The sequence below is a fragment of the Phaethon aethereus genome, assembly GCF_964289735.1.
Source record: "Phaethon aethereus genome assembly, chromosome: 2".
Lineage (NCBI taxonomy): Eukaryota > Metazoa > Chordata > Aves > Phaethontiformes > Phaethontidae > Phaethon > Phaethon aethereus.
This window is the reverse complement of record NC_138582.1, coordinates 89,582,974-89,727,152: the sequence shown is the minus strand read 5'-3', so window position 1 is coordinate 89,727,152 and position 144,179 is coordinate 89,582,974. Positions and strand designations below refer to the sequence as shown.

The 144,179-nt window shown below is 36.5% G+C and overlaps 1 protein-coding gene across 1 annotated transcript; it reads left to right on the top strand.

The window, feature by feature from the left end:
* Positions 1 to 45,215: 45,215 nt before the first annotated feature.
* LOC309417111 (cadherin-9) lies at positions 45,216 to 111,977 on the top strand (the record flags this gene model as incomplete). Its single annotated transcript, XM_082014547.1, has 11 exons — positions 45,216 to 45,443; positions 70,063 to 70,357; positions 89,882 to 90,001; positions 91,388 to 91,555; positions 95,397 to 95,584; positions 96,912 to 97,165; positions 98,464 to 98,600; positions 100,022 to 100,143; positions 108,168 to 108,285; positions 108,378 to 108,629; positions 111,490 to 111,977. 11 exons carry the CDS (start codon positions 45,216 to 45,218, stop codon positions 111,975 to 111,977), a joined length of 2,370 nt encoding a protein of 789 aa, XP_081870673.1.
* Between the last annotated feature and the right edge of the window lie 32,202 nt (positions 111,978 to 144,179).

Below are 144,179 nucleotides of genomic sequence, written 5' to 3'. Positions count from 1 at the left end.
CAGTTGTCCTGATGTATCCACAAAGTAAGAGAAAACATCCATCAGTTTATTCAGAAAAAGAATTGTAAGATGTGAAATCCAATCACTTTATAATGAATCATGTGTATATATTTTGTTTTGAAGCAGTTTTTTATATGCATAGCTTATTTCAGAAAGCAAAAGCATGGAAACAAAGTTAAATAAAATAAACATAGATGTCTGGCTCTCTCCCATAAAGAGGCACCAAATTTCCCATCATCACAAATATCATGTACCTAGACCAGTCATTGATGTTTCAATTGGGCTTATTATGGTTTATCAGGCTTTATGTTCCTAACATTAGCAATATTATAGATGAGTTGCTCCAGTTTTGGTAAAAAGAAGGGGTGGTTTGAACAAGGATTCAGTACAGGAATGTGATTACAGACAGAAAGGAGAGGACTGCAACACTGGTATTTCGAGGAATCTGGAACTGTTCTGCACATTGCAGTCATATTACGCACCAAGGTGTTTGAGAAAGTTTCCAACTTTTCTGTCAGGGAATGCACTTGTATCACCTTATAATCCACGGCAATGCTACAAGGTGCTAATGTGCTTAAGCAATAAAGCATTAACCAGTGAGTATTCAATAAAAAATTGGGTGTTATGTTGCCTCTTTAAAGTATCAAGTTTTCACTAACTCGTAAATAAATTAATGGTTCTTGAAGTGCATGGACTGCTTGCTTTGCCCAGTGTGACAGATGGCCGCTTCTGTTTCCTCTCTGCTCATTTGCTGTATTTGCCTTGTAATCGTGTTGAATTATTTGGTTTCCTTCTTTTTTTTATACGGGTTTGCTATCCTTGAAGGGTGTTCTCACCATGACCGTCCTGAAAGCCAAATCATGCAATGTACTTCACAACATGATATCTTCAAACACCTCCCCAAATGCTGTTTGAAACATGCCACCTGATTTGCTGAGGTACTAAAAGACTGAAAAAACACAGAAAAACAAACAAGCAATGCCCACTATACACACATTACAAAACTTCTGGATTTTCTCACCAAAAGATCTGAAAGTATGAGGTACTTGCCCACCACATGGAAAACTGCTCAGGTTATCTTCACTAGCCTGCATTATTTCCTCTTTGGAAGCTCATGCTGTGTTAAAAGTCTGCTTTGTGTGTAAGAAGGCAATAATTCATAAGATATTTGTATGTGGGAATACTGTTTTATTATTATCTTGAACAAGTAATTAGATAGAAAGCAATGACAACAACACACTGACAACATTAGTGCATATAAAATGGAGCATGAGCTAATCTTTCAGTGGCAAAGAAAAACCTTTTATTGTATTGCCTTATCCAGTAGGCTTAAATAATATCATTATCATGATGTGAAGTTTATGTTCAATTTTAAACATATTCTCTACTTAAAATATCATATTCATTTAGTATGAATATACTTACTCTTTCATCATGCTACTTTGAAAAATATTCTATAATATTCTGCCATATATCAGTTTCAAAGAGTTGGAAGAATATCTTAATTTACAGCCTGAAGCTATACAAACTTGATCATATTAGTACAGCTGTCAGGAAACAATTTTTCTGTCCTTTGAGAATTTTTGACATATCAAAAATTTTCCCATCTAAAATGATGCTAGAAAAGTCAAAATCCCTAAAATAAAATAGTGAGAGCTGGTTAATCCTTCAGTCCATACCCAGTTTAGTTTCACATAACTGTTTTGCACAGGCAACAACAATAACAAAAACCCACTTGTTGCTTTAAAATAGATTGTGTTACTTTGGTAATTTTCTTTTAAACTATTCATTGGCTTTTAATTAAGATATTTTTTGTTTAAAAAATAGTTAAAAATATTAGAGTGAGCACTATAAGTCAGCTCTATTTACTAGGTCCCCAAATCTACACAGAGAACAGCCATGGCAAACTGATTTCTCCTCAGTAAGAAGATGAAAAGCCTCCATCTCTGAATGTGCTTAAAGGCAATTTTTGAACTTAAGAAACATCACACACAAACTAAAGATACAAGGCTTCCCCAGAAAAAAAAGAAAAAAATCTCATAAGATTAGTAAATACTTGTCTGATTATTAACAATCTGCTTTGAGCCTACACATATTTGAAGCCCAACTCATATTTATGTCATTGGGTTTTTAATTCTAGAAAATACCTTCATTCTGACAAAGGTGAGGGAAGCAATGTTTTATATTCAATACATGACTAACAAACACTAATCATGGTAATAATAATAAATACTAAACAAACAGTTCCTTCAGTGTGTTTTAGACAAACAAAACCATGTTACTTTTTTAAAAGTGTGGACATCTGTTGATACTTATTTGCATGTTTACCCCATGTTTATTATTTACATTTTGTACATTAAAAATCTAATTGTTTATTAAAAATGAATTAATGAAAGCAAACCTTATGGCAACAGAGGAACACATCAGAATGAAATAGAAACTGTCAGAATAAAGCAAATTTGCCCTGAAGCCCTATTAATCTGAAGCTTTATGATTGCCTGCTGCTTGTGTTAAGATGTCAACAACTGAAGTGTTGTAGGTTTGGGATATTTTAAATCTCTAAACGCAACAACCGTCAGTCAGAGGAGAAATTATATTTGAGTAAATGAGTGTGGGTCTCCTTTGGGGTAAAGGGAAATGTGTCAGAATTATCACAGCGAGGCTGGCATAGCATCTGGGCTGAATTAATCTGTCACGGGGGTCTCTAATGTCTCTGGAACAGTAGTGCACACAGACCGCATGCTTCTTCTGACACATCAAGTGATTTCCCAGGAGATCTCACTTTGGTCTATAGTACCACAAACAGTTTTAGGCAGCTTGACACAGACTGAGTTTCAGAAGTGGCCTAATTTTCCTAGGATTTACATTCCCCTCAAAGCAAACAACAGTGTTTGTCCTTGGGGAAAGTTGCACATAGACTGATATTTTTTTTTCCTTTTTTCATTAGGATTATGAATGGCACTGTGGTCAAAACCAGTGATAATACATAATTTAAAGCTAATCAGTGACATGTAGAATATCATAAAATTCTTTTCTCAGTCTCACTACACCCCTAAATTGAAAGGGGGGCAAATTCAGTGTAATATTTTAAGAAGCTTGGTGGAAGATATATAAACTGAAATACAAGAAGACAAATAATTTAGAATTTATGAAAAAACTCCCGGAGGGCAGTTTTGAAAGAATGCAACTTACACTCAAGGAAATCCAGCAGCCACTGGGAAGGTAGTCCCCATATCGATTCTAACTACAGGTCTGAGGGATAAAAGATCGTTGCATCTTCCCTGACGTGAAGGACCCTTTGGTTGCACTAGTTTTGTAGCTTAGCCGGAGAGAATTAATTTTACAATATAAGTTCTTCAGAGTCATACTGTGGAGGAAATTCTTTTAATTCAGAGCCCCCTTTTTAACAGCCCTCCAACTGTTAGTTTTTGTGTGCTATAAAACATCCAGTTTCAAGCTAAAGGGCAGCAAAGAGGTGCTTAGGGCTCAGATACTTGGGAGGAGCATGAAAGTCCTATCGATATTTCTCCGATGAAGGAGGAAAAGAGCAGAGCAGTTACAGGAAAGCAAGTGTTGAGACAGGATCACAACAGGGCTCTGGTTTCACAGAATCACAGAATCATTAAGATGGGAAAAGACCTCTAAGATCATCAAGTACAACCGTCAACACAACACCACCATGCCCACTAAACCAGGTCCTGAAGTGCCATGGCTACAAGTTTTTTGAACACCACAAGTGATGTTTGACTCCACCACCTCCCTAGACAGCCTGTTCCAATGCTTGCCCACTTTCAAAGTACAGACATTTTTCCTAGTATCCAATCTAAACCTCCCCTGGCACAACTTGAGGCCATTTCCTCTTGTCCTATCGCTAGTTACTTGGGAGAAGAGACCAACAGCCACCTCACCACCTCACCCTTTCAGGTAGTTGTAGAGAGCGATAAGGTCTCCTCTCAGCCCCCTCTTCTCCAGACTAAACAACCCCAGTTCCCTCAGCTGCTCCTCATAAGGCACATTCTCCAGACCCCTCACCAGCTTCATTGCCCTTCTCTGGACACGCTCCAGCAACTCAATGTCCTTCTTGTAGTGAGGGGCCCAAAACTGAACACAGTATTTGACGTGCGGCCTCACCAGGGCTGAGTACAGGGGCAAAATCACTTCCCTACTCCTGCTGGCCACACTATTTCTGATACAGGCCAGGATCCTGTTGGCCTTCTTGGCCACCTGGGCACACTGCCAGCTCATATTCAGCCGGCTGCCAACCAGCACCCCCAGGTCCCTTTCCGTCAGGCAACTCTCCAGCCACTCCTCCCCAAGCCTGTAGCGTTGCCTGGGGTTGTTGTGACCCAAGTGCAGGACCTGGCACTTGGCCTTATTAAACCTCATACAGTTGGCCTCTGCCCATCGATCCAGCCTGTCCAGATCCCTCTGCAGAGCCTTCCTACCCTCCAGCAGATCAATGTTCCTACCCAACTTGGTGTCATCTGCAAACTTACTGAGGGAGCACTCAATCCCCTCATCCAGGTCATTGATAAAGATATTGAACAAGATCGGCCCCAGAACCGAGCCCTGGGGAGCACAGCTTGTGACCAGCTGCCAACTGGAGTTAGCTCTGTTCACCATGACTCTCTGGGCTTGACTGTCCAGCCAGTTTTTTACCCAGCAAAGAGCACACCTGTCTAACCCATGAGCTGCCAGTTTCTCCAGGAGAATGCTGTGGGAGATGCTGTCAAAGGCTTTACTAAAGTCCAGGTAGACAACATCCACAGCCTTTCCCTCATCCACTAGGCGGGTCACCTGGTCATAGAAGGAGATCGGGTTGGTCAAGCAGAACCTGTCTTTCCTGAACCCGTGCTGGCTGGGCCTGATCCTTTGGTTGTCCTGCACATGCCCTGTGAGCGCCCTCAAGACAAACTGCTCCATAATCTTCCCCAGTACCGATGTCAGGCTGACAGGCCTGTAGTTCCCCGGATTCTCCTTCTGGCCTTTCTTGTAGATGGGTGTCACATTGGCAAACCTCCAGTAGTGTGGGACCTCCCCTGTTTAACCAGACCTGCTGATAAATGATGGAGAGTGTCTTGGCAAGGTCCTCTGCCAGCTCCTTCTACTCTTGAGTGGATGCCATAAAGTCCCATAGACTTGTGGGTGTCCAGGTGGCATAGCAGGTCCTAACTCCTTCCTCCTGGATTATGGGGGCTTCATTCTGCTCTCCATCCCCATTTTCCAGCTCAGGGAGCTGAATACCCTGAGGATACCTAGACTGGCTATTAAAGACTGAGGCAAAGAAGGCATTAAGTACCTCAGCCTTCTCCTGATCCTTAGTGACAATGTTCCCCCCCTTACATCCAATAAAGGATGGAGATTCTCCTTGGCTCTCTTTTTGTTGTGAATATATTAGTAAAAACATTTTTTGTTATCCCTTACAACTGTGGCCAGACTGAGCTCTAGCTGGGCTTTTGTCTTTCTAATTGTGTCTCTGCTTGACCTAATGAGATCCCTGTACTCTTCTTGGGTGCCTTCCTCCTCTTCCAAAGGTGATAAACTCTCTCTTTTTCCCTGAGTCCCAACAAAAGCTTCCTGTTCAGCCAAGCCAGCCGTCTTCCCTGCCAGCTTGTCTTATGACACATAGGGACTGCCTACCCCTGAACCTTCAAGACTTCCTTCCTGAAGACTGTCCAGTCTTCCTGGACCCCTTTTCCCTTCAGGACTGTCTCCCAAGGGACTCTCAACCACTGACCTGAACAGACCGAAGTCTGCTCTCTGGAAGTCCATGGTAGTGGTTTCGCTGACCCCCCTCCTTACTTCACCAAGAATTGAGAATTCTATCATTTCATGGTCATGAAACCCAGGATGGCCTTTGACCACCACATGTCCCACCAGTCCTTCTTTCGTGCGAGACAAAATAGTGGTTGCTCCTTTTTTTTTTTTCAGCCTTCACAGCAGGGCCCATATCAATGCCTGAAGAGAACAACTGTGACTGGCAATATGATAAGATCATGTCAGCGGCTGAATCTGAATATTTTATACCAAAGGAATTGTTAATAGTACACTGTGGCTAAAGTTGAATGCACTGAGATTAAAACATAGACATTTATTTTATTTTGCTGAATTGTTATACTCAAACTATTACTCACTCATTTTTCTAAACAACTGGATAAGCTTGCAAAATTACATTTGCAACAGAAAAGTCAGCAAACACTATGCTAAAATAGTAAAATGACACCACTATAGTAAAGACATTTATCCTTTGTCATCTATGTGATCAGCTATGAGGGCCTCTAACCTGTAGATTTCCTTATTACCAGTGGCCTCAGCTCTCTGTTTGACTTGGCTTGAGAGAATAGAAGAGAACCCACTGTATTGACAAAAAACACATGAAGTAGCTAAACTTATCCTTAAGGCAATACAATAATTTTTATGCATATGATGAAGATGGTTTCTTGGTAGCAACTGGACAACATTGTCATTGAAGCTTTATAACAAAAAACCTTATTGAAAATTTCTTACTCAAAAGTCTTAATATTTTAATTGACCACAATATATTTCCATAATGAAAATTACAGACTCAGTAGTCAGAAAAAGCTAAGGCTACTGGAAAACTATGTTCTCTTACTTAGAGGATATACAAATTATTTGCTAACAAAATGTGGAAAAATTGAGGAAAAAATGTTACTGGCAGCTTAATTATTATAACACATCATTTTGGGTTTGTATGGCTTATTAATATTGCTTAATCCCATACTTTAACCCAGGCTTTCAAGAAAGGTGCTTTGCTTTGTTTTGTTTTGGTTTTTTTTTTTAATTTTCCCTACTGCAACAGCTGATGCAGCTATAATTTTAACTTTTCTTCTTTATTTTTTCCAAAAAAGAGTTTTAAAAGTGATGTACACAACAGCTAAGCTCAGAAATGCTGCCACTTAGTTTGTCTGGCTCATTTTTTCCAAATGATTTCTTTGGACGTGTTTTGTTTTAATTCCAGTATCTGGTTTTATGAGTTTTGATCTTAGGGGGTGGGCGTGCTCCTAAGCACACTTTTAATTCAATAATAAATAATTATTTCTAAGAGAGAAGAGCTCCAAAAGAAAATAAATGGGAAGCTAGAAGGATTGGAATATATTCATGTGGGTTCTATGATTTGTAACTGGCCAAAATGTGCAAGCAGATAGAGCTGTGTTATCACTATTTAGCTTCCTGGACAACATGTGTCATAGTCATTTGGCCACTGAATGCAATGGTTAGAGCTGAGAAATGCTGAGTGTCTTCTGATAAGGTGGAAGACAGCTCAACTTTGTCAAAGATATGCTACATTTTCGCAGATGGTAGTATGGTGATCTATGATCATTTGAGGAAAACCCCTTCATGTAGGTGCAGGTGGTCCATTGGATCGTACTGGAAAAAGACCACACACAACTCTCTCCCACAAACAACAACAAGAACAGCAACAAAACTCCAGAAAAATCCAAAAGTTACTGTGGCAAAAACTGTTGCTGCTTGACTGGCAGGCAGTGCACTGCTGAAGTGCTGACTGATGCATCAGAAAGCAGAAGATGCATATTCCATTCCTACTAACCAGGCCAATGTGGCCAGAATTAAGCTTTGAACAGGTTCCTGTAAAGTGGTCTGAAATCTGCATTATGGTCTAGGGGAGACACAACACTCAAGGGGGAATGTGGAGAGCTGAGTCCTCCCATCCCTTCCCTAAGCTTCTATATGACTGAGGTGTCATTTCAGCATAGTTTCGTATGTGTTGTTCCTTCACATCCCTTCCACTCACATTAAGAGGTCTTCGGTTATTTAAACTGTACATTAGGATCATAGAATCATTTAGGTTGGAAAAGACCTTTAAGATCATCTGAGTCCAACTGTACACTCAATACTGCGAAGTCCACCACTAAACCATGTCTCTAAATACCACATCTTTTACATACCTCCAGGATTTGTCATTTAACCTCTTCCCTGGGCAGCTTGTTCCAATGTTTGACAACCCTTTCAGTGAAGAAATTTTTCCTAATCTAAACCTACATTCAATAATGTAAAATCACTGTCTTACAGAATGCTTCCAAAGCATCTAGCATAATATGTTCCTGAGTTCTATAAAAGCCCTTTATTCACCACAAAAATAGAAATAGATAATAATAATAATAAAGACTGACAGTCACAACATAGTGTTGGAGACTGTTGTGGTTTAACCCAACAGGTAGCTAAAAAACCCACACAGCTGTTCACTCACACCTCCCCCACCCCCAGTGGGATGGGGGAGATAATCGGAAAAAAAAGGTAGAACTCGTGAGTTGAGATACAGTCTAATAGGACAGAAAAGGAACTGAATAATAATTGTAATAATAATGATAAAAGAATATACAAAACAAGTGATGCACAACACAATCCCTCACTACCCGCTGACCCAGTTAGTTTCCGAGCAGCAGCCCCTCCCCAGCCAACTCCCCAGTTTTATATGCTGTGCATGATGTCATATGGTACGGAATATCCCTTTGGTCAGTTGGCATCAGCTGTCCAGGCTCTGTCCCCTCCCAGCTCCCCGTGCACCCTCAGCTTCCTCACTGGCAGGCCAGCATGAGAAGCTGGACAGTCCTTGACTGCTTAGCAAAACATCAGTGTGTTATCAACATTATTTTCATCCCAAATCCAAAACACAGCATTATACCAGCCATCAAGAAGAAAATTAACTCTATCCCAGCTGAAACCAGGACAGGGACTCACTCAAACACAAGTGTATAAAGCTGGTTACATCTAAACCACTGTGTTTTCCATCTGCTGAAATAACCGGACTACTTTGCTGTTTGGGGGGACTCAGTAACAAAGTACTCCACTACTCCACCTGGCCTTCATCCTAAGAGGATACCTATTCACTCCAGGATAATTTTTTGAAACCTGAGTTGTTCTGTACCTCTTAGGATAATGCATTTTTGAGTACTGTATATTGTTTTTCACTAACATGCAAATATCATTTGTTTTTGAATAAATTCTGATTCTGAATACATTTTGGATGCTGTACTAGACAACAAAATAACCAGATGATCAGACCTCACATTTGGATGCATTTATCTAATATATTTTCCTCTCATCTATCACCTTTTTTTTTTAGAGTGAAGAATCAGTCTTATTGTGATATATGGTCCCTCCTGATATTTTTTTCCCATCTCCATACCTAATTTAAGGTGCTTAGAAAACAGCAGAAAACAGTCACTGACTTCAGGTCATGTAAAAACAATAAGTAAATAAAAATTATAACTTTTTTATGCCAAGCTCTACAAGTTCAAATATCACTATGTGCACACTTACAGAATATGGCCATGGGTTTTCCATTAAACTCCTGGTAATACCCAGGAATTCAATATAATCTAGACAGTATTGTTTCTGACATTTATAAAGAATGGTTGATCTTACACAGAGCGTCCCATAAGGGACTCTTCTTTTAAATTATCCTGCTGTGGTTAAAGTAACATTTACCAAACATGCTTGTTGTTTAGAGGAAACTACATGGGACTTGAAACCACATAATTTTTCTAGTTAAGATAAACTCACATTAAAACAATCACAGCTTTATGAAAATAAAGGCCAGAAAACTAAACACTGTGTAGACCATGGTCCCATAAAACAGGGCATAGGGTTTCACATAATAAAAGAAGAGGCATATAAACATGAGAACACAATATTAGTTCTCTCTCCCTCTCCTCCTGTTAGAGAGAGCAATGCTATTAGAGTTGACTGAAACAGAATTTGTTAAGTAGTTTAAGGTGTTGGGTTTTTCAAAATCAAAATTAAAGGGAGAATTGTTAATAATTAAAAAAAATCAAGAGGATAAAATATTCTGAAAAAACCCAGACTCTTCAGAATATCAAAATGACCTATTTTTTTCAAAAGACATGAGGCAAGTGGTTTCCCCATGTACTTTAAACTATCCTCCCATTGGGGAAACCTGCACAAGGCACCAGGAAGAGTTGCCTGCAGACAATACTGCCTGTGACTCAAGCCACATATCCCAGCTCAAAGTAGGGACACTGGCTTCCCTCAGCACAACAGCTCCAGCCTGGGGCTTGTAGGCCTCATTATCTCCAAGACTATTTCTGAGTCCACAAATCTGAATCAACTACCAAAGCCCAGGAACTATCTGATTGCCCTAAGAACTACCCAAAGACCAAACCAGGTTCCATTAACTTCCTCACTGGGCTTTGGTGAAACCTTGAACAATTAAAAATGTTTCCTGGAAATCTGCTGGTATTGCCAAACTTGTTTAGTTGTTCTTTACTTGTTTTTCAACTCTCAAATATTTTTTAATTAGAAAAATCTCAATCATCTGTGTACTTCCTATGCACACATGACTAGTAGAATCTATCTATGCATCCATTAAATCTAATTGGTTTGACCAAGTCAAACTGGTCAATAGCAGTGCTTATCCTCTCAGTATTGCTGTATTTGTATGACCTATATGGATACCTTTCTGTAATTGATCAGCTTGGCGAAGCCAAACTCTGACAAAACAGCGAGAGGCCATCATATTTTTGAACAAATATTAACATGCTAAAATCTTCTTTCTTGTCCTCTTTTTCAGTTGCACATCCATTCCTTCCTCCCAGTCATGATGACTAGAAATATACTTGAATAAGTTAGGAGAAAAGATGAATCTTGAATAACTGGCATCAGGAATAATAGACATTTCAGAACTCCAGGAGCTGGAACTTGAGGACGGGATTCTTCTCATCTATCATCAGCAGTTGAAAGTTAGGCAAACAGTTGAGCTTCTCAGCAGGGTTCCTCCCATAGTCAGCTGAGAGAAAGAAAAAAAAAAATCCAGATAAGGTTGCTTAGCAACTCGAATTTTCTTCAAATATCTTAGACTGCTGTCTTAAAATGGGATGAATCTTCCTCTGGAGATCTCTTCCTCCTTCCAATAATTATAGATGAAATAGCTTAAAGTGGCTGCTTAACTTCTGGACCAGTAAAATAGGTGAAATTAATTCCATCTCAAGATCCAATTACAGCACAATTACAGATTTTGGTTGTGCTCCAAGGACTGTAGTGGAAGAGAACTAGAGTATTACCACACAGAAGGTGAAGAAGTTCATCTAAATAACCTGATGTAAATAGAATAGAGATTTGGCAAACTGATGGAGGACAGCAACAGCATGTTCTGTGAAGATTATGCATTTACACATTGTTTTACATCCATAAGCAACGAGAAACTTGGGAGAGCTCTAGGAACATTCTACACAGGCAGACTAAGATCCCTGTTAATAGGCATATTTATGCATGTATATTTATCCCAATGTAGAAAGAATGAAAATTAATTTATTCAGTTTTGAGATCGTTTTCTACCTTTGTCATATCAATAAGCAAAATAACATCTGACAGAGCTTTGCTTCTTTTTAAAGAAAGCTGTTTCTTCTGCTATTTTCTTTACTCTAAATCAGCTGTTTTTTCAATGTTAGAGGAAAACAACTCTCCTCCCGTGTTTTTTTTCCAGTAACTCTTCACAACTGTCATATGTCACACACTGTAAGCAAAGAATTTAGGCATCAAGCTTATAAAACAATGACAGTTGAAGGGTTAGCAGTTCATTTTGATAAATTTTTGAACACACTTACAAAGCTGAAATGTACTTTAGCTGTGGAATTAAGGAAGAAAATTTCATGTGAAACTAAAGTACTTTCCAGCTGTTCCTTAGCAAGTCAGAAATATCACAGTATTTATTTTTATTTTCAGAAAATAAAATTATTTTAAAAAATAACTAATTTTACTGACATTCTAAAATTTCATTCTACTTAATTATTTTTTATTTTTTCAATATTATAATTTTATAGGTCAAATTTGCAACTTAATTTTAATAATATAAGATATACCTCTGCAAATAAGTACCGAGTCCAAATACCTTAGAGGTGTGCACCTGCACTGCTTAGGGTTCATTGTTTCTGTAATGAGCAGGTGACATTCACACTGTAGACCACTCTGCTTGTGTCTCTTCTGAACCACAAGGACTGCCATAGTTGCCCTGAAACAATTAGATAGTTAATTAGTTTGTGAGGGTACACGTGAATGAGGGTGGGAACAGTTTCAAATCAATGTGTCTAATCTAAGGTGAGAATTTTGCTGTGACCCATGAGAGTGATGTTTCTATAATACAAAACTGAGGGTGGGTTATGTCTGGGAGTGGCACAGTTCTGAAAGGAATTACATGCTTTGATTATATACCTATTTTGTCTGGAAGGTACTTGAATACCATTGTAGATCTAGTCTTCTGTTCTGTAGAGTAGTGTACATGGAAGTCTACCCTGTGCTGGAATGTATGCTCTGTTGGGATGGTCAGGAGTCTTGCATATTTTTATTACTATTTAAGAAGCCCTATTTTCTTAAAGTTTGGTGGTAAAGATGATGCTATTTTGAGTAGAAAGTAGATTCAGGATATCCAAATCAAATTATTGCCTTAACTTTATTTCCTGTACCAAAAGAGTATTTAACTTGATTATTTCACTCTGCAGCTGAAGCTAATTTTTTCACAAGTACATTTTATAAAAGTGTATTGCTATTGTAATTAATTGGATAATTATAGGGAGGTCAAGAAATTTTCCATTCAATGTAATTTTTCAAATTAATGAAAAATAAGAAATCCTATCCCCTAGTAAAACAGTTTCAAAATATTTTTCAGCCTGCAAAAAAAAACCAACAAACCTCCAGAAAATCTATTTGGATTAGGTCAATCAAAACAAAGCATTTAAATAATTTTGAAAGGTTTTATTTCATGCAGGAATCATGTGATCACAATTTTCTTCCCAAAGAATTGGTAAAGGAAATAAACAACAAGCAACTGATATTTCCCAATAGTTTCAGTAAATCAGTATTTACAGGAAAAAAATCTGTGTTAAAGATTGTGCCCAGGTCTAATTGTCCATGTAAAAATTGTTTATATAAAACTGAAAAATGAAGTGCTAAATAAATCAGTTTATAAAAGAGTTATGACTTGAAACTCAGCCTGGCACTCACACTTCCATGTACATGACTTTATCTTCACTTTGTCTTTGTGTATTAGTATCTTCTATCAAATATTTCTTGTTTCTACTTAAGTATACTGCACTTTTTGTGTATGCAATAAATCATGTTTTAATGATCACTTTGGCAAATTGATTGAAAATTAGAACATTTTAATTTTTATACATAGTTACGTTGGTTATTATGTACTTTCAAAATCTTCACCAGCTTTGAACAGATTAAATGCTAAAAAAACATTAAAGCCTTGCTGCTGTAAAATCTGGCCTGATGTTTTAAAACTTCAGTTCAGCAAAACCTAACCCAGATTTACCTTATTTTAGTATTTCAAAACAGTGTATCTGCAGACCAAGGAAAGAAAGCAAGATAGAAGTGATCAATACCACTGATTTATGGATAACAAAAAAAAATGATTAAAAATTCATAAATTTTAAACTGCTAGGGATTTCTAAAAATGTTTTTTTACCTATATAACCCATGAAATCAAGTTAATTTAATATTACTTTTGAATCTTGACTTATTGAGATAAACAAACATTCCCATAGAAACAAATGGAGAAGGTATGCGTGTATGCAAATATGCATATGCATATGCAAATAACTCCAATCTTTTTGTGCCAACTATCTTAAAAAAATCACTGAGTTTTTACCAGGCTGGGAAAAATTCAAATTTAGGAACTTAATTTACTTTAAAATGCTGTAAACAGAGTATGCTGATTAAGCTATGAAACTGAATATTACATATATTCTTAACTAAAGCTTTTGCTACTGTATTTCTCAAAATAGAAACACAAATAAGTCTGGAGGCATATTAGCCTAACCTAATGGTCTGTTTGGCACAGGGTTGCCTTATATATGTGTTTTAACTTTGTTTTTTTTTTTTTAACCAGCTCAAAGTTTAGCAATGTCTAATTGTTCTTACCATGTTTTGGTTTTGTTACATGCTCTTCCCCCTTCCCACGTACATGTCTTCCCTCCTCTCATGTCTTTTTTGGGAACTTGGAGCCACACACAGAAATGTAATTCTCCTTCAGACAAGACAGAATGGCTGTTCCTTGCATAATTGTACCAAAGAAAGAAGTTCAAAAGCGGGAAAGGAGCAGACGATTTCTTATTCTCTCTCTTATGCCCTGTCCTATGTATATTAAAGGGGGAAAGCCAAAACCTAGTGCTTGTGAGGTTTGATTTAGTAATGTTCTGACAATCTTTCAAAGTCATACACTTCTTCATATTCTTTAACAAATGAATCACTTAAAGTCTTTCAGAGAAAGAGAGAAGAAAGCTTGGAGAAAAGCTGGAAAAGAAGCTGATTGATAGCATTCTTTTGAAATGATTGACTAAGTGAAAATACAGATGTGTTTAGAACTAGTTTTTCAACTAGAGGTAATTATTTGATCCAGTTTCTTTATGTTTCAGAATCTTCAAGACTCCAGTGAAAACGAACAGAGCTGAAGTTGCAAAACTGTTAGCTTTGTTCTTGTGAATCTCGGGGAGCTTTTCTTATTTATGTGCTTCTTGATTGTTCTATTATGTTCAGCTCTGTTCTTTTCTGGCATCACATAGAGTTTCTTATTTGAGAAAGATTAAATACATATTTAACATTTCTGGCAATGGAAAAAACTCATATAAGTGGCATATTGAAGGGAAGTTGTTACTACCAAACCCCAGACCAATTTTTCCTTACAGACCCTAGGACATCTGTGGGAATAAATTTGTGAGAATTCAGGCGTGCCTTGGTTTATCAGAAGCATGGAGAGAGGTTGCATGAAATATCCAAGTCCCACTGGCAGGTTTCTAGACATCATCTGCTGACTGGATATAGGTGGAAGAACCTGGGGATAAAAATAGATGATTCATCTTCTGAAGTTTTATTTGCATTTAGTTTTGCCTAAACAAGTTAAGTGTAAACATGTCAGGAAAGGAAAAAATGATGGCAAACAGTGATTGAACTCAGAGTGATTCCACATGGCAACCAGCCCAACGCCGTGCACTGCTGAGTGATCTTAGCCTCTGTGAAACAAGGAAATGTTCAGAATTTCAACGAAGATTGGGTATGTAATCACTGCTTCCAATGGACGCTAGCAGAAAAATCTTCAGGAAGGTAAAGAAAGGAAGATGAATAGGGGTCAAATCAGAAGAGACCTGATTCAAAAAAAGACTTCATAAAATACAAAACTGAAATATAGCCTGCTGTGCATAGAAACAATCCTGCCTTATGCTTTTGGTGCACTGTCTGCTTTTCCATATCTTTCCACATCTTTCCACTGCCCACTCTTTTTCAGAAGGAGAATTTTGTTTTCCTCCCCTATGTGGAGTAACCTTCTGTGTGTTAGAGCACAGCCTCAAATTTCCACCCATCCCTCCCTATTTGCTGTCACACCTACGCTTTTTCCTTTATGGCCTACTTTTGATGTGTATATTCAAAACTTTTTACCCCCATCATGCAACACTGTTTGCATTAGAAGTGCCTTTTAGTTTTGTATGTATAGCACGTAGTTTCAATTTTTTACCCGTGTAGTAGTTACTGTGCCATATTTACAACATCATGAAAAATATATGTGAGAGAGCAGGCATTATGCTGTCTAGTACAAATAACGTTGCTTGTTATACTACAAACTTGTAGATGGCATCAACAGAAATGGAGTCGTTCCCATTTATCTGAATGTCCTCGCCCTGGTATTGAACAGATCTATGCCTACCTTTAAAGTAGAGGCCAGTCCCCCAGCTGCCACTGAATAATGCTTTCTAAAGCTCAAAGAAGTATTTGTACATCCCTCCAGTTTCAGGGATTCCTCTGTACCTGGATGGTCTCCTAATATTGATTAGAGTAGCCACAATGTTCCCGAAGAGCAGCCAAAAGCGTGAAAAAAAAGCCAGTACAGTGAAAAAAAGTAGGGCCATTATTCATGCCTTTTTATCATCCAGACACCTTCCTATTAAGAAAATATCTTCTGGACCCCAGAGATTTAAGGCTGCACCGGCACTATAGGGCATCAGAGATATACACTTGTCTGTAGCTTTTCCTTTTAGTCTCCCATGTAATTACTGAGACAAAAATTATGCTAAATATTTTTTCCAGCAGTTCCACTGTTAAAGTGGACCAACTGTAGGCTGAAAATACTAAATAAAACTTCGATTTACACATTTAAGCTGAGGTATAGTAATTGATTCCTTTCTGGGTCTGGATTTTGCTTTTTGATTTTGAAAATATTAGACCAAATTCTTTACTCCATTACACATATGCAAATACTGCTTTAATGGATGTGTAGCATTCTCAGAGAAGACTTACTTCATTCAGGCCCAATTTAACTGCTACTGAAATCAATGGAAAGGCTCTGGCTGAAGTCTATACAAATTGCATCAATCCCTTAATCATTTCAAATGGGATCTCATGGTGAAATGGTTCTCATTAGAAACAGTGTACTGTGAATATGAGCATGCTGAGCTCATCAATATTAGTACTAAAAGCAATAATAAGAGCATAAAGAAAAAGGAATAATTTATTTAGGATTCTCAGTTGGCTAGTTGATGTAAACATTCCTTTTGTTACAGTAAAGTTTCTCCGCCAGAATAAAGAGATTCTTCCTTTCACCCCAATTACTGAACCCATAGCTCTAAAGATACTTCATAATTAGAAACTAGCCTCGTGATCCATCTTTCTAAGAGGAAATTTTGGTACTAAACTAATTATGCTACAAGCTCAGAGAACTACAATTTGCAGCATTTCATGTTGTTCTATTGATGGCCACAACCGACATCTGATGAAAGCTGTCTTCAGGATTTGCTGGTACAGAAAGTGATTGCAGCATACCAATTCCTAGAAGTTGCATTGCAAATATTTACCTTAGGTCAGTGGCTAAAATAATTATTAGTACCCAGAAACTTACAAAAATGCACAAGTAGCAGATCCAAAACCAGAACTTAAAATACTCCAGTTCTCCCATTTTAATAGGTAATATCTCATGCTTCAGTTGAAGATGTTAGTTCAAGCAAACCGTAGTGTTCTGTAATATTGAACATCTGGTGACATAGTAAGGAACAGTGATTACTTGTACCCAAGCAGGCTGCACCAGGACACAGGAAATTAATTACTGTTGCTGGCAAAACAATATATTTCTGTGAATGACCTGAACATTATTAGCCACAATTCCCAAAACGTCCTTTGCAACTTTGTATTATGTCCACTTTCAGGTACAGTGACAAGCCCATCATTATCAATAGTTGTAAGTGGCACTAGTGCTGTAAACCTATTGAGTACCTGGGGAAATCTCCCACACCTTGCTTTCTTTCATCTTAAAATCATTTGCCACTTCAGTGTTACAGGATAATTCTGCATTCTTCAATGAGTCGGTGCACACAAATGGCACTGCATTGCTAGTGTAAATAATTAGGGCAAATTATTTCTCCTCATAATTCATAGGTTATGGGCATGCCTTTACCCTTATTATTAAAACTGAAAACAGATCAAGCTGAGCTGGTAGCATGAGTCTCTGTATCTAAGCCTCAGCTAATAAGAGGGTCCTTAACAAAGCCCTCCTCTCTGAACCCTCCCACCGCATTCACTTGCAAATCACTGTATGGCTGAGCCGTCGTCCTGTCCCCCGTCCCGCCCCAGCCCCAAACCTTCTCGTCTTGAGCACTGCGGCTCTATCAGCAGCAACATGTCTCTCTGCGAGGGACATTTCTTATTAATCAGAGGCACGGAATGGAAAGCAATCAGATAGAGAGTCCCTTTGGCTTCAGCTCCCTGCCTGCCTGACTTAAAAGTGACGCTGGGAGCGAGGGAGCCCCAGTGAGACGCAAGTGCGCGCCGCGCGGGAGAGAACCGGCGGAAGGGAGGCAGCAGGTGGAGAAGCTGCACTGGACGGACAGAGCTAGGCTCCCACTGCCAGACACGGTGAGTAGATTAACTTTCTTTAGCATTGAAATTGCTGACCACAAAAGAGCAGATGCGTTCTTAAAAAGTGTCTAAAACGTTAAAGACGCCTTACAGGTATTTTTTTGGGGGGGGGAGAGTGGGGGGCAGGGTCAGCAGAGCACTTTGGGGAGATTTATACAGTTCAGAAAGAAAATAATTACACTAAATTGCTGAAATCTAAACTTCTGTTGCTGTATATATGACAACTTCTTGTGTATATTAGAAAGCTAGCAATGTGTATGCTATTTGGCAATACTATTAGACATTATTCAGCTTTTACTGCAATATTAGCAGCAACAATATAGCAATATACAATATTATACTACATATACTATATGTATGTATTATATATATGTACTATATGTATTATATTACGTATACTATATGTATATATACGATATACAATACTATATTACAATATAGTAACAATATAGCCTAACTTTTGTGCAGGATGCTTTTTCACCTGTCCAGATAGAAGCTACTTTCCTTTTCTCTGACATTTTTTTTTATCAAAAACATCTAATCAAAACAAAACCAGTTCAGAAGGATGAAAAAGGAGGAGGTGTCTACTACTAAACTAATAAGAATGAAGTACCGATGCTTTGTGTTTTTTTTCTTTACCGGGAGTAGCAAAATTAGTCTTATTTTTGTATGTGTTACAGGGAGAAGTGTCAGCTTAAGGTTCAGAAAGATTGAGAGTTAAGAGAGATGTCCCTTTGGTTATTCACAGCAGTAAGTCAGAGTCAACAGGCTTAAAGTGTGAGGCTGCTTTCCAGAAGTGATACTAAACAACCTTATGAGCCTAACATGTACAATCAGAGACTAGCACAGAAAGCAAGGAAGAAAGCATAAAAGGTCAAACTGACCACTTGATTTTGAAGTAACCAGCAGAAATCTATTGCCCACTGAATGACATCCTGTTTTTTCTTTTCACATGCAAGAAACATGCAGTCACATCCATTCAATTTCACTGTATGAGCTTCAAACAAAGAATGATGCATATAAAGAAATTGATGTCCCTTACAGTTGTATAGCAATGCGCATACAGTAGCCACTTGCCTTCTCACAGATTTAAGTAGTAGGTCAGAAAACAGAATGATATTTTCTTAGGATAATTTCCATTTTCAGTAGACAAATTGACAGCAAACATATCAGTCTTGTTCTGATTAAAGTCAGTTACAAAAACTCATATTTTACTTAAATCACAGCAGGATTACGCTCATAGCTGACTACTACACTAGTTTCTCATGATAAGGAAAAATATGGTTAAAAAGGCAAGTGCAATGCTCGCAATAGTTTCACTAATAGGATTAAAAGCTTTGATTGGTAAACAACATTGGTGGTAATGATGGGATTTGCTAATGACAGCTCTTGAAAATTATTGTTTCCAAGTCATTTTCCACATCTAAAATGGTAAGTTCTATTCCAAAAAGTAAGAATGGACTAATTAAATATTTAGAATCCTTGTATTATATTTTTTCTATGATTATTAAGAACTACATAGCAGGATTATGTTAGTTTTTAAAAAGGCGTACTGTTACATATATGTCAGTCTGACAGGTAAAACACATTGTCTTGTCATTTGTCCTTCACTATGTAATAATATAAATTGTTTACAAGCTAGTGTCATTTTCTATTAACAAAAATATAAAACTTTTACAAGGTCATGTTCTACAATCAAATGCCCATGAAAGAGATAGGTTGGTTGTTTGTTTTTAAAGTTATATAAACAAGAATGATTTTAAATGGGGAAATGTAACTGTATCAGTACTACATAACTAAATTGCACCTAAAATAGTTGTCCAGTCTTTTTAAACTTTATGGAGTAATTTCAACAATCAATGTCTTTCATATGTTTACTTGGTGAACAAGGTAGAGTATTTAATTTCAGAGGCTGTCTTGCAGCTGTTATTGTGAAAAATTATGTTGCATAAGTAACCAGTACAGCTCACCCAAACACAAAAAGCAGTTTGGAGATGCAGTTTGGAGAGAAAACGTGGAGAGAAATAACTCTACTATATGGTACTACTCCATGGTAAAAGCTCTTCAGGCTTTCAGCATTTTCACACTTGTGTGAGAAGTGACCACTCCGAAAAGGCTGTCCTCCCTGCCGGACAGCAGCCCATTCCCAGGGATCTGTGCTCTCCCCTCACCTGGCGGCTGCTCCACAAGGATGCTGATCTTGCTGATGGCAGTGGCAGTTGTGTGGCGTCGGCAGAGACGCCCTCTCATCCTTGGATCAGCCAATGAGGATGATTTCTTTCCCCGACTTACCTGCTAAACAAAATGTAATAACCTGAACCCACTAGTCTGAATGTTACCACCCACAATGCTGCAGAAAGAGCTGTACAACTTAATTCTGACATTCGGTTATGCCTGGCATCAGGACATGGTTTCTGAAGCTGCACAACACGGGTTGCAGGGAATCTACTGGCAGAAGCATTGAGAAGTAGAGCTAGAAAGCAACAGGACCGAAAAGTTCCTCTGAGGACAAGTTTGTTCGGGAGATGAGACACGGTAGACTGATTTCTCCTGTCCAAAGCCTGACGATACATGAAGGAACAATTATTACTTCAGCATTTTCAATTATTGCACATGATAATAAATGAACACACATACAGAGAATCTTGCACTTATTTTCAGAGATAAAACGAAACATAGAACTGTTCACCTTTTCTTCCTCCTCCCCCTTCTTTTCCCAATTTTGCAAACCGTTCTGGAGATACAGCAAGACCTTACTGAAAATCAGAACTCAGTAATGATCACTGTTTAAAAGTTCTCCCACTTCCTGCCCAAATCTTGTGCATATAAGAAAATTGAGCTATATAGACCTGAATATAAGACAATATAGATATATAATTTTACATGTTTTTTTTCATGCAGTCACTGCATGAAACTGCAGAAGGCAACTGAAGCAAAAGCCTAGACAAAAATGCATCTCCCACTCATATCTGAATGCCTTCTGAATTTCTAAGGCTTGCAGCAGGTGTTACATGCAAATGCTATCTGCAGAAGCACCAATATTTGAACATGAATAGGGATGTCTGAGTGAAAGCTAACTGCATTCTGCATGTGAGTGAGAGAGTTTATGAAAAGTCATTCGTAGGAATAAAGCCAAGATTTTTCTAAAAGGGGGTGGGAGGAGAAGGAAAATAAAGCAAAGGGAAATGAACAAAAAGAATCTTTGTAAAAGCAGTCAAGCGTCATTTTAATAACGTTCTCCTTTTGCCTTTTAAACAATAGGAAATTGCTGAATGGCAAAAGGCGAGTTACTGTCCTGACTTTCAGCGACTGATCACAATTAAAAAAAACCTGGTGGCATCGAGGCCTACTTGCTGAGCAGGACTGAACAGGAGACACGTATCTTGATCAGATCATATTATGCATTTGCAGTGCAAAATCCTAGCGAAACTGGGCTTTGATTACTTCAAGGAAAATGTTGTTACTAACTTCAGGGAAAAAGGAAAATACTGGATGTATAATGCAGCTTACAAGAAGTTTCTAAAATGATTATGATTTAGAAAGAAATAATTATTTTAATGTGCAGTATGTAATGTTATTATAGAAAAGATAAGAAGCAAAGTATGTTGTTTATAATCTTCATTCCACAATCTCTGAAAGGTTATAAAAGGAGATGAGTGGCATTGTCTTCATCCCATACACAGAGATTATTGCACAGAGAGTTGAATTGACTTGGTCTCAGGTACAGGGTAGCTCAGTGTCAGAGCCAGGGGTAGAACGGGGCCTCAGTTTTCCCAGTCCTCCAATTTCTCCTTATGAATGCACCAATATTCATAAAAATAAACATGCCTTGAATACTTAAATAACACCAGAAACAGCCGCAAATGTTTCTCTGGAAATGTATTTCTGCAACTGCAAAATGGAATGCTTCAAGTGATGGCCACTGTATTTCCTTGCCAGTTAAATGCAAATTTCTATATTAAAATTTCACACCTTTTAATAGTAAGAGTAATAGCAACATCAAGACAACATCACATTAGATTCAGTATTCCCTGTCTCATACAAACCTAACTTTCATATTAGAATCTCCTGATACGAAAATGCAAATGTCAGAGAGGTTTATGTAAGTACAAATTTTCTAGGTGTTAAATGGTGTTCAGGTTACTTCATCCTCACAAACCCTATTCAAGGGAAATAACCACCAGCTTCATGGTAATTCTGCCTGGAAGAATATTACAGTGTTGTCTGTGCATGTCATTGCTTAAAGACTCCAATTTCCAAAAAATACTGAAAGCATTTTCCCACTGTATATGCATAATTTGAGAAAGCTCCTAAATTGCTTGACCAAATTCAAAACATGCTCTTTATAAACGATACCCAAGAAAAAATTCTGTGAAATAGAGAAAACTGGATAATGTTTTTGTTTGGGGATGGAAACAGCAGCCTTTCCAGCATTTTAGACAAACTACACAACAACTGTTAAATGATTGTCTCAATTTTCATACTTTTAATAGTTCATTCAAAGGCAATTAATACTTTATACATGCCTATCTAGCAATATATACAGACATTATTAAATTTAGTCATTACTTTCAGAAAATTATGATCAATTGCATCGATAATCAGTTGTGCGGAATTTGACATTTATATTTTGGCACCTCTTAAAAAAGAATTCAATAAAACATCAAGTTGTATAAGATCGTTCAATAATGGAAATTTAAAAAGTATAATGATCTAACATCCTCAGTTGAAGATCTTACCAAAATAATTGTTCTTTATTTCCTCTGTATTCCATCATTCAATATTTTGCTCTTGAGAAGATGACAGAGTTTGAGTGAAAAAGGTGTGAGTTGGGGGTAAGGGTGAAGTTAATTGCATTACTTCTGTTTTGAAAGAAAAAGTAGGTATAGTACAAATTAAAAATAACATTTTAAAATTAAGCAGTTATAGGTTATATATGATTAGAAGGTACCAGTAAACTACTCATACCTGAATTTAACAAATCAAAATAGCCACAGTTCACGAATTCTTCATATATATATACACACACACACATTCATACCGATGTATGTATGTATACAGACATAAACCCAAGTAAATTATAAGAATAATGATAGAATATTTTTATAAGGAATATATTGAAATGGGTTTGCTTAAGTTTGAAATGCTACTTTCTGGCTCAATTTATTTGCCTGCTTATTTTGTTGTTTATCACAATACTTTTCATTCATGATTTGCATTATTCTTTATCATAATACTTTATACTAATGAATAAAAATATCAAATTTTCTAGTGGGAAACTATTGTAAACAAGTTCTTTCTTCTGATTTTTAAAGGATAGGTGCTGGTTCTGGGAAATCTCATGGAAATGATTCTGCCTGTGTAATAACAAAGAAAAAAAATGAGGAAACCAATTATTTCAAAAGGAAATTCTTGCAGTTGTTTAAATCATTTGTCAGGAGAGTTGTTTGCGCTTGTGCTACATTCTGGAACCCTTATTTAGAATGAGTAACATTTGGCAATAAGACTAGTCCCACTGAAGCCATTGAAATTGCTTTTGTGCATTTCTCTTACCCAGAGTAAAAATGAGTGCTGAGTCTGTGTTTTTATAATGATTATATCTGATTAAAATATAACTTTTCCTCAGTGTAAAAAAAAACCCCTATGTTACGGAAAATATTTTTCTGTTTCCTACGAGATTTGCAATAATCCTTACACTTGCTTCCCGAATGTAAAAGGAAATTTTACCTCTAATGAGAATTCAGACTTGTTGAAAAATGAAAAAGTATTTAAAACTTAATGTGGACTCTTCATTCCTTGCTGTTATCTGCATCCCATGGATTACTAGCAGTTGAGCCAGATCTTGCTCCTAATGGTTTTAAATTTGTGTGATACATGCCTTTTGTCCTAGTCAAGACTCATTTTTAGATTGCATTTATATCTTTTCTAGGGGTAAGATACTAAGTAAAAACCCTTGTGTTCTAAAGAAAATTAATTAGTCTCTTAATTTTCCTTCATGGAGATAGAACTTCTTTATCTATGATACTGAGGATATTGTTCTTCGTAGTGTTGTAGTAGTAGTAGCAGTATAAAGGCTGAGAACTCACATATCACTTCAAGTAAGGGTTTTGTAATGGTTTAATAGCATTTGTCACATTTTAATTAAACCCAAGCCTCTTGTGCTGATTGCTCTTCCAGTCATAGTCCTACTGAAAAATACTCACTACTCATGATGGCAAATGATCCCTACAGCAAACAACAAGACTTTCAAAACCGAAAAGTATGTCATGTGTTTAATGTACTTCTAACTACTTTTTAAGGCAATGAAAGAGAATAAACTCTCCAAAAAGTTGGTGCAACTGCTCTCAACTACAAGTGGCCAAAAAACCTACTGGTTGAGAATATTTCCCTGAAGCTTTCATTTAGGAAACTGGGAAAATAGGGAAGTCAAAAAGGGGAATAAATTAGGAAGTGGCTAGATTGCACCATAGATTGATGTTTTTGTCAAAAAAAGAAACAAAAAATAAAATAAAAGATGCTCATTCGTACTGTCTGTCATAGATCTGAAAAAGTTGAAACTAATAAGTAATGGTTTAGGAACGTACCTAGTGTTGCACATTCAGAAACATAAATGTTACCACTGCTAGAAGGAAAGATTTACTACTCCTGACATAGGTACTCACTCTAATAATTCATTTGACACTTGAATTTACACTCATCCAATTCACAGTTACATTTTAGAGCAAATTTGTCCAACATCCCCCTACAATATAGATTCACAAAGGATAAACTTCTCAAATATACAAAGGTCCTCTGTGTTTTTTTCTGTCCTGAACATGTTCAGATTCTAATTCATAATGCTTTCCCAAAACTAAAAGCCTGCAGGTAGAACAGACATATTTTTTAACTACTTTAAGGAGTATGTTTACTAAGCTTTTTTTTTTTTCTTCATTAAATAGTGAACTGCACTGCTATACACAGACACAGGACCATAGTTACTTTTGATTACTCAAGAGATATACCCAGTAATGGCAAGTAATATATAAATGATTATTTCAAAGAAAACATACATCCAAATATTTCCTAACAATTGCATATGAGACTGGACAGTTCTTGTGTAGTTTGTGTACAGATCTGTGTGTATAACACACTAGGAGTATCATATATTCACAGCTTGAGTGTTGAACATAACTAAAATGGTTCTTAAGGATTAAACTGCACAAGAATAAAGTTCCTGGTCTCAGGACATAAAGAGCATCTCAACTTCTATTCAGAAAGAATTTCACTACTTTTTAACTAACAGAAAATTGTATAAACTCAGGATAACTGTTTAAATGATATTTTTCTGAAAGAGTAGGTAGTTTGAAACAGTAGCTATATGCTATGTATGTCACTTGGGACTTTAATAAGACCTACACATGGGCTTCCCAAACAATACAAAGCCAGGGCAGAAACACATTGAGTAACCCAATGTAATTGATAAAGGACATGCCTAGACCCACTACAAGAAACCCTGTCAACCTGGTAGAAATAATCCCTAGTTCTCTGGAGAAGGATGGGAGGCAGGCAGGCAGGCACGCTTCCTCTCCAAAGCTTCAAGGGTGGATTCACAAAGCTGAAGCAGCATAAAGATTTGTGTAAACCAGCATAAGATTCTGGGTTACTTGATTTGAGCTGTTTTAAAATGCAATACGGTGGGCAGCTACAATAGAAATGGGGCCAAAATGAATATTGTAGTTTGTCTACATCATTTCTGTGCAAATCAGAATCATTAATTTTTACAGACTCAAATCTGAAAAAAACATGCTTTTAAGGAACATAAATAGGGGGACATTGCTGTAGAATGAAAAGTAAATGAGTCACATTAATTTTATGCTTCCTTCACCTCAAGTTGATTAGCACTAATTAAATTTCATGCTATTCAAACCTGTGAGTTTAGTAGGCAAGAAAAGAAATCCTGAAATTTTATTGCTTGTGGTGAAAACTCACACACATGTACATGTGCTTACATGTATTTATATCAATATCTGTATCTGTATTGATATTGATATTTTAGAGATAGAAATGAGATAGAGGTGGAGATATGGAGATCTAGAGAAATCTATGTAAATATATCTCTATCTCTATCTAGATCTATATTGATATCTATATAGATATATGTTTGTTTTTTTATGTGCACAGCATAAATGTCACGAAAGTCATGCATGTACTTGCATTGTAAGGTCTACAGTGGTACATGGTCTAGCTAAATCAAGTTAAGTAAGATCCTTATGTGCTCTGAGTTGAGGAGAACTCTGCAGGCCATTTCAGGTTTCTATTCTTTAACAGCAGGCCCAGACCAGTAAATATCAGAGGAAAGCACAGCAAAACAGCTGCTCTGCCTACACCATCAATCCAGGATCATAGTATTATAGAATGGTTTGAGTCAGAAGGAACTTTTAAAGATCCTCTAGTTCAACCCATCTGCCATGGGCAGGGACACCTTTCATTAGATCAGGTTGCTCAAAGCCCCGTGACCTTGAACACTTCCAATGATGGAGCATCCATAATTTCTCTGGGCAACCTGTTCCTATGTCTCACCACCTTCACTATAAAATATTTTTTCCTTATGTCCAATCTAAACCTCCCCTCTTTCAGCTTAAAATTGTTGGCTCATTCCCAGTTTTTTATCCACCATTATCCCCAAGTCCTTCTCTACAGGGTTGCTCTCAATCCCTTCATCCCCCAACCTGGATTGATACTAGGGGTTGCCTCAACCCAGGTGCAGGACCTTGCACTTGGCATTGTTGAACTTCATGAGGTTCACATGGGCCCAATCCTCAAGCCTGTCATGGTCCCTCTGGATGGCATCCCTTCCCTCAAGTGTATCAACTGCACCGCCCAGCTTGGTATCATGTGTGAACTTGCCAAGGATGCACTCAATCCCACTGCCTATGTCATTAATGAAGACATTAAATAATACTAGTCCCAGCATGGACCCTTGAGCAACACCACTCGTTAGCGTTTTCCACATGGACATTGAGCCGTTGACTGTAACTCTTTGGATACAGCCATCCAGCCAATTCTTTATCCAACTAACAGTCCAACCATCAAACCCACATGTCTCCAATTTAGTAGCAAGAATGTTGTGGGGGGACCATATGAAAGGCCTTACAGAAATCCAGGTAGATAATACTTTGGTTTCATTATTACCTCTGTGACTTTGATTAGCTGCAAGATAATTTTGTCTGGGAGGAGCAAAGGGAGACTGAAACCAGAGCCGTTATGACCAGAGTCATTCCATTGTAGAAGGCCACTAGATTAGTCATGCAGGATTTGCCCTTATTGAAGACGTCGGCTGTCCCTAATCACCCATCTGTATTCCATACATTTTGACATATCTTCCAGGGGGATATGTTCCATGATCATACCAGCCACAGAGGTGAAGCTAACTGGCTGGTATCTCCCAGGGCCCACCAACCGCTCAGCCTCAGTTTATTCTGTCAAGATTTTCAGGAAACAATTTCAGCTTCATTCAATAACTTTGTATTGAGGCAAGAATTCCCTGAAAGAGGAACTGATGACTAAATCACCTTAATACAATTATATGCCATGACTGATTACTTTCAGTGAAGCATCTGTATTTACTCCAATACCCATACACTTTCTACCTAATAACATGTATTGACAAAATTCTACCTTCAGAAAATTTAAACTACTCTTTCAAAATAGGGTTTTCAGCTTGTCTCACTGTTTATCACCTCAAGGGGTGAAGGTTCAGGAAACCTGGAATCTTGTGGCTACAATGCAGTTTTTTTAATATCTTCAGCTTTACTGTATAGTCATCTAAATGATCAGACCCCAGCCAGACAAAGCAATACCTCTGATAACTTTCGTTTAGATGTCCCTTTACAATGCAAATATAAAGTTGACTTCTTTTTCCTACTTCACTTAATTGCTCCTGAAGTTTAGCTTATCCTGATAATTGACAGGTCAAGTGATATGAGCATGCTCCTTTTAAGCATAAATTTCCATCCCAGTGGCCCCTATCAGGTATCTGAAGGACAGAAAAGACAAGGAAGATATAGACATGTTCTGTCTCCTTTCCAGGTAATCTGTAGTTGTTAATTATAAGACGCACTGAATGAAGTATGAGGTATTCAGGACTGCCACAGAACATCCAAAGTTTCTTATCCTATTTATAAAGAAGAGAATTGTAGATGTTAATATTTAAATAAAAAGGTGATAAAAAGTGATAGCACAAAACTACTACCTCCATTTACAGGCAACTGTTTTCTCAGGTGCCGAACAACACCACCTGTCCCATTCAAAAGTTGAAGAACTGTTATTTTCCCTGAAATATAATGCTGTTCATCTTTGGAGGCAGCATGTGTTGTAATTTATTTTTTTCCTCAAGAAATTGAATGTTATCATAGGGTATGTTTAACTGTTGTGTCTGACAATTGATATATCTTAATACTTTCCCAGCCATATTCACTAATGCTAGGAATAGATGTTAAAACTTGCAGTTTATCTCACTGAGGAGTTAATAAGAAGTGTTTTTCAGTGTTCATTCAATTTATTTAGTTTATTGTCCACAGTTCTAGGACATTACATGTGAAAGAAGTTTAAACATGATCAGTGTAAAAAACCTCAATATTTAAATACAAGAATATACATATGCTTTACTTGTGTATATATACGTATTTATGGGCATAAATAAGTGTAATTAAAAAGTTGGAGTTGACTTACTAGTTAGAGTCAGGTGCATTATCATTTCATAGAGTGCATCTGCTAGTGAGCAGGAATACCTCAAAATCCCAGCAGAATCTTAATTTACATGATGTCAATTACCAAAATCATTATCTACCAGAATGACAGCAGTATTATAACATTTCCAAAATTTATCTCTTCTCAGATTCTGTACCCCTCGCTAGGGCCTGACCTCACTGCTGTGAGGCTTGCTGTGTCCTTGCTGTGGTTTGAGCTGGAGGACTACTGAGTTTTGTGGGGCCAGAGAGACTTGCCAGTTTGAAGAGAGGACTCTGTGAACGGGACAGAGGTTTCTGAATGGTCCTTATTCTGAGAGAAAGGAGGAAAAAGAGGATGATGTGTCAATGAAAAAGTCCTTTCCCTCTGCTCTGGAGACCAAACCGGTTTAGCAAGTAAAGGAAAGACCCTTCCCCTCACTCCAAGTCTCACTGACCTCTTGTCCAAAAGAATTAGTATTGCCATCATGTTTGTCTTAACAATTTACTGATATTCAAACAATGAAAGATTCAGAAGTTATTAACAATCACTAATGTAATCACTTTAATCGATCATTAAGAGGCCTCCAGGAAAGGTCAGGGGCTCGGCTAAAGCATAGGACTTACCCTGGCCTAAGTACATGCACCCACATCACTGGACATCCATAGCTTGTCAGCCTATTAGGGCAGTCATTAGTGTCATTGACCTGCAAGCCATATAGAGTATATGTTTATGTCCACTGATTGTGACTGCCTGGCAAAAATTGTAATAATTAACTAATAGAAATATTGATAATATTTCTGCATCCCCCCAACATGGAAAATATTGCCTATTACTTAAATGAAAGTCAATTTATCACTTGTAAATTAAAGCCACTGAACCCAGGTCTCATAGAACAACACAACACTACCTAGATCACTAGGGACACACTGATTTAAGTGAGTGTTTTTTACCCTGTGAGTCTGCAAACTTTTAAGGAGCCTATTTCTGAGACCCACACAAAAATATATATGCCAATTACAAGCAGGTTTAAATTTGTTGTATAGAATCCCACTTTCCCGATAGAAAATATTTATAGTGTCTGTAAACCACAGTAATAAAAAAGGAAACCACTTAGAACAATATTTGTCTGCTGCATTTTCAACCTGATTGTGAGAAAATTACATAAACAATATTAGTGCATCATATGTAATGTCTTTGTAACAGTATGTTTCTACCTCACTACCACTGAACTGAAAAAAGATCAGTGTTGTATTAGAGACCAAGTAAATTGGTATTCATGTGGTGCCCCTCAGAAATTACCAACTACCAGTCAGTAATTACAACAAAGTGTTTCAAAGTGTTCTATGAAAGCAGTTAAGTATAAGCTCCAGGTAAACAACAGAAGTGCATGTAGTCCTGATGGAAAGCTCAGCATGGTCTAGCTGAATATTCCCATGGTCATTGGTAACATTTACACTCAATCTTTATAAAGGGAGGAAGTACTATCATGGTCATTAGTAAGCAGACCAGAGAACCTGAGAGCTGCAAAGGGACAGAAAGGGCAGAATTCACTGAACAGCTGAACGCTAGCTTGCTCAGGAACACCTGAAGTGCCTGAGCCCCACCAGAGCTCACATACTGGGCAACAGCAACCAAACTGGGGGTGAAATGGTCAACTATTGTCATCAGGACTAATGTTAAATGATAAGTATTTTTTCTTTCCAGCCTCTTCACAAACTTCCTCCTGCACAAGGGTTGGAATTTATGCAGAATCCACATTAGTTTGTATAATGTGGTTGTGAATATAATGTGAGTAGACAGATAATATTACATTACAAAGCCAGTTTACATATAATATCTGAAAAAAAAATTATTTGGATAATTATTTTTTGAAAATGTACATAAATCATCAGTATTCAAACAAATAAGTGGAATAACTCCATGTTCCTTGCAAGGTAAATGTCAGAGGAAACAGAATTGCAAAATGCCAACAAATACTGATTTCTGATACATCAGAGGATAAAGTTAGAGGAAAATCCAGATAGTGGAAATTAGAGCTTGTTGAGCTATCAAAATGAGATTGAAATATAATTTCAGTCTAGCTTAAAATGAGATAATAGAACACTGTGAATTTATTGCTTGTAAAAGTAATACATTCACTTATTAGATAAAATAAATAATTGTACTTGAGTATTGCATAATTAGAACAACACATAAACACACGGTACAGATTTTAAAATTATACATAGCATTAAGAAATCTTTGGTTCAAAAAATCAAAATCAAATGTATGCATTAGTAACACATGTTGAAGAAGATATTGGTTTAGAAGGCATTAAAATTTATATATCATTAAAAAAATTTCAATAAAAGACAGAGACACTGATCAATGGCAGACAAAAAGCAGAAAAGCTACAGAAATGCAACAAAAACTGAACTGTAAGACACTGAAGTTAGCAGAATCTTTTTACTGACTTACACGACAGAAGAAAGTTCTAAAATTTCCTGCAAAGATTAGAACAGCAAAAAATATGAGCAATATTATGCACACCTGAGCAGAGCAAACACAATGAATGTTGGAAAGAGGAAAAGAAACACATTCTACAAAGATTAATTGCTTATTGAAATAATGTCCTGTGTAAATGGCAGAAGAAAGAAGAATGGAAATAAAGAGTGCCTTACCACACTTAGGTTTTGAATGCATGCCAAAATAGATGATACTGAGATAAACACATCAGAAAAATCTGGAATACATTGGCTTTCAGAAAGAAAAAGCAAAATTATAATTGTATGTGTTTACTCAACATTCATTTAACTAAAAAAAAAGAAAAAAGATGTAACGGTTTTAATGGTTTAGATTATATAGTGTATGTAGGCTTGGATGTTTAATTTTACTTATGAATAAGAAAGAAAAATACCAGAAGCAATTAAAAAAAATCACATACCATACAAGGTGTGATATATATTTTCACATAGATTTCATACATGATTTCATATATATTAGAGTATATGTGTCCAGAACCTGTACCACAGAACCTGTATTTGGACTTGCATCTCTAGGGGTTTAACTTGGCCTGTCTTTTCTCATTTACTAACCATCAACATTAATTTCTGCCGATTACATCACTACCCAATAATGGTTATAACCAAACGAGCAAGAAAGCTTTTTTGTAAAGCAACAGGCAAATTAAACCTATACTTCACTTTAAAAATATTAGAAAGGGATTAAACAACTATCAATGCTTCTCTGATACCAAAAATACCAAAAGTCCCTCCTCACATGGGCTTACTGGGATGTGCTGGACCCCCCATGTGATACACAGAACTGTCAGGAAAAGGCAAAGAGAATTCTCTAAAGAAATTAAGAAAGTAAAGCAAGTGTTATTAATCACTCTGCACTTTTCCATTCTACTCTTTCAGATACATCCTAGTCCACTGACCTTTCAGATATGAAGATAATCCAGCCCATGCTTTCCAAAACATGGGTAACGCCTTTTTGAGTATTGTGTTTCTCCAAGCAAGGGTTTCATAGAACTGGATGTCTCATCAGTTATTAAGAGTGATATTTTATGCCGATCTCACTTTTTACAGAGACAAAAAATCAAAGTATGTTTAGCAAATACCTCAAGCACTCTTCTTTGATAGTTATATATACAGTCCATTCATAAGGTGGGAAATGAGTACAGAGAGATTAAACTTTTTTCTCAAAATTGGTAAAGTGTGTGGTGGAATCAAGAGCTAGAGAAATTAATCCAAATTCTTTTATGACAGGATGTTTTCATCTGGTTTGAACATATTTGACTTTAGTACAACCATTTCACTCAGCTCTGATAAGATTATTAGCATGTATTATCTAGTTCTGAACTACATTGTTTATTCATATAAAACCAAAAAACCTCAGAGCAAACATCATCTCTAAGTACAATTAAGAAAAATGAGTAAAAGAACATATTCAGTTTCACTGTCTCATATAGTGGAAAGATATAGTATAATGTTATGGCTCCCTCTTTTGGATAGCACATATCTAGTATTCAATAATAAGAAAACTCATCATGTCCTTAACACCAAAAGTAACAGAAGTTTTTCCCCCAGATCCTGCTTAACAGTGATAAATACAGACAATAAAAGCAAGCTTTTTATAAGCTTCTTGCAAAATGCAATTATATGGCAGACCTCTACTTTCTATAAAAATAGACATGCATTTCCCAGCTAGAATATTTTTGAAACCCGTTAAACATTAGTCTATCAAGTACCTATGAAAACGGGAACATAAAATTCTCTCATGGATTGCTCCTTATTTCAGCAGTATTGTTAATACAAAATGAAGGCAAACAATAAACATAAGATTGATGGAAAGCACTTAAGCTAATTTGCTCTCTGGACAATGACCAGAAAGGAACAAATTTTGTTCCTACACTATTATTACTTCATTAGGAACTGTGAGTGAAAAAGAAAATAAATGGCCATTTGGGTTGCTCTTTTAAAATCTTCAGTATAACTGTGACCTAGTTGAAAGTCCACAGATACATGCTTTGGCTACAGAAATTTTTGAACTTAGCCTTGAAAAACTAAAAGGCATATATTTTTAGAAGACAAAAAATTCCTGTAAAATAAAAGTTGTTTTATTAAATGGGAAAGGTGAGGAAAGAGTAAAACTGTGAAAAAGTATCAATCAACACAAAATAGTGAATCCTGACAGAGCTTGAACTCATACACTTTAAGATTTTTTCCTAATGTAAGACTACTATGTTGGCTTTATAGATATATTTAATTCTGAATTTGCATTTTGCTTTCCCAAGTATTGGAGGTATAGCACCATTCTGTGACATTAAAATCTAGGGATAATTCCACATTACACAACAGGTTCCATTTTCTCCACATCTCCATGTATGCTGCCGTGAGACAACTAGAAATAAAGTTTTTGGCAAAAAATGTTCATGAAAAATTCAGTAGCACTATTCAATGACTTCAGCTGTGTCAGCTAGAAGAGAGTCTTTATTTCACTCAAAAATCCTTCCTATTGCTTTCTCATTACCTTTATATAAAATATTGATGTTAGACAGGTATATATAAATTAATTTTGCTACAGGCTTTGTTTAGCACTTTCTATTACTAAAAACAGCCATTCTTCAACATTCATTAAGATGTTGGGTTATACAATTAAAAAAACAGTTAGATTCATATCAACTAACTTTAAATTGTTATATCATCATGCCCATCAATAATATAATTGCAGCATATTTTCCCTTCACAGCATTCAGAATTGCAGTAGCACAATTGCGTTTGACTATGCTGGATCATTATTATATACTCTATTTATTAGTAATTGTTAATATAAAATGTTTATTTTAAAATCAACACCGTAGTAGTGAGATTTAAATGAAGGTACATTCTTTTCCATGAAGAACTGCCTGTGGATAGTGCATATAATGACAGTCCTTCAAAGTCAGGAAAAAAAGGGCAATTCAGCATGCTTTATTGACAGTAGTAATGAAACTGTTTCACTACCCACAGCCATACTACTAAAAAGTGACATCAAAATTTGGCTGTAACAAAGATTGAAGAATTTAATCACAAATTGACTGTGAGTGATTGAAGATTTTATCACAAAGGTAAAAAGAGGGAGGAAATCATTTCTAGGAAGTATAACTTTGTTTCATGTAAAGTATCTATTCCTACATAAACCAAGAAAAGATCAAAAAAAAGTGACTGACACATCCCTATGTACAGATTAACTATGCTCTTTCCTTTCTCTTGTTATGCGATTGAGTTGATTTGTTGTCTATGAAGACAGATATTTTATTACTTGTCTTATCAGTGTTGAGCCCAAACACAGCTATGGTCCCCCATATACTCTGTTCCCGCATCTTTTAGGAATGTAAGAAGGAAGGGAGATAGTCATGGGCATTTGAGTTTATGCGAGAAAGTTTTAAAGCCTGATTATGCCCTGCCATTTCAGGCAAGGCTAGACAAAAAAAAAATACTAGAGCAGAAAACATAAAGCAAATGCTTTGTTGGATCAACTTTTTTCCAGGCATAGTTCTGCTCTTTTTTAACTCTGAAACTGGAACCTTATACATGGTTTCATGCGGTTATATCTTCTGCTTCTTACTGAGTTTTAATGAAAAGGGCAGGAAAATATAGGGGGTAATTCTGGAATCCTATCTGAAAGGTCCTATGTGTGTTTTGAATTAATCCAAATAAACCACATGCAAATCTGCATACCCTGGGAATTCATACTGAGATATAGACTATTAAACTTTCAAGTCTGGTTCAGATTTTACTAAAGGAAACATATCACATCATTTGAAAGCTAACTGGTATCTTAAGAGAAATTAACTAGTTATTTCTGTCTCTGCTTGCTATAAACAAAGGAACCAAATAGTAAAACAGTTGGTATCAGCAATAACAACTGCAGTCTCATCAGAGCATGATTAACTTATTAAATGCATATGCAGATGACGTATTCCCCCATTTTTAGACTCCATTCCAGATGGGTCTGAAAGCCTTCTGAAGTTGCCTATCATGGTAGCAAAAATAAACTACATATAAAGTTGCACTGATGGTAGAAATTTGAGGAGGACAAGTTCAGTAAATACTATAGAAAATCTTGAAACCTCAAGAGGGGAAAAAGAAAATATTTTTTAGAAGATTTCTTTCCCCAGAGGACTTTAAAACTTGAAGTAATCAAATTATCAATATGAAAATGAACATGGAAGCTAAACTCTGAGCTACTGATCAGGGTTCTTGGTGGGCTTCTCTGCAGGACTGTCAAGCACCAGAGGGAGTTTAACTGACCACGTTTAGGCTACTAGCTCTTGGGAAAGAGCATAAACCCTTAGGAATCAAATTGTAGAAAGGGGCTTCACTAGAACAGCACATACAACCAGCATCCAGTGCCATGTATCTGTGTGATACCCTTTCTGTCATTTCATCAGAGAGTGGGGAAACATTTTGATTTTAACAAAGTGCTATAATTAAAAACTGAAAACTTTTTGGGGAAGTTCCATGAAAAACTTTACCATCAGTGCTATGTTTGTGGCTACCCAGTGTTCTGTGGTTCATTTGTCACAGTTTTCAGGAGAAAACAGAAAGGGTTATAAACCCGTAGGGATTAAATGGCAGATTTTTTTTGTTGGGTTTTTTTTTTTAGTTTTTTTAACCAGGGACTTTTCAGAAGATCTAATTTCAGTACAGTGGGATTTCAAGTTGTTAGTAAATGGCAGCGACTTCATGCATACCAGCATGAATCTTAAAAATCTAAGTGATGAAACTTCTGAGATATTAATTATCTTCTTTAACTTTTCACTTCAACTCCCTTGATACTTGAGGGTTTCAAGGTATCAGATGTGATATCAACTTTTAAAAAACAGTTTCAGTTCTGCCAGGGACAAGTTGCAGGGACAAAGTCTGAGGTTCAAACCAGACTGCCCACTGAAACTGTTAGCAACTCATAAAGAATACAGTTGTTGGACACAGCGAAGTCCTGCCTCACAGACCTATTTGAGCCTCTGAAAGTGTTATCAAGCATATGGATAGCTTTGACTTCTTTGATATGATCTAATTGTGCTTCTAGAAGGCTTTTGACAGGGTCACTCACCAGTGGCTCTTAAGCAACCGTGAGCTAGAAGTGAAGGTCCCTGCATATATCAGTAATTGATTAAATGACAGGAACCCGTAGGAAGAAGTAAATAACAAGTTTTCACATTGAAATAAGGTCTGTTGTAGTGTTCCACAGGGATCTGTACTAAGGCCAACACTGTTCAATATACTCATAAATAAACTGAAAACAGGTTTGAATATCAAGGTGAAAAACTTTGCAAGTGACATTCAGCATAACAAAGCCAAGGAGTCTTCGCAAATCTTGCAAAAGAATCTTATGACTATGATTATATTAATATACTTCATCTGGCAAGGAAACTGGCTTTAACTGTCTGTACCATTTCACTGTTATTACAGTCCCTAACATCAGTTTAGCATATACCAATTGGCACTCTTACAGAAAAGTCCTGTCAGTGCATGAGGACCAAGCCCGGGCTGATTTCTCACAGATAATATGGACACAGTAACCTTGTTTTGGAAGGAGGCAGGGGAGAGAAGAAGACAACTTAGCCATATGGATTTGAGCTTTGCCATGCCAACCAGTCTCTACCTTACAATGATTTAATAACTGTAGTAGTTTGCTATATATACATTTGTAATCCATGCAATATAGTGAGTGGACACCAAATTGATGGATGGTGAAATTGTTATGAAATTATGTAAAGCCACAGACAGTAAACTCCAGATTTTACTTTTAAAATAATGAAGTCTGACTATTGTCATTGGGGAATAACACTATAATGTAACAATAGATTATAACAGGAAAACATTAACCTATAGCTCTGCAGCAGTCAAAAAAGGCAAACAATGCCATGTATCATGATGAAATTAAGTAGAGAATGTGATTAAGATGTTGTCTATATATGCATGAAGCTCCTGCAGCTTGAATACTGCAACAAATCATGACTACCAACCTCAAAAGATACACCAAAAAAAACGAAGAGATTCAGAGGAGGGCTACAGGTACAATCAAAAGTATGGCACAGTTTCCAGACAAGGAATGATTAAGCAGACAGTCCCAGAACTTTTCATCTTGGAAAAGAGATAACTGAAGGAAAAGTTGGTTTAAGTCTATACGTTCATCATTGCAGAGAGAGTGAAGAGGGAATGACTCTTTACTGTGCCTTTCAATGGCAATACTAGTTGCCTAATGAAGCTGGCAGTTACAATGTTCAAAAACAAACAGATAGAGATGGTTCTTTTCACAAGATTGTTAAACTGTGAGTCTCCTTGCAGAATCTTGTGGCTCCTAGAAGCTTACATGGTTTCAAAGCAAAAGTGGAGAAAGCCATGGCAAAGAGAATCTATTGGGGATTGCTAAATACTTACTATTTGGAGACTGAGAAAACATACATGAGAAAAATCATTATGTGTTTCTCCATGCTTATACGCTATCATGGATGTCTGCTTGTTGAAGACATACTCATCTTGGACTATCAAACTAGTAACAGAAGAAGCAATACTTCATTACATTTATTTCCAATTTGTTCATGTTTTACATTTGTCTTTCATTAATGAAGTAAAACGAGATGCAAGTGAAAGGTTTCTTTGGTTGTTTGGGGGGTGCGGGGTTTTTTTGTTTTTTAAGGAAGATATTCAGACCTAGAAATAAGAAAAAGGAAAGTCATTGTACTTTATATTTCTGAGATCTCTATTATTCCTGTAAGTGGTAGAATTACCACTTGTAGGTATTTTAGGGTGTTTATTATTGAAATAAAGGCTGAAGTCTCATCTGCATCAGATTTCTTTCAGATTAACTGGGATAACATACAGCAAAAAATTACGTTAAACCTATGCACTATTTCTGTGCAAAAATTCCTGCGCTTACAAGAGCCCTGCTCAACTCTGAGGATGAGACTTTTGATTTTGTGATCACATTGGAGACAGCACAAGGGCATAAAGAGTGTTGAGCTCTGATGAATGACAGCTTTCAGCAGCTGCTCAGTTCCTTCAGGAAGGAAACAGCAGCAACGGGCTGCAATTACCAGTATGAATCTGCTAACTACCTTTAATTGGTCAGCAACTGAGTTTTTCCAGTCCAGAGAAGTGAATGTGTATTCCCTTGCAGGCGGTAATTAAGTCTGATTTTCACAATCCTTCTCTATAGGAACAAGATTTCCAATGTCTCAGATGTACATGACCCAAAAAAAGGACGATGGGACAGATTAATGGTTTTTAAAAATCTGGGAAATACTAGTGTGAAGATATATTTATTCTGAGAAATTCTACCTTGTAACAACCTCTTGGGCCACTTGCAAGCTGTAGCCTCAGAAAGTTTAGCAAGCTCTCATGCTGGTATGTGCTATGCTCAGGAGATACGCAGAAGTAGGAAGCACCTGACATGGAATCTCGGACTGCTTTGTCAGGACCTAGCTCTGTGACCAGAGTGGGCTGCTGCGTAATGAAGCAACAAGAGGCATTTGGAGAAAGCATGTAGTCCCAGTGCCACAGGTGAATCTCATCTGCTTTATGCAGGAAAACTGATGAGAATCAATGCATCTGGAAAATAGGGGCCTACACCTCCAGATACTGCTTTGTTTTGTATCAGGCACAGAGAAAGTTATGCTGTTTATAAAAAAAAACCACAAAAAAACCAAAACCAAAACAAACAAACAAAAACTAAAAAAAAGAAACAAAAAATGCCTTAAGTAGTGCAGGTTCTCAATATCAAAGTACAGCCAACCAGTGTATGAGTGACAGAACTTGAGACAATCTTAAAGCAGAAACAAAGAGAAAAATTTTGTTTTGATGACAGCATTTATTTTCCCTCCTGTTTCTGAAGGTTATTCTTTAAAAAATGTGAATGTGATTGAATCTGTTGCATTTGTAAGTAAGGTGTGGTATAAAAACTTATAGTGCAGCTTCATTATATGATGAGTGAAATGTGTTCCCTATGGAGAAAAATCCATACTAAAGATCAAAGGAATATCTTCAAAAGGCCTTGCATTAAGGGTTTACAAGTGCTGTATTTCCTAGTTCCCCTCATGCTGATGAAAAGCAGATCCTGTGAAAAGATTCATTATTGGAGAAAAAGGATCTTCTTTTTTTTTTTAATGTGAAAATACACATTTGACTTTTGTCATCTCATGACCTGCTGCCTCAGGAGTAGATATTTTAAAGGTCTCTTTTTGGACTTCACTGAATACCATTGCTAACAAGTGAGAGACCCTTGTACAGGATGGGTTGGAAGCGCTGCAGGCTCCATTCGCTAGCTGACAGAAGGATGGTTGGGGGAGAATGAGTCCAGCAACAGTTTCATCTGCACCTCAGAAGAGACTTGCTCCAGAGAAGGGCAGATGGTATTTTCACTGCCTAGGGACAGTTGCTTTAAATCACAGCTGTGTCTCTGCGCAAGTCTTTGCCAGTGGGGATTGTCCAAACATGAATCAACACATTATCTTGCCACATCTACCCCCCTGGGGGACTGGTATTACTCGGTGTGAGTGCTATAGAGAGAGTGACTCAAGCCATGTTGAGCTGAATTTGGACCAGTGTCTCCAATGTACGTGCCTAAGAGGCTGGCAAAACTCTAAAATAAATGCTAAATCTCTCTTGTCACAGCAAGATAAATGTTTCTTATAATGCACCCACAAAGCAAAGATTAGTTTGCCTAAAAGACATTAATTCAATGGACATTCCAATACAAATTGCTGTTAGTTCACATTCCCTAAAACTTTATTTATATTTGTGTGACTCCTTGACTCATGTAGCTAAAGGAACCTGCACTGGTGTCCCAGACATAAAGAACTGCCTTCAGCTGTTTCCTGACAAAATTTTCTGCTGGGCTTATCTCCACTGTATATGCTGCTGAACAGATCAGCCACCCAATGGGCAAAAAGCGGTTCTGAAAATCTGTTCCGAAAATCTGTTCTGAAAGGTTTGCAGCAGGAGCTGCTGAGAGAGGAAATGTTTCTTTTTTAGTGTTGTCCATGTTTCTGTGCCTGGATGGGATCTGAGTACCTGTACTCAAAGAATGGGTGTTCATCACTCAAAAATCTGTCCTTTAAGTTTTGGGGATTCCTCAAAAGCTACTTCAGCTCTCATACAAATAAATGAAAACACCTTTCTTGATTCTCCCAGCTTCAGCATGGGAGGTCAGTCAAGGTGCACATTGGCTGTTTTCTTCTCATCCTTTCAATGTTACTCCAACCCCATCTTTACCCATGAAGAGGGGAGAGGGAAGGAAAAAATTAGGAAGATGGAAACAAAAGGAGCTTGCTTTTTGAAAGTCAGCCATCAATGATACATCCACAGCTTATATTCATGTTTGTAGGATGACTGCACTCAGAGAATATTTGAGCGTTGCAGTCAGAGGGAAGCACGTGTCTGCATACCTGGGCTGTCCTTAATTATTTAGGGGAGTAATAAAAGTGAAACTACAGTGGCACAGGCCTAGCCTCTACCTAAGTCTTGGTATTATTGGTGGTAGTGTGCCCTTTATAGCACAGCCTTTTGTTGCTACAGCTTCACTGCTTTTAGTATTCAGGCTAGGTAGATTAAAGCTACATTCAGTTTTTTTTTTTTTCAAAAGAAACACTGTGAGACCACTTCCACGCATGCAGGCTACACAGGATTTATACTTACTATGTTTTGTTAAAATACATATTTTAGTTTTACAGATTGTTTGGATCATCCTGAACATCAGTTGCATCCCTCCTATTTAAAGATCGGTAAGTGCAATATTAAGCACTGCTGCTGCAGTTAACTCTGCTATTTTTAGCTCTACACGAGCACTACAGACTTTTTCTTTTAGAATAGAATTTTACTTCACTATTAACGAATGAAGGAAACTGATGTGAGATACATTATCAAGTTGCCTAAGGTGAACCTTTCTTCATGTCATGCTTGTGAGTGACTGTGCTGCACTAATTAAAAACATTACCATGGCAATTGCTATAGAAACATTTAACTTAGCATCATTGCTAACAAATCTCTGCAACTGATCCCAGCAGGGCTTATTTCACACTACACCTGAAGAATCTAAATAGAATATTTTATATTCAAAAGGACTTTGAAAGATATATTTTTCCAGTTGCTAATGTGTTCTGGAGAATAATGTCTTTCATATAGACATAATCCATTTACCTGGAACTGTTGTAGGATTCTGATATCAGAGTCCTTACTGCAAGGAGAGACTGTAATGGTTCTAGGGTACCACCACAGATTCCTCAAACCTTAAAAATAAATAACATTCACTCAGATCCTCTGATTTGTGAAGTGGGGAAAGAATGCAGGTTCTTCACAATTTGGGGCACTAAAATGTTCAATACATGCATACCTCATCTTAAAAGAAGTTTCTAGTGCAACTAGGAAGAAAGTAATTTTCCATTGTTTGAGAAGCACAATGAGTTGGCCATTGTACTGAGCAAATGGTGGAAGCAGAAATGAGGCACGATGGATTGCATATGTAATTTCGATCAGTTACTTAGAACAAAACCCATTAAAATTACTCTCTCTGGTTTCAGACTTAAGAACTTTGCTCCCCTTAGAAGAAATCAGATTAGATATTTACCATAATGTTCAGTAGATCCAGACTGATCCAGACTAATAACTCTCTCTTTACACCTAATATCTTCAACTACTGTAAAAATCAAAAGCGGGAAATAATGGCCTATATCTTTTTTTTTTTTCAGTCATTCCAAAAACTGAGTCTTACTCTTCTGACATGAAGGATACTACTTTTCCTCTCAGCAGTAGTAAAGTCCTTCTGTTAATTAGCAAGGAAATCAGTAGAGGGCAGCACTACACAGAAAACCACACATTTTAAACACTCTCAGATTAAGTTCTGCCCTGGCTGGGACAAAATATGGGAACCTAGATTCCTCTGAGAAAAAAAACTTTGTTAAGAAATTGGTGTTTGCACAGAAATAATTTCTTATAGCATGCTCAGAGCATCTGTGCACAGTGCATTGTGGTCCCTTGAACTGCTGCTTTTACTTTTCCAGACTACACCAGAATTCTTTATTTCAGTATTAAAATACACCTTCTGAGTCTACCAAATGCAACTCCTGATCCAGTCGAACAGCTGACTACGAGGCAAGATGCATAAGCCAATGACAACCTTGAAGTATTTCTTTGAGTAGAAAGAGTAGTATAAACATTTTATGCATTTGAATGAGTATGGCAACTAGTGTTTGTACAGAAAAGAATGAGTGCAATTTTCCTGAAATTAAAAATGTGCAGTTTTGAAAAAGCAAAAGTGAAGCATTTGAGATTTGAAATTTTATTTCCATTTGAAATTATTGCAAAACTGAATATGCAATCAACCTCTCCAAATGGACAAATGAAAATACATTGATGTCCCCTATCTTTCCCCCTGTTTAAAAAAAGAGTAAAAATAAACCAGATTAAATCACTTGAGTGTTAGATTAGTCTAACTTTTGAAATAATGACAGTTTGAAGAAAAAAATTAAACTGTTTGACTTTTTTGATAACTTATTTTTCACAGCAGTCTTCCAAGGCTTAGAGGTTTTGTAAAATATATTTTTTAGGATTTTTAGTAGTTTCATAGATTCACTGTGTGTTAAAATTTTTCCAAATACATGTCTAGTTTTCAGGGCTTTTTGTTTGGTTTGTGGCTCGTTTTGTTTTAATGCAGAAGAGCTGACATGTTCCAAGAAATTATAGAAATAAATCATTCATGACCTTAAATATATAAAAACATAAAATTTATTGGAAAATTTAAGTAGCAACACATCATTGATACACAAAGCAAAAGCAATCAAATCCAAAATTTGACCAATATGAATATTTGAACATGTTATCATTCAGAATGTATATAATTCTTGAACTACAGTCCAACAAAAAGTGCGTAATGCTGCTGTGAAAGAGCACTGCTTGAGTACACATCAAGAAAGAGTATCTCAAGAAGAGATAAGAGACTTCAGAGCCATTCATCAAACTTGATAATCTGCCTTTTGAGTATTTTCAAAAGTAGTTCCTGTTGTTGTTTACTTTAATTTTACAATACTTTAACCAAGATTTAATTACAAAGTCTGAAGAGGCCTTGCAATCTGCCTCAGAAGGTGCAGTGAGCTGGATTTCAAGATCTAGATGATCATGTCTTATGCTCTACATTGATAAATAAGTGTATTCAGTGGTAACAACTACTTCAGTCTATATTATACAGGTAATTAAAATCATCAAATTTAGACACGGATAAAAAATTGGCTGAGGTTTTTCTTTTTCTTTTGATCTGTGTCCAGTAAGTTTCAATCACAAGGCAAGATCATCATGTACATAATGTGTTTTCCAGTTAATTTCAAAATTTACTGGTGTTAAATTAGCCAAAAGAGAGATCCCTTTTGCCCCTCTGCATGCGACAGGAACTTACTGAGTATTTCAAGAGAAAAAAAAAGATCTGAGTATAACTACAGAATTCAAAGGAAATACATCCACTAATGTATGCCAAGATCTATGTACAGTCATGATTTTATGCAAATAGAGTTAATTTACTTTGTGCTTTGACTCTTCAATTAAAATAAAGAAGTAAAAGAAAGTAAGAGTTTTCCTGCATTATATTCATGGTATTCTGCATAAATTTGACACCTATTAAATTGTTTTCTTTTTGGTTTTGAACATGACGTTAGAAAGTGATAAATATTCCAAGCCTTCACTTCTTGCTCTGCTAAAACTCTGTTTGAAGTTACTAAAACGCTAAGGCTTTGATCCTTCTTCAGGATTGCTAGTTAAGATCCTGAGACCATATAGAATATCATCATTTTAAGGAAAACTTCACACGAGGGCACAATTCTGGGGCATCTTACTGCCACACATTTCTATCTTTTTGTACAGAAAAAGACTCGCTTCACCTCCCCTAAAAAAAAAAAGTGAAAGTAGCTGCTGGTAATGTTGGGTTGTGGGAGAAAGGCGGATAGGTATGTATTTTTTATTAAATTTCAAAATTTCAGTATTCTAAAATTTCTGGGTGTTGTAGCTTCATGCTACTGTCACTGTTCATGGACTGGGATTCCCAAAGCAAATGACACTTTTGCTGCTGAATTATTTTCCTACGCTTTCTGTAACATACAATGACAGCTCAGCTAAAGGTATACTGAAGCAAAAGCAGATTTGACAGGAAACCCAGGTTATGGAAAAGACTGGGACATCAGACACCTCTAGTTGTATTGCCGAATAAAGAGTATGTGTTTAAAAAAAAAAAATCCTTGGTTTTGATTAAATGTTGGTTACAAACTTCCACACAAAACACCAGTGACAGTTTCAGAAAAATAATTATAACAATGTTTCTATATAATGAGAATTCCTATTCATTCAGGAGGGGAAATAAAATACATTCCAAATGCAGAATTCTGTGCAAAATGTAGAATTTTGTTAACTTCAGCAGGATTCCTATGAACCGAAACTTAGCTAACAAATACTTCTTCTCTCTTGAATAAGGAATCTGTTGAAGGCATCAATAACGCTTTAAATTTCATCTTACATTATGAGTTCCTTTGTGTAGAAACAGAAGTGGATCCTCCAGACAAATTGGGGCTAGCAAAGGGGAAAAAGGAGTTGTATTAATCATGAAGTGAAAAAAAATTCAGATTTGCAGGCAATTCTGAACAGATAGTAAGAGATGACAGCATCAGGCTGAGCTGGGAGAGATGAGGTTGGAAGGTTTCTTTGTATCTGGGCTGGTTCATTGTGTCAGGATGCTGCTGGTAGCTAAAGTTTTCAGAAGAAGAAATATTTCACTCAGATTGTGTTTTAAATTAATGGCTATGTACACTGTGAGAGAATGAAATAGAAAAAAATAAAGGAGACATTAAAGAACTTGACTTAGAATTCTCTGGGTAATTTTTATGGTTATATATCATTTCCATGGGTTATTGTCATGATCACTAGACTGTTTGGTATTTCTGTTTCTCTAAGGCCATGGCCTTCGGGAAAAAAAATTATTGCAACTTACTCAAATAATTTTCTCCATCCCCTAGGTCCTACTTACCAGAGGAATATAAGATTTGAAAAATTTGTTCTGGTGAATTATTAGAGGAGTAGAGGCTAACAGCATCTCTGTAAAAGATGAGGACTTACTCCTTCATGACAGTTTTGCTTTGGAGCTGTATGTTTCATGTGATTCATATGATGTCGTCCCAAGAAAGGACTAACAAGCACTCACGCAGTGAAAGGATAACAGGATTGTCAGAGAATGATGGAAAAACACTGCACCGCACCAAGCGTGGTTGGATGTGGAATCAATTTTTCTTGCTGGAAGAGTACACAGGTCCAGATACGCAATACGTGGGCAAGGTAAGCCTGGTGTGTAAAGGATTACTTTAGAGGTGATACATCTAATACCCTTGGTATTTTCCCTCCTTCTCTACAGTTGTTTTGCTTTTTATAGAGCAATGTTCCAAATGTCTCATTTAAGTCAAAGCAAGCATGTCATACACCACCTGAGGCTTCCATGATTTTTCGAAGTTGTGGGAGAAATGAAGTAGTTTATTGAAAAAAAAACAGACTAAAATATCCCAATTCCTTATTACATATGCCCATGCAAGTTTTATCACTGAATCATTTCTAGTTTTCAACTGTTATACATAAATATTAGATACGTGAATAGAGAAGGTATACCTTCATTCATCTACCTCATGGCATTTGCCAATATACTGGGTTGTGTACTTCTTCAAGTGAAATATAGAATTCTATTTATTAATAATAAAATTGCTGTCTATGCATGATGACAAGTATGGATAAAGTGTTTGAGGAGAAAAAAAATCTGGTTTTCATCAGTTCTGCAATAAACTGTGATCTTAATGGCTCAAAATGCTTTCAATTTTTTGAGACCTATCTACATCAGCTGTTGCCAACAACACCTCTGAATTCCAGCTGTCTGCAGTCCTACCTTTTCTGATAACACACAGCTCAGACATTTCCAGATTTTTAGCCCTTTGTGGTGTCTCACCATCCACAGATCTACCTTGTGGTTTGATATAAATAAACAATATGGTAGAGTCCTAGAGTACACACAGCCACCACCCAGTATGACTTAGAAATTAGTATATTTATCTTAAGATACTAAGTCCATTAATGTGGACTTATAAATGTCCATTGTGTCATGCATCCACAATGCTGTCACTAGCTTGAATTGTCAGGTAGTCTTGAATTGTCTCTCACTTTCTGGTGCCTAAATACCAGGCTGAGACATTTTTAATTAAAAGACTCCAAAATTTTTTTGAACATTGCTAATATCTCTGGGTCATGGGAGGCATGATCGTCTGGAAAATATGGAAATCATCCATCTTTATTAAGAAACGAATGTCGAAGAAGCCAACCATGGTAACAATGAACATGATTCTGACCTTGTTTATACCAACAATACATCCATATAGTTCTGTTTTCAGTGAAATTAATTCTGACTTGCAGTAGTGGAAATAAGATGAGGGCAAATAATCCTATTGCTAGATCTGTTTATCAGTGTGTAGAATAGGAAGGTTTGTTGTAGGCAACGGGATCTTCAATAAATAGTGAACTAACTGCATGGAGTGATTTCTAAACAAAATTTGGTTGGAATTACCTTTTCATATTGAGTAAACTTGCAAAGAAAACAACCAATAAGGTATACAATAATATATATCTCCATAAGTGTAAGTTCTACTTACTCACAGAAATATTTTTTTGTAAAAATAAAAAGCTGTCATAGAGGAGGAGTACCAAACATGAGCTGACTGCAGTTTGAATCGCACTGTTACAGATGAATGGACTCCAAACCATCCATGCCATTCTAAACATCAAATAAATTAAGCTTACATCAGGACTGTCATCACCATCTCTCTTTCACACAAGGAATACCTACATGGTATGTTGAAACAGATGCGAACTTGCTCTGCACTTATTCCAAACTTAAAGCCATTGGACCTTATTACCATAGACCTAAGTCCAGGAAGGAAAACAAATGGCTATACAGCAGTTGGATCTGAGATGATTGATTTCTTACAACTAAGATAACATGTTGAGATTTTTCACATTTCAGTGCAAAATATTGTACAGAAGCCCTGAGGGAGAGGTCAGCATTCGGCTTCTCTAAACAGATGGAAATCACCCCAAATATTACCCTGTGTTTCAAAGAGATGGAGTTGGATTGAAGTGATAAACCCCATGTGGTTGCATTAACTTTAGAACAGTTTATGACATGACAAAATGATTATAGTTCTGTCCTCAGTGGTATAAAACCACAGTAAATCCATTTGAGTTAGTTCAAATTATCCTAGGTACACATGACATAGAGCACCAAGAGGGAGTTGCTACAAGAAGTCAACTAAGGAATTTCTTTAAAAAAAGACAAACTTTCTTGAACAATGTTATTCTGAGAAAGGCTTAAAACTCAGGTTTAGTATTCTCCTGCTCAGAGAGATGTAATTAGTAAACTGGTATGTGTGAAGAGAGAGCATTTTTATTTCAACCCACGGGGACTGGTTCATAGAAAGTATCCTTATCCAGTCCCTCTTTAATATGGATATGCACAGGCAGATGGATTACTTGTGTAGAATAATAAATGTTGTACTAAAAATTAAATAAACTGAATTAAGAAACTTATCAGGAAATAAACTTCTAAGGGATCATAGCCATAATATTAAAAGTTAGTTTTCCCTCCTCAGTTCAATTTTCAAAAAATTTTGTTCTGTTAGGTCATTGTGTGTTATATAGTTGATGCTACTTTGTTGATGTTTTATTTTCTTATTGTGGTGGGTTGACCCTGGCTGGACGCTAGGTGCCCACCAAAGCTGCTTTATCACTCCTATTCTCAGCTGAACAGGGGAGAGAAAGCATAACAAGAAGCTTGTGGGTCAAGAGGACGGAGAGATCGTTCAGCAGTTACTGTCAAGGGTAAAACAGACTCGGGGAAAAAAATGAATCTAATTTATTATGAATCAAATTAGAGTAGAGATAATAAGAACTAAAACCAAATCTTAAAACACTTTGCCCCCACCACTCCCTTCTTCCCAAGCTCAACTTCATTCCTGATTTCCTCTATCTTCTCCTGCCCCGAGCAGCACAGGGGGACAGGGAATGGCTGTTGCGGTCAGTTCATCACATGTTGTCTCTGCTGCTCCTTCCTCCTCAGCAGGAGGACTCCTCACACTCTTCCCTGCTCCAGTGTGGGGTCCCTCCCACAGGAGACGGTCCTCCATGAACTTCTCCAATGTGAGTCCTTCCCACAGGCTGCAGTTCTTAGGGAACTGCTCCAGCCTGGGTCCCCCCACGGGTGCTGTCCTTCAGGAACAGACGGCTCCAGCGTGTGTCCCCCATGTGGTCACAAGTCCTGCCAGCAACCCTGCTCCAGCCTGGGCTCCTCTACCCACGGGGCCACAAGCCCTGCCAGGAGCCCGCTCCAGTGTGGGCTTCCCATGGTGTCACAGTCTCTTTTGGGCATCCACCTGCTCTGGCGTGGAGTCCTCCCCGGGCTGCAGGTGGAGATCTGCTCCACTGTGGAGCTCCATGGGCTGCAGGGGCACAGCCGGCCTCACCATGGTCTTCACCACGGGCTGCAGGGGAATCTCTGCTCCAGCCCCTGGAGCACCTCCTGCCCCCCCTTCTTCACTGACCTTGGTGTCTGCAGGGCTGTTTCTCTCACATATTCTCACTCTCTGGCTGCAATTGCTGTGTGCCCTTTTTTTTCCCTCTTCTTAACAATGTTACCCCAGAGGCGCTACCACTGTTGCTGATTGTCTCAGCCTTGGCCATTGGTGGGTCTGCCTTGGAGCCGGCTGGCATTGGCTCTGTTGGACATAGGGGAAGCTTCTAGCAGCTTCTCACATAAGACATCCATGTAGCCCTCCCCACTACCAAAACCTTGCCATGCAAACCCAATACAGTTATGAGTGCATTCTATTACTGTTAGTGGGGTAGGATCACTCGCTATGACATAAAGGGATAAAATTTATTTACTAAGAAGGGTTGGTACATGGGATGGAGGGCTATTCTGTGACATCTACACACCTCTCACTCCCACCGCTTAGCCCCTCATCCCAGTTTAGACCAGCAGTAGGGACCCAGGGGAACTGGACACTTGCTTTGACTGCTGGACTGTCCATGTCCTGGCTGGAAATCTGGCCCCTACAAGGGCATTTCTGCCTTGTGCTCAGGTCCCACTCTATGTCAGAGGTGCCAGGAAGGAGGAGATTCTCCCCCATATTTGAGGTGTTATCATCTTAAGTAGAGCTTTTTAAAATTAGATTGGCAGTAGCCAATGGCCTCGCTAGCCAAGCAGCCCCAGGACGATCTCTTTCCCCATATCTAAGACAAATAGCAGTTGTTGCTGGGGTTACTCTTACCCATCTGGTATCCTTCCTAAATATCTTCCAGGAATGGAAAGTGGTTAACAGCTCCATCATCCCTGATTTTTATTTCTTTCCTGCACATACCAGACTAGTCTAAGCACTTAGAGCTGGCAGCTGCAGCCATGGTCTCGTACATCTGAGTGGTGCTTGTTGGTCGGTTTCATGCTGTGACAAGAAGTAACTAAAAACGAGGCCTGGTGAACTTGTAAGGTAGATGAAAAACCCATCTCCACGCAAACCTGGTGCATGGTTTCCAGACTGCTAACGGGAGTAACACATTGCTAATGGACTCTGAGCAGGTAGAACAGAGCATATGTTCCAAATTACAGTTAGATAGCTTTTAGACAAAGGCAGTGGTAGTGATGATAGGTGACATAAAATGGAGGCCAGTAAGTGCATCTAATGCACTTAGCAGAAATAGAAAATATTGTCTGATGAGCAAAGTAAGTTAGCATTCTACAGGTGCCAACAGGCTTGATGGTTAGAACAATTGTAGTAAGGAAATTACTCAAAGAGGAGACCTAAATCACCAACCACCCTTCAGGGACAGGCAGGGCATATATGCAGAAAAATTGCCTTGTGAATGCAATGGGTGTCAAGGTAAATCCAGACAACTTACAGTATATCCATCACATATCTTTCTTTCCTTCTCCCAGTTGAGAGGACTCATCTGTCTCATATACTGGTGCATGTATAAAAAATAAGTGCATAGGAAGCCTTTAAATTTGTTGTCCTATTACTTGTACCTGCGACAATGCAGGAACTGCTTATTACATCCTTTGATTTCTTATCCTTTTAAATTATATTCAGGAAATGCTTAGAGAAACCAGTGGCTCCATCATGCTACGTGTTGTACAAAAAGTGCATAGGGAGGTAACTTTGTTCTGGAGAGTTTGCAGCTGAAATATGCAGTCAGGCACAGGTAAGGTAAGCAGTATCACAGAGTTCTGTTTAAAAATTTGGCGAAGAAAAAAACTGTAAAAATTTCTAAAACGTAAAAATGACCATAGTCTTTCAAAATGCCTGTTGCATAGTGTGAATGTTGAATATGTCAATGAGATCATCAATGTAAGTAATTTTCAGAGGAGGTAGTGAGGGAAACTGTAAAACTCATTCTGCCTACTAAGAATTCACAAAAAAGGAAAAGAAAAAGTGGATAACAACATATATGAGCTTCTCTCATATACATATATGAGAGAAGCTTCTTTTTAAAGGAAAAGAAACAACTGGCAATGATTTGTGAAATATGAAGGGGTTGAGAAAATAAAGCACCTGACTGTATATCACACTGTGACATTCCTTGCTCTCTGGGATCTCCCTTTCTTTCACTAGGGAGGGGCCGTAGATCCAACTTCTCAGCTGCTACTAACTTTAAGCCCAATGCAGAACCTAAGAAATTAAATCTAAAACACTGACCTATGAGAAAAGTCTACCAAATTTACTCACTTCCTAAACAAAAAAATCCAAATAGATAATAATCTAAAAAAAGGACATGCAATTTAGGAAGTATTAAAATGTTGATTGGAATGATGTTCATTAATTAAAGAAAAAGCTAATAAAATGCACAGAAGACTCTAACCAAACAGCCCTTTAGGGATAATTAGTTTTATTTTCCACAACTAATACTGATTTTATGTGTCCCCATTTCTAAGTAACTTATCTGATACCCATGGAATGGGCATTGGTTGTGTAAAATGCCAAATATCCCACCTCTTTAACTCTAGTTCTTATGAAATATCCCTAGGCGGGAAGAAATAGGCCTCATCAAAATCATCCACGTTCGAAAACGCAGTCCTTTATGCTTTGCAACAATATACTTAAGTGATTTAAAGAGATGAGAGATTTTCCTTCCTTTTAAATAACTCAGTTAAATTTTTTACATGAAAGCTAGTTTCTCCCTATATCAAAGAGGCACTTTGCTAATCAAAGGCTGCTAATCTTGATGGGCAGACAATGTGTGAAGTTTCATGCAATGCGTGTTAGACCCAATCATGAACTGTACAATAAGATGCCTGCCATATCCCAGAATTTAGAAACAATAAACAAACCACAACAACAAAACCACTTTTGTACACCACCTGCAATCTTTCTTTTTCATATTAAGGGAGGAAATACAAAATCAGATAAAAAAGAACTGACACTGCTCAAAATTAGCTGCTCAATCAATAACCACCTGTTTAATAACTTCCATAAAAATAAATGAACTAGCCTTTATATCATCAGCATCATTTAAATTTGATATAAACTGAAGAAAAATCTCTGTTCTGCCTCCAGTTAACCAGTGAGTTTGATTCATGGCATTTGCCTCTGTGTCTTATTAAGAAGTATAAAGTGAAAAGTATTCAGGAGGTGGGTTTTTTTTGTGGGGGAGAAGGTTTTTTCATTTTGTTTTGGTTTTTTGGGGTGCAGGTTACAACATATATTTAAATGCAACCATTTATTTCTTTTAGTTTGCACTTACAAATATTCAGGCTTCTACAAGTGAGGTTGCTTCCTATAGCAACCTGCCTTACCAGAAAAGAGAGAAAGATGAAAAAAATTTCATGTAAAAATTCAAGAAGACTCACTGAATTACCAACCTCACCAGATTGGCTGTTATTTAACACAAAACTTTACTCAGTTGCTCCATTATACAGTGTTTTTTCTTCCTTATTTAACGGATAGTATTTCCTTGTAAATAGAGACTGAAAATGTACTGATGCTTGGAAATATTATTTCACATTACTTTGATGCTGCCTTTGGTACACAAAAAAATCCAGAGCAGGCTCCCTCTTAATATGTGAAGCAGCAGAGAAGTCAGAAAATGGGATCAGTGAAGCCCTCACTCCATTAGTCTTATCTCAGTTCATCCATGTCCTCCCAACATGTTGCCGAGGCCTTGGCCATTCTCAGCCTCTGCTCTGAGCAATTTGGGAGGAAGCTTATGGCCCAAACAGGTGACCCACTGAGCTGGCTCTTGACAACAGTGCCAAATTCTGCAGTAACCTTAGTTTCTCCACCTTGAAACATAATGTTCTCATCTGCTGCAAAAGTATTTTTTTTATTAATTACCTAATATCACTTTCTTTATGTACTGAATTTTATCTTGATCTTGCCTTTAGAGTATGTGAGAGCACTTACTTTTTCACTTGTGCCTTTAATAAATTTATGCAATTAATCCATAAGGATCCCTTTACAGCATTTGTTAATTCCCTCTACAGAGTCAGTTTAAGAACTACCTATTCTCTAGGATGAGAGAACATACAGGTGCAATATATTTTCGTTGTTGCAAGTATGCCCTCCACTTTTCAATAGATGTATCCCACTTGCCTCATTTGCAAAAATGTTGCATTCAGTACAGCACCTAAATGCTGCTAAAACCAGCTCATTTCTTTGACATCTTTTGACTTAGTGGTATGATAAATTTCAAAAAAAGAACTGAATCATAAACAATCATATGTTGCTGACATATAATCATTTAGAAGTGTAATTCAACTGGGGTAAGATTTCATCACATTCTTAATATATTCCATCTACCATGCACTCTATTCCAAATCCATTGGAACACAGCTTTGGAAGCAGATTTAATTTTTTCATTAGAATCTCTGCTCTTAAAGTAAAATCAGTATTTTAAGATTAAAAAAAAAAGAAGAAGAAGAAAAATTAGTGGGCTCTCCTGCATCACCTTCTTTTATCTTTACCCTTCTCTCTCAGACCCCAAATTTTAACTTGTCTTTGAATGAATACTGCAGAAATAATGACACATCAAAACAGAAAGGAAAAAAGCCATATAGTCAGAAAAGATCAAAGAAATGGTAAAAAGACTCTGACAAATATTTTTAAAAATGAGAAATGGAAAGACCATTTGATTAAAAAAAATAAATTAATAAATTATCTCCACTTTTCATTCTTCAGGTAGCACATTTTTTTCAACAAATATTTGATCTAGTCTCAAGCAGCTATTTGTCTAGGCAAAAGAATCCCTAAAATAAAACTGAAATGGAGAAGTGTAAACCAAGAAAAAAAAGGTTAAATATAATGCCACAAGTCCCTGTGTCCAGCTACATGCATAACTTTTCTACAAATACAAATGAAGAGCCATAGCTTGTTTAAAAATAACTTATTTACTGAAGGCTTCCAACGTAAACCTTATTGAAAAATTGCTGGAAGCAAAATTTATTTTTTTCAAAAATTGATAAAACCCGAAGTTTTTGATAAAATTTTATTGGTACTTTTAAAAGGAAGGCTGGAGGGCCATGGGAGAAAATGATTAAAGACAAACGCTACGTCTTCCAAAAACAATAGGACTGTTATCTTTTGGAGAAATGATAGCAGCTCATTTCTGACAATGTAAATACATTTTTAATTGTTCCAAAAATAGTGAAGAGATCTAATCACATCATTCATGACCCAAGTATAAACAGTTTAAATAAAAAATATCTTGAATGTTACATTGTAATGATAGGTCTAAGCCAGAATTTTGTCAAATTTGGACATCATATTTTACAAAATAAAGAATCATTTCGGAAAACAACTGCAATGATCAGAGACCTTGAATACATGAATAACAAGAGTGCGTTGACATTGTTTGGTACAGATAGAGCAGCTGTCATGAGATCTGACAGCTTCTGTTTCTTCAACTACATAAAAGACTGCTAAAAAAATAATCTCAAGTTCTTGTCATGTTCAGGGTAAGAAGCTGGGTTCATATTGTCATAAGGTTGATTTATATTCAACATCAGGAAAAAGTTTTGTATGGCAAATACAGTCAATACAGTGAAGTACTAAGTAAAGATCACTCAGAGAGACAGAATTATCTTGATATTGGAGGTTTTCATGACAAACTAAAAAAATATGTGCCAGAAAGTCCACACTGATCCTACCTGGATGCAGGTGAGTAGTGCAGATTATCTCTTTAGGTTCCTGTCTGTTGTGTTTGCAAGGATTCTGTGTTCAAATGCTAAATGAGCTAAACTGCATGTGAAAAACAAAACTAAACCAAGAATAAAACAAAATAAATAAATTCTATTTTATTTAATAATAATATAATATTTAATAATAACATGAATAAAAGAAAACTAAACCAACGACATAAGAAATGAGGAAAAAACCAAAAGTGACAACTTCATCCATAGCATAAATACAGGCATCTGAAAAATTACCCAGCTACTTTTGAAGTTAAAGCCAATACAAGACAATTCAATAAAGGCAAACCAATAATAATTCCCCAATTCTCTTCCCTTTTCCCTCTCTCCCTCCATGGTCCTCCTCTCAGATGTGGAAAAATGATGCTCACCCAATACCCAACATAGCAGCAAAGGCTACTGTGCGGTGTGGTTTATTGCTCACTACGATGCTTGCTCTTTGTTTATCACAGCTCCCCTTCCCCAGGGATCTCCTGAGTGTGCTCAGAGCACCCGGGGGTGGGCCACGACAACAGAAATGGGGGTCTGGGGCCCACACAACGGAGGCCCTCCTTTATGGAATTTGCTGGGACTGAGGGTGTTGACAAGCTAACAAAAACCAAGGCTTAAAGTAAAAACACCTGATTTAAAGACAAAGTGGGCACGGACAATGGAGTTCTCTTCTGTCTCCAGTGGTAAATTCCAGTTGCTATTTAAAACCATTTTCATTTTAATAGAAACTGGCTTTTCTGAGCTTAAAAGCCTCACGGTCTTGGCAAGCTCCTTAAGCGAAAAGGCCTAAGCAGGTCTGTCTCAAAGATCTGGCTGGCTCAGGAACCTGCCACAATAGGAAATTGTTATTCATAGAATAGCCCTATCTTCTTATTTCAGCTTCATAGGCTGGTATTTCTTAGCCTTGCAGCTTTGGGAGAGAAGCTTTTCTCTTCCACAGCCTGTGGGAAGAGAAGATTAGACTAGTAGTAATCTGCCGACCTATCATTATCTGTCATCAGGTAATCATTTATTGTGAATGAAAAGGTAGGAGGGTGAGGAAAATGTATTTCACAAGATACTTTTCATGATGTTGTATATTTATTGCATTGATTACATTATGGGAGTGATTCTGAAGAGGGGAAGTGTTTTGACTATATTGTGGTTTACTGGTACCTGCCAGCCGGCTGACAAAAAGGGTGCGAAACGCATCAGAGCAAATCAATATGTGACTACTTAGAAAGGGCAATTTGACTGCATCAGAGGTGGTATTGTGCAACATCTTCTCTGCCGGAGAAAGGTTTATGAACAGTCACCTTGAAGACAAACAGAGGAGCTGTCAACAAGCAACTGTCAAGAACAGCAAGTCTTTTCTTCCTGTATGTGTCTGATACATCAAATCCTGTCCATTGCAGGAATCATCACATATTTCAGCCTTCTAGAAACTGAAAAATATGTTATTCTAGCCAATGTAATCAGTCAATTTAACACTGTGCTGGGTATCAATCAAAAGAGGAATCTGTGATCTCTTATCTAATAGATACACATAACTACGGTCAAATCCATGCTGCATGTATTGCCGTAGCAACACAAACACACTGGGCTAACTTCTGCTCTCTCTTATATCAATCTGTGGTCAAGAAACTCTGCTGAAATATCTCTTTTCTGTTTTCACCCAGCAGAGTGTAATAAAAAGAGTGAGAAAGTATTCCAGCCTCCACAAACATTTCAGAAGTTATAAATTCCTCCCTATCATCCTTCACATTTCAGAGACAAGTATGCCCATTTCAGATAGAAGCCATCATACCATTTTTGTCAAATTGGGCGTGTGAGGAAGTAACAATCAGGTTGATAGTATTAAATGAGCTTTAACCTTAACTGAAGAGAAATTGTTTTTATATATTCTCCATCTCCATAGAGGGAACCTAAGGAGAATTCCCCTCTGTTTAAGTTGTAGAACTCTTAATAAAATCTTACAAAGGTCTTTGGAATGGTTGATTCAGCCACAAGAATAAAGTCTTAGCCCAAACCCTGCCATAAAAATAATTGATGCTGGAAATAATTATTAATAAAATTTGATTGACTATTTCCTTTATGTACATTTTGCTTTATTTTTTCCATTTGTAAAATGTAATTGCCAATACTTATCTAATGAAGCTTTTCCTCAGAACATGTCTATGTATGAAATATTCCCACGCAGTATTAGAAAAAAAGCTCTGGAATATCATGAGAACAGCCACAAATCAGCCATTTGATTGAAAGCAGAGCTTGAAGTATTGGGTTGAATAAGATATCAAGGCACACTATGAAAAAGAGGAAAAAAACAGAACTAAATATTTAATGATTACTTACTTGGTGAGTAATGAAATTGAATGCTTGAATTTGTGATATAATTTATTGCTTTAACTTTTCCTAATGCATAAAAATAACAAACACAGAAGTATTAAGTGGGATATTGTTATACTTCTACTCAAGCATTCATAAAATGCATTTACCTAACTTAAAATTTGTGATTGCTGCCACCACCTGTAGCCCTTTTTGCCCCTTGAACTTCTAGCTGTTGCTACATATTTCTGATTAAGAGCTGAAATAGATTTAGTTTGAAAATATTGAGAACAAATTTGGTTCTTACAAAAAAGTTCTGGTTTACAACTTCCATGCAGCTTAAGTGGAATTAACACTACTATATCACACTGTTAAAAATGTTGCAACTACTGATGCAAGCTTTAAAAATGGTGTTTTTCTGATAGTTCAGTCTTACAGAGACTGTGGAAGTAAGCATATTTTTCTTTTTAATAAGCACTTGTGATGAATAAACACTGTCAAATACCAGGAGGTAACAGAACATTGAATGTTCAAATATAACTGTGTCAGGTAGCTGACTGATAGGACTGAATTAACAAACGAAAAGTTAAATATAGAAAGTATTTGCTTACCTTGTCTCTCTACCACTGCAGCGTTTGCATTTAAAAGTGCTGAGACTAAAAATCATTCAAATCAATATTTTTTAAAAAAATGGAAAAAGTTACTGTATGTCCTGTGTAACACAAGTGACTAAAAGAACTAACCATGTATATTTATCTTTAATTTTAAACCTATATTAATTAGATATAAACAAATGGTGTGAAGGATAAAATGAATGTAAAGAGGAATTTGGCATGGAAACAAGTATTCCTGTATATATCATTGCTGAAGTAAATGGAAGTGGGGTTGTTGCAAGAAAGCAAAATAAATCATTAAAGTTTTTTTTTATCTGTCTCTCTAAGTTTCACAGAACATGAAAATATATTCATCTCTGTACAGGCTAGTAATTGTAACGAAGAAGACGTCACAGTCTGATTCCCACCCATTCCATATGAAAGATTTAGAATCACATGCAGAAAGGAATGAAGTGAAGGGCAAAATGTGAATCTATCACAGAATAAATTCTTTAGTCCTTCAAAAATACTGTTAATGGAGGGAAACAGGAATGATCCATTCTCTTTTCATTCTATTAGAGGTACTGCAATTAACTGTCTTTGTACTTCAGGTGGCTAAATCCCGTCTAGCTTCAAAGAGTGTAAAAGAAAAAGAAACAACAAAAAACCCCATAGTTGAAAATCATTTTATGCTTCTAAAAAGCTATGAGAATATATATGTATGTATATATATAACATTGTTTTCTCTTCAGGATAAAGAAAAGATTTATGTTGACCTCTGAGGAAGATTAAAGAGAAAAGGATAAATAAAATCTTATAATGATGATGCTATGATTATTAATAATAATTTCCACTTCCATAAGTATCATTCAGTGAAATGTATTGAAGTATTTTATATTAAATGAACAGTACCTATGGTAAGACAGGCAATGACATAATATCCATTCTTCTGAGGAGAAAACTGCAGCAGAGTTGCTGAAACAGTGATTTGAGGTCACAGAGCCAGTCAATGTCAACAGTTAGATGCAGAACTGAAGAGCCACGGCACAGGGACAAATTCAGCATAATGGCAAGGCCATTATCTATTTGATGAGATCGAGGCAGAAATGTCAGCACACATCAAGAACGAAAGCCATTTGAAAAAAGAGCAGCCCCGATTCCTCATTTCGAATATTAGCAAAATCTCAAATCCTATCTTAAAATCTATCTCCAAATGGTCAACAAGACCATGGTCAACATTTTACTCTAGATGAAGTCATATGATAATTAACAAAAATATCAGGTTTACTTTGTGTGCTTTGTGTTTCTCCAAAGCATAGAGTAATTCTTCAGACAAAACCAGATTTCAGTAAAGGATGTAAACAGCATTGAAGCATCCAATTTCCCCCAAAAATCTTCTTTTTTTCATAAAGTTAATACAAAGTTAACATTGATACATTTAGATTTTTATTTGCTTTAACCAGATGCAGATGCTTTGAATATCCATGCTGTTAAACTAATATTACTTTAACTCATCCTTTATGCGCTTCATGCTGAGCTTCTTTTTCATTAATATTTGCTCTGAGAATCTAAAAAAATTTTTTTTTAAATCCCTCTTAAATAACTCCTGCATTGTCTAATGTTTTCATATTAATCTCACTTCATCTGATCAGCTTGCAGATTCAACTATTAAATTCAACGTACCCTTGATGAAGCAACACTGTTGGTCTGCAGGACTTTATGCTTGGTTTGGGCCTTATGCTTTGGGTTCTCTAGGCACTCTCCCTCTTTCATGGGGTTTCCATCTGAAGCCTAAGGCAGCCTTATCCTGGCTCTTCTCTAAGCTACAGTCTTCATACTTAATCAGACAGGTACAATCAGCCGGCGTTTTATGTGGAACCTGAAGCCCATCTCAGGCCCTCTCCAAATGGCATTACACATATCAGATTCTGTTGTGCCAGGAAACTAATTAAGTTGTTTTGATAACTATTCCAGCCATGGCCTTGTCTTTGCCATCATTGCAGTGATGACCTTCCAAAGATGTTTTTTTGAAACAAGATTTAAAAGAAACATACAAAAAGGTAATACAAATTTTGATAAATATAAAATCAATGACAAATAAGAAAAAGAAAAAAAATGACCCTAAATATTTCTTTCCTAACTGCTGGTTTTCAGCATATTCCTCTTGAAACAATAGCTTCACTTAGGAAGCTACATTATCAAAACACAGATTCAAGGCTTGTTACTTATTATGCCCCGTCCCGATTTCAAACCTTATGCTTTGATATACCTACATTTAAGAATCTGTTTCTCAGATTTTACCAAGAGCTGGGCATGCACCTATGTGTCTTGGAGCAGGCACAGGGCAGGGAATAGCACTCACAGAGGAAGGCACAAGATGGATAACTCCACAGTACAGTATAATACTTTAATTTAGCCTGAGTTTTTCTTTTTTGTTTGGCTAACTCTGCCAATAAATAGGCACTAGCAAAGGACCTTAGTGATGCTTTAAGTGAAACAATGACTGTATATGCCTTCCACTACTGTTTATTTGAAAGTTTAGTTTTAGATAAACATTTAAGGTATTTAAAGTATCACCATTTAACAACCACATTCTGAAATGAGTATTGAGGAATGAATGATTTTTTCTTTTGGGCCGTGTACAGTGTCCACAAACTATTTATTTTATCCATTTACAAAGCTGGATCTTAGGAAATATACATCTTTTGAAATTGTGATTTGAAGCTTTGTGATAGGGATCATCATGAATCAATAAGCATGGAACTCAAAATCATCACTTTTTAGGTTTGAAATGCATTCATGAAAAAGTAAATATGTTTTAAAAATAGTGAATAACTTAAAATATTTTGAAAATTTCTGGAAACAACACATAGTTGAGCAGCTTAGGAAAAATGCACATTTTGGAATCTGCTTCCTTTGAGTCAGCAGGCCTACAGTCTGGTTTTGTTTGTTTGGTGCTGCAAATCTGGAAGCCTATTTACATATTTTAGGCCAAAAAAGACTCTTTGATCATATTGCCTCACATTTTGACATCCTACTCTATTTCTCTTGCATTATGCTGTATGACTTTCTGAAAAACATTCAGTCTTGATCTGTAGACATCCGTCTACAAGTATACATGCATATATGTATACACACAGATAAAATTGTGACTAAAAGTAGTAAAACACTCCTGTTATTGGTGTATTCTTCAGATCATTGTAGATGACCCACAACTGGAAACAGTATAACATTGGTCAGTTCAGTATAACTTCAATCAATGCAGTACTTGTCCAAAGTTAGGGCAACGCGTAACTAGACAAGTTGAGGGACATCAGATTCATGAAACAAAACAAAGCGACACACTCCACGGGCCCCTCTAACATGCCTGTTCTAATCTGACAGATGTAGATGCTGGGGCTGGGGATCAGGCAATGCAAAAAAAGCAAAAATTACAGTGTACAGACTTGCATGCTCTCTCAAACCAGCCTCTGAGATAAAGAGTCTCTCCTTCGGCGAGACAAACCGTTGGTCTCCCCTACTAGAGTATTTCTTATATGCTTATTAGTGTAGAGCTGAGCCCAGATCCATTAGAGGGTAAGGGATAATCTGTATGAAGAACGTATGTTGGTTCCAGGGCCAGAGCTTTTACTCCTGCCTATCTCTGTGCACATCTTTTGGAAACTACAGTGTGTTTTGAGTGACTCTGAAACAGCAAGAGGTATCACATACATGGGCAGATTTCACTCAAGTTTCTGGTGAGAGAAAAATCTATGAGGCAAAATATCCTTCCTTTTTGTGAAGCCTTTAAAATAATGATGGATTTACCAACTGTTCCAGGGATTGATTAAAGTGACAGTGCTTGATATTATGATGTGATAATTTCTGACCTGTGGACGTAGTTGGTGGCTATAGTCACTCCCTGTAAAGCTGTATCTCATGTTATAGAACAGCCAAATGACAGTGTATGGCAAACCATAAAAAAACAGTTTGGCTCTTTTCATCAGGCTGAAAATCTGCAACCCAGCTGTTGATTTGGAGAATAGAGAGGAAAGCAAACAAAGAAATTCTATGGGCTCTGAAATCCAATTCTTTGTGCAGAAGTAAAAATGCAACCACTTTTCCAGATTTGACTACAACCTAGCATATAGGGAACAGGAGATGTAGAAGGTATTCAGGGGAAGGAGGCACTTGAGAAAACAGCTCTGGTTTCCAGGACTGCCCCCCCAGGTATGAGGAGATGTACATGGAGGGAATGAATTTATCCATATTGTGTTTGTATCAGCAAAACCAAAAGACTACTAAGAATTCTGATGAACCCTTCCTGAATGAAAACCACTTTTACTCTTACCTACTAAGTCAAAATCAGCACCTGCAGCTGATGTCAGCAGTGTTTTTCACAATATCATTCTCTAGAGAATTTGTAACAATAGAGAGCTGAACACAAGAACCAGATGCTGAAAAAGAGAAGATAAGAAAAGTAAATGTCATTTGCCTCCTTTAATATACAGTCACTTAGGTTACCATCACACACAGAGTTTGATTGTGTAATTAAGACGTTTGTGCTGATGTCACAAATTCAAGTCAGGTAATACACATTGCCATTTAGCACATACATAAAACTTTTGATTAAACACACATAAATGGAAAATTAAAGCAATGTAGATACTGCTATTGCAATGCACACTGAAGAACTACTGCAGTTATTAATATACCTTTAAAGTTTTTAATTAGCTAAAATTTTAATGATGGAGAATATTGGCTGAGCTGCTGTTGCTGTTATATCCTAGCTGCTGTAAATCTTACAAAGGTCTGAAACATACAGTGGGGGCACTGGTTAATATCTTACCTGTCACCAGCACTCAACGTATCTTCTGTGAGATTTTAGGATTGGCTGAGATGCTATATGCTTTTATTTTAAGTGCTTTTCTTGCATTTTTGATATGAATTTTTTTTTTTTTTTTTTTTTTTTTAGGTAATACTCATCCATCCTTGCTCACAAATACTGTCTTCTTTCCCACCTCTGTATGCAGGGGTAAGCTTACTTGGAGTAAGCTTAGAGTGATAATTACAGTCAAGTTTCCTGGGGTCAAATCAATTTGTGCTTTAATACATATTGGGTAGACTTGGAAAACTCAATCATTTTCTGTGCTATAGCTTCCGACTAAATAGCACAGTACAATCACCATATATAAATAGAAATTTGATGTAAATAGGCACATTGCTTTGTAAAAGTAACATACACATGAGCTTGTGTTTTCCTGTATTTTGCATATTTCTTCCCTCAGCTCAGGAGCTTTAACTAGAAACTGTGATTAAAAGATGTCTGAGGAATCCTAAAAGTACAGAAATTTTCTTTTTTTTCTTCTCATTTCAGAAAGGGTCACTTTGGACACACCTGAATATCTTGTTCCTTCCTATTACTTACTATTTATGCTTTACGGCTTTCATATTTCAGAATACATAAGCATATTTGAAAGAATCATACTAAATCTGACAGTTAATGGCACTTGGCCAAGCTGATTGTTTATGCCATGTAGAGTTTATTATGGTCTCCCTATACATTTTCCAGAGTCAATAGGTCTGGATATATTGCAACCAAAACTTAACATTTTCTAGCTGTCAAATTATTAATATAATGCTTCATTATGTTAATGTTATGGAAACGTTTTTCAATCTGAAGTTATACATGGCTTGAGCCTTTTACCTTAAGCCATAAAGGAGGCACCGTAATGAGAGGTAAACTAAAGGAAAAGACTTTGTAGTAAAGACAAAGTTGTGACTGGCATGTGGAAAGCACCTTAACTGTACCAGGAGATATGAGGCTGAATATACAGTGCTTTGGTGGGGAGGGAGAAAGTTTTCCATCTGAAGCATAAATTGCACATGAACTATAAAATAAACAGAGATGTGTTCAGACAGCTGTGTTATGGTTTAGCAAAACCTTAAATAGAAATACATTTGGTATAAAAAGGCAATACCAATGTAACTCTTGGTTCAGCTTTCATTGTCACAGGGGAAAAAAAAATCTTTGTTTTTTATAGCTTCCGAATTTCCCCTGATGACTTGTGACAACCTCAAACCAAAATACCTCGTACCATTTAAACTTTACATTTTTATTTTTATGCCTCCAGCAACTGAAAGAAAAAAAAAAAAAAGGCAAGAAAATCGTAATGTCCTCCTTTAAGAAAGTCCTTTGAATTACACACATTGAAACAAAACCTTACTCCAGCTGAAATTAACAAAAAGCATGCAATAGGCTACTGGTCCAACCATTTAAAATACATGTACAGGCATACACAAACTTACCATTAGCATTTTCAGTGTTTAGTGTAAATATAAATACAATCTAACTTTACTGGTGAAGGTTGAAAAAAATAACAGAGAAGACTGCCATAAAATAGACTCCTTAGAAATTGCTTCATGCAGCTGTAATATGGAAGAGGAATTAAGCCCTTTAGATTGTCATAGCAAATTTACAGAAATTTTGAAAATACCTTCATAATCCTATAGGATGAATTTAAAAAATACTGTAGGGACGTTAAAATATTTTAATGTAATTTGTAGGACTTTTGATCAAAGAACTCGTTACTTCTGCTTATACACAACAGTAAATAACAAGGATGAACACCCAAGTGCAATGTTGTGCAATACACAAGGCAATGTTGTTGACAGCGAACACAGGAAGAAAAGTAACACACCATATTTTACATCTAACCTGTGGGACCCAGAACTGCTTCCCCATGCCAAGAAAAGACTCAGTTTTACATCTTCCTCCCATTCTTCCCTGTCCTGATTTGAGGAGAGCAAATACAAATAGCTGAGATAGATAGGAGCCTTTGTTCTCTCTAATATGGGACCAAGATGTTAAGAGAGTTTGGAGATCCAGGCATTTGGGCCTGGGACTGGCTGGGCATGTCCATGAATTCACTTGTCCTCCAGGTATCAATCACCTGCCTATCTATGTGGTAAGTTTATGACATATCTGGGGAAAAAAAAAAAAAAAGACTTCTGACTCTAAAACTCTGTATTTGCACCCTTTGTCCCTCCCATGTACATCTCCATTCTAGCTGTGATTGCAGCTCCATGCAATCCTGGATCCTCAACATACCTTTGAAGAGGTTCTCCTGTGTTCTAGTAGTAGTTTCACCACAGCAATGTGGAGATCAGTGTGTTCTTCATCTCCCACTAAAATATGCAGATGTACCAATTTAGTGACACTAAAAAGACTTCACTTGACCAAAATATCCCCCAACATACCTTCACTTAAAAAGGAAGGAAAGAACATTGTTCACACTTTCTAGAAGGCATTTACAGGCAAATAGGTTCTGAGACAGAAGGCCATGGGATATCAGGATTTCTCTGCTGGAGACAACTGTGTGGGTGGAGGCACTGGAGGTACGATATCTGTCATAATAAACCTTTTTCTATACCGTGATACAGAGGCATACTGGAAACCGCCTAAGTTGTAAGCATTAGTACAGTACCTACCACAGTGTAAACATGGATCTACCCCGTCCTTGATGTGTCTTCGTCCTTTCTTTCCCTTCAACCTTCTCCACAAGGAAGATCATATCTTTTTTTCTGAATTTAGGCAATCAAACAAATATTTTCACTGTATTCATAACTATCTTCCTAGTCAGAACTAGCTCATCTTGCTCTTTTTTCCCCTTTTCTTCTGCTACAATAGTTGTACAGAAATAAATTGCAAATAAAATGAAATCTAAATTAAGTTTGGCAATTTCTGGCTTCTAAATGTGGAAAATTCATTCATATCACTATATAATTTGTTAACTGTGTCCATCGATTCTCTCCTCTTCAATTGATTATATGTCTGCCTGACTTTAAAAGAGTTACTCTCTCTTACAAACTGCTGAGAACCACATCAGCTGCAGAGTTTACAGGAAATTTAGTAAATTTACATTGAATTAATAAAACCCAGTACTTTTAAATGTAGACCTTTAAGGAACTCTTTTCTAAGGCAACATATTTTTAGTTTTCCTCTATGTTTTCTTTTGTCATTTCAATCATTTCCTGAACTTGAGAATTATAAGACAACTTTTCCTTCCACAGAATGCTGATATCCTCTCTACTATGTATAATAATATCAGTTTTGAGACAGTTATGATTAGCCTTAGACATACTAAGAATGCATAGTCAAATAAAATATTTCCTGAAACCAAGCAGTTATATGTTATAATCGCCATTTGCTGATAAATATTGAGGACTACAATGAGGATGAACTATAAGCCAAAGGAGCAAGGCACTTAATTTAGGGGAAATAGAATAATGCTTCATAACTCTGAGATAATCTGTTCTTTGTTTACTCATTTACTTATTGGAAATTACAGTAACAGGGACCCATGTAAATTTATGTCAAGATTTCTTTTGAAAACATCAAGATCACAATTATCACATCACATAAAAATTCAGTTTCACAGAACTGGATAGACAGGCTAATTTGAGATGCACACTTTCCCTGTGTAAATAAAGAAAAAAGATTGAGAGCGCATTTATAAATATGCCCATATTTATAAGACATACATTGTTACGGAAATAGCTAATTGTCACTCCCCAAACCATTACCAATCTCTTTGTGGATCCTCAGGAAAAGTTGTGTTGAGAATGTGTTTAGCCAGCCACACAGAAGACTATAGAAGAAGAAATATGCGTAAAAGAATATTAAGAAATCAAGATGCTAAGCAGCGCATTTTCTAAGTTATGTCTTCATTCCAATGTGTTTCAGATTAATTGATGTTGAATATTAAATGAAATGGGGATGGCATTTTTTATCGGTGTGGTCACTATATATTGAGTAATCTAATATGTTGTCCGGTTTTGGGGGGGGGTTCTGTTTTTTTGTTTGTTTGTTTTCTTTTATTCCTCTAACCTGTCAGCTCTTCATAGAAACTGCAGAAAGAACGATTTATGATATGATAAATTACACATTTGAAAAGTTCATTTTATAAATGAATATATATAATATATATATTATATAATATATAAAATACATATATTATAAATATATAACTCTAATATAATGAACGGTATGATTCTTCTGTTTTACACAACTGGTATTTTATTTCTATAAGATGCTGGATGAAGTTTTGCTTTACTTATTTATTCTTAAATATGATAATGGCCCTCTTTTTTAACAAATTATAATGTTGCAAAATTACTTCACAAATTAATGAAGATTCCTCAAGTGTGAAGTGCAAAACAAAATATACACAGGAATTAGAAATTGTTACATGCAGAATAAGTGATAGTTTGCAACTGTACTTCAAGTGATCTTTCTTATAGTAGATTGGCAATAAGAAGTTGAACTCTTCATTGCTAGGAAATCACAATCTATTACCAAATTTATCATGCTTGAAAATTTTGTTTATCATTTGGTAGAAACATGTGATAAGTAAGAAGCTTAAAATACCCATCACAGTTTGAGGTACTTGACACCTTTATAGATAGTTTGAACAGACAGATAAAATAAATTAACCTATTCTCTGAGGATTTGTGTATAGTTGAGGAGCAGGGTACGGGGATGGCAATGGACAGATGTGATTTTTTTCCAGAACTACTTGTTAGCACAGAAGAGATCACTGGTCCCACTACTGGCTCATCATTGCTCCACTTCAAGAGGTTGTTGACCCTGGATTACCAGCAGCGTTGCTCGTATGAGCAATCAAAACGAGACTGGCAAGCTAGCACTATTTACATTCACAGCCCGGATCTCTGCTACCCATCTGCATCTGTCTTCTTTCAGTATATAGGATCTCTTTTCAGTAATGACCAGCTCCCCAAGTCTAGAAAGAGTTTGTAGGAATACAGAATTTCAAATAGCAAAATCTCCAATCTCAGTAAGTAAAGTGATAATTTTAAGTCAGTTTATAGTCTCTGAAAGTTTTCAAATATGAACTACTCTATTACCACACCTTCAAATAAAATTATATTAAAGTAACTTTCTGGATATGATTTCCAATACAATGCATATTATGTACTTATTGTTTCTGATAAAATTCCACATATACTATCTATTCTTATTTAAACTAAGAATTTTGTTTTCTGTTTTACATCAGGACAGACAACATAAAAATCTCATTCTACCCCCTATTTGCTGATTTCTTTTAATTTCCAGTTCAGAATTGTGTGTTGGTTTGTTTCTGTAATGGCTGCTTGTTTTTAAAGTGGGAAACTTCCAGTTTTTAAAGTGGGAAACTTCCAGTGTCTCTGGATATATTCCATTCTTCCTGTGCATAGCAGTCCTGACAATTAAAGACCAGGGATCTTGTAAGTTAAGTCTCTTTCTTTGCAGTCTGCCAGGCAGGCTGCTATGGAGATAATACCTGTGGGCCAGAGCCTAGTTTAATTCCTATAACAATAATCAAGTTAAATAAATTTCTGTCAATAACAATGAGTGTTGGAGTATATAAATGTGCAGGAAAAAAACCAAAAGCCCCAGGGATTCTGATGGAAAATATTTAAAAAATACAAAAAGTATCTTTGTAAATACAGGACAAAATGTGCAGCTACTCAACTTTTGAGCACTTATATATCTAATCTGAGCACTTACATGACTAATGTTAGTGCTATAAACAGTTTAACAAATTACTGATTAGTCAGTGACGGCTTATCTTTTGAGAATAGAGAAGTACTTCCTTATACTCAGTGTTGAGAAAGGATGTTATCTTCATGGAGCCTCCAACCTCCCTAACGCCTTATGTTAAGTGATTTCCCTTCTCCTAACCCACGGGATTGATCCCTCACCGAGTTCCCAGACATGTCTCTTGCTCTGGCTGCTCCCCTGGCTGGCTGGCTGAGGATGTTAAAGAGGCACGTAACAACACAGGGCATCGTAACAGGCACTTGGATGTTTTAAAGGCTCAAAAAGAAGTTGGCCTGTCTTCATGAGAAAACTAGGTTCAGGTTCTAGTCATCAGTCCTGGCATCTGATTCTTATGTGGCATATTTTAAAAAGCTTCTACCTGAAGAAAAAAGGAGAAAGCTATATTTATGTCCCAAGGTAAGGAATAGCTCAATGAATGTGCACTCTTTCTTAGGGACAGAAAATTTTCCTGTGTGGCACAAGACAGAAGCATCTCACTAAAAGAAATGAACTATATTTTGTACTTGACATACAAATAAGTCTACTCTTTTTTTCCTGAAAATAAGAATCAAATATGAAAATAAAGATCAAATATTTTTATTAACTTTGTATATTGATTACATAATGCTTCACATACTGTGTCAAGATACTCATATGATATTTACATTTATTTTCTCTGTATTACCTGTAGAGTTGGAAAATTGACCAGGACTTTTTTTTTGAGTGCTGTATGCATGTTGTATATAATTCTTTCAACCCGTTGTATGCAATTCTCAAGCACTTTCACAAATATTTATTACAGATATACACTGAATTTTATAATTAAATGTATATTAATATTTTTAATAATATATTAATAACATCAACTGCTTAAACTCTTTGGATAGTCATCTCATCCAGTCTTGCCTCTAGAAGACCATAACAACAATCAAATCATATTTGATGACTAGTGTTAGGCTACAGTGTTAAACTAGTAAGGAAAAAAAAATTAATGAATTTAACAAAGTCCATCACAGTCATGCTTCATACAGGTGGAAATAAGAAGAAGCAATGGCTCAGCTATGATACACGGAGATAAACACTGACAGAAACAAGGAAATAAGGAAAGAAGTGGCATAAAATAACTTATCTGGCTCTAGCAACTATCTAGTGTAATACCTTTACTGCCACTGAACAATATTTTCTCAAATGGATGACATACTATATTTTTCTCCTCAAAGAAATCAAACAAATGCTGGGATAAAATTCTTTCTGTCCAGATTTGAAAAACACCCAGGTCACTGATCTGTGGCCAGATGTGACTGTAAGCATATATCTGAGGAAAATATACTGCAGATGCTCATAAAAAGGAAATGTGTGTCCCTGTAAATGAAATCAGAGGAATAGACTTCCAAAAGAGTAGTATGTGAGAATTTCTAGTGCCTGGGTCAGCTTCAGTGGCCTGCTTTAGCTTTGGTTTTAGACATTTTTTTCATAATGGTGTTATATGGCAAACTAATCAGTGCCTGTAAGTTCACAGGAATACAGTTTTGAACTCTTATGAAGAGGTATAGGAGGAAAAGGACTGTTAAACCCCACTCGATGCTTTGAAAATTTACCTCCTAGTGTTCTTGAAAATTATTTCTCCTGCATGGAGAGGACTAGAAGGGAGGAAGTAATTAACTGAGGTAAGATGTTCCTAAAGTTAAAAAAAAAAAAAATATACAACTAGAACAACTAGAAATACAAGTTGCTTAAATCAGAACACTTATAAGTGATTTTGGGAAGTTCAGAAGCTGTAATCCTTAAACCTTTTTTCTTCTATGTTGTTGCAAGGTAACTGGTTGCCTTGCCAGCAATCAATAAATAGGTTATTTTGCAAATAGAAACTTGGGAGTTTTACACCCCCTGTCATCTTCAAAAAGGAGACTCCTGGTAGTTTCTGGACACTCTATTCAAAGAAATGTAATTTTTTTGGTTTAAGTTGGTAATTTTAAATACTACTCCAATATCTTCTACATCCCCCTGTGTCCTTATAAGTTTATTTAGAGCTGTTTTTTGTGTCTCAAATTTGAGTCTCAAATTTGCAATTTTTTCAACAGTGAAACAGAAGATGACCACTAGTGACCCCAATTACAGTCAAGATTGTACAAACTTATTCATATATGCTGAATGATGTGGTCTGTAATAATAATACATATATTTATAGAATTCTTCTTTTCTACCTCCCTGAAGCTACACACTGACCAAGATAAAGGAGATGGAAATTTAAAATACATATTAACAGGAGATGGGGCTGGAAGTCTGTTCATTATAGATGAAAATACAGGAGATATTCATGCTGCAAAGAAATTGGACAGAGAAGAAAAGTCCCTGTATGTGCTACGTGCCAAGGCTATAGACAGAAAAACTGGAAGACAAGTGGAGCCAGAGTCTGAATTTATCATTAAAATCCACGATATCAATGACAATGAACCAAAATTCACCGAGGACACGTACACCGCCAGTATTCCGGAGATGTCTGGAGTTGGTAGGTAAAAACTTATCCTTATGTAAAATACAAATGGGTTTGAGCCGATTTGGAACTTGTAAGTAATTTATTATTTGAGGCACTTAATACTAGCTTCTGTGAATATCCATGGAACAGTTTTTGTTGCCAGTAATATATCATAAAAGATTGGTTTCTGCTTTTACTTATTTGTTTCATCTTCATACACTTTTTAATCCTTTTTCCATGCTATAAGGTATTTTTTACTCTTTTAAGCCCAGCAGCACCATCAAGGAATGTAACATATATGGTTGTCTTATCAGTTACTGCATAGCTTTCCCACAGGTGAGAATATCACTTTTTGTATTTGTAAAGTCAAATTTACCAAACCTTTCTGTACCTATAGACAAAAACAACTTCAAGCATGTAAGTATGTAAATCAATTAATGTATCAAAATCATGCAAAATATGTTCCTACAAATACCCAAAAATTTGATTTGGAAGTTTTTTGGCTTGTTTGTTTGTTGTTTTTTAAATTATTTTTTCTCTTCGGTATCAATATTAGTAGTGGTTGGTTTTGTTTTTTTTAAGATACCAAACATATGAACCCTTCCCCCAGAGGAACAACTCTTTTGGTTTAAAAAATATTTTTCTTCACGGATAAAAACTTACAGATATTCACAACAGTTGCACTGAAAAGTAAAAATGTGGAGTGACAGTAGAAGATAGGTAAGAAATAATAAGTTCAAAGGAAAATAATTCTCTTAGTTTTGTTCAAATAATATAAAGTGATAAATTATATCCACCAGCACACATTCATTAGAAGTTATCATGATTACCTAAGTGCTCCACTCTTTTTACAGCAGAAAGTCACTCTGATAAGAAGAGTAAGTATAAAATACGTAGGCTGTGGGAAATGAATGACAGATACATTCTCAAGAGTTATTTACTTATCATGAATTATTGTAATGGTTTGCAAAATCAACACTGGATGATGGCATTGATAAGACAGACAATAAAATACCAATCAATATTTGTGACTAATATGTATTTTTTCAAAATAATTTTCAGAAGCTAATAATTTTCTCTGAGAGCAGTAGCAGAAGTAAAACAGAACAGGACTCTATTTTATAACTCTCTTTTATAATCAGGAGAAGGGAATACCTACAATAATATGTATAATGTAAAGACTCCAAGAATGGAGTATCTTTTAAAGATACATGGAAAATAGAGAGATCCTTTCCATTCAGAATTTACTTTGCTGATAATCTGTGAAGGAAAAATGTTGGAAGTGCACCTGTCATATTTAATTTGAAATATATTTGTAAGGAAGGAACTCTATAGGAACAGGTGGGACAAAACCCATGATGCTCATGTTTAACCTTATCACTTCAGTGCAATTTCACTAGAGTCAATGGAGAAGCAAGAATAAAAGAGAACAGAATAAGATCCAGTGTCTGGCACTGCCTGTGAAATTTTAAGTCTATGAAACGTCTATATCTGATGAGGATGATGATAGTGTAAGTACTGTTATGTACTTTAAGCTGAGAAAGTGTCTATAAAAGACCCAGGCAAAGGTGAATTTTACTGTGAAGAAAGAATTAGAGGAAAAGGTTTCAAAAAGTAAAAAAAGCCCCCTAGTTTCCAACAGGAAGGCAAAAAAAAGGTCTGAGATATTCTTTCCTCTGTTTAGTTGATATTTGCATTTGTGGATATAAAAACTACACTGGAATGGCAATTTTTAGCATTTGAACTTGAATGAGTAAAAGTAGTTTTGTAATTTCTTAAAGTAGCAGAGAATAAGAACCCAAATCCAGATTGGTCCATTCAAGAAGCAGAAACATTATATTTCTGAAGTCAGTCATAAGAATGCTAATTCAACAGTCAGGTTGTACATGTAGGTAAATAAGGAATATATCCTCCCTTGGAGTCCCTTTGTCGCATTCCTCCGGATAAGGAACCAGATGCTGTAGCTGGAGAAAGTAACTTGGGAGTGAAAAGGTGAGATTCTTGCCATAAGTGGAATACAACTTAAAGGTGTGCAAGTGGTACTCTTCTAAACCTTCCCATAAGGAACACAAGAAAACAGATAAAATACAGAATGAAGATCATGTAGTTCTTGAAATATCCAGACAAAAGAAAACTATGTGAATGTGAGCCAGAAAATTTGCACTAGGCAGCACGTAGAACAAAATACAGGGAAAAGAAGAAAAAAGAGTGACAAAAATTAAACTCAAAACTCATGTGTGACAATGGGCTGTGGAAGTAGCTCCTGGTTCATACTTTCCACAGTGGCTAAGATATCTATTAAGTAATCTCCAACGCATTATGAAAATGACATTCGAGCAGTTGTAATTATTCTTCATTAAATAAGTATAACTTAATGAACAACTATTAGCTTTTCTTTTGTCTGGATATGCAGTCCAAACAATTCTTTCCTGAACATAGTGTTTATTGCAGAACATCACAAATTTATATAATTGTCAATTATGTACAACTCAACATTTAATCTCTCCACTGGTTTTGGTATCTATTGCTTTTTGCAAATTAGATAGGTGTCAAATAGAATTCCAAAAGCCAAATTTGGTAAGGAAGTAGGGCCAAACCTTTTAGTTGATTCTGGTCTGTAGAGTTTAAAATAGAATTTGAGGTTGGAGAGTTGTGTAAAATCAGTCATGAAGGAAGAACAAACTGAGAAATTATTGAGTAAGCAATGTGTATTAGTGTTATTGCTGTTGTGAAAGTTAGTGCAGAAAAGAAAGGACAGAAAATATACTGAAAATGAAAAGAAAGAAAAAAGACTGAGATCACAAAAGTGCATTCCAGAAAACCAGAAGACTTCAGAATAAAGTGCCCCTTAATTCTATATGTTGCTCTGTAACAAATGGAAGAAAATAAGAATAATAAAATAAAACAAGAATCCCTGGAATAGGGTGATCATCTTTGCTAAGATTACATCAAATGAAAAAGTCAGTGTAGTCCTGCATAAATACTTAAGATGATGAAGGTTATTTGTTATAACTATTTATACACAGATTCTTGAATATCTAACCAAATAACTTTTCTGACTGGAAACAACTATACAATTACACTAGACACATTTTACGAAATAGATATACTCATGATGAGCAGGTCAAGAATCATGGGAAAATCTCAGTTTCTTCCCATCTTTCATTTCCTCCCAGTTTTATGTCTTAAAATAAAATTTTATCTTAAATAGCATATTTAATATGTTTTCAAAGTTCAACAAATATGGCAGCAGATATTTATGAAAACTCAGGAAAATGTCACTAAGATCGAGAAACTGAAGAGGAATCTTCACTAGCAGTGTTTCCTGCTGTGTGTGTGTCTGTTATTCAAATGATATATCATGCTACATATACCTCACTGTGTTACTGACTGTTTCTTGGAATAACTACATCTAGAGCACACAAGGGAAAATGATAAGTCAACACCTCTGACAGAACGTGTGATTTTCAGTACCAATAGGCAAACCTCACTCATGTTTAACTAGTTTGATAGTAAGAACAGTGAAAGTGTAACATGGATTTTCAGTACAACCTATCCAAGCCTGGGGGGAAATATGAATGCTTATTTGTGCACTAGTTTTTGCTAATCCTATGTTGTAATATCTACACTCCAGCCATCAAGCTATACATAAATTAGCCTTGCTATGCCTAAATGGGATTAGTTCATATCTCCAACAGCATTATGGGTATACCTAAAATGCTGCGTAGCAAAGTTAGTACTGCAAGTGATCAAAACCACTGAAGTGAGCTGACTGCAGTGTCATTTCAGATAGCTTTTATGGAAATGATCACGCTAAATGCTCACAGTGATACTAACTTAAAAAATTAAATGAGAAAGTTAGTTTAAGAGACTCTAAAACTCAATAACATGAAATTTCTCATTAAAATCAGCTACTACACTGAAGAACTGGAGGATAATAACTGCTGTAGCTGTATTTTTAAAGAGTGCTAGAGTTGACTGGAAGAATCTTGAGATTTATGTCAGACTACATAAATCGATTCAATAAAAAATAATTCCAAAAAATGAGAAAAAGATGCTAGACAGACCCATAAATGTTCATCGAAACATAATATGTAAGTAAATGAACAAAAGATTTCCAACATTTTAAATTGATGCAATGCCAAAGCTGTAAGATACAGTCTTGGTCACAATGAAAAGCGGGTGCATTTGAAGCATGACCTATTCTCATCTGTCTAGATTTTAGAAATACTGTAAGAGGAAACATCAGATAAGCTAAATGCATATTATGCATCTTGAGAATAATCTTTTCATTTCCTCTTCATGTAGAAGGAAAAGTACAGCTGTGATCATACTTAAAATCTACTCATTTAATCTTCAAGGCTTGCATGACTAGAAGCTATGATCCAAGTATTTTTCCAAGTGAAAGACCTTTGCTAAAAAAAAAAAAACAACTAAATCAAAACTAACACTACACCTCATTATGAAAACCACTTTTCTTTAGGATATAAATAAAGTTATTAAGAAATTGAACAATGAGATGTCCTGTGGAGTTCAATCCCTTTTGACACCTGGATCAATATTATTACATCCTCCTGTACTTCCTTGCTAATTTTAATGAGTAAGGCTTACCATCTTTTCTCATTAAACATCTATAGCATGCAGCTGATGAGTATTTCACAACATATTTTTAACCTTTGGATTGTCCTATTAAGAGAAGGGATAATGCCTAATTTAACTTAGCACTCACTTCTTCATACTTAGCTGCTACTTTCTAGTTTTTACGAATCTAACCAAAGGCACCTCCTGGTTCAGAACTTCTACATGACAAGTTTTATATAATGCATGAAAATAGAGGGTTCTATTTAGATGGTTAAATTTAAAATTTGTATTTTTTCCATTACATTACTTATATTGCAAATACAGTCAGAATAAAAGAGTTTTTCTTTAGCTGAACAGTGAAGTTTGATAGAAGGATATTATATATGAAATATAGATATGGCCATTTTCAGCTCAAGCATAAAGGATTACAGCATGCTTAAACGTGCTTTGTATTTAACAGCTACGCTAAATAAAAGATGTATATAAAATATAAACACAAAAAGAGAAAGAGAGGAAAAGACAGATGAAATTGCAGTAAAACACACAGGGTTATATGCATTAATACTACCATTTTTATTACCGTGCTACCATCTGTGAGTGCAGTAGTATATACTGCAACATCCATTACACAATGATTGTGTTAGAAGTTCTTTTACCATTGTTCACTATTTCTATAGTATCTCTTGGGAATCTATAGGCATCGCAACTGCTACTGGATTTAAGTAAGACTGCATTCTGATCCTTAGTTTTAGTTATATCATGTTTTCATCATCACATAATCATAAACACATATTTCTCAAGAACAGTTTGTTATTTTGTATGCGAAGCTCTTATAGAAACAAGTAGGCTTTATGGTAAAACAGAAAAAAAAAAAAAGGAAACAAGACCAAATACAGTAACCATCACGTTTTCTATTTTTGGATTTGCTTACGTCACTAAGCATTAATCTACAGATGTGTGCAAATGACTAAATGAAGGCAGCTCTCATCTTTCATATTTCAGCAGGAAATAATTATATTTTCTCCTCTGCATATTTTCCCTGGTTTCAGATGCTTATAAAAAAAAGCTATGAATGACTGCCTTGACTTTGCCACAAGCTTATAAAAAATACTTTGCTAAGTTGCAAAATTTCAGAATGTTAATTCTTAACATATACTCTATTTTAAAATGAATTATTGAGTTAGCTTTCAGAGAAAGATATATTTCAAATAAATATTTTACCTGTAAGTTCATATTTTACGTTCTGCAGTTAAATTATAGTATTAGAATTCCTTTTAGTCAAACTAAGAACGATGGCAGAAATCCTGTAGCTGGTATACTTCCTGTATTTTTTTTGTGTTTGCCACTATATCTAAAGAATTTCAAAACCTTTACAACTGTCAGAATCTGCATAGGTCTCTCTTTTTTCCTTCGTTATTTTTATACGAGTATAACCAAAAAAGAGACACTGCACGTTCCAAAAAATGAGGGACAAAAATCAGCCTTAACAAGATTCAAACCAGTGTTTCTGAAGAATTCAAATCATTCACGAATTTAAGGTTTACAGAACATTTTAACATTACAGAAAAGCAGATTTCAAACTCCAGCCAAAGGGAGTGTTGCTCTTTTTCTTCTTTTGGTCTCTCCGCTCTTAGTTTTGCTGTTTTATGCCTTACCCACTGTCCTCTAAACCCAAGAGAAAAAAGTTTAAGGAGCCAAATCATCAGAAAAATGAATTATTCAAGGTCAATATTCTTTTTCTGCTACTTTTGTTCCCTGGGTCAGGTTACGTGAGGTTAGATGCCAGAGCTGGTGCTAGGGAAGTGACAGGAGCATGAAAACTATAGCAGGTAAAAGCAGGTGGGACTGTTTCATCCAACAGTAGCTAACCTCAGTGAAAAAATCACTTGACATACTCATTTTTACTCAGCTACAAAATCTTATATCTTCTGAACAGGACTCCTCACTTCCTTTCTCGTCTTTTTCTGGGAGGAAGTTTGGTTTCTTATTAAGGCACCACAAGTCTGAGGTAGCACAATGGGAAAACCAGAACCATCCGTTCACCCTTGTGAGGAACTGCTCACTTCTGGTGCTGGAGGAAATTGGGGTTCTGTAGGGTTCAACCAGCAAGTAAAGGTAGCTAGCACTTGCTGTAAACACAGGAAAGTATAAATAATTTCCATATTGCTGTCCCATGGGAACTGAGCCACTGTCAACTCACTGTTAGGAGTTTGTCACCTCCTCTGAGCTCCCATAAACGTCCACCTGCTGACCTTTTATGACATGCTGGTCTAAACGATTTCCTGTAGGAAGAAATAGGATGACAGCACTTCAAATGCAGCAATTAGTAAGCAGGATGGATGACTTTTAAACCACTATATGAGGCTTTAGGCTCTGTAAACTGGTTGGCCTAAACTTTGGAGATACAGTTATAAGGTGATGACAAACTCATTTGATCTCTGTATGTTTCAATTTTCCATGAATTAGTGGAAGACTAGAACAGCTCTACTCCATAGATATGCCAAAATATGTTCAGCTGCTACAGCAATGGACATCACAGCACCCTTGGAGTGACAGTCTTCTTGCCAAGTGGAATTTTCAGGCCTGGGCTGTTATATGTGGCTCCCCTTTATATGTCTCTGAAATGATACAGTGCAATACCATTTGCCTGGCTACTTTATTGCAACAAATATATTATTTCTGACTATCTGTGTACACTGAAAACAAAACGAAACAAAAAACCCCAGAGGTCTGGACTTCTCTAGAATAGAGCTTGAAATTAACATTAAAAGAGCCTGTATCATACTTACACTAAAAATTGTTTGATGTATCCATTTTCCTTCCTTTCATTTCAATAGATTTTCAGCTATAACACTATAATCTCTGAACAAAAGCATAATGGGCCTGAATTCTTTACATCAGCACTTCTGCTCACACTGCACTGCAGTACAATGGGATATGTTCTGCATTGTTAGAGATGCTGTCCTTCAGATAGGATGTTAATCCAAGGTCCTTTCATCTCTTCATGGCTTCACATCTGAAAAAGTAAATATCTCACTGACATTCTGAAAATATTAAGGAACAGCCATGTTGCTTCAGCCAGTACATACACCACTTGATAAGAACATATACCCTTCATACATTCTTTGCTATAAACATGTTACAATTCACAGCCACATGTAACCTGTTTTCAGAGCCACAGTAAATACCGAGTTCCTGTGCATGATGCCAGTTTGCAGGCACCTAATTTATTCCCTTATGAGCTCTTGCAGTTACCAGCCACCACATAATTCTATTTCTTTTAAGACAGACTAGAGTATAACAGGTCCGGAGAGCCCCTTCTCACATTTATGTGACCATATTGGAGCCTGCGGCAATTGAACTGCTGGTACTAAGGACTGGAATAGCTGGGACTAATTAACATTAATAATATTTGGAACGCCTACTTCTTTATCACAAGGAACATGTCAAATCGATTCATACATGTGTCATGTCCTTTATTAAAACTAAAACATAGCAGACATCAAAATAAGCAAGCTAATAGCGGGGAGGAGGAAATCTGTTGTCTAAGGGCAGATCTTGCTCTTGAAGTGCTAACATTAATGTCTTCATTTATATCATCCTAATGCACAGAGTGCTTTCCTGACACCATGTAGCTAAGTTGCTTGTGTAGTCTTAGGTGTCTGAAATAAACCCTATTCTTCATTTAAATGATTTTTGGAATGGAATTTCTCAAATGTTGGATCTGTAGTAGGCTGGGAAGAATGGACACACAGGTCTAAGTCATGAACTGTAATTAACTATATGTAAGTTAACTCTGTTTGAGAATTGGTAACACGTAGCCATAAAAGAAATATCTAAATTATATAGGGAAGTGTTATTTCATTTTTTTATTCTGTTAAATCAAAGCACATCTGGGATGTTTACTTAGTTTAATCTTCTGAACACAGAAGCTTTCCAGTTGTTTTCTAAAAGCAAAGGCATCTTTCTGAATGCCTAAATATACATTTTAGTTGTTAAAGTTATGCAGCTGGGTGTAAAATGTCAGGATTATTTTCTAAAATCATGCTAACACACATATGAATCTATTGTGAAAGTAAAACACAAAGGCAGAGTGGTTTACGCTTTTTTTCACCAGATTTCTCTATAACTTCTAAGTATTTCCAAGATGTGTAAATACGATACAATGGATCATATTTGGGTGTAAGATAACACATGACTTCTTTTTCTAACACATGATAAAATAAAGTAACTAAGCATCACACACAGTAGAAGATACCTGTAGAAAGATGCTTTGACATAATTTTCAGTCTCCCAAAGCAGCAACAGTCTCAGCAAATGTGTCGCAAAACGAAGGTCAAGGGTCCTACATTTTTCTTTATCCCACATACCTCATTCCATGAGCTCTCCCACTGCACCTCTAACCCTCAGTCTCAGTGGAGCTACTGAGAAAGGAAAGCTTTATCATCACATGTGAATCTGAATGGTTAGGACTAATTCTATTACAAAATTACAGCATACCACCAGCCTAAGTGTAGCAAGCTCAGGAAAAGAAAATTAGTCCCGCAAAAGAAGTTCACTATTCTCCCTAGAACAGACTATCAAATGGCTCTCTACTGAGGTGGAAAGACTATGAATGTGTGCCCATGAAGGATACACCATTGCTAGATAATTAGATTTCTCACTTAAAATGTGCCTATATGTGTATATATGTGTGTATATATATCTATATATAATAGATATGTATGTTTTTATATATTACAGAAATAAGATATGTTATTTCTTTCAATTCAATAATGAAAATACGTATGAGAATTGATAATAAGTTTCTACCAACACAGAAGATGAATTACAGAAATGGCAGTTACTGCATGTGTGTTTTTCTTTGTTCAATTAACGATTCAGCTTGAATTCTATTATACGTCACTATTTTTCCATCTTGCCAATCATATAGTCATTTTGGAAATTTTCTGTGTCATACACAGCCTTCACAGAGTCAAGAAAATGAAGGTAAGAAAAGGCTTATCCTGAACCATCTTGTCTAACTCCTGCTTATTTGAAAACTACTCTATATTATTCGCACTGATACTCATCTTTTATTAAGTACATGGAACAAGATAGCTTACAGCATTTCTCATGGCAATCACTGTATTTTTCTTAAAATCTAACAGAATGCACATCTGCAAGTTTTCACAATGACAGCAATCCTGATGTTCACATTTACTTTATTATCTGCTATCTAACCAGATGCCTCAAAAGACTTTCCAGAATAGCTGTTTCCTACAACCTCATAGATATGTGACACTGTGGAATTAAGGTCAAGCATGATTAAGATCTGTGCAAGTATCAATGTTATTCCTTATGAAAGTTGTTCATATCTTCATATTTAAAACACATATTGCCCACACCTAATGGGTAATTAACAAAACAAACAAACAAAACCCCAAAACCATCTAACTTGCTGTCCACTGAAGTATGTACATGTGTGTGAATATTCTGCATTTAGCAGAGTTGCTGCCAATAAATGGCAAATTCTCATCAAAGCTTCCTGTCAGAAAGCCAACTCAATAACAGTTATTTCACTCTGCTCCAAGGCAAATGATAAATAGCCTGTGATAAATGGGGCTATGTACACAGTATATTTGAGACATAAACAAAAAATTGAAAGGTTTATTTCCTCACAAAGTCAAAATATGTGACAGGTGTGAAAAAAACATCTAAATAATGACCACCTCTTTAGCGCACAGAGGTGGTTAAGAGAGAGGACAGGAAAAAAAGGTCTGGTATCTCATGGTCTGGAAGACTAATACATACTGACTTCATGAATAAGATTTTAAAAGATATCTTGGCTATCAGGAACATGTATCTACGTGAGGAAGATAAACAAAAGAAGAGCATATGTCCAACTAATATTCACAGAGACCTAGACACCCCATTGTCTAAACCTTTGGAAATTAGTTCAGACATTTCTACAAGTATTTCTAAAACAATTTGGAATCAATACCTTTAAACTTTGTCAACCATAAGTTTTCAAATCTGTGAGATTTGTCCAAATGAGATCACCCTCATGATGTGCATCGTTTACTGTGACCATAATCTTGCAATCAATAGCCAATGCACTTGTGGTAAATTTGCAAACATAATGAAAACTCAACAGCCTTTAGCAGAACACTTCTGCACGTAAACCGTTTGAGAGATTATACTCAAGACATCTGAACGTTTTTGAAGATAAGTGAAAAGTCTAGAAATAATAACAGAAAAGTACCCAGAGTGACCCTACTTAATATTCTAGGGGGTTTATCTACATGTACATACACACAGGCACACACATATATACTTACATCTGTATTTACTTATATGTACCCATGCAAACTCTGGAAGTGTTTTGCCTTTGTCTAAAAATTGTACTCTAACTAATGTGATTTTACAAAAGCCCATGACTAAGATAACCTTGGAACTTGTCTCATTTTCACTGCTTTAGACTCCATTTATCTTCCAAATTACAGGTCTTTATTACTATTTCCACAGATAACATCCACAGTATCTAAACATGACAGAACCAATAGGCTTTCACGAATCACATATTATAAACTTATGTAAATTTGAGTTTACAAATAGTATCTTCATTTACTGCATTTTCATAGAAGATTATTATTTTCCACAGTTGTATTAATGTTTAAAGAGACAGATTTTATCACCACCCAAACAGGAGTTCCCACAGATGATGAAAATGCCCCCAAATAAAACAAATATGAGGTCAGCCTGTTGTCTTGATAATAATGTACTATGTTCTCATGGTCATAACAGAGATTCACATATGGTTTCATATTGTATATGTTTGCAGAACTGGCAAAAGATAGAAGCCCTGTAAAGATTTCTATTTACTTGTATTGCAAAGGATTTTGAAGATGCAAATGATAGTGAGGTTCTAGTTCCCAGTCATAGATAGAAATACATAGTAAAGAGACTCTCCAAAGTCTAATAAAAAGATACAAAAGCCAAGCTCAAAAAAAAGAGAGCAAATGAAAAATAGGTGCAGGAAACTAACTTGTTCCTTCCCAAAAATTTCATAAACCTGTGTGTGTTGTATTGTAAAATACAGAACCGTACAGGCATGTACATCAGAAACTCTAAGTTGTGTCCTAAAAAGTGGCAATTATTGAAACCTGTTTCTTTTAAGCTTGCTTTTTCACGCTTAAATGAAACCTTTAGAGATTGTATGGAGGACCCAAGGTAACTTCTTTTGAGAAAAGGGCAAAACAGAAAGCTTCTTAAAGCTGTGCTACATGAACAAAGGGCCCTAAGAGTAGGGAAGAAATAACATCCCTATGATACTTCTTTATTTTATAAATAAAAAATTATAAATAGAAGCAAAAACTTAGTTGGAACTGTTGGCTAGCAATTGGAATTTTTATATCAATTATAACCACATTGAAGCCTTTACAAAATACTACTTCTCCTAGTAGGATCAATGGAGACAAGCTCTTCCTAAGTTTATCATAAAAACAGTTGAAAGCTGTTCCTCTCTTTTGGAATATTCCAGAAATTAAGATGGGGCAAAGGGCCAAGATTGCCAGCTCTGATCTTTAAAAAGGATATAAGACTTCAAGGATTCTTAAATGGTGGAGTTCTTGTGACTGACCTGGCATGGATGGCAGCTGTTATTCCATAAAGCTGGCTTATTTCCACATACTCCATAAAAGCGTTGTGGTCAGAGAAAGAGTAACCAAGGTAATTAACTGCCATATTATGGCATTACTTGTTGTTCCTTCAACATAGTGGTTTCATTAGCAACTAATTCTAGTTGGAACAACTTTACCACATGCATAGCAGCTCCAGGCCCAGAAATATGCTATCGGTGAATTTCATCATCATTTTGAATAGAAATTTTGAGGATAATTTTGTGATTAATTCTTTTAATTTTTGGTTTTAATGTCTTTTTGAACATAGACTGCAGATTATTGTTCTGCCTAAAAAAAAGTGTGTTTTCTAATTGTAAGTATGTACAGCATGTTGAACAAAATGAAAAATATTTCTAAGCTGCAGTTCATTTATTATGGATGGCAGATCACTTTATACTATACTTCTTTAGTCACGAGGAAATGCAATGTAAAAGCTAGTCAACATTAACACCTGAAAGAGTCTGTCTACCTTTTTCTCTGTCTTATTACTGCCATTTGATGGCACCAGTATTGCTGTTTCAGAACTCACTTTCTTTACGGTGAGACAGGGAAGAGTCTTCCCAAAAGAATAAACATACACTGAGTTGTTCACTCACCAACATTTCAAACTACTTCTTATTCTTTTTACTGTTTCCCACTTGTTATTGCATCCATAATGCTTTTCAGATTCTCATGCAGGGCATCTGATGCACTTCACAGTTGCAATTATTGCCAAAGGAAAACTAAAGTTACTATATCAAGGTATTGAACAGCTGGAGAGCAAGGGCTAGAGGCTTTGTTCAGCTTTAGCCATTCTTTTCCAGTTCAATTTCAGACATTATGTTGCAATGCTGTATGTATTGTATTCATTGGCAAAAGCCTCTACCCTACGCAGCATTTCAGGCAGATTAAAGAAAGAGCAGTTTAGTCACATTGCATCTTTCTATGTGGTGAGACAATCGTTAGAATGTACGTACTCCTTTAATGCAAGTTCTGATAACACAATCTAAAATGTGACTTCATTGAAAAGCATTGAACAAAACCCCAAAACATCAAAACACAATACACACAAGAAATGATGAGAATTATTTCCCCATTATGTTTATAAAATACAGGGGACTGTTTCTGGAGTAAAGCTGCATAAAAATAGCATCTCATATGTCCAGAATGGATGGTAAGGTCCATCTGGTTTTACTGGTATGGAGTAAAATGGAGAGGAAAAAGTAGTTCTGAGGGAAGAAGTAAGGTTATACCATGCAGCATAGCTTGGTTTTCTTGCATCTCTCATAAATTACTTTCAGTCACATTAGCAGGGATTATAGTGACTGTTTATGTACACCACAGTGGTGCAAAGTTTGTGATTTCTGGATGTGAGATCAGTAGGCAGCCAAAACAAATGTACGGTACACATCTACAGGAGCTAGCACATCAACTGACTCCTCGATCAGCCATTGTGTGAGACCATATACTCAAAAATGAGACAGCATGTTTTCAAGTGAAATTAAATTTCACCTCATACCTATATGGTGGACCATTAAAAATCATCAACTTGATAAAATGTACTTTATGAAATATTGCATCTCCTGGTTTATGTCACATTTTTACCTCTTTTTTTTAATATATATTTTTGCTCAATAGATATGGCTGAACTACATTTTAAGTTCCTTCTTAATTTTCTAGTGTCATGTTATTGCTCCTTTGAGTCTGGTTCCTCAGGTTTCTTACCTGTTCTCAGTCAGATTTCTTTGTTTTTCTCAGTCATGCCCATTTATTCCTCTTTTAGCTTGGATCATTTGTCTGTTTACCTGTTGACACTTGCTCCTTTTCTACTTTTACTCTTCTTTTTCCTTTGCTCTCACAAATCTTTCGTGCTACCAACCTTCTGGCCTTTTCTGCATCAAAGAAAAAGCAGTCTAGTAAAATCTCCTCTAAATTGTGGTCATGTACAAAAGATCAAAGTTCACTTTGCAGTTCCCTATTCCTTCAGCTTTCTAGGTAGAGTTGTTTTCCAGTCAAAATATAAGAGTTATATCTCAACCTTATTTAGCCCTGCCCTTTGTATAGAAAGCATTTTGAAGTGATGTAGTCCAACTGATGAGGTAATGAGATCCTTGGTGGTGAATTCTACGTGTTCCTAAACTTTTTAAGTTCGGGTTGTGCCATATGACTGCTCCTAGTTCATAATTTCTCCAGTTCATTGCCAAAGAACAAAGTCATATCCAGAGACAATAACCTGCCCTCCAAAACAGAAGTGGTTTAATACCTCTCCATATTTCTGTATTTCACTTAAAATTTCACTCCTGTCTTCAGCGGGGGCATCTCCATAGTATGTCCGCATGAAGAAAATCGTTGAAGCCATGCTTCTGAGCAAACTATCTGTCCACTTATCTTCTTTAGGCTTTTAGCCAAACAAAATTCCTAATTTTGCCTCCCGAGGTTTTCCAGAGCCCTCCCAAATCTTTTCAGCTTGTAAAAGTAATACATTTCTAAAATCTTCCCTCCATGAATAAACTTGATGAATAGCAGATTGACATTGTGCATGAAAACAGGAAGCAAGCACAAGAGCTTCTTCTTTAGGGTGACAAAGTGCTTCCTGCCTCTCCACTTACCCCAGCTGGTCTTCTATTTCTGAAAATGAAACAGCCTTTCTGCTTTGAGTGGAGCTCTCTCTTAAACAGACATAGATACACACACACACAAGTTCACTGTAAAAATCAGAACTTTTCATAATTGCCAATTTTGACAGAAGTTGACTTGAGAAAAAATAGAAAGGAAGCTGGCTGGTAATATAAAAAACTTCCTGTTTCAGTATTTTGAGACTTCTTTTTTCCAAATTACTTTTTGAAAACTTTATATTAGATGGCCAAAATCTAAACCAAACATCATTTTTTTTCTCAAAATCAAAAGTTTAAATTGATCTGAAATCCCACTTTTATAAAAAATGTCAGAATCAAACTTAAAATGTATTTTGAAGTTACAGAATTCCCTTTGGAAATGTCATGGTTCTGAATGATATTTAAATCACTATCTGTCATTTTTTGATCCAGTGTTCATGGTGGAATCTTGAAACACAGTATGCTAACAACATAATCTGCTCATTTTCTTCACCCAAGCTGGAGATTACTGTTCAAAATGAAAGTTACAGAAAAATTTATCAGTAAAAATAGCATTTTCAAACAGACACAGATATATTCTTCTGACTGGCAGAAGCTGTTTTAATTCATGTCAACCAAAGAAGCCAAGAAGGAACAAGAGTTGCATACTTGAAGACTATGACTTTACACGAAACGGCCTAAACCATGTGCCTATCTCATCTAGTGGAAGACCTCTTTTGCACTACAGTAATCTTCTTCAGGGTATTTACTTCAGCTTTGCAATGCACCCTGGTATCATGCTAGGAGACCTAATTATACCAGAGGGACTCTTTCAAAGACTGAATAGCACAAAAAATAGAAAGCATTTTAAACATAATTCAGAAAAACATACTCATTTCAAATGCTTTTTCAAATTTATATCTCACTCTTCATGAGTATCTGGAAATCTAGATATGGAGTGATTCCCTCTCTAATTCAGTTTTCCTTTTTGGATTCTACATTCTTGCATGCACATACATGCATACATACACATACACAAACACACACACACAAAGACACTACTTACACAGATCTAGTCTAAATTTGACTTTTCTTGGGTTATCTTCACAATTATCCTTGCATTTTTCCACCCTTACACTAGGACCCCAGCCATCACAGATGTGTTGTCAAAGTGCTTAAGCTTCCAGACTCAAATGTACATCAAAGCAAAGAAGGAAAAAAAAATAATGCTGATGCTATAGCACTTTTAAAGCTTGACAAATTCAACACACTCATCAAACTGTTATTCCTTGCTCAATTGTCTGCAGACATAGAGAGTCTTTGACAGACAAAGCCAACAAAGCAATCTGCAATCTATGTGAAAGACATATTAAGAATTCATCAAAATTAAACAAAACATGTAAGAAAAAAAAAAAAGAAAATAAGACATACCTCTTGAGAACTCTGAGATTTACTTCCCATCCTGAGATGGGACAGCCTTGCTGGGTAGGATCGCATTGAAGTTCACCATGTTTTGCAGAAAAGTGATATTATTCCTTAGACTGCTGTTGTAGTCATTCTCACATTTTCTCTGTCATCTTTCACATCAGTTTCACACAGTTTGCTCCTGTGGTGTGTTTGATCTTGGCTGCCTGCCAGAGGCCCACCCAGCTGCTCTCTCCCTACTCTGCCTCAACAATACAGTGAAAGACAGTAACATGGAAAAGCTCATAGGTTGAAATAAAGACAGGGAGGTCACCTACCAATTACCATCAGGGACAAAACATACTCAGCTTGGAAAAATTCATTTAATTTATTGCCCATTAAAAATAGAGTTGGATGGTGAGAAACAAAGACAAAAACTAAAACATCTTTCCCCCCATCCCCAACTATACCCAGCCCCTACTTTGCTCCTCCATTCCTGCTCATGTTGACAGCTGTGGAAGTATCTCAGAAAGCTTCTAATTTCTAACCTAGCAGCCTGATTCATATTTTAAATTGTGCTGACTTCTGCTGGCAGATGTGGACAAAAGGCTGCTTGTGAGGTAATCTAGACCATAAATAAACAAATGAATAAATACATCCACATTCTGTGGGCACCGTTCAGGTGGGGACAAGGATAAAGCATAGCTGTCTCCAGTTAAAAAGATACAAACAGGTTTTGCCCTGTTACCAATTACTGCATAACCAGTGCTAGGTTCCTTTATTGCACTGCCTTTCGTGGTTTCATTTCAGACCCCAAAAGCTAAAAGAAGTTTGTTTCCTCATTAAAAAAAGCTGCACGAGCATTGCCTATCATCCATGAGGATCCTGCTTTATGAGATAGCAGACTGTTAGCAGAGAAGAGAGTGAAGTGCATGCTGACAATAAATTTTGAGGATATACTTCTGTTAACTCTTTTTCACAAATTTGCTATTACTTTACTAGGAAGCAGCAGCTGTTAAAACGTTATTTTTGCACCACTCCACAGAATTTGACAAATAAAAGAAAATCAGTATTTTGCAAACTATACTGAGATATCATTCTATACAAGATCCTCTTGAATTATCTGGTAGTGACCTCCAAAGTTTCTTTAGGGTTACAGCTTCCGTACTCTCCTCAGCAACCATAATTATATGGCACTTGAGCCTCAGGAAACAAAAATGTACATTCCAATGAGATAAAGACAGAAATTTCCCAAAGACTGCTCTGAACTCTGAAACACCTTTCTTTAAAAAAAAGAAAAAAAAAAGATTCTCAAAACAGGCTTCAGCATTCTTTTTTTGATCAAAATAGTATGCTAGGAAAAGAAAGCTAATGTGCATTCAGTTGTTATGACCATACTCAAACCTCTGTGTCAGTCACAAGACAGTGCCTAGATCAGGATGCCACAGCAATAAGTTTTTCTGATGAAGATATTTTGGGGTTTTTTTTAGGAGGGAGTGTAGAATGGAGATATAAATTTCCCCTGATTCTTAACTTCTAGATGCTGCAGCGGCATACAGTATAAGTATACAGTTCTACTGATGACTTTTATATTTTTTACAGGCTAGCAAGTGATATTGACTCTTCTTTCACTGTTAGTCTTGAGGAGGGCATGGGATTTAACTTATTCGCACTTTTGAAAGTAGATAGGACTCATGGAACTTTACATTTCTCAAAAAAATATCTTCATTTTTTGTCCAGATGAGCAGTTCTGCTGGACACTGCTAGTGATAAAATTGTCCTTAAATGTTCACTTCTTCAGAATTATCTTTACAGCTCAGCTTGACACACAGATGACCTCGAACTGTTTAACCAGGCAAAAAGTAATATAGATTGCTAATGACAAAAATCCTCTCCAGAGTTTGATGAATTGTGAAAAAACATTTTTACAACTTTGTTCTGCTAGTTTGTTACAGAGAAAAAAGTATTCCTCCCCTCTTGTCGTGCTGTTCAGATAACCTGAAATAGTGGAAATTATTACTATTATATAGGTAAAATTATTATATGTAAATTGGTATTACGTACTATGAGAAAACAGATGCATCTAACAGGGCCTAATAATAAATTGTGCTCCCATAAATCTGTTTTGATTACTCTGGATTTCTACTTTCCCTAATCCCTCGTATACACTGAAGAGCAACAGTAGAGATGATTTCCTTCAATTCCATTAGTCACAGCTAAATGAGCATCTTCTAAATTTATAGTCAAGACGGATACTTGACTGCAAGTTAGCTGAGTGAACTTCAATCTAGAGAAGCTGAGGGATGATGAAAAAAAGGAAAAGGAAATTATATCACTTAAGTGGACAGTGCTCACTAGACCTTTTTCTTCTAAGGAAAATGAGATACATAAAAAATATCCAGACAAAAATAGGGTAACAAGCTTCTTCTCAGTCAGTTTTCTGCCCTTGGGAAGGAGTTAAGGACCTTTACATTTCTTGCTATTGGAGTGTCTGCATTTATCCAGACATTTGTCAGCTCTAGATTGTGTTTGCAGAATGTGTCCTGACATCTTGAAATTGCTTAGAAATAAAAGCTTGTGAAGAAAAGTTTTGTACTTTTATACCTTATAAGAAAGGCTTTACAGAAGCTTTAATCTGCTTTTAATCCATAAATTACATCAAATGTATTGGCTCACAGTGCTCTTAATCCCGTATAGCCTATATGCTTCTCACTGTGATCACCGGACATGGGTAAGTTATTTTCATGCAAAATAAGTGAACACTGAAAAAATGTAGTTATCATTTAATGGCAAATATTTGCCAAATAAGTGGATAATTTTGATCAAGAGAGGAAAAAAAAACCCCCAGAATTTCTTATTCCAAAACCAAGCTGATTTTTTTAAAAGCACCTTAATAATTAGTTAGAATGAGATAAAATTTTTGCTCAACCTGACTTCAGATATTTGGAGGTTGTCATCTAAGCAGAAAATGAGTATGGGGAAATTTGCTTTAGGTTAATTTACTGATTAAGCCAAACTTCAGAATCATAACGATACTCTTTACACAGCAACTACCTACCTTTTAAGAGAAAAGTTTCAACTGATGTCATGTTATTACCAGAGAAAAATCTTCAAACCTGTTTGATTACCAAGAAAATCAAATCATAGAAGGATTCTAATGCTGTGTTGGGTTTCAAGGACATGTGTCAATCCCTATGCTCAGGTAGGATAAAACTGGATTTCTCCACCAGATGCTGTTCAATTTTTTCCTGAATTTAATACTGAAACCACTGTGTGTGGTTTACAAGAAGTAGGTGCCTTCTTAATATCTGCTGATTCCTTGTTTGGTACCTATTTAGGTACATCTGTTATTCAAGTGACAGCCACAGATGCTGATGATGCCAATTATGGAAACAGTGCCAAAGTGGTGTACAGCATCCTCCAGGGACAGCCATATTTCTCAGTGGATCCAGAAACAGGTTAGCAATTCATTCAGTCTCATTTTTTGCAATGACAGAGGCAGGATGCGGGGATCAAGACACTTTTCACTTGCATTTAAATTCTGGAACAGGCGTATGACATCATATGTCTTGACACAAAGCTGACACACTTTTTCTAAATGGAAACTGGAATCACAATATAATATATACGCCTTTTTATTAAAATAATATTGTTGCAGAGGAAGAACTGCTTTGTTTGTTATGAATAAGACTTCCGGAAGACAACTGTTAACTGTAAAGGTCAACAGTTCAGAAAGGATGTGGAATATTGTAAAGGGTCCAAAGAATTGTGAAAGTATTAAAGCTTATTGTACACCAATTTCTGGGAATTTAATCTGTTTGTCTTTAAGAAAAGAAAAAAGGAGCTGGACAATTTCAGAATAGCACATAAAATAAATCCCTAAAGATAAATTATTTCTAAAAGTTTTTGATAGATTCTTGACCACTGACAATTTTTAACTCAAGGTGCTTTTGAAACTGTACTCTGATTTGAACAGATATTAGAATTGAAACAAGAAGCATTAATACTTTTAAGTTATAAAACATGAGTGGAAGCCTTTTTCACTGTTATGCAGGAAATCAGATAAGAGACAGACACAAAGAAGTGTGTATGTGTGAACTTTGTACATACATAATCCAAAATTGGGGTTTAAAAAAGAAACTACCACCACCACCCTCTCCTGCCCCAGCTGCCTAATCCTAATGCACATAAGATTTAGCAGGCATTGCATTAGTTCCTGCATGTTATCCAAATTGTTCTAGTTTGAGAATCCAGAATCCCTGAAGATCCTACTCCATTGAGCATGCTAAGATGATGGCTTCCTTTTGAAACAATTTCTTTTTTAAATACAGCAAGGGCATTATGTCAAAAGTATAGTAAGGCTACAAGTTTAAAAAGGAGCATAACAAATTTGCCTAGGATTAAACTGTTTGGGTCTTTTCTACCTTTTCCTCTCTTTCTCCTTTGTCTCTTCTCTTCAATCCCCTACTCAAAACATCTTTACCAGGCACGAGCATGGAAACAGGACCAGTACCACATAGTCAATAACTGATGGCAGCAGGTGGTTAGGCAAGCAGATGTAAATATACATTTATATGTTCGTCATTGAAAGAATAATTAATTTGATTTAGCACATCACAAGCAATGAAAAATTTCTCTGTTACATTTATTTCTCTTTTTTCTTAAAATCACATTAAATCAACCATAGATTGAAAGTCTTATTGCAGAATACCTTGTTTTGATTGCTATGGATTAACATCTGCACAGTATGTCTTTGTGAATCCTTTTAAAAACTCTGAGGTTAAAGTGGGTAGTGTTTCTCCTCCTTCAACCTCTCTGTCTCTCCTTTTTCTCTCTTCTCAAAGGCATAATCAAGACAGCTTTACCAGACATGAGCAGAGAAAACAGGGAACAGTATCAAGTGGTCATCCAGGCCAAAGACATGGGAGGCCAGATGGGAGGACTCTCAGGGACCACCACCGTGAACATCACACTGACTGATGTCAACGACAATCCGCCTCGCTTCCCCCAGAGTATGCAGCAACTAATAGTTCTTTTGTTTTCAAAGAACCTTTCTAAAAACAGCTGTTTCACTGTCACCATCTGGGATCTTTTTTCCTCCCTTTTTTTAGTATAAAGACTGGCCCACTGTTGTGTCTGTTTATGTTGCAGCATTATTAAGGCAAATAGGAATCTCTGCCTCCATTTTTTTAATAGCAACATATTTCTTGGAATGATAAACTTACTTCCCATTCTTACTCTGCTTACAGAAATGTGAGCTGTAACAGTAACCTAAGCTACCTGCAGGGAGTTGAAAGTATTTAGAGGAATTTAATTACAAGATTTGGGGTTCAGTTTTTGGAGAAACTTGTAGTTCCACATGCTTAGGCAAGCAAATATGTCAGCAAATGTTCTCATGTACCACCTTGCACAGGCAGAGTTTGTCAGGTGGAAGTCTAAGCTTTTGCTCTGCTGGAAGTATAAGCATTTGGTCTAGGTAGTTGTAATTTGTGTTCAGCTCTTGATGTTGAATGCTTTTGATAATCTAGACCAGTTTGACATGATTAAGTTTTTAAAAAATACCTCTGTAGAATAAAAAATAGCAAACAACTGAAAGCTGCACAATACAGAAAGCTTCACAGCATACTACAGATCCTTTCATCCTAGGCCACTGGTTTAAATTCAATCCCAAGTTGTTATAATCAGCATCTGATAACTGTTTGATAGGCTGCAGATCGAAAAAATTTACAGCCTCAGTTCAGTGCCTGCTGGAAAAATGTCCACATTATAAAATTTGAATTGCTTGTTGGCACTGATTAGGGACCTGACTCTCTTTACAGATTCACCAAGGAGTGAACAAAAAAAGCTGATTTAGAAAACGCTCTCCTGGACTTGAAGAAACTTGAAAAGCACTTCAGTACCATGGCAATAAGTACACTCAGAATAGCATAAACAGTTCAACCTAGAACGGATTTTTTAAAATATTAGAAAACTCTGACAATGTGGGAGAAATTATTCTTGAAATTGCATATAATTTTTTTTCTCAATTCATAATAACAGTTTGCTTTTTAAAAAGAGAGGGGAAATACTGAAGTCCTCATAAAGAAGATATAATTTGTATTCACACTCAGAGTTTACTTCCTGAGAATCACCTTCACATGGCAAACTCAAATAGCAATTTTTAACCAACCTTCCTGTTTGACTTCAGGAGGGAATACTGCTTAAACATGTATAACACAATATAGCCCATAATATTTTGGCAAATAGGAGTTATTGAACCTAAATTAGAATGCATTGTAGCACATTGCATTGTAAGCTTTGTTGCTGAATTAAATTTAAATTAAATTTTTAAAAATGATTGAAGAATGCATAGAACTACAAAATAACTTAGGGGTTTTTTTAGCCTTGTTCCTTATGATGTTCTTCTTTCAAGATTAGCTGAAGCCTGAAGTCTATGGAAGTTCTGATTATTTCAATAAGCTTTGGGTTTGGTACTTAATTATAGAGAAATTTACACAATTTGATGCTTCTCACAATATTGTCTGTAGCTTTCTGCTTTGAACATCACTGAAACACATTGGATGGGCTACAGAAGACCTACTGTGGGATCTATTCAATGGTACAATTTTAATTTTGCCGATGACCCTTCCCTCTCATTTTGTTTCTCCTCAGGGGGGTGGTTTTCAACACTTCCTAGGAAACCAGAGAAACATCTGGAGGTTCTGATTTCTTCTTAGACAATTATGAAGAAGGGCATACCTTCAAAGAACTATCTAGTTCTGGAAGTCTGCTCCTTCCCAAAATAATTATCTTTAATTTTCTCTTATGTAAGGCAATAATAATTAAAAATGTGGCACAAAGCAGAGGGTGAATTGCAAATGGAAGCAACAGGAGTTAATGTCAGGGTATTAAAGAACTAAAGACTGATTTCTCAGGGGGACAGAAGAAAGGAAAATGGCAGAGTACACTGTGAAGTACTGATTGTTCAGTAGGAACAAGGTCCTTCAAGAAGGAACAGATTTTCTCTTTTGTTTTGTTTCCTGAAAGGAATCCTGGACAGTTAAAAGACACAGGCCTAAACTGAATTTAAATGGCACCATCAAAATTACACATTTTTAATTCAATTGTACTCTAACCCAAATTAGCCATCTTGCATGCTGACAGCACCACAAAAATAAGGAATGCTTTCAGATGCAAAAGGGGAGTTATTTATTCTGGAAGAAGTCATAAGTAGTATGATTAAATCTGTCCTTACAGTATTTCTGTTTCACCTGCCAAACCCTTGAATTTGAGCAAGCCTTCAAACTTATGGTTAGCTGCCAGGAATCCTAACTTTCATCCCATTTTTGGCCTGGCTTAATGGAATAAGATGCATTTTCATCTGTGTGCATTACAGCCAAACAGTCTACTGCTGATTTTTCACTTGCAATCTTGTATTTATAACAGCAAATACAAACTAGCATCAAGCATTAGCTTCCATTTTGTTACACAACTACATAAATATAAGGTATTTGCAGTGGCACTCTTTTTTATTTGGTCTGTACATTTGGGGATAGAAACTCATTCATCACTCAGATGTTTGGTATAGTCCTTGTGTTTGAAAGGAATCTTCAGGAACCATTAAGTGTCTCAAAAGAAAGCAAAGGACATGTAAATATAAGAAATAGGCTAGTTGCAAGAAAGATACTTGACTGTACTGTACTACAAGTCAACACAATTTATACAGGCTCTTATTGGACCCATCAAATAAGGATTGTGCATTTTATCAGGTGCTAATTTTGTCAGGTCCAGATTCTCAAGGTATTCTTCCAATGCTACTACTTCACGCAGCAAATTAATATGAATTTACACGAGAAACCAGATCAAAAGAGACATCAGATTCTGGAATGTCACATGTAAAACATTTTAATATATGAAGGCATTTTTACATTTTCTTGGTAGCATATAACTGAAAATACTGGTTTAGAAACACTTGTGTCTTGCTAGTGATGAAAGGTCTTCATTGTCTTGTTCTGACCGGTCAAGAAAACCATCTAATTAATGCTTTTTCTTCAACAGTATGTCTTTATAATTAGATTTTTATTGCAAGTGTTGTCACAAAATACATGTAAATTCACTTTTCATAGACATAGGTAAGATTAAAATGTCTGTGTAATCAGAATTCTTTCTAGCAACCCTTGATTATAAAAACATTAAATGAAACCAACCATTGAAAGAGCACAAAAAGTATGTGCAGAGTACATTAAAGAAAATTTGAATGCATCTGCATTTCAATTAACTATAGCAATTAACATGAACATGTATCCAAATGCTCTTTACCATGACTCTTTAGTATGTATTACCAATAATGGATGAATGAATTACTTTCACACAGAACACCTACAGATCTTGAATATATTTTTCAAAATAATAATAAAAAAAGCCTATTCTATTTTCATCTTTTTTCCAAAATCCACACTGGTTTCAACTCTTGTGCCTTGAGAAAATAAAACAAAATCCCCTACTACTTCTAAATATATTTGGGAATATTCCTAGAAAACTGAGAGAAAAAAATACATATACTGTTAAATAATTGAGATTAGAACTGGTGCCTTACCATTGAGTTTCTCTGTTCCTTAAAGCTGAAGAAAAAGAAAAAAAAAAAAAAGCAGTAAAAGAACAGTACTAAATGGCTTTAAAGAATGACTTTGAAAATTTTGTGACAGTTTGTCAATCAACTCCAAACTCCGTTTTCAAGTTTGATGACTAACAGCATTTTTCTTAAAGTGTTTCAAACTTTAAGTTACTTAAAAAATCCAGGTGAACTTGAAGATGTTTATTATTCAGAAGAACAAAGCTTCTCAAAATAACAAATGCTTGATTTCATTCTTCCAGGCACCTACCAGTTCAGCTCCCCTGAGTCTGCACCACCTGGGACTCCTCTTGGCAGAATTAAAGCCAATGACCCCGATGTGGGTGAAAATGCAGAGATTGAGTATAGCATCTCCAATGGGGATGGATCAGACATGTTTGATATCGTCACTGACAAGGACACACAGGAAGGGATTATAACTGTCAAAAAGGTTTATTTTTTCTCCCTCTCTGTTATATGTACTTAGCTCTTCAGATGTTACAGCTATTTTTCTTTTTCCAGGGGAAGGGAGGGTAGATCTCACAAGGGGTCAGGCTGCCAAGGAGTTGTTGTATTAGTTTTGTACTTCCTCTTCTTCAGCAGATATCCGTTATTGTCAAGTCTCGAGGGAAATTTACTGGCATGTCACTTCACATAAAGCAATATTTCAGTGGTTGCTGTCTGTTCAATATATATACTCTCGCACACAGTGCTTTTGAATTAGGGCTGTGAAAACCTGTAGGGGTTCAATTCACAGTTGGGTTTGTTAGATGAATGCTGCAGTAGGGCTCACAAGGTTTAGAGGCTCACCTGAAGTTTGATGAACTTACACCTCCAAGGCTACACTATCCCTCTCTGATCTGTCCAGCAGTCAGGTATCTCCAGTACTTAAAATCTGTCTTGGTTTAAGTCCAACCTTGGTGAAACTTAAGTTGTTACATATTATGTCAATGGAAGTCCAAAGAGCAAAGACACAGCCAAAAACTTAACTCAAAATACCATCTCTGACAGAATTAGTGGTTGTTTTTTAGTGTTCAGACTGTTAAACTCTGAACACTATATCCAGTTCTATTCTTACGGAACATATCAGTACCAATTAATTGATATATACAATATATAAAATTGAGATCTACCACATATATTTGAAAACTTATGCATATTAATGTATGTGCATCCATGTACATGTGTGCACATATTTATATATATATGCATATACATATATGGATACACATAATATAAATGTCACACAGATTAGAAATAAGTCTTCACAGTTTTCTTTTTACTCTGAAATATGGAGCTCAGGGACAGGTCTGGGTCACTCCTGATGAAAAATAGGCAAGGGTAGATGGTAACGGGGATGAAGTAAGGAAAAAGGAAATATGACAGAGAACATTTAAGAGCTGGCATAATTGTCCTTGTTCCTACAAATGAGGTAAGACAAATAAGACCTTTATCAATTCCTACTTGTGGATTGAGTCCAACTTCCCTGTTTCTTTCTCTCTTTCTATTTTTCTATAGATTGACCCCTCCCAGTTTTCCAGGAATCTGAACAAGTAATAGGCAGAGGGATCATAATTGCCTTGCTGCCATATAATAATCCTTATTTTTCTTATACCTAGAACAAGCACTCATATATTCCATCTTCTCCAAGATGTATTAAATTTTGGAGCTTTTGCTTCTAAAAATGCCTACACTTCTAATTCAGCATTATAAAACTGACTAACATTTCTTGCAAAGTGACACAATTTTCTTTATTATTATTATTATTTGCTCCCCAGCATCTGGATTTTGAAAACAAGATGTTATACACTTTAAGAGTGGAAGCAACCAACACTCATCCTGATCCTCGTTTTCTTCAGCTGGGGCCATTCAAAGACACGGCTTTGGTCAAAATATCTGTGGAAGACATAGACGAACCTCCAGTGTTCAGCAGACCCTGGTATTTAATAGAGGTAGATGAAGATGCCAAGGAAGGAAGCATTATCGGCCAGGTTGTAGCCCAAGATCCAGATATAACAAAGAATGCAATAAAGTAAGCCATTACACAATATAAAATTCTTTAGTCTCATGCACAAAGTGTGATGACAGTGCGATGTAATATGGGGCTACCTGAGTAATGAAGCCCATAGGGGCTACTGAAAAGTGTCAAGCAGAGGAATATCTATGGGAGCTTGTGAAGGCAAACACAGTTATCAGTGCAGAGTATGCTTCTGAAGGACAGCTTATAAGCACCAGGTAAAAAGAAAGACGAGGTCAGCATTTAACTGGCATCATGTTCTAGTACTTTCACCAAACTGTTCAAAAGATTAAGCTTTTATACCATGTTTCCAACAGCAAACTTAAGTAAAATATTCAAAATGGTGTCTTTCTACTCTTCGTATTTGTTGATAGCAGTCAGCCTTCTGTACCTTCATAATCCTCTAGACATAACTCTGTCTGCTATGTTCCATAGCCTATGTATTTAATATTAAAATTAAATGAGAAGTGATTGCGAGAAAGTCATAACAAAAGAGTTCAGTGCTGTGAAATTTCTGTAAATGTTAGCCATCTGCTATTATTATCTGCAGTGAAAAACACAGCACTGAAATTTGTTCATTTACCATGTAACTGATTAAGAAACATGGTTTCTGCATTCCTGAACAAGCCTGTTATTTCCTGCAGGAGTACAGTTTGGGGTAGGATGTGTGAGAGGAGGAAGAAAATAAAATATTTTTAAGTAATTTATGTATAAAATCTCAGTTTAACCTGATAGTAACTGGTTACTACTAGACTAATTAAAAAAATGCCTGTAAAAAGTTTTTCCTTGCTGGGAAAGTACAAAACAAAACCAAGTGTCACAAAATAAGATTTTTAAGAACTTTAATCTTAAACAACAACTAATCCAAAGATTTTTCTAGTGATTTTGATGGTCATTGTGACATCTCAAAAATATCATCTTATAAATTAATTATATCTACAATGTGTGTCCTTTGATGTCTGAGTTCTCCAAGAAACAATTAATTTGCAAGAATATTATCTAAGAATATTCACTTTCAGTTGTTATTCCAGCATTCACTTTATAAGCTAAAATGTAAAGTCAAATATCAACCTAACAAATTTCCCATATAAATAGTTTGCTTTTCATCCCACTCACTAGTCTTAAAAAATCATTTCTCAGTATTTGTAATATGCTGTACTCCTCAGGCAGCCACAGGAAGGCTTAGGTTAATTGTAAAGAAAACTTTATTGGTTAACCACAGTTAAAAGTATAAAACTTTTAGAGGTGGCTGTGAGCTAAACTAGACACTGTAACAGGAGATAGTGATGCTCAGTTGTACTGTATTTTGACAGATATTCTGTGGATCGACACACTGACCTTGACAGAATATTCAACATCTATTCAGGAAATGGATCCTTATTCATCTCAAAGCCACTTGACCGGGAAGAAGCTCCCTGGCACAACATCACTGTCATAGCAACTGAAATCAGTAAGTTGGAGATCATTTATCTTGGAAGAACATTAGAACTGAGAAAAGACTGAAATTCTACAGTAGCTATGATTTATCTTGTTTCATTAGTTGTGCTCCTATTCCGATATTATCTATAGGCAGTATCTTTAAATGCACATCTAAAAGTTCAATTTACTACTTTAGGATTACCTTTACCCATTTGTTAAAAGATAATTTGGAATTCTTAGTCTCAACAGAAGCATATACAGTACATATGAGAGAAGTTAACTGGTTCCCCAAGAATTCCCAGCAAATAATTTGGTGCAGGTGTGATGCACTGGCTTTATTCTAAGCTACGTCTTTGAGAAAATACTTGCAAAAAAGATGTCCATGTTGGACAAATAACACATTGTCCAAATGACCACTGTAAAGAGGGGAGGAAATTATGCTTTACCTCAACTGCTTTAAGTTAACTCAGGAAATGGCTTCATCTGAAGCCAAGACTAGAGGAAATTTTTCCCCTTCCATGACTGAAGCAAACCCTGCCCCTAAGTCTTTCACCTGGGTTCTTTACTATTCTGTTGGACTCTTTTAGATCTGGATGTCTCTTGCCTGCCTGCTCCTTTCAAGCCAACTGATAACAGTCAGAGGGGAAACAGAGACACTGGTTTTAGGGAACTTTTCTCCTTTCCTTCATTCTCCTTACAGAATTCCCAGGAGTTTATGTGCTTAACAGTCTGGGAGTCGGGTAATATGGAGAGATTAATTACATCCCCATTTTCAGAAAGACTGATACCTTTTCTCCACAAATGCTTTTTCATTGCTTGGTCAAATAAGGTATCCATTTTCAGTATGTGTACTGGAAGATTCATCTCTAGTGATAGTTTGACCTTGGATGTCAAGTTTGTGAAGACCAGTTGATCTGGTCACATCTACAAATGTGACCAGTTGATCTGGTCACATCTACAAATATCCTTTTTTTTGTTTTGGTTTTTATATTTTGGGGAGAAAGGACAACTTGATTGTTTTTTGTTTGTTTGGGTTTGTTTTTTTTGTGTCATTGTTGACTGACATTAACTACTTCACTGCTTTGAATAAGTGAATGTTCTTGACAGACTGACCTCAGGAAACAGCTTTTGCAATGAATTGTTTACTGCAAGGAAGTATGGAATATGAGTCAATAATAACTCAGTGGCCTGTTTTTAATGCAAATCAATTTTAGTATATTTTGTATTATATCAAAACATATATACTATAATAGAATGATTTGTTTCAAATGTAAATAGGGTTTTTATGCATAAGGAATGTATGTCAGTAGAAAATTAAATATAATTGTTTTAGTATAATCAAGATAAATGAACATTTCTAATGTCTCTTGGGAAAAATATATTAGATAATTTCAGGTCTTTTCATAGACTGTAAATCTTTGCATTGTAATATAAACAATTTTCTTGTTTCAGATAATCCTAAACAAAGTAGCCAGATACCTGTCTTCATCCGGATTTTAGACATAAATGATCATGCACCAGAATTTGCCAAATACTATGAAACATTTGTTTGTGAAAATGCAAAAGCAGGACAGGTAAACAAATACTTACGCTACTGAAGAACTTGTAATGAAACAATCCTGGAATAACATCATGAAAACTTCAGCGTATCTTGACTTGAACAACCGCAAACCAACCCAGCCTCTTTATTCCCTACTTTCTACAGAAACTACCAGTTGATTCAAAAAAGGTTTGAGGATTAAAGATGCAGGATTTTACCTTAGTTTAAAAACATAACACATAATACAAAATTGTACTTCAAGGTGTTTTTTCCTTTCTAATATCAGAAAATATTTTTCATAACTAGTTATGCATAATGCTACAAAATTATTTATACTGTTTGACAATTCCATTTCTTTCTGGATTTTTTTCAAATCCTTAGTTAACATAGCCACACCTTCAAGTACAACATTATTTTAATTCTTTTTCAAGAAAGGCTTACTATATTTCAAAAAAGTCTTACTATTTTTGATGGAAATGACATAAATAGAGGAATATGCATATCAAAGGCAGTGATGAGTTTAATTAAAACAGTGGAAGGAATTATGATATCTGAACAATGAACAAGGAGCACCTTTCAAAACAACTGAGATTTATGATCAGAACATTGTGTCTTAACCAGTGACATAAATTTTCACATAAGAATACAGTTCAAGCCTTATAGAACGAACAAAAATTTCCTAAACTTCTGGTTATTGTACCCTCATAGTTTTGTTTCATGGTTTATAAGCTGTTTTTCCAGGTGTAATACGTCCAGGTAATTCTATCCATTAATTTCAAACAGCTAGCATATGACCTAAATTCTGTCTGTGCAACAAAATCTCTTTGCACGAGATGAAACTGAGATAAATAAACATTAAAATCTCAGTACAAAATCTCAAACTGTTGGCAAAGTGAGTCATGTACTTTAATGGCATAACGCAAAGAAATGTTTGAAAGATTAATAATGAAAGTTTCATTGAAACTAATCATGTGCAATTTTATCAACCGACAAACACAGGTTTTGCCATATATTTGAACCAAGTTCAATCCAGGCATACTGCTTGTCAGATTCCTTAACCCAGTTTCCATCTATTCTAGCACACTTGATGAAATATCAATTAATGTGTCAAATGTAATTTAACTTTCTGGTAAATTCTGTGGTTGTTTAACAACAGAAATGACAGAGGTCTTTTGGATTGGCATACTGTTATTCAGACCTCCCTTCCATCTAGCATACCAATGTAATTCCAGGCACTATTTTCACTAATTGGAAAAATCCACAAAGATGTTAGAAAGACAGTGTGCATCAAGTGTAGCTGCAGAAGAATGAGAGATCCAGACCATTCTTCTATTTGTTAACAATTGGGTTCCTCAAGACAGGCATCTGAGTTTATATCTGGACACTTACATATGGTTGTCTTAGTATTTCAGAAAACAAATTACCTTGAGTACATGAAACTACTTTTAGTTTGGTGCCTAAAAATAGCAAAGAATATAGAGATACGCACTTGAATATTTTGGCCAAGGATGACAGCTTCCAGATAGCCTGTATTACTCATCTTTAGCAGTGCCCTTATAATACAATAAAGATATAGAATCATGTTGTGTTCATTTAGTACTACTCCACCTTATTTTAGAGATCACCCAAAACAGCTGTCTTCTTAGAACTGTTATTGCTTCTTGACACATCACAGCAGTGCTTCTACATCTGGTGCCCATAGCAGGAGAGCCAAACTAAGAAGACAAATATATTTAGTTAATTTTTAATTATCTTTTTTAATCAGGTCCAGCTATTAATCACATTGCGCTCTCAATCTCAGTTGCAAGAGGAAGCAGTCAGAATGATCAAATATTGCTCTCTGCCGCCAAGCGACATTACTCATTCTCAACATCAGCAGATATTAGAAGCTGCATTCATCGTGTTTTTCAGATAGCCCTAGGAGGGTCAGAGGAAAGAAAATCCTACAGTCTCTCCTCCTCCCCTGCCACTCTTTTGTCCCCAAACAACAATGGAGAAACATTATTACTAGAGGTGCATAAACATTTATGTTCATTAGGCTGGAACAGATAGGTCACCATGCGAGTCCCATTCCACTGCCTAATACACAGACTAAAGGAAAGCATGACGCAGACTTCCTTTCACACAATTTAGGAATCCCTAATATTTGCATGGCATGCTAGAGCCCCAGGGACTGTTGTGGGGAAGGCTCTGGTATAAGATCTCTCATGCCCCTGTCACAGGAATTAATTGGGTGTTTCTCGCTGGATTAGAGGATGAGTCCTCTCCATGGAAACCAGGAAGATTTACTTGAAAAGGAGACTGATTTAACTGAACAATTTACTAGGAACAATTTAGCTAATTTCAGCACCTATCAATAATAATATTTAAGAAAATAACCTGTGTAGCTTTTTTTTGCACTGAGGCTGTATTCTTTCCTCCCATTCAGGGGCTTTCTCAAGAGAGAAAGAGTTTGTCTTCTCTTTCAGAAAGCTGGCAGATTTTTCTTTTCATTAATCTCCATACCCTGCCTCCCTTTTTTAGATGGAGCAGACGGATATCACATTTTTCATGTGGCCATCACTAATTATCAGTCACAAGTTGTTTATACATTGTAGCTGCCTTCTCTAGGTAGACACCTATTGGCTTGATTTAGTGAAAGACATGCTAACACTCTGTCTCTCTTTTGAAGTAAGATTTGGAGTTCAAGGGAGCATTTTCCAACTTCTGATAAGCATTCAGTCCTGGTTTAAAACTGCCAACACATTTGTGGAACAGAGCCAAGAAAACGAAACTGTTTTACATGACCAAACATGAAGTTTTGTTAAGTGGCAGGCGTTTCAGAATATTTCTTAAGACATAAAACGTCAAGATCAAAGGCCTATTCAGGCTTACACACATGTGATGGATGCTGCTTTCTGCAGCTAGAGCCAGACAGGTGTATAGGCTAGAATTGTGCCTAAACATGTATGATCACTTAAGCCACAAAGTGATGAGATGGGCATCCACTGACAGCTGGACTGATTTTGAAACACTTCCATGTGAGGACACTTGAACTAAAATGTTCATCCCACCCACTTAAACTGTGCTGTGTTATTAACGGATGCAAGATCAGTTAGTGATTGACCCTATCAGATCATACAGGCATGAAAAGGGACAAGAGGACAAAAGAACAGGAGAAACACAAAGCTGCTCTTCCACCATTCCCCCATAGCATCCGCACACTGCTACGTCTGGATGACTGTCAAATGCGCAGTCTCTCTCACAATGCTTTTTTTCATAGTTTATTGCAGATGCAGTAGTGAGATCTTTCCAGATGCCTTGAGAAATATTTGCAGCACAAAACAAGTTTAATAAATGCAAAGAATGACATCGCCAGTGCTCCAAGATCCAGGATTTGTTCTGTTCTCTCCTACACTACTTCTGAAAAAAGTGGCAAACAGAAACAAACAGCAAAATGTCCAAAACATTCCTTTCTCATGTCCCTAATGATGCTTTTTAAGACTCATCTCAGAACCAGCTGACAGTAGATAAATGATATTTGAGAAACTTCTCTGTTGTGCAATATCCAGGTTTAACTAAGAGCATAATATAACAAGAATGAAAGCCCAAATGATTCAAGGGGATTGAAGGCCTACTCCTCTGCATATCTATAATCCCATACAAGAAACAACAAAATTCAGCAGCTGTTACTGTATCTCTAGTTTAACAATATCTGTCTCCAGTGGTCTTCTCCAAGACTGGAAGTACAATTTTCCTGCTACATGACAATTACGTTGTTTTAAAACTTCAGAAAGGCACTGTCTACAACAGCAGACCATTTTTTAACTCTTGTGAAAGTGACATTGTTTTTCACTGTCTTATTTATAGTGAATTTTAAAAGAAGGAATTTTGAAAAAAAGTTTTAAAAATACAATAGCAATCACCAATGTGCTGCTGTTTTGAAAAGAAGTGGACATTCCATTTGTCTCAAATTTTGTTTTAGTAGTAGAAATTTTTAACCTGAAAATATATTACATCTGTCAACCCATAGACCTCACCTTGTTCAGCTTTCCTCAATGAACCTTCCAAGAATCTGTCTGAAGCGTAGTGCTGCCGTGTGTACCCTGGAGCCAATGTGCAGCAGTGGTTTATTCATATGACATGCCAAGCCAGCACAGGCTGAAAAGCCCACCTAAAAAGTGGCTATCTGGTGCTGAACTCTATACTGTTAAAGATGTACTACTAGCTTAACGTTTGCTTTAATGGTTCCTATAGTCCTTTTAGAGGCAGTCCCAAGGCTGAGCCCATGACCGCAGTCTCCTATTTGTGCAGCTCTGCATGTCCAAAAATGCAGCCTCAGGAACAGTGAGGGCATGCTCTGAAGTGCACAGGGACCCTTGTTATTGGTGAATGCCCCCACATAGATTTTATTCACTTTCTGTCTTTAAAACAGCTTGAAGAAATCTGGAGAGTAGGCTACATCTAAGGATGCATTAGATATACATAAGGAATCTGTTACTAGCCAGTTCATTCATTCCCAATCACTTTTTCAGAGATGAGTATGAATAGCTATAAAATAGCCTGAACATAAACTCCAATCACAATTTTGACTGTGGTATAAGTCATGGCCTTAAAAGCACAGTATCCACGAGAACAATAAAACAAAACAGTATCATAACCAAACCATTTCCACATTTGAAAAGATGATGCCAATAGGAAATATGTCCAAACCCTTTAACAGAATCTCTGACTTCATCATGAAACAAATTCTTAAGGAATTTTTACAGGGGGAATAATTCCTCATTCACAACTCATCTTACATTGTCAAGTTGTTACAATCACTTTCTCCTGAGTGTAAAAGAGTAAAATTTATGTCAATGCCTATGTTTAAATTTTCAGTACCGTCAAAGAAAAGTGACCCCTAAAAACTTTAATTTACCCAATAAGATCCACTCAAGATTATGAGATTGTTTCTTTAAATGCCTAGAAGTGCACATGCACACACAATCCTCAAATTAATGACAATAATACTGTATTTTCCAAATTGCTCTCATTCTCATGGGAAACTACGGAAGAAAGAAAAAAAAGGGAATGCTTTTTATCTTTTCTAAGCCTGATATGCTTGAAAGATATTTGTGTAAATGTAATTTTCTTGAAATAACTCTTCCCTCATAAATCTTAAAATGTCGGAGAACTTCCTCTGAACTCCCACTGAAGAGTGACTATAACTCAATGTCCCTAACTGCTTCAAAACGGAAGAATACATTTCCAACATGAAATTACAAAAGGTACACAAAATAGTACTAAATTTTTCCATATACCTGTGATACTTAAAATTAAAATAGCCACATCTCTTTCATTTCTGCAACGATTATCATGAACGTCAATCATTTTTATTTACAGCTGTATAACTGAAAAAAAACCTTAATAAGATAACATTTCCAATCTCCTTTCACCTATTTATCATTTGGAAAAACTCACCTGCAATCATCCTTTCTCATTGTTCTTTTATTCTCCCATCTTTCCTGGTGGAAGAACAGCTGGTTCTCAATTTATACAGCCAATAGTTAGAGTAGGTAATAAGGTGGTTGTGGGTTTTTTTATTCTTCAGCCTTACCCGCAACAATAAGTTTTCAGTGTAATTAGGTTCCTCTATGCCTAGCACAATTGTCCTTCTCCATGTGATTTCCACATGAAAAGGAATCAAATCCAGATCCTCCACACATTTCACTGATTACATCTCAAAAACCCCCAAGATACTCAAGTGCAATTTCTGATAGCTATTATATCAGTATATTTTCTCCTTGAGTTTTCCCATAAATAATTGCACAAATATTATCATTTATTCTAATTCTTCTCTCTGGTACTTTTACACTTTTTCTGTCTTTTCAAACTTGTAAAAATGTGAGAGGAAAATTTCTTCATGTCAATTTGGTATTTTAGTCCTATCAGAAGGATTTTTTTTTTTTGTAGCAATATAACATTTTTTTAATTGAATAATGCAAAACTAAAACTAAGCACCATCCTAGTCTTGCTCTCTGTATTGCCACTCTCAGAGGCAAATTATGGCAAAGAGAAAAGCAATGGGACATAGGAAATATATTGACATAACTGGAGACTCAGCAACATACTGAACAGGCTACTTTGCCATAAACAGGGGTTTGGCTAATCTTGGGAAACAGCTAAAACTTAAAAAAAAAAATCTAAAGGGCAATGGTCATCAAATTCTTTAAAAGTGAAGAGACCTTAATATGTAGTTATTCTAATCACAGTTAGAAAAACTGCATAATCCTGCCTTCAGTATAGTCACACCCTCTTGTACAAGGCTGATGTTCACAAATTACCTTTCAAGTTCCTAAATTTACCTCAAAAATAAAAAGGAAATGATATAAAAAAAATGTGGTTGATTTAAAAGGAGCTGCTAGGAAGTGAATGAGCCAAACTCAGACTTTCTTTACTGGTTTGTTTTTTCTTTTCTAATAACTTGATATTATTAGCTTTAATAAAAGTATCTCAAAATTAACTAGAAAAGATGGGCCAAATACTCATTGTGTGGTACAGCACTAGCAACAGCAGGTTTCCAAATGATACGGTAAGAAAACCACTTTAGTATTTTCAGTAGCCCTATAATTATGTTTGTCTAATACAGTGTTCCATTCTGAAAGACGCTAAATACCCTCCAAAATTTAACTGTAACCTCAAGAAAAGTGACCCCTAAAAACTTTAATTTACCCAATAAGATCCACTGTAAACTCAAGCTGATGTTCAGGGAAAGTACACAAGAAAAAACCATTCCTTACTTGATTGCAGCAAGGCTTAAAAATCATATCAGTGTTACTTGTCAATTACTGTATTTCTTGAAGAAGTCATGCTGTACTTTCCCTGGAACTAACAGAAAAACAAGCTGCAAAGTAAGTCTTTGATAACAAGTGGCTTTGATGTCTGTGGGATTTCAGGACACCCTACACACTGGAAACACTTGAAAACCTCAAGACAGGCATTGGCTCCCTCATGGCTTTGAAAGAAACAATTCTGACTGCTCTTTCTGCCTTTAAGTTTAGGTGCCATAGGAACTAGCCTGTACTGAGTTGCAGCACGCTCAGCTGAGGATTGGTCCCATTCTCATGCTAGGAAGCTTTGTCATCTCGTGATTGAACTCAAACACGTCCCTGCAAGCCAAGGCGGAGTGTGGGTCACTCTCCAGAGTGGCACCCACTAGGGAGTGCAAAGGACTTAGCAGTCATTCACACAGCCCACTGGAGTCACTACCACTCACGCAACCCAGCATGGTGTTAACTATTGCAAGTCACTTCACAAACCACAGCTATTCCCAGGTAGCTTTTCCTTCCGCAGTTCTGCAGCTATTTTCCTTAGCCTGTATCTCTAGTTTAGCAGCACGTAGACAGAAGAGTCAAATTGCTAGCATATATGTGTGTCTATACATACATGAGTACACATGTTTGGACACGTTTTGATGCAACAGGAAAGCCTGTGCAATCCAAAGGTACTGCTGAAGCCTCTCTTTTTATAGTCCACTCTAACCCTACGCTGGCTCTATTACCACTCCTTCCCAGCTGGGCTTCAGTGGCCTTGTTAGGGCAGCTATAAAGCTCCACAGCCAAAGGTTTCCGTTTAGGAGGGAGTAAAGCATCTCTTTTTATTACCTCAGGAGAATCAAACATCCTGCCACTGCAGAACTCCAATTTATCACCAGGAGCAGATGAGGTGGACTGGGAATTAGACTCACTTAACAACTGGTTTACACACTACTCTGTGTCATTGCTACATGAGGCCACAGGAGGTTTATGGCTTATTCAGAAGGGCAATTGTTTCTGTATCACTGCAAGTTACTGAGTACAAATCAAAGCACACGACTGTCTTGCAGTAAGGACTGGCCCCTTTTTCATCCTCCACTACGTGTTTAAACAATAAAACAACAATTTGTTTACTGTAACGTTTCCTGTGTTTATGAGGGGAACATTTGGCTTAGGACATCAGTTTATATCTTCAGATAGAGATTCATTGGACATGAAAAGCAGAGACGGTATTTCAAACACAAGATTTCTAAAATAGCATGAAATACTGTTTTCTTTATAGCTGATACAGACTGTGAGTGCAGTTGACAAAGATGAGCCTCCTCGAGGACACAAATTTTTCTTCGAGTTGGTGCCAGAATTTGCTGTTCATCCAAACTTCTCCATTGTAGACAACAAAGGTAACTGCTTACCAGTACCACCAGCCCCCCTGCCCCCATACCACATAAAACTTCATCCAGCAACATGTATTTATTCTGCCTTTCCTTTCTAGATAACACAGCAGGGATTATGACTAGAAGAAATGGATACAGCCGTAGTAAGACGAGTACCTATCTCCTGCCAATCATAATATTTGACAACGACTACCCGATCCAGAGCAGCACGGGCACGCTGACCATTCGAGTGTGTGCCTGCGACAGCCGGGGGAACATGCAGTCCTGCAGCGCTGAGGCCTTGCTCCTCCCTGCCGGCCTCAGCACAGGGGCACTGGTTGCCATTCTCCTCTGCATCATTATCCTGCTGGGTAAGTACCTGTGACGAGATGTTTAACTGGCTAGGCAAAGGCCTGGTCACTTCTAGACCCCTGATATTCTTCAATTCCTTATTCTCATGACCCTGCAGAACAATATTTCATACCTGATGTGTTCTCTTTTTTTTTTACCAACAGTTTTCTAAGATGGCAAAGGAGCTGGGAGAGTGGGAGAGGGAGCTACTATGGGCTGTTTGTCACCATTACTATTCAGAGGAATGTGAAAAAAGAATGAGACTGTCACTGTTATTTAGAGTAAATAAATTTGAAAATCTAGGGTCAGTTTTAGATACCATGCTCATCTGAGCAATGTTCTGTGTTATAAATGGATCTTTATTTAGATCCAGGACTTTAAAACCTTACTGCTGAAGCTGAGTGATAAGTTTCTCAGTGGTTAAAAAATTATCAATTATACTAGCTTTTTAATCATGAATGATTTGTAATTTTGATACTCAGGAAATACTTAGCTCAAAAGCATAGAAGAGAAATGTTCAATTGCTTGCAAGACGTAGTGAGCGCAGCTGATTAAATAAAGTGTAAGCACAGTTAGATGGGTGGTTGAAGAGCAGAAGCATTAGAAAGATGAGGTGATATATGAAGAAACTAGAATAAATGTTAGCTCATAACCTGATGTTAAGAAAATAAAAACTGCAACTTGACTGTCTCACTTACCAGAGAAGTGCCTCCTTAAAAGTACCATCAGCTCTACTTTCCAGTCAAACTCTGTGGAAAACCTTTTTCCTGCTGCACCTGTCCAAACAAACACAGCTTGCCAAGGGGGAAGTGACAAGCTTACAGGTGTCAGTTTATACCGTTCTAAGGAGATCACTTTTTTTTCCAAGTTTTCAGACTGGATTCAAGCTACCTCCAGTAAATATTCGGAGGACCACAGAGGTTGTTAGGAGAAGGGCAATATGTAGGAACTATATCTGCACTGTTGGGCATAGGGGAGGGAGGGTACTCGAGCTCTGACAAAGTGATTGTCCATACTGCTTAGGTTCAAGCATCACTGCTGCTCTGATTTCAGCATGAGCCAGCTTGGATTCCCCAGGACATTGCCCAGGCATAGTCTGAGCAGCAGAACGCAGGGCACCACTTCCATCAGACAATTATGGTTCAAACTCTGACAGATATGGCTCTCCACCTTGCATAGTTCACCGTGTCAACAGGCTCTGCATCTTCAAAGCCACCCTTCATGCCCCAACATCGAGCATGAAATGTGTACCATGAAACACGCACCCTTACTTGCTCACTGTGAAAACTCCAATCTGATCAGCTGCAATGCTTTAGTACAGAAACATTGAACTAAAAACACAAATCAAAGTGTGCTTTAGGACCGCAGTGATAGCACATGAGACTCAGAAGAGGCTCAGGGACCAGTGCTGTGCAAAACAAGTGTGACCACTTTGTGTCTCTTGGCCCCAGGGTCAGAGACCCTGCTCTACTTCGTGCTACAGACATAGCTGAAGCCAGAGTGGCATAATGCTGAAGAGGATCTGAACAGAATTGTTAGTCTATAGCTGGTGCTGTCCTCAACACTCTATTTAATTGTTCAACGAGATGCAGTCTGTTACACAGTAGACTGGTGTCATCATGCCCACAATGGTAGAGACATTTTAAGTACCGGGCTGTGAAAGACACTTTTTCATAATAACCTTTTAGTGATCTGTCCTACTTTTGTATATGAAGTTCTTAAACTTATTTAAGTGGGCTATTACTTGTCTAGCATTAGGAAAAGTTGAAAAGAATGGCTCCTGTACAGGTACAAAACTGCAAACAAAACAGAACAGAACAGCCTTTACATTCACAGCATTGTACCATAGCATGTGGAAGATCTCGGTTCCTCTCTGCCTACCTGCAGCATGTCCAATCTTCCCTTTTATTCACCAGTACTTACTCAAGTCATTCAGTGTAAAAACTTTGCTCCTAAGACTCAGCAAAAGTGCTCAGCACTACTGTAATATGTGGTTCGGCAATCACTGTTATACCTCATTGACAGATGATCTCACTGGCATCTCCTATTTACTCCAGCTACTCAATTACGGTCGGATTTTTAAATGTATTTAAGCTTTGAATTCCTACTGAAATCAATATAATTTAGACACCAGAATGATTTACAGATCTCAACTTCAGTATTTCATATCCTCTGTAGAGGTTAATTTTTGTGTCAGTCCTTACTTCGCAAAAAGGAATACTTTTTCTACTAATATTTCTTAAACCAAGGGGATCACATTTTTAAAAAGAAATATTTAGTATCAAAGATTAGATTTCAATTATTGGAGTCATTGAAGCCAAAAATAGTTTTGTCAATAATATTGATAGCTGAAGGTCTTCAGGTTCTTATTTTCAGAAGGAAATCTGATCTCATTAGATCTGATCCTTGTAGATCCCATTTTCAAAAGTGAAATAGGCACTTAGGAATACCTAATTCACCAGCTTTCAAGAGTGTGAATTACTTTTGCCAAGGTGATTCAACTACATTTGATGAAATTATCCCTAGTGACTGCCAGGAAGGTGGTACTTCACAAAATGAAAATCAAAGTCAAACTCTAGTAGGATGATATATTTTAAGACATCGTGTGCTTTCAGCTTAATTGTATATCTATTTCAAATATATAACAGTTTTATCATTGCTCCCACAGTTTTAAAAAAACATAAGTTCTTGACTGCTATAAAATCATTAATATTATTCCTTATTAACTTCAACTTGGACACAGCTTTTATCACTCTTTTCCTACTAAAAATCCCATCCCAGCCTTAAAACTTTTCCAGTTTAACAGATAATGCAAAATATTTGCTCTTTTATTTAATTTCCAACTACCCATTTCTTCATTCATCTATTATTTCCTTTCAGTATTAGTTGTCTTGTTTACGGCTCTCAAAAGACAGAGGAAGAAAGAACCCTTGATCATCTCAAAGGATGATGTTCGGGACAACATTGTGACATACAATGATGAAGGAGGTGGCGAAGAAGACACGCAAGCTTTTGACATTGGGACACTGAGAAATCCAGAAGCGAGGGAGGAAAGTAAGATGAGAAGAGATGTTATCCCAGAAACTATATTTCAGATAAGACGGACTGCACCTCTTTGGGAAAACATTGATGTCCAAGATTTTATTCATAGAAGGTTAAAGGAAAATGATTTAGACCCAGCTGCCCCTCCTTATGATTCACTAGCAACATATGCCTATGAAGGAAATGATTCCATAGCAAATTCACTCAGCTCCCTGGAATCACTTACCACAGAGGGAAACCAAGACTATGATTACCTCAGTGACTGGGGACCTCGGTTTAAAAAACTAGCAGATATGTATGGTGGAGAGGACAGTGATAGAGACTGAGAAAGTAATCTGTGACCTGGTCAGTGTTAGTGGAATTCATGTCTATGTTACTAGATAAAGTGGCCTACTCTCTCTTACTTGGGAATAAAAAATTTACAAAAAATAGGTGTTGTCTTAGTAAGGGTTTGCTTAATCAATAAGTCAACGTGAATGAATATGGATGATTTAGATTTTTAAAAATCTATAATTCACCCTCTCTGCCAAGAAACCTCTGATGAAAGGTTTTCAGTGACAATAAAAAGACAATAAAAGGCTTTTTGTGCCTTTAATAATGAGATGGAAATAATTTTTTTTAATTGCTTTGCATTACCTTTCCTACTAGCTGGGACAGTGTGCACTTGTATTATAACATAATCTCAAAAGTATACTTTAAAAAAGATTAATATTACTGCCATATTTATTGAGTTAAAGAATGTCTGTGTGTTGATTCATCATGATATTTTTATATATGTATATTTATATTTTTGTATTTTTATTAAATAAATTAATATTTATAAAAACACTACTTAATCATGTACTTTGTTAATCATAAAGAACTGTCCTATCTTTCTGAACAAAGGAAACTACGTATTGTGCAATACTTAATTTTTGAATGCATCTATATTGGAATAATGGTTCAAATGTACTGTGCAAGAACAATATGGAGAGAGTGTTCTGTAATGGGAATGCAGTGTAGAAAAAAGAAAAATTATTTTGAAAAAGTGATTATAAATAAATGCAGTCTGACTTGCAATGTGTATTACTATATGGCATAATAATACGGTTTCATTGTGAAACTCGCCCCCACATACCTTCTTATATGAACAGGTGACAGTAAGATGATTTAACAGATATATGTCTGGGGATTTAAGGATCCATGAAGGTTTATTGTGGCAGATATGAAAACAATTTTGTAATATGCCTTATAAAAATTAGAATAATTAAGCAAACATCAATAATGAAAGGCAGGCTTTTGTATTCTAATCTTATTTTGGGGTTTTGAGGTTATTAGGCAAATCAGACATGTTACGAATAGCTTCTTTTTAAACCAAAGTGAGCCAAGCAATAAAAACAAAGTCCAACCAATATTTTATTAAAGATGTTAGTGTTCTCTTCCTTCAAAGAAGTGCATGCATTTGCATATTTTCTAAAGCATTAATGACAATCTTCAAGTATATATTTGTGTTTAAACTCTATTTGCTGGATCAGCTTTTATGCAATGCACATTTTTTCAAAACACAGGTGAGGAGGAATTTACCTGGATCACACATGATCTCACTGAGAGATGCAAGGTTTATCCACACCTGTTTAAAAAAAGAAAAATGTAAAATCTCAAATGTATGAAAAAGGATCAAAGATGCCAACAATATAGGATGTACGCTATCCATAGCATTTCCATTTTTATACCGACTTTAGGGAAAACCAGGTGCATATACATGTCCTAAAAAGTAATGTTTTAAGATTTTTCTCTAGATTACTTAGTTATTTTTCAGATCTTTTCAGAAAGAAACTTAAGATACGTATTGGCAATGTAATGTGGACTACTGGGGCACTCATCTCTTACCAAAAAGTTAATAAAGAGGCTACACACAAGGTCAATTCATCCAGACATAGGAACCCACTCCTGCTTAAAATTTTCCTCTCTACTCTGTTGACTTTCAGATTATTTCTCAAAAATATCTCTTTACTATTATTTATTTTATCCTTCCGTTTGTTCTTCTGCCAGTCCCAAGGATGCATCTGAAGTTAGCTGACACTGAACTCCTTTTTTCTGGGAGGGGGGTCTGTGCCTATCAGGGTATTGGGGGTCTAAACAAGCACCTGAGCAGCCCACTATGAGCTGCATGTCAGATCTGCAACACTATGTTGCAAACAAAAAACTTTAGTGACATAAAGAAGTCAAAATAATCTGCAGCCATGTGGCAGCCGTGTACATGGATGTGATCTAGTAACAAGATATCAGTGTACAGCTTGATGGTGTAAGAATGCATATTTCTTCATTCTATCTTTTGGAGGTGAAAGCAAAAGACTTATGGAATGTATGATCTCAACAGTGTTGCTGGCAAAGTGAAAGCACACAAGAATGCATTAGCCTTTCAATGCAGTTTTCATACTTTAAGGCACTGCCTTAAGATGGGATAGGAGAAAAAAATGTTCTTCATTATTTCAGTAAATTCAGTAAATTATTTTCATTATTGCATTATGTCAGTAGTGAGCCCAAGAATCCTGTACTACTTAAAGTAATATATGTTCAAAAGATGACCTACATGGATTTAGAGCTCACAGAAATTCACATAGTTGATACAGCAGAACAAGTAATATCTCAAAACTGCAAAAAAATTCAAGCATTCTTAAAATGACTAAAACTAGCTGGCACATTTATCACCTGACATGCCCAACTAGTAGTTATGCGGGCTTGTTCATTCAAATGGGACAACCACATGCAATAGGATGAGGTGCTTTTTCTGGTGTCGTAAGCCAGACTGATTCCCAGGGTATTTCGCATGGAGGAGTCCCTTTGCACAGCAGTAGCTATATCCCTCAAGGATACCACGGCCACCTTCGCCTACGGCAGAGGCATGCGCCTTTGCTGCAATGGTTATTCAGCAGAGCAGCTACACTGCCTCTGAGTTTGCCCAGCCAAAATGCTAGAGGGTTATGCCTGCAAAACCTTCCAGTGCTGGGAGCATCCTGAGATGAACGGGGCAGCTTCTGGCCTGTGACTCGTTGAGGCTGCGGGGTGGCCGGCCGCTCTGGATGCCCTAGTGAGTACTGCAGATAATTAAACCTCAGTTTTTTCTATGTCTCTCAACAAGCAGAAGGTCAGATACAGGAACCGACAGGAACTTGCATAGCATTGGCAGATACAGAAATCTACCTTGTTGGGTTACAAATGTAGCAGAAAAACTTCCGATCACCCTTCGATTAACTTCTCTTTTCCAGTAATAGTTCCAAACTGATAGAGTTATGCACATCAATTTTTTGATCATTTAAACACTGCTACTTATTTTGAAGTCCAGTTACTGGTAAGTCATCTCCTTTTAGGAAGCATCACACCTAGATCCCACTGTTGCATTGTATGTGGACTCCCAAAGACACAGGAAAGGAAAAGAAGGTCCTGAGAGGCATTTTAGGGTTTGGTGACTATTGTCGGTTTCACAGGTCCACATTTAGATGAACTGAGTGAGGTCCAGCATGGATACCACTACCCCAGCATGGTGTGAAAAGGAATGAAAAGGAGTAAAAATGAACATGGATAAACTCCAAGTGAATGTTCCAAGGGGGGAAAAAAAAAAAATCCATTCCATCTTGAAAGCAGAAAAAAGAAAAGAGGAACATATGATGAAGGTCTTGTTTTGTAATGCTTATTTATTTTCTATTTCTTTTCACTTTAACTGAATTTTGTAACATCCTCATAGAGTTACAAGCTTATCCTGATAAACACTCTCACCAGTAAAATATAATGCTGGAGACAATTTCCCACAGAAAGTTGCATCTTTCAGTGAAATGCTGAAACAGACTCCTCATTATGCCAGATTAAGGAACCTAACTGCAACCACTACCATACATAAACAGGCCTAAAACATTTAGTCATTTCATGAAATGTCTGTTTTCAGAATAGAGTAGTCACACAAAAAAACCCCATATATAAAACTTTCCCTTAGTACTTTTCTTATGCATGGATGACAACAGGCATCAACAAATTCTGCTTTACCAAAGGCATTTCAACTGCTAATGGTCTAATTTACACTGAAAGTTCTATTTTAAAGTCACATTTACACTTCACTCCTCACTTGTGCTAAGTAGACAGATAGAACACGTGTTTGGATCATTGCATATTGGAGTATTGTTACATTTTATGTTTTACATTTTAATTTGTAGACGAATTTGAGTAGTTCCAGGAAAAAAAAGAAAGGAAAAAAAAGAAGAATGGAGAAATCAAACATTTTTGCCTCTGTTATGGGAAGATGAATGGGGGAGAGAGGACTTCTAGAAGCATTTTTTAGGAACATAACATGGATATTATTTTGTGTGCATATGATTGTCTGTAAGTATGGGTGAGCGTATATACATTCATATATTAAAAAGACCCCATTTTATTATCCACAAGGTTAACCAACAGAAACCCTTAGGTACCACTTCTATTCAAACCAAGATGCCCACCTAAAAGGAAAAAAAAAGGATGACAGAGTACCAGACATATTCAACTATGGGCAAACCAAAGGACATAAACCAATTTGACTTTACAGATTGTTTTATGTTGTTCCAGCATCCTGCTGTTAGAGGGTATATTTTACACTGCAGTTCAGTTTCAGTTCATGAATCATAACTCAAACTAGGAGGGATCTGGCCTGAACCCTATTTAAAAATCACTTCCAAATCTGGGATTTTGCATCTTCATTAAAATCTCACAGAAAGGGAATGCAGGGAAGAGGGTGGTGAATATCGCTGTTCTTGTTCCAAAGAAATCACGCTGATGTTATTTCTGCAGGGGAAGCGAATGCCTCTCTGCCACTGGCTGTCACAGGGCACCATGCAACAGAGGAAATCCAGGAACATTTACCCTTTCCTTTTACTCCCCACCCCCCTCCTTATTCAAAGCAAAGCACTCTGCAACATCCTTCACCCACTCCAGCAAAATTCATTAGAATACTTTTTAGCAAATTTCAGATCACCAGTAAAAGCCGAAGAAGTGACAGTGTCTTGTCACAACTTCAATGTCTTTTTCCCTTTTGCTGATGTGCACTATTTTAGCAGGAAATACATTTTCATAGCGGTCCTGTGACTTAAAATATGAGCATATTCCTGATTTCGTTCATTTTGCTATGGAATTTGACACAAGTCCTGTCATAACATCTATTAATATACCTTCATCAAGCTTGGAATGAACTCCATAATTTTAAAAAGCATTTGCTCCTACAGTCAGTGTGCCAAGCATTTCTTCCATCACTGCTCACAGGGAAATGACAGGCTGTACAAGGTAAGCCTGCACAAACACAGATTTTGATGTTTGGTGGGAGTAAAATGATAGTAACGTTGTTCACTGTTTATAGTTCTGTCCTTCAATTTACCTTTTGAGTTACTGGTAGACATTTAGAACACATTAGAAACAGTTTATGATCTGTTGGAGTAGTGCAAGAATATCTTCGGAGCAGAACAGGATCCAAAAACCAACCTGTTTTTAAAATACAGCCCAGGATCCCTACAGTCTTCCTTTCCCTCCAGCAGCAGGAGGCAGAATGACCCTTGCAGGCACTGCATCACGTAAGTACATATCTGGCACTTACTACTGGAAGAAGAGGTGAAAGCTGGAGTTTCATGAGTAAGAACGGTGAGAAGGAAATTAGGGCTGGGATTTTCGTTACTTGAGAATTGCTCTCGCAGCTGTCAGGAAGCAGGCTGCTAGTTGCTAGGAGCAACGATAATAATACTTACTTCTTATATAATGCTTTTCATCCCTAGTTTTTAAAGCTTTTTACAAAGAGGGTCAGTATCATTATCACCATTTTACAGGTAGGAAAAGCACTTATTTGTGCACCAGTTTCCCCAAGGACACCCAGCAGAATGGTAGTGGAGACAGGAGCAGAAGCCCGCTCTTCTCTTCACAGGCCACACTGCCTTGAGGACAGCTAACCGTTCAGGAGGCATTAATTTATGTACCTTCACTGCTTGAACTGATCAGAAATTTTGCTTTTAATTAGCTTTTACTGCCACACAAATTTCAGACATCTTAAAGGACGATGCCCTTCCATGGGACACCATGAGTCCAAGATCCTTTCTAAATTAAGGTTTGGCTTTGGACAAGTATGTGTTTCTTAGACAGGTCCAAGGTAGTTGCCAGAGGAGAGGTTAAGGTGCTTTCCCAGGCTTGCTTCCTGGAGGAAAGAGAACAAAAGCGGCTTTTAATTCCAGGTCCAAAGTGAAAAGAAGAGACAAAGAAATGTGCAGTAAGCCCTAAAAACTGCAGGAATATGGCCAGATTTGGCAAAGAAGTAGCTTTTACCTAAAAGTTAATCTTTCATTTAAAGCAGATGACAGTGGGACAGAAGGGGTGGACAGTGGAAGAACATCAGGTTGTAGTACCCAACACCAGCCGGTCTCCACTCCTTCAGAATTAATTATTTTTTATTTGTAAGGACTCTTTCTATGTCTTTCCATTTGATTTTTTTTGTGAGACATCATCTTTTGATTGCTGAAAAAAAATGGTTTTTCTCCAGCAGTTCCAGATGGGTAATTTAATGACATCTGTAGGAACAAGCCTGACCAGCACTCAGCAGAGATGCAGAGAGAAAACAAGACATGAAGAGGCTCTTCAACCCCATCCCCTGTGTAAGTGAAGGGCTTTGTTTCAACTAATGCTCAAATTAGGATACAGAATGGACACCAGGCATCACTGCACCATCCAACGGGATCCAGAGTGTGAGCCAAAGGGAGTAACAGCTTCCCCACCTGCTAACACATATGCTGCCATCTGCAACTTACTGATCAAGGGGCAAGTTTCATCTTTTCCAAAGCAATGGCAGTGTGTTTTCCTCTGTGCCATGGCTGAGTGCCTTCAGCTGTCCTGTACAATAGTGCCAGAATATTTGTTGTCACTGATGTTCGGCCAAGCCTGCACTGTTTTACAGCCAGCTTTTGCACAGCACTACCAGTAAGGGCCAAATTTTACCCACTGCATTTTTCTTCCAAAGTCAGTGACGTGTTGTTGGACTTCACAGCAATGAACTGATTGCAAAGTACTATGAGAAATCACACATTATCATGTTTTAGAGGGGGAAAAAAAACCCCTCACGTGTAATGCTCTTTCTCTTGATTTTATGAAAAAACATTAAAAATTGAATGAAAATGAGTTTTGCATTACATTATTAATACAAATCCATGCCTGTTCAAGTGATGTAATCTGATGCAATTTACACATGTATTTGATATAAAGGAAATCTCTTTCGATGTTTTAAACCAGATGCTTGCACATAATTTAAAAGCTTGATCCTAACAATTCTATAAAGCAGGTCTAAATAAATTGTAAAAGGTTAGATAGTATTATATACTGTAAATACTTGCAGAAAGATTCTTTGTACAGATTTTTAACAATCTTACAAAAACTATGAATCTATAGTGTCTCATATAAAGTAGAGGAAAAAAAGAGAAAGGTGATACATTTCTACCTAGCAAATAGGGACTTTCCTATAAAAAAGATTTACACACTTGTAATAGAAGGAAAGTCTGAGGAAAGAGGTAGTATCTTTTATCCAACTATATTAGCTGCTTTAATAAAACCAGACAAGTTAGGCTTATGAATCCTTTCTCATCAGGACTCACAAAGACTAGAAAAATCTCCAATGCCACTCTGCAATATAAGCTTTTTAAGTCTAAATGCCAAATTAATTTTTAAATTGTTATTGACAAAAGTTCTTATTTATAAATTGCATATTTTGAGTATTTTGGTAAGGCAACGTTTGCAAGGCAGATGTGCTGATGTGTCCTCTAGCTACTTTTAGGGACATTTGCCAGTTAATTTTTTCAATTCACTTTTGTTATATGTGCCATAAATATGGCAAACCAATTTACGAGAAAACATTCTTCTAATCTGACTTTTCAGCCAGTGGGGCAACACACTGCCTGAATTTTGTGGGATAGGACTGTCAGCATACCCAGAGAGGCAGGAAAGCAAAATTTCAAAGCAGTTAGTTCAAAATTATTTGATAAACCTGTTTGCAATGAAGTAGTACACAATTCATATGCATAATACATACATAATCTAAATAAATTTTACTATGTAATTAAATAAAAATTCATCCTGTGGCTCTTGTAATATATTCAGTTCTTTAAACTATTGCACACAACTTCTGTGAAGCCAATGAGTCACAGCAGCCAGCCGTTGGATTATAAGAGAATTCCTGCCATGTCATGGTTATCCTGCCAAAGATAGGAACTCTGAACTGCCAGGTTGCAGCCCTGGATGGGAAAAATCAAGAGCAAGAACATAACATTTGACTTCAAACCTCCATTGTTCCAAAGTCAGTTACATTTCTGATTCAGTAAAGGTCTCACCTAAACCCAAGTCTTGCTTCTCAGGAATGCTTGGATGTGGACTGCTGTTACAGGGCAAATCCCTCAAGTTGCAACATCATCATGGAATCAGGCTTGAATGATTTTGTGGATTCCTGCAGTTCCATTTAGTGACACTAGTGTTCTAAATATCCTGGTGAAGCAGAACACTTCAGACATTGGTGAACAGACCTATGAAAGTGAAAGTTCATTGGTAGAGCTTCAGTGGTCCAGCTTTGAGAAGAACATGGTAAAGTGATTATCACATTATACTTAGCAGCTCCAGATTTAATTTTCTGTCCCCTCCAGAGCAAATTAATTTGGATATGGATGGAGTATTTTATTTAGCCATCTGTCCCATAGCATCATATCCTTTCTTTATGGAGTGTGATGGAAGTAAATGATGTCATGATAAACTTGTACAAAGTTCCTTTTATAGAGAGTGTACACTGTTTAAAAATAGAAATCTAGGCAGCATAAATCTACATAATACATTAATTATAGATCCTATATAGTGCCTACCAGCAGGTCTGAACAACACTGTCATGTTCTACCAGGTTCAAGAACAAATTCCTATTTCCCTTAGTTTCTTTTTCTCCATTGCCCTCTCCCCATGTTTTGCAATTAACCCCAGGACTTTCAGCCTGCAGTCTCTGAGTATATACGAAATGATTCACTGGTATATAATACCTGTGCATCCACAGACATCAGTGTACTGCTATGTTCTAATTTTGTAGTATTAATCTTCTCATTGAGTAAAACTCCAAAAACAACTGTGGATGTGGTTCTGCGCTCCAGAATTATGTTGTTGATGATGATTTGCCACTAATCTTTTGTTCACGCAAGCAGCCAGAGCTGCAAACTGTAAATAGAACAGACTGAGAAAACTAATGTTCTTTCCCTCTTCCTGACACACAGAGATTCCTCCAACAGTTCAGCTCTTTCAGATTGGTTTAGATATTGGGGCACTGTTATTTTCCTAAGAGAAGCATTGTAGGACAATAACTGGATTATCTTAAATGTTTCCATTTCTCTACATTCATTTTTGAAAGATCGGTTCATTCTCATTTCAGGAATATAGAAGACCCATTTTATTGCCCTTTTTTTTTTTTTAACTAAAGGGCATGCATTCTTTCCTCTGTGTAACACCAGTAAGCTTACACCAGTAAGCTCTAGCAAGTAGCCTCTATAAATGAAAGAGCTTGATTCAATATTCATCCTGCCCTGTTCTGGGCTATAATTTTAATAGCCACTAATAGCTTTATCTTCCATGAAGCTTTAAAAATCTCTTTTGATTCCATTTATGCTTTGAATAGCTTCTATTTAATTATGATCTGAGCTTGCACTTGCTTTAGGCCTGCTACCTGATTTTCTCAAAAAACTATGAGATCGAGTTTAACAGTTTTTTAAATTAATTTTTTTAAAGTTATTTGACTATAATTTCATGCATAAATAGGTTTTGAATAATTAATTTGGAAAAAAACCAAGACTGGAGGTTAAATGGCATTGGCAACTTACTGAAGTTTAGAAGGATGTAATTTCATTCGCAGATGATTAATGTAATGTTGTTTCAGTTTCCTGAAAAACTAAGTGTGCTCATTAGAGGCTATAAAGCATCCTTGTGGCAACTAATTGCTTAAGGATAAAAAATTAATAGAAAATAGATTTTTTTTTTTTTACTTTCATACAATAAATGGAAGTTTGGAAAGAGAGCAGGACAAAAGAAGAATATACACAAGTTCATTACTAATTACTGTGGATCACAGATCTCAGATTACAGTTTGAGAAACATCAAAATATATCATAAAAGAAAGATACACAGATATCAGAAGGATAACATGAAAAAGGATAGGTGTGTGGGAGGGTGAAAGATAATGGAAATTTGGGAGTAAATAATCAAAATAAAATATTTTGATCTTATTTTCAAGAAGAGAAAGGTCACAGAATGCAGTCAGGCTGATTGAGGGACAGACAGTGGACTGTCAGAGATGCAGTCAATGACCAAGAACAGAAATCGGCCAACCAGAAGCCTGATTATGTGTCTGTATATGCTATTGGTTTTAGTAGTGGGAAAATCAAAAAACTAGAAATGATTAAATTTATAAATTGGTTTTATTGATCACTGGATTGACAGTGATCGCTTTTAAACCTCTTTCAGCCACCAATCCTAGAAATACTTTATTATTTGTATTCAAAAGATGAGTAATTCCCAAACCTTTTATTTTTTACACTAGCTTGTTCTGAGTTTAAGAACTTGGTGTAGTATCTTCAAAATAATTTGAAGTACAATTTGATCTTCTAAAATGTGAACTTACATATGTATTGTGATTGCTAACAGACAATACAGTCCTAGCCTAGTAAATAGCTCAGCAAAAGTCAGGATTCCAAATTTATTAACTGCCAGTGACTTCAAGATCATATTTGCTCAGTCTCCTAGTAGAAATGTTGTTTTCATTTTTAGTTATGCCTCAAATGCAACATGGAAGCAGGAAGTCAAGCTGTGTCCCTTTTCTGGTCATGCACCACCCACAGTTCTGCAATGAGAACTTATGGAGTGAAAAGGGAAGAAGAAGGAAAGGGAAGATTTTGTGGTATAAAAAACTAGTCAAAAGGTAAAACTTCTTCTGATATCATATAGGTTAAGAAGTAATCCAGCCAATGGTGTGTTTGTGAACTACAGAATGTTTAAAAAAATTATAATAAAACCAAGAAGTGTCCTTTAAAACCAAGTAGCTTTTCATAGGAGAAATGCACCATTCAAATTTGCAAAGACCAATAGAAAAAAGTCTAAATACCAGATGTGGTCTACAAGACATTTCTCTTCAAAAACATAGAGTATTCAATTTAAAATTAGGAATAGGGATGTATAGAGTGACTATGAGAAAATTCAATACCTAAGCACTGATATTTGTTAAACTGGAGAATTATCTCCCCAGGAAAAATGTAGAAGTTCGCTTACTTTTTACAATTATATTAATCAAGAAAAGAACAGTGATACAGTAGAGAACCATTCTGCTAAGGCATAAGGGATGGAAACAGAATGAAGGGGTAATTACTAAGACAATTTTACCCTTTTACAGCAGTAACATCTGCAATATTAAATAATTGTACATGGATTCGTTTTTTTTTATTACATAGTATTGAGATGCAGAACCTGGTTCTGCACAGCTTCTCCACTGGCAAACTTTTGTATACCTGCAAAATACCTCTATCAAACTGTCTTTATAGAGCAAAAGTCTATTTTCTGGAAGAAGGGACTCATTTCCTAGCACTGCTACATAAGTATAAGCCCTCTGGGTCATGGTAATGTCAAATTTACAATCCTGCTGTGGTTTTTATGTGTGTGTTTTCGAAAAAAAAGTTTATGCTAATACAGCAAAATGTTTGTATCAGCCCAGTATGTGTCATTTATATGTTCTCTTGCATTCCTAAGGAATACAAAAAAACCATCGTGCTTCATTTGCCTTAATTTCAGCATTATACAGAAGAAACCACAAGAAAATATTAAATATTATAAATATTATAAATATTATAAATATTATAAATATTATAAATAAATATTATATTTGAAAATTATTAAACATGACATTCAATGTATCAGCTGTTAGCAGCATACATTTCTCATGCTCCTTGGGATGTAATCAAAGAAAAACAAATCACCAATATGTTAGATATGGAAATTTAAATCCCAGTAACATATACGCATTTTGTACGCTACATTCATATATATTATCATTCCCATGTGGACCTTTTCTTTATTCTTTCTCAATTTTTCTATAGTACAACACTGAAGTATATTTGATGTACTGTCATTATCATACTGGAATATATACCGAATAAAAGAATGTAAAAGAAAAAAAAAAGAGGAAGACTACTGTATAGTTTTCTGTAGGAAAATACTAGCAGGTGTAAGTTTCTCTGACTGGCTTCTGCTGTTTCTGTCCCATTTCCTCTGCCACCCAGAAGGCTACCAAAAATACCGGCCACAGGCAAAACTGCTAACCCTCACAACAAGAAAGGATGAGCTTCTGCATGCAGAGAAAGAGAGCCGGGGCCCTCTAGGCGCCCTCAGTCATGCTCTGCACCACTAGGGAGAAGTGTCAAAATAAAGCAGAACCTAAAATGCACACTCAAGAACATGGATTAGTTCTTCACTATGGAGTTTCCCACATTGAAAGCTGGAGGAAAAGACATGCAAGTCATCATCTCAGTACATCATCGATACAAAAAGTCTGTGAAACTAATCTCATTCACAATTTTGTTGCTGTTGTCTTATATTGTCACCTGAATATTTGAGGCCAAATCCTTTACTTTGAAGCCTTTTTCAGGGGGCAGGGGGGTGTCTGTAATATTTTCTAGCTTCAAATAAGAAATTTACCATGTGAGCACATAGAATGAATTAATTTTCATTAGATTTTATTCTACCTAGAAAAAGGTCCAATGAAACTAGGACGCCAAACATATAAAATAACAGTATGCTTTCTACAGACACGTTTACAGAAAAACAAGTGTTGAACTGTGCACTGCATGCTTGCAAACTTGTCATTGTCAAATCATCAATAACACTGCCATGCAGAAAAACACAATCAAGGCCTCAAACACCAACTTTGAGATATATTGAATATAGGTTATTTCAATAAGTTCCTGTGTTTTAAGCTAGTCTCAAGTCAAGACTGTTACTTTCCCTACCCTTCTGCATTATTTCCATAGGGTTTTCTTGACACACACTTCTTACCAGAATCCATACTGGAATCTGTGATACTGGTATCACAATATGGCTTTCTACTTGAATGAATATTTAGATAAGCAGGCAACCTCAGAAATACACTGTAGAACCCACGGTGCCTGCTGCGCTCCTCAGAGACGTTTGGCAGGATATGACTTTCCACTCTGCCAGCTCCTAGGTGTGGTAGAGAAGGATGTAGTTGCACTTGGTAGGACTGTTCTGCCCACCTGGAGCAGCTTATGTGAAAATGAGGATACAAGCCAACAAGACTGCTAGATAGCACCGTGCAACTTAGGCAAAGAGAATATATGTGGCAAATTTATGGTGTGGTCAGAAGCTACACCTCTCAAAACACAAACAGTCCTTCGGCAGTCATAGTCTTTATGTCTTTCCTAGACACACCTGTTTTCCTAGAAAAAGGATATTGTTTTGTATTTACCACTTCTGTTTTCCACAGACTGCTTCAGCTGATCAGCACAGATTCTGTTAGCTTCAGTTAGGTAGTTGGATTTAATGGTTAGAGGGGAAACCTGACATTGGGAGAAGTGTGTAAACTGAATATAATGAAGCTTCTCACCGTGCTAATGCAATGTATTTTTGTGGGTGCCTTTAAAAAATGTTTAAAACTCAAACTACACTTTGAACTGGCAAATTGTCTGAAGTCTCCATTGTCAATTTGACCTTACCTATGATTGACAGGATATGAATTATCCAAGCGAAAATGCTATGGAGCCAATGCCATTTCACCACTGGAAATGAATGCAGAATTCTCTTCAGAGTGCTAATTCAATGCTGTTCCCTATCTCTGGGATCCTCAGGTCAGTTCAAAACAAGATTTTAAAGCTAAATAACTAGAAGAAGCCTGGCATGAGTGGGATATACAAACTCTTTGTACTCATGGTCAACAAGGCATCAGAATTTTCCAGTATACAGACAGAACAGAGTCTATTTTGACTCCAAAATATGACATGGTTATCACAACTAAACATTCATGACTTATTTACATGCAGAGAACTGAACTTTTCACAATACACTATGTATGATAAATTATTTTGCAGCAAATGTATTTAAAAATAAATTGCAGTTTATTCTGTATTCATCTGAATTATAGGTTTCGGCATCTTTCCTTAAGTGGATTTTTTCCCCCAGGCCAATAACAATATGTCAGAAAATATGTTGTGTTTACATCAGAATTGGTGATCTGAAATGAGTGTCTTTTTCCTTCATTTCAAAGATCGACTGTGTCTATGTTTCCAATGAAAGATGATAAGTTGTAATTTTCATTGTTAATCAAACCTTCTATTTCATATCTCTGTATTAGAATATGCTTAGTCTTGTCATTAGGATTTCATCTTATTAATCAGTTATGCTCACAGAATAGCTAATAATTTTGAAACAATGTCAAAAGTTATTGAAATGCAAATATACACATGTCAAAAATAGTTAAGGTTTAGTTAAAATTCAGACAGAATTAATTGTGCTACGTAACTTGTTGACTCTTCTGAAATAATAAAAAAGTATGATGTCCTTAAGCAAAAGCTGATAGTAGGTTCTGTTTTCCTGTGAAATCTTTCTGAAGTCACCTCTAGAAAAGAGTAATGGCCTTCTGCATGTGCATCATGTGGACAAAAGCCCACAAACCTTTATTCAGTATAGGTTTAGACTAACTATATTATTACATAAAATTAAATTTTATTCTCTACTGAAAAGAGTAACGTCTCCCTGCACACCAGGAAAAGATTGTAGATGTAAGGATGCGCTAATAATTTTGTTAGTCCTTACTGGTTCAGCAACAATTCTTCCACCCTCTCTGGTGATTTTATACTACTGCTAGGATTTGTTCATTCAGCCACTAAAATTACTAACCCTACGCTATCATAAATATTACTGTCAGAGAGTTTATTCTAAAGAGAAATATGACAAATAATTACATCGTATTGCAGGAAATCAATGTACCTAGACAAAAATTGAAAGCACAGTGTCTTGGTTTGCAACCATTTTTTAAACACAGCTATGCTAAATTAATTGTTTTTCTTTCAATTTGTTAAAAAATTAAGTAACTGCCTTTTATATAGCTATTTTACATTATCTGCATATTCTTTCACAAAGATGCCAAACATTTTGTAAAATCAAGTCTTAGTAATAATTCTAATGCCAGCGATTAAATTTGTAACCTGGTGTTCCTCTCCTTAAAACATGTAACAAACCATTTAGAATTTCTTATTGTAAAACAATATTGGGAACCTACTAAATGTGCACAAGGAAACAGATGAAGACCGTACAGCTGAACACACAAAATGGAAGAACAGAAGTCTAATCTTGTTATGTTATAAGCAGAAGGTTAATCAACACAAAGAAGTAGCGCAAATTTGAAAGACAAAAAATGGGTTAGATTGGTAGGATAACTAGGATTGCTACGGAGATAGTTCAGGAAGATGGGATTATCAACAATGTCAAGTACTGAAATAAGGTTGAGGACTCTTCATTAGCAGAGAAAAAGAGGACAATAACTACTTCAGGGACAGTGGTCTCTATGGAAGCCACAGCAGAACCCTTACTGGATTTGGACAAATAAATTGCTTCAGCGTAAGAAAATACATCTGAGAGATGTGATAAACCACAATAGATTTCATACCCCTGTAAAAAAAAATCAGGAGTTCAACATTATAGAGATTCATGGTACAATAACACACAAAGCACCCAGAGCACCATGATCCAAGAGCGAGAGGATAACAGAGGCCTTACTTTCATGTTACATTGCTTTTTTCTTGACCTTTATTGTCTTGTGCAGAATCAAGAGTATATGTAAGACAGTATGTTAAAAAGAAAAAATAAAAAAGGAGAAAGTGAGAGAAAAAGAGGTAAGAAGGAGAAATAGGGTCAGGAGTAAAAGGATGCAAGCTCTTTTCTGTATGTTTTTGGAAGATGTAGCTAAGGAGGAAAAGTGGGGGAGAAATCAGTCACAGGAAGACAGGCTATTTGATTTCGTTTTCAAAGACTTGTAAACTATATTCTGTTGTTCACAGGATTTACCTGTGGGAAATTCTGGTAAAAAAATCTCACATTACTCTCCGAAGCCAGTCATTCCACGGCAGTATCAAAAACTAAAGGTCATAAAAGCCATACACATTAAATACGTTAAATGTTTATTACCCATTTGTGGAGCACAACACAGAACATAAGGAAAATAATTGCCTCCTGACTGCATAATTACAGTGAAATTACACAATTTTTATATACAGTTTAATATCTACTTTTTAAAGGGTTGGGTAAGTTTAGAATTGATATGTCAAAAAATGCCTTTGGTTTCATGCTCAAGCAAGTTCTTTTGTGCACTAAAGCAAGGGAGTAGCATATAGGAAATTCTGGTTTATTGGTAAAGCACCATGGGAATATTCTCAGATATTGTGAAAACTTAAATTATTTTTTACAGTTGAAGGACACAATCTGTCTTTACTGCGATCAATCACAATACAAAATTTTGTTTCATTATCACTAAAAATATTATCAGCTAAAAGGAAAAAAACAGTAAAAAGATGAAAGAAAATCTGCTACACTTCTGAAGCCATGGATAAAAGACTTACTATGTTGCTCCTTCCTCTGTTAAGTAACACATTAAAAAGGACTAACATAAATATACACTGCAAACCAGGATCTTATTTTCTGGGCTACTTAGCTAAGTGGCAGAAACTTTACTGATATCTTTATTAAACTATGACCAGTATTGCTGACAGCTGTATAACTAGATAAAGACACTAATGTTACACTTTATTTTTAGGTAGTTTTAATGAATTAAGCTGTTCTGCTTTAACAATAAAAGAAAAAAATCAAACAGCAGCACAGTTTTGTTTGAATATTCATAATTGTGTTAAGATGTATTCAACTATTACACCGAACAGGGTCAGTAGGTTCAGATTTCACACAACTTCAAATCTAAATATTTTTAGAAACTTATTAATATCTAGGAAGGAATTTTGTCATAATCAATATAGTGTTTTGATTGTCCCTGTGAATATTAAGTCCTCTCAGGTTTTGTATAAAACCATTAATCTGGCAGAAATTTATTGCTGGCATTTAGCCATATTAATGAATTTGCTAAACAGCAGTCATCATTAACATGTTTCTGAGAAAGCAGTGCTCTATTTTCCATTACATACATATTATAAAACTAGCAAATGCGGAGGGGGTTAGCTTTTAGCAAAACACATTTCAAGGTGATTTTCAAGCTATTCTAAAAAATATAAATATACAAACATCTGTACTAGCTTACATATTGCATACTAAAAAAGAAAAAAATATATTAACATATTAACAGAGTTATTTTCACTTTAGAAGGAACTGCTGCTAATACAAAGATGATTGAGATCACTATTGTTTAATTGGAAAAACTTTATTCTACCTTCTTTAATAACATGTAGGTAAATCTAATAATGTGAAATTGCTCTATAATATATACAATATTCTATATTTATACAGTGAGAGACAGCTCTGCAAATTTATAAATACCACACAGGCAGTAGTACATGTAATCTCATGAAATAAATAATAACAGCATATAGTCAATAATCTACATATCTATGTAGATTTCACTTTTAGTATCATCACCTACAGTTTTTTCATTCTGTAATTCAATTAATATTTCTTAAGTTTTGGATTTTTTTTAGTTTTGTGGGGCTTGTTTTTTAAGCAATTTCTACATTATTTTATTGCCTCTGACCCTTGAGGTATGGAACAAAAACATTTTCTCTGTTTCCCAGTGTCATGAATGAGTAATTTAGATGGCTTAAAGAATCACCGTCAAAGATATCAGAAAGCAAATTATTGTAATACAAATTTGTAAAAAGTGCGACTTAACAGAATGTGACGGCAAGGTCCACTTTGTTACTTATTCAACATGGAAGAGGTATACAAAGGGAAATCAAATTACACTTAGATTGGAATGATTTACTCATGGATCGAATCGGGTTAATGTGGCTTACATGTATATTGAGGAGATAAAGTAGGGGAGACCTTCCCCCTGAGTCACAAGGTTCAGAGTGGACCAAAATCCGCCCCTAGACCCAACTTGGTCAATGGTTTATGACTAAGGTTAGATAAGAAAAGTAAAGGAATGTCCTCCCATTGAGTCACGAGGTTCAGAGTGGACCTCCTTGCTTTCTAAACTGCTTCTCAGAGAGAAGCCTAGGTGTGGCTGAATCCAAACCTAGTCCCAGACTTGGTCAATGGTTTATGACTAGAGGGATAGGGTATCAGGGATTCTGGTGTGGTGATATAGTTTGTGTTTGATGTAACTTTAGGATGGCAACAATCTAATACAAAATAACAGCAATTAAATTCACTAATGATATTGAGATGAATCACAGTATCAAATCAGATAAAACTTAGCAGCATAATCAACTTAAAACTTACTACAATTAGACACATAAAGAGATGTAGAGAAGAGAGATAGATATGTAAAAAGGTACCTATTAAATATCCCCCTTGAATCCAGTCAAATACTCATATCTGATGCTTTGCATCACTCAACAGGTGATCAGCCGAGCCTCTGAGTTGATCGTGAACTTGAGGGTTCACAGACTCTGAGAGGTGTCCCACTCAGAGGGAGGTGCTGGTCGTAGCCTGCTGCAGTCCAGGAGAGCTCAAAGGGTCTCACTCCAGACCACTAGTTATAAGACTGGCAGATGATTGACTTCAGGCATCAGTAAATTTCCATCCTCACCACAAATCATTTGCCAGTAACTGCCAGGATTCCAATGACTCTGGTACCGATCTGTCCAAGTCATAATTAGACAAAAATATGCTCCAGGGCTATCAGAGGAGGATTAATCCCACAATTGATAGTCCTGAGAAGGTCAGTACTGTTCTCTACCTTAGCTACGCAGGAGTGCTTGACACGGCCAAGGGGCTCTCAACCGCCAAACTCTCTGCTTCAAGGCCAAGGCTTATCAAGAGCTCCAGGTGCAAGGATGGGGGAAGAAAAGCACCACCACACCCAGGCAGCAAACCGTGGAATTGAAAAAGAAAATTAGTACCTAAGTAATTTGTTGTAATTGTGTAGAGATTTGACATGTGTTCAAAAAATAATGTGTTTTGTGTTCAAAAAACATGTGGACGTGGTGCTTCAGGACATGGTTTAGGGGGCATGGTGTTGTTGGGTTGACGGTTGGACTTGATCTTGAAAGTCTTTTCCAACCTTAATGATTCTGTGATTCTGTGATATTATACTCTTTCTCCCAATCTCAGTTTTAGCACAATTTCAGTATCCAGTTCTCTTAAGCATGACTGAGTATTAGTTACATAGAAGTTTCAATGTTTTACCTCCATTAATTATTCAATTAAAAGGTAAGTTTCAAAAGCTGCTCAGCAATCATTACACAATCACAGAGTTAACCAAATGCTTTGCAACATCTAACTCTACTGAGCACTCTTCAACAATTCCTAATTTCTGAAAAATATTTATAGTATTTGTAAGGACTCCAAAATGATGAAATTTATTCCTTTATAGCACAAGGACTTTGAATATTAGTGGATCTCATAACCAGCAGCTTAAATAAACATCTTCTGCCTGCAGGTCATCATTATACATCTGCTTTGGGTTTTTCTCAGTGATATTATGTGCTTTGTTTCCAAATTTACATTTCATTTCCCCTCTTTTGATGAACAAAAACACAGAGCACCAGAAGAGCATGGGAGCCATTAACTATGTCCAACCTGCAATCACAACCACTTTATGGCTGACTCAAAGGACCCACAGAACATTTCTCCCACATTCTAACCCACACCATGGGTCACAGACTGACATTTTGTGACACTAATTGTCATTACTGCAGTGTTGCAAGAAGAGACACAAAGTGGGGCACAAAGTCTTACATTCATGCAATAACAACAAAATTGAATGATTTAGTACTGTTCCTGGTCTTTGACTGACTACAGCTTTCTGAAACAGAAAAATAATAAACACACGACAGCAAATTATGCTTAGGCATTTACGTAAGTCTTTTATTGAAGTACAGGTGATCAAATGGGTATTCTGAATAATACTTAGCTAAAAACCTGCTTGTACAGGTAAAAACAGGGAGAAAGGTTCATGAATGTGCCTGATCTGGGAACCACTCAAAATTCAGCTGAATATTCAGCTTTCAGTATTTTACTAGCTCTAGTTAGCAGGTTATAATGGTGTCATGGAATGAATAAAATCACAAGTCCTTGTATTTAGTTCTTCTTGTTTAAAAATAGTAAAGTGTAATATTAACAGAGATTTGAATAAGTTCTGTTTCTTTATAACCATGATATGCAACTGAAATACAAATCACACTGGAAGATTACAGAAATTGCTAGTTAGTCTGGAAAAAACTCAGGCTCATGGAGAGGTAGGAGATGCCTGAAGAACCTATATTTTATCCCCTAGTGTATATATGTTACAATAAAGTATTTAATTGTTATTTACATAGTCTCTCCCCAGAGGACCCTCTCTGCCCTCCCATTTAATACACAAGATATTTGGCTTCATAAAGGAAGAATTACTTCACATTTCACATTTTACTGTACTGTAATTACTTAATGTTTTTCACATAAATTATTTACCACAAAATCTGCAGAAAAAGCACTGAACACAGAGTTATGAATTTTCTCCCTATAGGTCTATACACTGTATGAGAGAGATCTGGCATATCTATCAGATACCTTTGTTAAAGAATTCTTCCAGAGTGGAAACCAATTCTTTAGGCTAAGTAGACAAATCATATATCGTGCATATTACACACTTCTTTATCTATATCATACCAATTGCAATCTACCTCAGGTGTAGAAACTATCTTTCCAAGAAGCTTTTCATAAGCACTGGAAAATAAAGGAAAGAAGATGCATTACTGCAGGAGGCTGCTGTGAATTGTTGCAATGTGACAGGTAGTTACTAGATATTCTTTTAGTCACTCAGGGGTATAAAATCAAGAGCCTTGCAAATGAAAAGAGAAAAAGAAGCTTAAGCAGATACTAGGCATTTCCACCTAATTTGTGAGGCATCCTGACTACAAAGGTATTAAAGCCTATGATCATAAAGTCCATTCCCTAATCCAAGGATTTTTTTTTTTTGTGAATTACTTGAAACAGTATTTGAAAAAAAAATAGAAATGGTTTTGAGAGAAGGGATAGGAATCTGAGCTTGCCTTTTTTTCAAATAGGTGCCCTAAAATAATAGGTTGTTCAACTATACTCACTTCAAAGCACTCTCTCCATCTCAGGAAACTTAGTTTTGTTTTGGTTTGGTTTTTTTTACCAGTACTGATAGAGTTTCAAAGATAAGAATGAAGTGTTCCCATTCAGCTTACTGTCTCCAACTCATCTCATCTCCCCTCCTGGCTTTTGCAATAGTTTTTTGGATAGAGCAGGAAGTAAAAGATACAGGTATGGTTCACTACAGGCAATTCTCAAAAGTAGAGACATGACCTGACCTTGCAGCCTGGAAAATTCTCTATCAGCTTTTATTTTATGTACATGTATATACATATATACACACACACATATAGAAAAACCACTGTTGGCCTAGTTTTAGGAGAGAACTTGGATCTCTGTTCAGTTCTGTAAAAGAGCATTTAACATATGCCTGCCTTCCCAGCAGAGGTGGAGGAAGGTTAGACCTCCCAAATATGTATCCTCCGGAGCTGTGCAATTGAGTGCTGTGAAAGGCCCTCACGCTGCGTTCATCAGGTTCAGAGTGAGTCAAAGTCTCTACATGGGCACTGCACAGTTAATCAATACACGCCCACCAAGCCCCATACCTCCAATGCACATCAAATTCTCTGTGCCCTCACAGATCATAGACACACAGATAACAAGCAATGTGGGTTTCAGAGTTATCTCTCAGAATGCTCAACAGCGCTGCTACAACGCAATATCTATTTAGCAAGAACCACTCATTTTTCTTCTCCCCTCTACCTCTAGAAAAAAAGTTCTGAGCAGAAAATAGGACGTGCCCAAAGCAAAATAAAGAACATGACAATGTCTCAGTTGAGGTCTGGGATAATAACATTAATGTCAGGCCCCTAAAAGTTACAACATTTAACTGGAAGGTGTCCAAGTCTTTTGCCAGATGTAGTCTCAGAGTACTTGTCATTAAATGCTAATACAAAGTTTTCAAACACCAGAGACACAGGACAATGGTTCCAGCTATTAAAAAGTTCCTTACTCTTTGTAAAGGCTATTAAGCAGAGATTCTCATTATTCAAAACACACTATATTGCTTTTCAGTTTTTGCCATGAGGACTTACTAATGTAGCAGTTGTCACTACTGATTGAGTCTTAGGTAAGGTGGGGAAAAAAAAGGAGAAAAAATTCTAAGGTTAGATGATAGTTTCAGATAAGGTAAGAAATCCATTGTTCGGTAAAACAAAAGCAAAACCAACCAATCAAAGACCAATCATATGGTAATTCTTTTGCTCTGGTCAATTGATATAAAGTCAGAAGGCCAAAAGTGTAAAATGTGTAAACACAAGTGGAAACTAACAGCCGAACTGTATAACTAAACTAGAATTTTCATGTTGAACGATTGAAATTATCAACACAGGATTCTGTCTGTAAAACTGCTGTGGTTTTCTTGCATTTTTATTGGATGACACTACGTCAAAGAAGTGTTTAAGATTTCTTAGCATGCTTGTTGGACAGGAAAAGTTTAGAACAAAACGGAAAAGCTCATAGGAATAGAAGTGTTGTACCTGCCCTATTTCCCAACTCATTTAGTAAGATTGCCAAGCTGCTATCCATGATATTTCAGTGATGGGTTTTGTCATCCATTATTCAATACATTTAATATAGTGAACACTTAAGCACTTGTTACCTTTTCTTTAAAAACGAAGAGAAAGCTGTGTAATAGCAAAACATTCCCTCACAAGTTTCCTGAGATAAATGTGTTTGGTTTGGTTTCTTTTTTGGGGGAGGGACTTATTTTTTTAATCTGATTAGCATCAATTGGCGTCATATTGACACTAGCTAGTATTACATAACTCTGCAAAATGTCATGCAATTTATTGTGCTAATAGAGTTGAGACACTCTCCATTATTTTTCACTCTTCATATGCAGTTAAAGGATATTACTTACAGGAATTCGGCTTGATAAATATCTCATGGGCAAAAGCCAAGTTCTCCTTACCTTTCCTGACCACTAGACTACCTTTCACTGAACCATAGTGTTATTCTGGCTGCTACTGGTGGGAAGGATGCTAAACTGCTATCCCTCAGAGTGAGGGATAAAGCCATTTGGTTTGTCTTCTTGCTACAACAAAGTTATGAGCCTTTTGATTTGCCGTATGCCAAGAGGAAAAGCTTTGAGCAGCTATTCAATATGAATATTTAATTCTTCCTTGCATGATGTTGTTACTACGGCAACTAACCATTCTGATCTGCTGAAGCCAAAATTGCTTTCAGATTTCAAAATATTTAAATAGTAATGCATTTTGACTTCACAAGTTTCAAAATGAATGAATATTTAGGCCAGAACACTATGTGGACACAGTAAACAGGCAAGTGGTAACTTGCGCTGGAAAGATCTCTAGAGACTCTGATAGGAGTCTCTGTTGGTAATTAGGACATTCAGCGAGGAAAAGCATTTACCTATACTAGATGCAAGTCAGCACTTCTAGCGTGTCAGCTTCGTAAGTGAGAGTGGTCAAACTAAGGAGCTGAAGCCATACCTTGACACAGGGAGTATGCCATTTTGCTACCTTTGTTCTACCTATTAGTTTACAAAAATCACCTCCTTTCTGTGCCAGAAATCATCATCTTATATTCTGTTTTTGAGGAATTTGATGAGATGTGAATTGGCTTGCTTATGCAGAGAAACACTACTTTATTGTTTATTGCACACTCTTACTCTTCTCCAGTAACACTATTACTCAAAGACTCAAAACTTTACTGCAAATTTTAAAGGCAATACTAAGTATTCCCTTAGCATCCCCTGGCTTGGTCTACAAGAAATATTCACTTTGAGTAGGAGTCTGCATTCCTTGTAAAAGTAACTTGTGTGATGGCTTCAGTGAGAATCTTAGTTGCAGAAAGAATTCAAGACAGAGCTTATAAATACACTGTGCAGCACTTGTGTGTTCTTCACAGCGCAGACAGAAACAATAGAACTCAATATGCACATACCTCTTTTCAGAGGCTACTTAATAGGATTAAACTGAGTTTAAATAAACAAAGTATTCAGTTTGCAAAATATGTTAGGAACACTCTTGGGGAGAAATACTGTAGTTCTGTATAAGATGACATTAAAAAAAAAGGGAGAGGAAATATAAAAGAGAGAGGAAATAATTGGTTTATTGTCATAAGGCAGTGCACCTCTCTTGGAAGTTCAGTAGATAATGGAAGGCATCATGGACATGTTAAGTACATAAGGCACCTAAATGCCTTTAGGAAGCATAGTTACTCATTTCCATGTGTTGATAATGTTAAAACATCAAAATATGGCTCTTAAAGATAAATTAATTTCTATATATAGAAGTTTCAAACAGACAGTAAAAGCAATTGGATTCTGTTCCTTATGTGTTTCCTTATAATTTCATTTAAATACAAAAAAAAAAAAAAAAAAATTAGCCAAGCAGTCCTTTAGCTCACACAGTTATTGTCTCAAAAAAAGCTCAAAAAGCTTCTTAGAATGTTCCTGGCTCCTCATTGAAGGCCACCAAAGAAGTCTGGCTCAAAAGCAGCTACCACAGCCAAACCAGAAGCTCTGTCATCCTCCTAGTACAGTACACAGTAACAACTATTATGTGACTTCAGGGGTAGAAGGCAGTGGGAGAAGGGGCACCCCACTGATGGTCCCTGTATGTTTTGCAGGAAGAGTCCAGACCTGACAAGAGAAAAAAACAGTAAGCAGGTACAGAAGAGTTTAGAGTGGCAGCATGAAAAACACTAAGAAGCAGGAATTGTAATAGTTTCTGAGGTGACAATTATTTTAGCAAAACGGAGTAGCAGCAACTGGCACTGGTTGTGAGTGTTTGAGATATAAATTCAATTCTGAACCAACAAAATTCATTCGCTCTCTGGAGAAGGTAATCTGGAGATAAAATAGTTATGACCTGAGCACATATCAGCAATGATCCTGGAAAAATCCATGAAGAGCAACAAAACGAAAGTGAAACAGTACACTGAAGTGACTTACAATAAGAAATGGACTGTGATTTTTGGAAAGTGTTAGTTACATCCACCCGTTTGGAAAATTAATGTGGATTATTTATTTCTTTTTTAAACTATTTTTATATTTAGTTTCTTTCCAACACTAAACCAACAGTGTAATATTTCAATTGCAAACACACAAGAACTTAATCTATAACTGTAAGATTATTGTTTTGTTTTCCATTAATTGGGGTGGGGATTGTGTGGGGTTTTTTGTTTGGTTTTGTGGGCTTTTGTTTGTTTGTTTGTTTGTCTAAGAAAAGCTTCATAAACTTAAATCTTGAACTAAATTTAACTTGACATCACCTCTTAAAGGATGGGAGGAAAAAAAGAAAGAAGAAAGAAAAGGGAGAGAAGGATGTAAGCTTAGTGAATAGCTCCTTGAGTATCCTGGAAGACAGTGTCATTGCTTAGGAGGTAGGGTGCTGGCACCTCAAGTTTGGAAGTACACTCACCATAGTAAAACCGAAGGAACTCTTTGAACTCTCAAATGCCACTGTGTAAGCCTCTTGCAACGTACTGCATGCAACATTTATAAAGAGCCCTTTAGAAAAAGACCTACATTTCACATATGGTTTTAGCCTAAAGGCAACGGGTGTTTTGTTGTTGCTTTTAATGTCACACTATATCATGTGCGAGTTATAGGTACATATCAACATCTTGCATTGTATAATCCCACCATACTTCACTGAAATGTTAAGCTTTCAGCACTCTCGCCCACAATATGATAATTACAGCCATTCAAGCACTAAAACTGGCACATTTCTTTTCCAGGGAATAACATGGGTTATTCAGACATTTCACACCCCACCTCCTTCTACAATTTTCTAAGTAGCAGTAAAATAGATATAAAAAGTGAAGATGGCAAACTGTGTGCCAGATAAGACTGTGAAAAGCAGACCTTTATCCTCAGTTCTGTTCTTCACCTGCAACACCAAACTCCAGACACTCGTTCTCTCTCCTCCCTCCCTTTTCTTTCCCCCATCATATGAAAATGATAAAGATGAAAATGAAAGATATTCCTCTTTGATCTTTCCAAACATATTTCAAGCTCTTTTGAAGACTGTATATATGTAGTTTTTATAAATCCTTTTAAATTTTTTATAGTTTTAAAGGCTTCCTGAAGTATAAGAGGCTTTTAAAATTTAATATTCACATGACCCATCCTCTCATGTCGATCTTCAAGAATGCTGTGAAAACCATGCTGAGTGCCCTTGTTCTTTGTGTTACCCTCCTGGAATTTCATGGCTCTCTGCATGAACAGTCATACAAATTTACTTAATAAGGAACATCTTGAATATTTCCTGCTAGGAACTATGCCTCCATAATGGATCATCACTCTGATTTTAGGAAGCATAAAGAAATGTGTGTGTTGTTTCTATTTTTATGATAGCAATTACATGGTTTTACAAGAATATTTTTTCCCCTTTCTTTAAAAAAAAAGTATCACTTATCACTTTTATGAAGATGTTAATAAGTAGCTGGAATTGAGAAAATTCCTGGAAGTACTAGAAGTGTAAAGAAAAATGTTTCAAAGAATAGTTGTGCTAGTCCTGTTCCTAGTTTAGCTCTCCATTTGAGTGTGAATTATATATTTAAGCGCTTTTAATTACACAAAACAATATATTCACAGAGATTCATAGAATCATAGAATCATTTAGGTTGGAAAAGACTTTTAAGATCATCAAGTCCAACCAATGTCCCACCAAAAAGAACAACCTTAAGATGTAAAAAAAGAAAAACTGTGGTGGCTTTTTGATGTAATATGCAAGGCAGAGGAACTGGGGGTAGGGAACTAGTGAACTGAAATTATATCTCTTTCAGAATTTATGCAGTTTCACCAACTAAAAACTTGTCATAATACTTAAAAAAATATATCATACATGCGTCTGATAAGAGCAAATGTTTGCAGCCTGACATTCACAACCCACACAAGAGCAGAATGATTTTACTTCTCTGCTCTGTGGCTAGGTGGACAGATGTAAATTAAAGTTGCAATGATCACAATAGAGGTGATTTTTTTTCTTTTTTCAGCAATGTTGTCTTCTGCAACACCCTTCCAGTAAATTGATTTAGATATAAGTAGTTACATGAATGCAATGGAATGTAGTTCAGTGGACTTGTATAGTTGTATAGGACTGAGTCAATGGAGGCTTTCATGAATCAGGTGCTATGTTTTTATATTTTATTGTTCAGTAAGAAGATTTTACTACAGTACTCAGAAGAAATTGAATGAAAAAGTTAGAAAAACCACTATGTAATAAATAAATTAAAAGCTATTACAGCAGTATGGCACGTTGATTTCCTATTTCTCTTAAGAATATCCTATATAGGTAATTTAGTTATTTAGTAGAAGCACATAAAAAGTATACAAAGACTCAACATGAAGGAAACTTGCTGCTGAACAGCATCTCTTCTGTGCATAAACTGACATGTCATAGAGCTAAAGGGACTTGAACAGATAGTCTCATGTACTTACACTCAGGTAGAAAATAATGCATTTGAACGCAATAAAAATATCTGCTGATATAAATGTAATTTAGTATTCAAAACAGCACAGGACAAAGTGCTCATATTCCTCTCCAGTTGTAAATGGAATACAAGCTTTCAAGGGTGAACATGGTAGAGGAGTGACCAGGGGTGAGATAGTGCTCCATCGTTTGAAGCCAACATTATCAGGGAATGCTTCTTCCTCTAAAGTGCACTTTAGGTCATCTACAGATTATCAGGTTCAATAGCATCCCATTACATGATAAGAATAACACCGGATTAACTAGAGGCCAGCATTCCTTTTTTTCCATTATACAACATATGACACCAGATTTACACAACAACCTATTTTAGTTATTAAAAAGCATAAATAACCTCACCCCAAACAAAAGCCATGAGGGGCTGGCAAGACTGTGCTATTATTAATTTTGTAAACTCTCATCACACATGCTATCAAAGTCAGGGGTGTCCCTTTGTCCTCCTAATCATCTGCCCTGAGACTGCTTATGACTTTATTCCATCTTCTCTCCACGTTCAGCAGCGGGTGCCAACTGGCCCTTCACCAGCAGCTTCTTCCTACTCTTCTCCTACCAGCAGCTTTGAGAGGCTGCGTTGTAAATACGGTGCTGCAGGATTACAGTCCCTAGCCAGCAGCCAGGGTAGACATCTTTGCTTTGTCCTGCTGCCTAACTTTGCCCGTGCTGTTATTAGTACACTGCCCATGCTGGTATAATGTGTAATGGACCAAGGAAATAACAACTCTGCCTCAATCCACCAGTTCCTATAATACTTGTTTCACTTTCTACTGCTTATAAGAAATCCCCATATTCCTCATTTGTTTGAGAAACTCCTCCATATTGAACTAGCAAGTTTAGAAGTGTCTTGATGCTGGTACTACAGGGGAATGCCAGGTAACAGTCATTTCTTATTTCCGTGGGATTTGTCTGAAATGTTTTATACCATAACGATTGCTTTTACTTTGCTCGTATGAATTGCTGTCGGGCTTTGTAAGCCGAGTCCTGATTTCTTCACCTCTGTACACACAGATTCACAATGTTGCTTCATTACCTACAAGCCATACTGACACCAGAAAGAAGGCAAGTGGAGGTAGTAGGATTTTCCTGGTCAAGCTTGGCAGCATCAGAATTGCAAGCATGAGCTCCGTCTATTAAAAGAGCTCTTTTCTTTTGTGCTGAGAACCCAGACAGCATTTGTCACTACAGTAACACAGAGATGGGAGCTGCTCCTTTGTTGCTGAACATTCAAAGGTATCTATTTTCCTTTCAATAGGTCCAGCAACTCCCACTGAAAATCAGTGAGGATTAAGCAGAGCCCCAGGATTTCATTCTAAGACATGTACCATATCTTAACTGGCCCACAGAAGTGGTTTCCTTTGTGTTGATTTCTTACAACAATTTGTAATAAGTCATTTGGATTGACCTTGATTGAAAATGCTGAAGTTATAAATTAATCTGTGTGGACTAATATACCAAAAAATATAGGAAGTAGCTATGTACAGCATTACTTATTGCTTTTCATGTCAATGCCGTCTCTATTAAACCGTATTAAGATGACTAGTCTTTATTTAAAAATAAACAATTAATTTTGGTTTCTAAAATTAAAAAAAAAAAGAAAATAAAATATATGAAGCAAAAATAAATTTGTTTGGACCCTGGAAGAATTACCTTGCCCCATTTAGATTTGGAACATTCTTCCTCAAACAATCCTCATGAAATTACTTAAATGAGACTGGACAATATATGCATGGGAAATGGACAAATGCAGTATGGACATATGTATGCAAAAAGGACCTATACAGCACGGGAAATGAAAAGGAATTAGTGACATAATAGGTAATTTCTTCCTTGATATTAGAACTCCATATTTTACCTATTATTTCCCCTATTATTAATCCAGATATCCTTTTTAGGTCTAATGAGGAAATACAAAGGTGACAGAAATTTAAGTTAATGTTTATTAATTTAGAAAGGTTTTTATACTGTTTTAATTTTGTTTATTATTTCTCTAGCCCAATTTCTGCATTAATTTATATTTCCTTGTGGCCATTTGTGACAAGAATTGAATATATTTGAGACTGTTTCTATCTCTCTGCCTCAGCAGTGATGGAATATAATAAGGGAACAGAGAAGAGTTCCATGTAGAGGGGAAAAAGAAAAAAAAGACATAAGAGAAAAGCATAAAGAAAAACAAATGAAAATTAATTCTGAGCCTACTGTGGGAGAAAATAAGAATTTCAGTCAATGGTTTGTAGAAAAAACTGAGACACAGGAAATACTCTCTTATGGCAAGCAAATTATTTTCTTCATGTGTCTATTCCTAAAGGCAACATTTGCATACTTTGAGAATCATGCTCAAAGTCCACTTAGCAAGCCTGGCAGAAATTGTTAGGAAGGTTCCAGCTGACTCATTTGTTCGTTGAAAAAATTCCAGGCTTGTTCAAAGCTTATTGAATTCAAGATTTCCAGCAAAGAAAAAAAAAAAATCCATGGTATGAGTTTTTTGCTTAAAAATGCAAGGTGCATTTTAGGAATAGTTAGGGACCTGATGAATTTGGGGCAACTCCTGGTATCAGTAGAGGATGGGGGATGAAGGGATTAAAAGGGAATGAAGGGATGAAGGGATTGATAACTGTATGAGGTTTAACAAGGCCAAGTTCCGGGTCCTGCACTTTGGCCACAACAACCCCAGGCAACGCTACAGGCTTGGGGAGGAGTGGCTGGAGAGCTGCCCGGCGGAAAGGGACCTGGAGGTGCTGGCTGACAGCCAGCTGAATATGAGCCGGCAGTGTGCCCAGGTGGCCAAGAAGGCCAACAGCGTCCTGGCCTGTTTCAGAAATAGTGTGGCCAGCAGGAGTAGGGAAGTGATCGTGCCCCTGTACTCGGCCCTGGTGAGGCCGCACCTTGAATCCTGTGTTCAGTTTTGGGCCCCTCACTACAAGAAGGACATTGAGGCGCTGGAGCGTGTCCAGAGAAGGGCAATGAAGCTGGTGAGGGGGCTGGAGCACAAGTCTTATGAGGAGCGGCTGAGGGAACTGGGGTTGTTTAGTCTGGAGAAGAGGAGGCTTAGGGGAGACCTTATCGCTCTCTACAACTACCTGAAAGGGGGTTGTGGCGACGAGGGTGTTGGCCTCTTCTCCCAAGTAACCAGTGATAGGACGAGAGGAAATGGCCTCAAGTTGCGCCAGGGGAGGTTTAGATTGGATATTAGGAAAAATTTCTTCACTGAGAGGGTGGTCAGGCATTGGAACAGGCTGCCCAGGGAGGTGGTGGAGTCGCCATCTCTGGAAGTGTTCAAAAAATGTGTGGATGTGGCACTTCAGGATATGGTTTAGGGAACATGGTGGTTCTGGATTAATGGTTGGACTTGATGATCTTAAAGGTCCTTTCCAACCTAGTGATTCTGTGAGTCTGTGATTCTGTGAAAGCAGCCCTGCTGAGAAGGACTTGGGGGTACTGGTGGATGAAAAGCTCAACATGAACCAGCAATGTGCGCTCGCAGCCCAGTAAGGCAAACTGTCTCCTGGGCTGCATCCAAAGAAGTGTGGCCAGCAGAAAGAGTGATGTGATTCTGCTCCTCTACTCCACTCTGGTGAGACCCCACTTGGAGTCCTGTGTCCAGCTCTAGAGCCCTCAGCACAGGAAAGACATGGACCTGTTGAGGCGGGTCCAGAAGAGAGCCACAAAAATCATCAGAGGGCTGGAACACCTCTCCTATGAGGACAGGCTGAGAGAGTTGGTGTTGTTCAGCCTGAAAAAGAGAAGGCTCTGGGGAGACCTTAGTGCAGCCTGCCAGTACTTAAAAAGGGCCTATAGGAAGGATGAAGACAGGTTTTTTATCAGGGTTTGTAGTGATCAGACAAGGGGTAACGGTTTTAAACTAAAAAAGGGTAAATTTCGACTAGATCTAAGGAAGGAATTTTTCACAATGAAGGTGGTGAAACACTGGCACAAGTTGCCCAGAGAGGTGGTAAATGCCCCATGCCTGGGGGGATGGTTGGTCAGGTTGGATGGGGCTCTGAGCAACCTGATCTAGCTGAAGATGTCCCTGCTGACTGCAGGGGGGTTGGACTAGATGACCTTTAAAGGTCCTTTCCAACCCAAAGATTCTGGGATTCTATGTCAGTCCTTTATTTAGCTGTTTCTATGCAAAGTTTTACTTTTTTTTCTCTTTCCTGCTGACCTTCAGGATATGCTGCAAAGCCCTACTTATTTGCCAGGTTTTTAGAACGGTTGAAAAGACAACATTTAAGAAAGGAGTGAGAAGGTTCTCCATTTCTGTATATTAAGGAAGTGCTTAATTGGTGTTGTCTCAGCTCCTTAGCTGCAGCTGGAGGGATCACAGCATATGTAAGAGGATAGATAGTTAAGAGGTAGTTGAAGACACTTCTGTGGTTTTTTAATCCTTTATTAGCTCGTATAATTTTTCTCAGGCCGCAGGAGTTTCAAAAGATGTGCATGGTGCATATAGAGGTCCTGATCATCTTCCAAGGCCACCAATAAACGTCCACTTTAGGGTTGCTTAGTTCCAACTGTACATAGAAAGTAGTTGTAGAACGTCTCAAGGTCTTTGCCATATGATTAATTTACATACACTTTATTACGTAAAACATGTTTTAACACCTGTTCATTAGCCCTAAGTCATTTCAATACAGTGTTTCCTATAGATGTTTTTAGTTGTATTGCTATAGTGCACAGAGGCCTAATCTTCACAGGGCCCCACTGGAGTAAGTTGGTCTACATGTAAAGAGATAGGTGTAATCCTCACATGATCCT